Here is a 129,588-nt window from a genome sequence, read left to right on the forward strand (position 1 = left end):
TGGACTCTGATCTCCCCCGGGACAGAAAGGCGAAACGACACTGCATCCGCACCGCCCCGCGGCCGGCCGCACACGGGGGGGACTCCAGCTGCAAGACCCGGGGGACAGACACTCGCACCCCACACATCGGACTCAGACGCGCAAGTCTCAACATAGACACGCGAGAACTGTGGCAAATGAAGGCCACGTGGCACTTCTCAAGGTCAACAGCCCCATCACGACTGGAGGTACCAAGGACAGCGAAAAAGAAGAACGCCCAAAGAGCTCAAAAGCACGATTATGAGGCTGACCCGTGGGAATGAGTGGAGGGGGGGGAATAATGAATGGAGCGCACTGATCAAGATGCACTGTGCTCATAATTGATAAGGTGGCGTGAAACCCCTTTACACAGCTACGTAAAGAACATTTCTAGAGTTTTTTAGTAAGTAAATACCATAAAAAAAGAATACCAGGGAAATGAAAAGGTACATGTAATAAAAAGCTGAACAAATCCAGAGAGGATACAAATACACCGCTGAAATTAATCCGAGAATACAAATAAACAAATGATTAAAGTAAGGGAAACCATTATATAAAAGAGGATATGAAAGAAGAATTTAATAAGGATACAGAAATCCTGAAAAAGGGGGCTGGGGATATGGCCTAGTGGCAAGAGTGCCTGCTTCATATACATGAAGCCCTGGGTTCGATTCCCCAGCACCACATATACAGAAAATGGCCAGAAGTGGCGCTGTGGCTCAAGTGGCAGAGTGCTAGCCTTGAGCAAAAAGAAGCCAGGGACGGTGCTCAGGCCCTGAGTCCAAGGCCCAGGACGGGCCAAAAACAAACAAACAAACAAACAGAAATCCTGAAAAAGAATCAAACTGAAATTCTGGAAATGAAAGCCTCGATCGTGTAAAATTTTAAATTCTGTGGAAAGCCTCTCCAATAGAAAGGCTCAAATTGAAGACCGACTGTCATCACTTAATGGCAAGGTAGATGAATTAGATCAGTCCAATGAAGAACTAGAAAGAAATAAAGGTGTATGAATGGAACAGGCAAAACCTCTGGGACACGGTCAGGAGACAAAAACTTAAGAATCATGGGCACAAAAGAAGAGGTAAAAGCCAAGGGACTAAACACATTCAATGTGAGGTACACCCCTACCCCTCACCCCATCTTAGGAGGCACCAGAGGCTTTAGGAGACCAGCGGACGCATAGAAAGGACCACTCCTCGAGACAGAGCACACAACATTCCCCACTAAACCAGCACTGTAGAAGATACGCAAAGAAATCCTAACCATGACAATAAGGGAGACAATAAATTCAACCAGATGAGCAGATAAGCAAAGGAAGAATAGGAAAGAACCAAATAGTATTAAACAACAAAATGGTAGAAATTACTGCTTCCCACTCAGTAATTACACTGCACATTAATCACCTCAACTCTCCACTCAATGGACATAGTATCACAAGTTCAACTAACACGCATGGTCCAGCCGGGCGCCAGTGGCTCACGCCTGTCACCCTAGCTACTCAGGAGGCTGAGCTCTGAGGATGGCAGTTCAAAGCAGCCAGGGCAGGCAAGTCCTGAGGGGAAAAAAACTGGAAGTGGAGGTGTGGCTCAAGTGGTAGAGTGCTAGCCTCAAGCAAAAACACTCAGGGACAGTGCCCAGACCCCGAGTTCAAGCTCCAAGACAGGCACACACAAAAAAAAAAAAGAAGCATAATCTGACCTGTCTACGATAAATGTATCTTATTAACAAAAATAAACATTGGCGTAAGGTAAGCAAACAGATACTGATGTTGGCAGGAGTAGCTAAGCTGGTATCTGACAAAGCGGTCTTCAAACCAAAGCCAGTCAGAAGAGACAAAGGAAGGGCATTTCATATTAACCGAAGAAATAACAATTACGAACGCCTACGCCCCAAAAGTCAGTGTACCTGACCTCATTACACAAGTATGAACAGATGTACGAGCACATGGACCCAAACACAAGGATAGAGGCAGACTTTAATATCCCATTCTTACGATCCTCTGGACAAAAACCCAGCGGAGAAGCCTCAGAAGTGAATGGCACAGGAGAGTAAATGGACGGACAGACGTCCACAGAGCTCACCGCCCAGCACCTGCACAGGACACATCCTCCTAGCCGACTGCAGAACTTTCCCCCCAATCCATCATAGTTCAGGATATGAAGCAAGTCTTAGCAAATACGGTAAACTCAAATAACTCCTATAGTCTGTCGGACCATGATAAAAATGAACTCAACAGCAAAAGAGACTACAGAACATATTCAAACACATGAAGACCCAGCAACACACTGTTAAATGACAGGTGTGCCACTAGAGAAACAAGGGAAGGCAATGCAAAGTGTGACAAAAATAAGAACAGGACCTACCAAAACCTTTGGAACAGAGCAAAGGCAGTACGAAGTAGAAAGTTTATAACTACGTATGCATACATCAAAAGGATTAATACCGTTGATACCCTAACGATGCACCGCGTGCTCCTAGAAAAAGTAGAGCTATCCAAACCCAAAACCATCTGGTGGAAATAAGTAATAAAGATTAGGGGAGAAATGATGAAAGAGAGACAGAAACAAAACCCAAAGAATGAAACAGAGTTGGTTCCCTGAAAAGTAAGATTAATAAACTTGTAGCCAAACAGACTAAAAGGGGGAAAGAAATAACTAAAATTAGGGATGAAAACTGAACATAGCACAACAAATATCGAGAAAATCTGTGGTCCTGAGGCAATATACGTTGACCAGCTCTATTCAGATAAAATGGAAAATTTAGAGAAAGGGGAACTATGTCTAGACGCAGTTGACCTACCCACAATTTAACCAACAGATGCGCAGACGAGTTCTACAAGGGCTTTACAGAGGAACTAACGGCAACCCTCCTGGAACGTCCCATGAGATTGAAAGGGAAGGGAGGAGTCCAGTCAGGATTCCACGGGGGTGCCTGCAGCACTGACCACACCCAGCACGAATCACACTACTAATCACACCCAGCACGAATCACACTAACCACACCCAGCACGAATCACACTACTAACCACACCCAGCACGAATCACACTAATAATCACACCCAGCACGAATCACACTAATCACACCCAGCACAAATCACACTACTAATCACACCCAGCACGAATCACACTACTAATCACACCCAGCACGAATCACACTAATCACACACAGCACGAATCACACTACTAATCACACCCAGCACGAATCACACTACTAATCACACCCAGCACAAATCACACTACTAACCACACCCAGCACGAATCACACTAATCACACCCAGCACGAATCACACTACTAATCACACCCAGCATGAATCACACTACTAATCACACCCAGCACGAATCACACTAATAATCACACCCAGCACGAATCACACTACTAACCACACCCAGCACGAATCACACTAATCACACCCAGCACGAATCACACTAATAATCACACCCAGCACGAATCACACTAACCACACCCAGCACGAATCACACTAATAATCACACCCAGCACGAATCACACTACTAATCACACCCAGCACGAATCACACTACTAACCACACCCAGCACGAATCACACTAATAATCACACCCAGCACGAATCACACTAATAATCACACCCAGCACGAATCACACTAATAATCACACCCAGCACGAATCACAGCAGCCAGTATGGAGACAGCATAGAGCTCGGCTCTCACAACTGAGCGATGGATCAAGAAAATGGATGGGACGGGGGGGGGGGGTACTGGATGGAGCCTTATTCAGTTGTTAAGACCTAAAACATAACCATATACTCACCATACAGATCCCATAGGAGCCCTTAGCGGGGGAACGTGTTTAGCACTGCGGGACCGTCTAAGGGAGGGAAGGAGGGGGTGGAAGGGGAGGAAAGGGGGACATCTGAGGGCGGACAACCCTCAACTACCCCAGTGGGTGGGGGACGCATGAGATTAGGTGAGGTGTCGGGCTGATTAAAGGGCGGTGTGCGCGTGTGTGGAGTACCACCGCAGAGCTCCCTTCAACAACCAACTTACACCTAGACGGGAATAGAGAGCAGATCCCATGGGGGGTGGGGGCGCGAGCGGGGGGGGGGGGGGAGGGTGCCGGTACGGCACAAGGAACCGTGCGTGGGTTGGGGAGCGATGGGGGTGGGGAGGCTGGTGGAGGAAGGCGGTGTGTGCTTGGGGGCAGCTGCTGGATGCACACAAAGGGTGTGTGACTTGCGTGAGGCACCTGTGCCCCCAGCCCTGGGACACACACACATGCACACGCAAACACACACACGCACACACTCACACATGCACACATACACACGCACACGCATGCACACACGTACACACACACCACAGGCTTGCATGAGGCGTCTGTGCCCCCAGCCCTGGGACACACACACACACGCAAACACACACACGCACACACTCACACATGCACACATACACACACGCACACGCATGCACACACGCACACACACAGCACTGGCTTGCATGAGGCGCCTGTGCCCCTAGCCCTGGGACACACACACACACACGCACACACACACACACACAGAGCACCGGCTTGCATGAGGTGCTCAGTAGCTCAGGTGGGAGACAGAGTAGGTGGGGAGGGAAGGGGACTCGGGCAGTAGTCATGGCCAGCAGGGGGTTGAGGAGGAGAGGGTCTGGCGGGGGAGGGGGGGAGAAGAGGGGCCTGGCTGAAGCCGGGAGGGAGGGGGTGACTCTGGTGGTAGGTGGGGGAGAGGAGGAGAGTGTCTAGCAGAGGGCAGGGAGGGGGGGCAAGTCCCTGGCTGTAGGCCCGGCCCGAGTGTCCCCTCTCTCTCCTTCACTGCACTCTCGCAGTGCACTGCGAGCACTGAGCTCCAGGCGGAGCCTCCCCTGCCCCCCCCCCCCCGTGGCGGGGCGGCCCTTGGCGCTGTGGGCCTGCGCTCTTCCCCTGGGACCTGCCCTGAGATGGCCCGCTGTCACCCAGAGGACCCCACCATGGAGGGGGTGCAAGAAGACAGAGCCGCCCTGAGCTCCCCCCACCCCTCCACCGGGGGAGGGCAGCTCAGGAGGTGAGAGCTGCCGGAAGGAGCTGCCACTGGGCAGCCACGGAGTTTCCGGAATGTTCTGCAGCATCGTGGACAGCAACTTCCACACCCGGGCAGCAGCCACAGCCCCCGGGGGCCGGCAGAGCCCTTCACAGGGCGAGCGCTGACACCCAGGCAGCAAGTAGGGAGCCCCTGGGTTCTTGCCCGAGGGCGGGGGGGGGCGCGGGGGCAGGTGTGAGGACTGTGACCCTCAGCCACGCAGCTGATACACAGGAAATCCCAGCTCACGGGAGGCGGAGGCGGGAGAACTGTGAGTTCAAAGCCATCCTCAACCATATAACACGACTCTAATCTCAAAAAGAAATGAAAGGGGGGGGCGAGGAGGAGGAAGAAGGAAGGGAGGGAGGGAGGGAAGGGAGGAGGGAAGGGAAGGGAGGAGAGGAAGGGAGGGAGGAGAGGAAGGGAGGGAGGAGAGGAAGGGAGGGGGGAAGGAAGGGAGGGAGGAGAGGAAGGGAGGAGGGAAGGGAAGGGAGGAGAGGGAGGGAGGGAAGAGTAGAAAGGAGGGAGGAGAGGAAGGGAGGGGGAAAGGAAGGGAGGGGGAAAGGAAGGGAGGGGGAAAGGAAGGGAGGGGGGAAGGAAGGGAGGGAGGAGAGGAAGGGAGGGAGGAGAGGAAGGGAGGGAGGAGGGCCAGGGAGGCGGAGAGTGAGCCCAACACTGCCCTTCCCTCCCCAGGGGCCCCACGCCCCTCCAGCCACCCCTTCCGAGGTCCCCTGGGCACCGGCACCCACCGCTCCTGGAGGGGGGCTCCGGGCCAGGTCTTCCAGCTGTGACGGGGCCCGAACAGAGGCCCAGCCGGGGGCCCGGCCCCCGGCTCCCCCCCCACGCCCCTCCAGGGGCCTTGGGCCGCGGTGCAAGCCCCTTCCTCACGGAGACGAGGACCCAAGCGCTCCCATCCAGGGGCGGAACGGCTCCGCCACGAAGCCGTGGAACCCGTGTCGGGTGGATACAGAGAGGCTGCTCTCTGTGGGGGGGAGGGGGGACGTGGGGGTGGATGGGGAGGGAGGGGGGCTGAGGAGGGAGGGAAGGCGGAGTGGCCAGCACGGCACAAAGCCCGTCGCCCACGGTGGAGGTCATCGCCCCCACCAAGGGCGCCCACGGGAAGCGGGCAGCCCAGGCCAGGCCGACCTCAGCCAGGACGGGTCCCAGCGCGCGGCAGCCGCGTCCTGTGTAAGACGGATGCGGGGCGTCCTTGTGTGTGAAGAAGAACCCTTGCTGCAGGCGTCATCCTAGCTACTCGGGCGGCTGAGGTCTGAGGATCCCAGTTCTACGCCGGCTGGGCAGACAAAGCTGAGCAACTCTTCATTTCCAGCTAGCCAGCAAAAGGTTGGACGCGGAGCTGCGGCTCAAGTGGTAGAGCACGAGCCATGGGCAAAAAAGAAAAAGCCAAGTGAGAATACAAGGCTTTGCGTTCAAGCCCCAGTACTCACACACACACACACACACACACACACACACACACGATCATCAATTTATCTGACATCCAAACTCAATTAGATTTTGAGTGTGTATGTGTGTGACGGTGTGTACGCGTGTGCATATGTGTGACTATGTGGGAGTATGCAAGAGTTGAGTGTGTGTGCACCTGTGTGCATGTGCATACGCATGTGTGAGGTACATCTGTGTGTGCATGTGTATATGTACGTGTATGTGCATGCGTGAGGTATGTCTGTGTGTGTGTGTGTACATGCATGGGTATGTGTGCACATGTGTACATGCATGGGGTGTGCATGTGTACACACACGTGTACATGCATGGGTGTGTGTGCATGTGCATGTGCATGGGTGTGTGCATGTGTGAGGTATGTGTGCACATGTGTACACGCACGTGTACATGCATGGGTGTGTGTGCGCGCGTGTCGCCGGTGGTGGAGCTCAGGCACTGCCCATGCTAAGTGCCCTCTGCCCGCGCCGGCTCCAGGTGGAGGGGGTGCATACCCTCCCCCCCTCCCCGTGCCTGAGGTCCCTGGGAGGGGTGCAGGCTGTGTGGCCCTGTCAAGGCACCCGGAAGGCGGTGGCCCCCGCAGAGGCCGCACGTGTCCAGCCCAGCGCGGCCAGCACACGGCCTGGCTGGGGCCTCGCTCCCCGCGCTCCCCGCGCCCCCCCGCGCCCCCCGCGCCCCCCCCTGCTCCCCGCGCTCCCCACGCCCCCCGCGCCCCCCCCGCGCTCCCCCGCGCCCCCCGCGCCCCCCGCGCCCCCCCTGCTCCCCGCGCTCCCCCGCGCCCCCCCCGCACCCCCCGCGCCCCCCCTGCTCCCCGCGCCCCCCCCGCGGCCCCCCCGTGCCCCCCCGCGGCCCCCCCGCGCCCCCCGTGCTCCCCCTGCTCCCCGCGCCCCCCGCGCCCCCCGCGCCCCCCGCGCTCCCGGGCCCCCTCCCCTGCAGGCACGCAGGCCGCCGGCGTGGGACGAGTGGCGTCCAAGGTGACGGGAGCCCGGGTTGTCATCGCCACACGTTCTCCAGGACCCAGAGCCCCCAGCGTCCCTCGGCTGGGCGGGGAACCGCTCAGGGAGGCCCGCGGAAGGCGGCGGGAAGAATTACGACTCGTGAGGCCGGGAGCGGGGAGCGGGGTGGGGAGTCCAGGGCGACGTCAGCTGCGCGGCCCAGCGTGATTTAGAAGGCTCCATGTGGGCGGTTGTGTCACATTTCCACACCTTCGCCTCTGGACCCCAGCTGTCCCGCCGATGACAGCCGGCTTCGGGGCTCGCGTCCGTCCGCGGGCCGGAGCCCCCCCCCCCCCCCGCCCAGCCCTCCTCCTCCCCGGCCGCCCCCGTGCCAAGCCCACCTGCCGGCTGCAGTGTGGGTGCGGGTGCTGCGTGCAGGGCCGGGACACACAGGGCCCCCGGTGCAGCCCCGCGGGGGCGGCCCCCACACCCTGCCACGGCGGCGCTGGGCTGACTCGGCCGAGTTCCAGTGAGCCGGGGGCCGGCACCCATCGCCCCCCACGCTGGGGACCTTGTCACAGCTACCGCGGCTGAGACCCCAGCCTGGGGCCCAGCTGACACCCACAGGGGGTCCTCTGTCCACACCTATGCACACACACGCACGCACGCACACGCACACGCACACACACGCACAGGCAGCACAGTCCACACCTATCCTAGCCCATGCCTGGTGTTTGCAAAGCCCAGGCTAGCCCCTGAGAGGCGTTTGTTACATACATGAGCCCATGGCACGAAAGAAAATGTAAGCGTCAGCTCATTACACAGGGATTTTCACTGTGGTATTTATGACATGTGCCCTGGTCAAGTCCAACCATCTGTGCGGCTTTCCTAACCTCCTTCCCCCCCCCCCCCCCCGCCGGCTAGCAGGTCTCAGTAGGTCTCATTGTGGCGGCTCACGGGCGTGATACACACCCTTCCGCAGCCTCGCACACGTACCGCCGGGTTTATTCTGTTCCTTGTGGTAAGTTTCCTGGGGAATCTGGGTTTTGCGCTTGGTGATAATCAGATGTCCTTCCGCCTTAGGTCTTTGTGTTCTTTCTCTGGCTTGTATCCCTCAAGCCTTTGGTCATCTGTGCACTTGTCTTTGCAGCTCAACTCTTACGAGTTGCTTCCGCCATCTTCCCTGTTCTCGGCACAGTGCCTAATGCAGCAAGGCACATTTGTCAGTTACTCCTCAGTATTAGGTATGTGGACGTACTCGGCCCCACCGCACATTACAGTTCTGCGGGTCTGTCTGGCAAACAGAAACACATCCGTCAACAATAGTCAGTAAGAAAATAAGACAAACATCCCATAATTCCCCTGAAACTGAAGCAATCAAGACCTGGCCCTCAGGAATAAGGAAAATCAACTGACCACAGTCCTAGCCTGGTGATCCCACGTGGGCTTCCTCGGAGAGATGCGCTCCAGGGCCTCAGCTACACTGCCTACTGAACGATGCATTCTTTTCACCAGGAAAATCCTCCTTCTCGGGCCGTGTACTGGCTAGGCAGCCGAGGCCGGGGCTGGGGTGAGAGGGACAGAGCCACGGGCAGAGCGAGGGGGAAGGACAGGGCTAGGGTAAGGACAGCTTCACACCGGGGCCAGGGCTGGCTGGGGCTGTGGTCGGGGCCTGGGGTAGATCACACCCCACGGGGCCAGGGACAGGGAACTGGGGGGTGACCCACCGCATCCTCGAGCCGGCACCACCGGGGGGGCCCCTGTACCCCACCCCACACATTCTGCGCAGCGTTTTCCATTTTATTGGCCCATTGTTTTTACACGGCTTCATATGAAACTACCTAGGAGATCAATATAAAGACAGTTTTCACGAGTTGACTTTGCTGTACCTGGAGCTGCAGGAAATCGATATCTGTTACACAAATACGGGCAGAGGTTTCATGAAGCATCAGAGTCCTCTAAATTCCCGGTCCTGGCCGGCCGTGGGGAGGAGCAGGGCTCGGGCGGGCGGGGGGGGGGGGGGGGCAGCGCACTGTCGCGGGGCCCTCCCTCCGTGGGGCAGCGCATAGTTTGGCTTGGGACAGAGAAAACGCAGTTGCCCGAGGGTGATTATCACCTTCCAGGGACTGCGGCTGGCCGGCTCCCCGCAGGGGCGGCGTGAGGCCACCCGGCTCCCCAGCAGCCCGGCCCCGGGCCTGGCCGCCTTCCACACCGCACTGTTCAGAACACACAAATGCCCACGCCCCACACCCCGGGGCCCCCCGGAGGGCGGCCACGCCTCCTGCCCCAGGTGGGGGCCCCGACACGCAGGGAACAGCCAAAGGAAACGGCTCCCTGCGCCCCTGGAAGGAAAGCAGGACCACCCCTATCCTAGGGCAGTCAGTCCCCCGTCCCGCGGGGCCCGGCGCGCTGCGGTGGCCTGGGTGCGGTCAGTTCCCCCCCTCCGTCCTCACCTGCAGAGGCCCCAGAGCTGGATCTGCAGCTAAGGGGTAGGGGGGACGGGCCTCAGCCTCCTCTGCACCGTGTGTCTCAGCCCAGGACAGAGCAGCTTCCTCCGGGAGTCCTGCCGCTGCTGGGGTGCTCTGGGTGCCCCCAGAGGAGGAAGAGGAGCGGAGCTGCTCTGTGAGCTCCCCCTGCGATCAGCCTCACCTCGGGGAGCTACTGCAGGGGAAACCCAGATTCTCTTACAAATGTTTAGGAACCCCTCAGCCTGCCCTGGCCGAGCCCTGGTCAGCCCACTGGAATGTGGGGAGGGGGGCGCCTGGGATCCAGTGACCGACAGCCCAGGACCCATCAGCCTGCAATCCAGGAGGGTCTGAGGAGCAGGCACAGGGCCTGGGGAAGGGGAGACGTCTGCGGGGGGAGGGGGGGATAACCACCACACTGCGATCAGAGGGCAGTGTATGTGTATGTGAGGGTGTAGTGTGTGGGGGTGTGGGGTGGGGGTGTGGATGTGGTGTGCAGTGTATGTGGGGGTGCAGTGTGTGTGGATGTGGGGTGGGGTGTGGGAAGGCATGTGGTACCTGTGAGGCAGGTCTGGGAACACACGTATGCAGTGTGTGTGCAGGCAGGAGGGTCTACCTTGCTCTATCCACGTGAGGCGGCTTTGCGGGCACAGGACTGCTGCTTCGATAGAAATGTTTTCTAGGCCCAGTGCGGGTGGCTCACACCTGTAACCATAGCCACTCCCCTCAGAGTGCTCACACCTATAACCCTAGCCACTCCGCTCAGAGAGCTCACACCTGTAACCTAGCCATTCCACTCAGGTGGCTCACACCTGTAACCCTAGCTACTCCAATCAGAGTGCTCACACCTGTAACCCTAGCTACTCCTCTCAGGTGGCTCACACCTGTAACCTAGCCACTCCACTCAGAGAGCTCACACCTGTAACCTAGCCACTCCGCTCAGGTGGCTCACACCTGTAACCCTAGCTACTCCAATCAGAATGCTCACACCTGTAACCTAGCCACTCCACTCAGAGTGCTCACACCTGTAACACTAGCCACTCCACTCAGAGTGCTCACACCTGTAACCCTGGCCACTAGGCTCAGGTGGTTCACACCTGTAACCCTAGCCACTCCACTCAGAGTGCTCACACCTGTAACCCTAGCTACTCCGCTCAGAGTGCTCACACCTGTAACCCTAGCTACTCCGCTCAGGTGGCTCACACCTGTAACCCTAGCTACTCCGCTCAGGTGGCTCACACCTGTAACCCTAGCCACACCACTAAGGTGGCTCACACCTGTAACCCTAGCCAGCTTGTGAGTAACTCCCCGACTACAGGCAGGGCTGGGGAAGCCACTCCTGAACCCGTGGGCACAGAGGAGCACTGAGGAGCAGCACTGAGGAGCAGCACTGAGGAGCAGCACTGAGGAACAATGATGAGGAGCACTGGGGAGACGGGAAGCTTCCCAGCTCCCAGGCAGGGCTGTGTTCATCTGAAGTGCAAAGAGAGCAGCCCAGATCTGGAACCAGGACAGATCTCCTTCATGGGACCTGGGGGGGGGGGGGCGGTGCCCTAGGAGCACACAGAGGGTCTGAGGGCCGCTGAATGAGGACGCTCTGGACGAGGGCCAGGGACAACGCTCTACTGCCCCCTGTGTCCCGTCCTCTGAGCGCACAGATGCAGCGGAGGGAGAGCTGGGAAGTTCTGTCCCCTGGCACCTGTCTAGGCCTGGTCCTGACAGCTCCTCATGCCTCGCTGCCTGTTATCTGACCTGTCCCCAGGGCCAGAAACACCTTACGACCTGAGCAATTGTGCTGTTAACCCTCTCTCTCACCCCTTCACCCCGTTCATGTGACCAGTATCACAACTGAACTCTGGCAAAAGCCACACTGTCGGCCTTTCCCAGATGTCATCTGCAGTCAGACACTGGTGCTGTTAGAAACACATGACCCTCCAGTGTCAGGGACACGGAAACAAGGGGACTTCATCATGGCACTGTACCTCCAGTGTCAGGAGACTCCATGGAGGCACTGTACCTCCAGTGTCAGGAGACTCGATGGAGGCCCTGTACCTCCAGTGTCAGGAGACTCGATGGAGGCACTGTACCTCCAGTGTCAGAGACTTCATGGAGGCACTGTACCTCCAGTGTCAGGAGACTGGATGGAGGCACTGTACCTCCAGTGTCAGGAGACTTGATGGAGGCACTGTACCTCCAGTGTCAGGAGACTTGATGGAGGCACTGTTCCTCCAGTGTCAGAGACTTCATGGAGGCACTGTTCCTCCAGTGTCAGAGACTTCATAGAGGCACTGTACCTCCAGTGTCAGGAGACTTGATGGAGGCACTGTACCTCCAGTGTCAGGAGACTTCATGGAGGCCCTGTACCTCCAGTGTCAGGAGACTTGATGGAGGCCCTGTACCTCCAGTGTCAGGAGACTTCATGGAGGCACTGTACCTCCAGTGTCAGGAGACTTGATGGAGGCCCTGTACCTCCAGTGTCAGAGACTTGATGGAGGCACTGTTCCTCCAGTGTCAGGAGACTCGATGGAGGCCCTGTACCTCCAGTGTCAGGAGACTCGATGGAGGCCCTGTACCTCCAGTGTCAGGAGACTCGATGGAGGCCCTGTACCTCCAGTGTCAGGAGACTCGATGGAGGCCCTGTACCTCCAGTGTCAGGAGACTTCATGGAGGCCCTGTACCTCCAGTGTCAGGAGACTCGATGGAGGCCCTGTACTTCTGTACTGAGGGTGCCTGCCACTCTCCCAGAGCGAGGCAGGCATACGGGCAGAGTGCTCTGCTCAGTTTTTATCCTAACCCACGCGCGACGCTCTCTTCTCCTTGTGCTAAGGAGTCAGGCTCACAGTACTTTTACAACTACTGGGTACCAGGGTAATGAGGTGATGCAAGGAAACTAGAAAGCATTCTCACAGTCAGCGGAAGGTCCCTGCTCAGACCGGGCAAAGGCACACACATTGTCTCGTGCCGGCTGTCTGGGGAGGGTCTATCCTTTAACGCTATGGACAGAGACCTGTACACCTGACGTGACTGGCCGGTCACAAACAATGCAGATGATGGTTATAACTGAAGTCAAGAAATAAGTAATTCCATGAATACAAAAGCGACTGATTACAAGACGGAGACACGCTAGTGGGACAGAAAAGATGGCTCCTCACCCTCTCCCTGCAACTACTGTCGCTGCTCCTGCCCCAGTCAAGTCGCCTCTTTCTCCAGGCCCAGTGGATAGCCCACCATCCCTGCTGCTGGGCCCTCGGCCTCCAGCCGCACTGGCCTCCTGTGCCCACCGACCTCCACACCAGCCGCCCCTTCTCCCGCCCGCTCTCTCGGACAGCAGCGGACCTGCTGGGCTCCGTTCCCAGGCAAGCTTCTCAGCCTGATGAGGACTATCCTCACAAGTGACAGGAGACAGGACACAGCCCCCAGCTCAGGGCTGCTACGTGTAGCGTAGCATCCCAGCCACCCAGGTGGGACTCGAACCCACGACAGCAAAGTCACCAGCACTCAGTCAACTGGGCTAGGAATCTGTACCTGGCTGCACGGTGTCCGCTCCCCAGCATCAGCATGGTGAAGAACAGCACTGGGCTTCAGTAGGGATTTCTAAGGCAAAAATCACGCGTACCACACACAGGTGGTCAGGCAAGTTCGGCAAAGCAAGCGAGCAGACATGCCGACGCAGAATTGGCAATTGACTCCCGTAAACAAAGCAATACATCATGGCGAGGCAACGAGTCTCTGTTTAATTCTTGGCTCTGGGTGTAACTGGTATTTACTGTGTAGCCATTTAACTCAATTTACCTTAACTTTTCTCAATCTCTGGAACTTTATGCGGGTCTTCCCCATTCCTTTCTTTTGCAAAGGTCAAGCAGCTCTAGGTCAAGCTGCTTTCTGCTCCTGTTTGCCTCAGTTCCTGTCACTTGGGATGGCTCAGCCTCTTTAGCCAGGATTAAGGGTGAATTTTCTTGGTCCGGATGTCTCAGCAGACCCTCCATAAATGCCGGCAGAGTGACCCAAAGAGGCCCGAGCAGGGAGCTCGCTCAGCGCCTCCCCAAGAGAGCCGACACACAGGCCCAGAGAAGGAAAGAGAAACAGCCAAGGTCACGGAGCCGGGGCGGGCCCTCCACGGAGGAGTGACGGAGCCAAGGTCACGGAGCCGGGACGGGCCCTCCACGGAGGAGTGACAGGACCAATTCGCAGCTGATTGCTAGAGAGATCAAAGAAGAGTGGAGAAGCAGACAGAAGAACTTGCTCTTCCTCCCAGCTTTCCGCTTGGCTCTCCCGGGTCGCCTCCTTCCCCGGCCTTTAGTAGCTGCCCACTTCCCATTCAGGACTCCCAAGGAAGCAGCCCTTTTCTCACAGATCGATCACGCCTTGCAATGGAAACGTCAAGGGTGAAATGAGACGCTGCATCATCCTCTCAGCCCCACTTCAGGCCAAGGTGCATGATAAAGACCAATGGATGAACAACAAAGCGCAGGCTGAGCCACCTCCAGCCGGGGGACCCTGGTTAGGACTGGGATTGAAGGGTCATCACTCGCCAAGGCTTTTCTGACATGCTGTCGGGGCCTGCTGGACCCCCTCCCCGCCTCCTTCAGGACTGCTCGGGCTCCCTGCCCCCCTGCCGAGTGGACAGACCCCCTGCAGAGGCTCTGCGAGGCCTGAACGGAGGCTGATGACAGCACAGTCACCCTTTCTTGTCAGGGCAGAAAGCCTGCCTTGTGGCCACTCCGAGTCCCTGTCAGAGCACAGTGGGACCTCCCGGCTCCGAGCTCTGCCCCGCGCCACACACTGCCTGGCCCAAACCAAGGCCTTCCACGCACACTTTCCAAGGCTAGCTCTGGGCAAAAACACGAGGCCAGATCAGAACAATAACTAAAGCAAACAAAAAGAAAGGGTGAGGTCATGGCTCAACTGGCAGCGCACCTGCACACCCGGTGTGAGGTTCCGAGTTCAAACCCCAGTGTCTCGAAAAAATACTAACAAAAAATGGCCAAGGGATCTGGGAACCTCAGCACGGAGCACAGAACAGCAGAACGAATAACATACCAAGAACCTGGGCTTCCGGAAAAGCTTGCCCTCGGGTGTGGGAGCCCCCGGGGTGCCCGCCAGCAGGCGCGGGGAGGGTGGGGGGGCTGGTGAGGAGACCGCGGCTCAGAGGAGGTCTCACGGAGAGAAAGGGAGGCCTCGGATCGCTTCCGCTGTCCGGAACACTCACCCACCTTGCCGTTTATGAGCCAAATCTCCCACAGAGTGAGCCCCATGCGCGCATAAAAACTCTAATTTCATTCCAGGAAAAGATGCCAGATTCCGCAAATAAAAAGGTAAGAGTCTCGGTAGAATTTAAGTATTTCATGGGACATCATTAAATTAGAGAACATACTTTTTTTAAATTCCAAATTGAAGTGGGCTTCCCGTGTGTAGACTGGCCACACAGTAGCACATTGGCACCTTGGACTTGGACTTCCCAGAATCCCCTGTGGGAAATACATTTCTATTATTTATTCAAAATTACTCAGTAACCTGGGCACAGGTGGCTCATGCTTATAATCCTAGCTACTCAGGAGGGTGAGATCTAGGGATCGGAGTTCAAGCCCAGCCTAGGAAAGCAAGAGACTCTTCTCTCCAATTAACCACCAAAAAGAGCCAGAAGTGGCGCTGTGGCTCAAGTAGTAGAGCACTAGCCTTGAGCAAAAACTTCTCAGGGACAGTGCGCAGGCCTTAATTTCAAGCCTCAGAGCTGATTGGCACACACACACACACACACACACACACACACACGCACTCGGTTTGGGACATTTGGTAATAGCAGCAGTTATAGACTGACACACTTGGATTCTGATATCGTGGGGGTGTCTGAAGTGTTAGCTCAAGAGGGTAACATCTGTTTGGTGCTAGTGGTCGTAGGGGAGGAAATCAAGGCTTTCAAGTTGCTGTTGGGCAGAGACTAGCTGGGCTGTTTGTCCATGGCCGGCCCGGGAACGTCGCTGCTCCTGACCTTGGGGCTGACGAGTTCACAGAGTGCGTGGGGCAGCCCCTCGAGGCAGGACGACACCTGTCAGGGGCGTGGCCCCTGACAGATGCTCAGCCCCGGGTAGCACGGGCCAGGGACGTCACTCAGCGGAGCGGCAGAAGAGGCTTCTGGAAGCGGGCAGCCAGCAGGGCGGGGGGTGAGAAGGGCCTCGGGCGCAGAGCCGCGCGTCTTCCCCGTCACTCATCCGTCCAGCTGCCTTCGCGAAGCGCTCGCGGAAGGCCCGGCTGTGCACCAGGAGCGGAGGCGGGGGAGGAAACGGCGGCCTCCTCCCGGACCACGGGCGCAGGGCAGCCGACGCTCGGATTTGCTTCTCCCAAGCACGGCCTCTGCCCAGGAGGCCCGGTGAAGCCCAGGCACCAGGCGGGGCGCAGCACCGGAGGACGGGCCAAGGCCGAGAGCGCCGGTCCCCACCCCGCCCTGACCTCCGCCCCACCGCACAGGCGGCACTGGGGCCACCCACGGCCACCCACGGCCCCCGATGAAACCAAAGCTGCCGCTGCCGCCCGGCCACCTCCCAAGCGCACACGGAAGCCCCGGGAGGGCTGGCTCTCCACCCGGGGTGGCTGAGCTTGCAAGCAGCCGGAGGGAGGCAGGAAAGGGGAGACCAGACACGGGGGCAGGAGGGGGCGCCTCCGTCCTTCCCGAGTAGAGCCGAGTGTCCTGCTCCAACAGAGCACGAGGCCCTTCACTCAAAGTGCTGGGCACCACGGGGGGTTTGGACTTGGGATATTTTCAGGTTTTGGAATGCTTGCATGTAGACAGTAAGACATCTTAGAAACTCGTCTGTATTTAACATGCGCCTAAACACATGGCTGGACGCAATGTGAGGCATCTTTGATAAAGGAGCTAAAAAAAATAGGATGGAAGAAAGATAGCCTCTTTAACAAATGGTGCTGGCAAGACGGGTTCAACGCCTGCAACAAACTAAAACTAGATCCTTATATAGCACCCTGCACCGAAATCAATTCCAAATGGATCAAAGACCTCGAAATCAAAACAGACACCCTGATAACACTAAAAGAAGGAGTAGGAGAAACACTTGGGCTCCTTGGCGCAGGACGGAACTTCCTTAACAAAGACCCAGAAATGCTACAAATCAAAGAAAGGATGGACAAATGGGACTGCATCAAACTGCAGAGCTTCTGCAGTGCAAAGGACATAGCTAGCAAGATAAACAGAAAGCCCACAGATTGGGAAAAGATCTTTACCGGCCATTCAACAGACAAAGGCCTCATCTCTAAAATATATGCAGAACTAAAAAAATTACCTTCCTCCAAAACAAAACCGCAAAGAACCAACAGCCCCCTCATCAAGTGGGCTAAAGACTTACAAAGAGACTTCTCTGATGAGGAAATGAGAACGGCCAAGAGACATATGAAAAAGTGCTCTACATCACTGGCCATAAAAGAAATGCAAATCAAAACAACACTGAGATTCCACCTCTCCCCAGTAAGAATGTCCTATATCAAGAAAACTAACAATAACAATTGTTGGAGGGGATGTGGCCAAAAGGGAACCCTACTTTATTGTTGGTGGGAGTGTAAACTGGTTCAGCCACTCTGGCAAGCGGTATGGAGATTCCTCAGAAGGCTAAACATAGAGCTCCCTTATGACCTGGCAGCCCCACTTTTGGGCATCTATCCAAAAGACCACAAACAAAATCACAGTAATGCCACCAGCACAACAATGTTCATCGCAGCACAATTTGTCATAGCTAGAATTTGGAACCAACCCAGATGCCCCCCTCAGTAGACAAATGGATCAGGAAAATGTGGCACATACACAATGGAATTTTATGCCTCTATCAGAAAGAATGACATTGCCCCATTTGTAAGGAAATGGAAGGACTTGGAAAAAATTATACTAACTGAAGTGAGCCAGACCCAAAGAAACATGGACTCTATGGTCTCCCTTATTGGGAATAATTAGCACAGGTTTAGGCTAGTCAAAGCAGAAGATCACAAGAGCCCAATAGCTATGCCCTTATGAACACATAAGATGATGCTAAGTGAAATGAACTCCATGTTATGGAAACGACTGTTATATCACTGTTGTAATTACTTTCAACATGCCATGTGAAACCGTAGCGTCTATTGTCGATGATCCTCTTGTATCCCCTTCCTGTGGTTGTACCTGCACTATCACTGTATCTTATCTGAGTACATTGGAAACTGTATATACTGGTATTAGAACTAGGAAAGTGAAAGGGAATACCAAAATCGAGAGACACAGGATAAAAAGACAAATGACTATAAAAGGGGGAGAGGGAGGGGGAGCGAGGGAGGAGGTAACAAACAGTACAAGAAATGTATCCAAGGCCTAACGTATGAAACTGTATTCCCTCTGTATATCACTTTGACAATAAATAAGAAAAAAATAAAAAATAAATAAAAAGGAAAAAAATAAAAAAATTAAAGCCCTTTTTATTGTCAAGATGATGTACAGAGGGGTTACAGTTACACACTTAAGGCAGTGAATACATACACATTTTCTTGTCATACTTGTTATCCCCTTCCTCAATTTTCTCCCTCCTTCCCTCCCCCACCTCACCCCGCCTACCCTTTCATCATTTTTTTTAAAATCTTCCCCTTGATAGACATTGTCACTCTAGTCTACAACGCTTATGACCTCTGATTATTCACAATAAAACAATTCCTTCCAGATCGGGTGACATATACATATACATTTCTTTCCTTGTGCTTAGTGTAATCTGTTCCTTCTTTGTTCTCTCATTTCTTTCCTCCTCCCCACTGCCCTTGAGTTGCTTAGTTTGCTCTCATCAGTGTCCATTGCAGCCGTTGGGCCCTTTCTACTGTATTTTCCCCCCGTTTCCCACTCATTCTGTGTCCCCCTCCCAGCTTCTTTCAGATGTGCACGAGTCTATACCATATGTGAGAAAAAGAGTATAGGGTCCTCTAAATGCTATGAGACTAATTAAGAAGAGGTCCTTCGCTTCCTTATCTTTGCAGTTCTTTTCAGTGGGGATATTGTGTACATATGAATTCGTGTTTGTGTTTTACTTTTGGATGCCTTTCTCTCACGCCTGACCTTTTTTTGGTCTCCCTGTGAATTGGTACCTTGGGTCTTGCTTTCTTTGTCATGTCTCTTTGTTATTTATTCCTAACAGCCACATATCAGGGAGACCATTCACCACTGGTCTCTATGTTCTAGGCTTGTCTTGCTCAACATGATTCATTCTAGACCTGTCCATTTCCCTGCGAATGCCATTATTTTATCATTCCTAATAATGTAGAATCCCATGTTGTACAGGTACCACACTGTTTGAATCTATTCATCTGTAGTGGAGCTTCTGGGTTGTTTCTATATCTCAGCTATTGTGAAGAGTACAGCAATGAACATGGAGGTGCAGGTGTCCTTGTCGTATCCTGAGTCCTGTTGCTCAGGGTATATGCTTAGGAGCGGTATGGCTGGGTCGTAGGGTCTGTCTATGCTGAGTTTTTTGAGAAACCTCCGGACTGCTTTCCCTAGTGGTTGTACTAGTTCATATTCTCACCAGCAGTGTAGTCAGTTCCTCTTTCTCCGCACCCCTCCAGCATTTGTTGTTGCCTGAGTTCAGAGTATAGGCCATTCTAACTGGGGTGAGGTGGTATCTCAGGGTTGTTCTTATTTGCATTTCCTTTACTGACAGGGATGTTGAACATTTCCTCATATGTTTCTTTGCCATTTTTTTAATTTTAATTTTTTTGCCAGTCCTGGGGCTTGAACTTGGGGCCTGGCCTGGATATTGTGCCAGAGCTTCCTTTGCTCAAGGCTAGTGTTCTACCAATTGGGCCACAGCTCTACTTCTGGCTTTTTTGGTAATTTATTAGATATAAGAGTCTCACAGACTTTCCTGCTCAGGCTGGCTTTGAACCATGATCCTGAGTTCTCAGCCTCCTAGTAGCTAGGACTACAGGTGTGAGCTGCCAGCAACCCAACTTAGGCAGTGTTTTTTAACTCTGTGCAAGAAACAAAGTTTTATAGGTGGAATTTTCTACTTGGAGCATTGCATTGGCGCTGTTTCTCGGATGTTGGATTTTCACATCAGGGAAGCTTTGCCTCTACTCCCACAAGCAGAAGTGGAGGCTCAGACCTAACAGTGGGATAGAGGGACCAGACCTTATCAACTGCTCACAACTCAAGAAATCAAACACAGTAATACAGGAGAACTCAAGGCTCATCATGAGGTTCTTGCGTTGAAGCAAATTTCTGTGAGAAACGAACACAATCAGGAATAGCTCAAAGCCCCCTGGCCTCGATTCTGTTCAGCCTGGTCTGACCTGACTCACCAGCGTTGGCTGTACATGTGACACTGAGTGGTGCATTTAGGTGGTGGTGGTGGTCATCGTGGGGCTTGAACTCAGGGCCTGGGCACTGTCCCTGAGCGTTTCTGCTCAAAGCTAGCAATCTATCACTTGGAGCCACAGCTCTACTTCTGGTTTTCTGGTGGTTAATTAGAGTTAAGAGTGTCATGGACTTTCTTGCCCGGGCTGGCTTTGAACCACGATCCTTAGATCTCAGCCTCCTGAGTAGCTAGGATTAAAGGCGTGAGCCACCATGCCCAGTGAGTGGCAGGGCTTCACAAGAGCAAGTCACACAGGGAAGGCCAGACTGAGCTGTCTGAGCCATCACCACCTGAAAAGAAGCAAATTAACAACATCATCCATCACATCTTACCATCGCTGAGTGCCAGGGAGCACGGCACAGTGCATGGCAGTGTCCAGCCCTGAGGCTTGCCAACATAGGTGTTCCAGATTCACGAACAGAACAGCATCCGAGCAAACTCTGCATCACGAGGTTTGTCCCCCACAACCCACCAGAGAGCAGTCAGCCATTTCCACCCGTAGGCTGTCCACCCATGGATTCAGCCAACCCTGCATGTAACGACCTGCCAATCACACACATTACATGGAGTTTTGTAAGTAATCTGGAGAAGATTCAAGATGACCAGAGGAAGCGTGTAAGTGACATGCCAACACTGTCCCTTTATACCAAGTTCCTGAACACCCACAGGGCCCTGTCAGTCCACAGGGTCCCGGGATCCCCTGTGGACAGGGGGATGACCACACACCAACTTTCTATGCACCCACCTTGTAAATGGGGGACTGCAGTGGTCCTAAGGATCTTCCAAGGCCCCATGCCCTGTGTGTGCATTGGAGACCTGATCTCAACCCTGATGCGGCCCCTCCCTTGAGGGGTCCCAGCGCCCCGGGCGCTCTCCCGAGAGAGCGAGGGGCGAGGAAGCGCGCCCCGCCGAGGGTAAGCCCAGAAGAGGTAACGAGCCGCGAGTCGCCCGCACGCAGCCCAACCCAACCTTTTGCCGGCGGTTGGACAATCAGAAGAAACTCGGGAGAAGTTCAAGACTGCTCTCCGTTTATTGGCGCGAACCTGATCTTAAATATGGGCAATGGCGGCAGGAAGAGGAGGGTGTAACGTACCTAGCCAGGGGCTACGATTGGTGGTCGGAGCTGTCAGTCAAGGGCGGAAGGCCATGGGACCTCCCTAAGGGGCGGCCTAAGCTACGTCACTACCAGCAGGACCGCCCCCAGGTTACCACAGGCAGCCATCTTGCTGCACGTGGTCTTAAGGCTGGGAGGCGCGGCCAGCTAGAGCCGCCTTTCTGGTTCTGGACCCACAAGGCAGGCGGGGCTAACCAGGATCCCTCTTCCGGGAGGCGGTGCAAGCAAGCACGCCCCGAGGGACTGAGGCAGGCGGGGCTCTTCAGGGCCTCACTCCCCGGAGGCGGCGAACAGGCGGGGCCGGGCGGTGTGCCCCACACTCCCTCCCCGAGACGGGTGGGCAGCCGAGGAAGAGAACGAGATTGGCCTCTGCACCCAGAGGACAGGCACCTGCAGATAGCTCGCCTGCTTCCTGTTCCAGGGCTCCAGGGAGGGGATTCCACGTCCCTCCAAGAGTCTACCATGCAGAGACAGTCTCAAGCCAAAAGATGGGTCGACTGGGGAAGTAAAAAGCGAACTGACCAGCCAGGGACGCAGCGCAGGCTCGGGAGCTAACACTGTGACAACTAACAGTCCTCGAGCTGGGGTTTATAAAGGTAAAAGCGTGGCACACATGTAGAGGGGTGACGCAGGGGTAGAGCAAGCAACGAACAAGTTAAGCAAGCCATTTACAGAAGCAGGACTTTAGGGCCAAGTTGACCTAATATTTTACTTCATTTTAACCTTTGCTACCCTGTTTCCCTAATCAAGATGGAGTCAGCTCTGGTTCCTACAACACTTCCCACCCAGTTTTTTAAACAACTCGGTCACATTATTCTCATAGAGGTGATGTATGGAGGGGGTCACAGTCACCTAAGTCAGGTAATGAGTACATTTCTATTTGGACATATCCCCTCTTCCCTGGCTCTCTGCACTTTTCCCTCCCATCCCCATCCACAGGTTGTAGTTCATTTTCCGCCGTGTCTAGTAGGTACCACGGCTGCATTTGTTCCCTTTGTCCCTCCATTGCTGACACAGGCACCATTTTACCTCCATTTTGCAAGGGGAAAGCCCGCAGCCCTGGAGGGTCCAGAGTTGGTCTAAGTCTCAGTCCAGCCTGAAGGCCAGCCAGGGCACGATGGACCTCAGGACAAAGGACAGGGCTAGGGCCAGGCAAAGAGGGCATCCAGACAGTGAAGCTTAAAGAGGCGGGCACTCCAAGGCTGCTGGCCTGCGGGAGGTGCTGCGGTGTGTGTTGAGGAATTCCTGCAACCCAGCACCACCCAGACTGTGCTGGGCAGAAAAGCACACAGAAAAGGACAGGGCAAGAAGCAGAGCCCGATACAGGAGCCTTCCCGGGAAGCCCAAATGCTAGCTCAAAAAATGACAGCAATACTAACCGCAGTACCTGTCTGTGATGGAGGGCCGGGCTGGGGCCGGCAAGAAGAGCCCCTGTACACAGCGCGCCTCCCCAGGCTTTGATCATCCGCACTCAGAAAGCAGGAAGGGCAGACACTACGGAGACACGCATGCTGTCTGCTACACGCAACTGCCAGGACGCAGCATAGGAGCGGTGAGAAGCGTGGCCTGGCCACAGCAAGGCGCGGGCCTCCCTCCTGGGACCCGCACAGGGCCCGAGGAAGCCCGTTCCTCGCGTGCTCCTCGGCGTTGTGCATTTACGTTTGTGGGATGGGTCAGCACGGTTTCTTTTCTCCTCCAGTCTGCTGGGTTTCATCTTCCAGACTGTCCTCATTTCCCAAGCGTCACTGCGCCCGTGGTCAGAGCCCTGCCTCACAGCTCCGTCCGCGAGCCGTCCTTCCATCCCAGATCCTTCCTGCCTCGCCAGCAGGGCTGCGACGGGAGCCTCTGGGGGCCGGCAGAGGTCACTCGCGGGGGGCTGGAGGAGGAAGCAGCAGCTCCCCGCTTTCTGGCTCTGGTATGCCTGCCTTCCTCCTCACTCCACAGTGCCCCGCTCTAGGGCCTCCCCGGCGGGGGGGGGGGGGGGCAATCCGTGGTACTCCTGCAAGCCACTTCCCAGCCAGAGTTCAAGGCCACGGGTGGAGGCTTCCCAGTGGCCGCCCAGCCACACACGAGCAGGCTCCGGACAAGCTTCCCCCGAAAGCAGGATGTGTCGGGGAGGGACCAACTCCTACAGCCGGGTCTGCAGTCTCCCTTGCCCGTCCCTGCCCAACCAACCAGAGCCTCTACTGGCTCAGACCCGCCTAGCACGTCTGCCCTTCGCGGCGCTCCAGCCCCCCTCCCTCCCACAAGCTCTCCCAGGCCGAGGAAGGGCTCCCTCCCTCCCCACTCACTGCTCCTCCGGGAGGGCTCCCCATCTCCTCACAGCAGGTGCTAGCCCTTCACCCCCCTTCCCTGCTCACTCCGTGCGTGGCTACCGCCTCCCACACTGCACTGCGCTGGGCAACGCCGCCACTGGGAGACAGACTCGCAGAGACGGCGGACGGAACCCACCTGCCGTGCCGCCTCTCTGCCCTGGGCTGGCGGCGAGCCTGGGGTGTGGCCCACGCCCTGCCAGGATGACAGGGCGTACCCCTTTCGTGGGCCACAGGGCTGAAGGGCACCGCTGCCCCACCCTGGGGCGGGGGGGGAGGGACTGTTTCTTGATGAGGCCACCTTGCCCCTCTCAACCCCTCCCCGAGGACCTGGAGCCGCAGCCCCTGAGCTCGGAGTGCAGATCCTGCCACCTGCGGGGAGCGCAGATCCTGAGTGCAGATCCTGCCACCCGCGGGGAGTGCAGATCCTGCCACCTGCGGGGAGCGCAGATCCTGAGTGCAGATCCTGCCACCCGCGGGGAGTGCAGATCCTGCTCCTGCCACTGCGGGGAGCACAGATCCTTGCAATATTTATTGCTCTCTCAGGTGTTTCTAAGTTGGTTACAATTCACCCATGTTTTGGGAACTTTGTTGCTGTTTTCAGTCACTCTACAGAATGATTTCATACTTAAAAGTAAGAAATCCTGTCATTTCATGAGTTAAGGAGGAGCAGTGGTAAAGGGTCGTGTCTACCACACCGGGGGCAGGAAGGCAACTGTACCGTGAGAAGCCCAGTGCCCCGCCCAGACCTCAGTCCTATTGCTGTAGAGGGAAGGCATACCCCGGCCACACAAGCCCCACAGGAAGGGGCAGGGGCAGCCTGGGACCCAGCCCAGGAGAACTGGAGAGGGGCTTGGGGGTAGGAAATGGAGAAAGGACCCGCAAAGGCAGACACAGAGGACATGCCCACGAGCCCCTCAAGGTGGAGAAACATCTTTATTCGGTCCATTCCTTCATTCTGGGGCTCGCCCCCAATCCCCACACCCTTACTTACCCTTCTGCGGGCAAAACATACGCACACCCTGGCAGAGGTCAGAAAGGAGAGTTCCCATCACCTCCCACCCCAAGGCTAAGGTCTGGAAAGCTGGAGGTGCGAGGGGCTGTTGGGGCCCAATCTCCTCGATCCAGAAGCCACACCACTAGGCGAATAAAGGGCTGCCAGGCTGTTGAAGAGCAAGCCATGTGTGGGGACCCTCCGGGAGGCCAATGTCCCCTGGATCCCACCCAGAGTGGGTCCCGCTTCAGCTGTGCACACCAAGCCTTCCCGTGGCTGAAGAGGCTTCTACCCCTCCACACACACCTTCAGGCAGTGGGAGGAGGGAATCACACATTTATTAAAGTTATAACGTATCAAAATGCCCACCATACTTTTGAAAACTCTTAAATTAGGCACAAGAGCAAAAGCAGTCCTGATCCCAGCCATTGCAGACAAACGCGCACTCCAACCAAGGCAGGAAGGGAAATGGAGGGTGGGTGGCGGGCATCGGCTTCAACAGGTCACCACGCTCAGGCCCCGCCCTCCAGGCCCCGCCCCTCACGGGGCTCAGGCCCCGCCCCTCACCCGGCTCAACCCCTCGGGGAGGAGCAGGGCCCTGCCAGCTACATGACAGATGCAAACTCAACTCTGTAAGTACAGGAGAGCTACCGGCAGGTGCCGTGCTCACACCAGATTTATGCGTACTGGTGACCTGGTGTATCTAGAGAGATCTTGAGTTTAAAACAACTTGATAGAGAAGTGTGCTGGGGCATGCAGGTATGCCCAACACTGGGGGACCCACGTTAGGGCAACACTGGTCTGCTCCTTCTGCCCGCCCTCCCTGGTTCTCTCTGCCATCCTGGACTTCCGCATCACTGTGCCAGCTCAGGCCCGCATGCCCCTGTCGGAGGCTGGGGCAGCTCAGCGCTCCTGTGACTGAGGGGTTAGGGGTGGTCACCCGTGGCCTGCTCCACTGGCAGCACACTGATGCTAATTACAACAAAATGCCATTCGTTCTTGTGAATCAGAGAGCTGAAACCTCATTCCTAAACATCAGAATCAGCGGCTTCGGGGATTCACTGGAAACAGCAGCGGTCCCTGGCCCACCTGCTAATGACCCTCTCACGGGACTCGTAGCCCTGGGAGAGAAAGTAAGCCTCGCCCACACTGCCGAGAGCACCTGCAGTGACACGCCATCTCTCCCATCTACCTCCACACCCCGGGAACACCAGGAGAAGACTGCTGACGTCACCGCTGTCCCTTCTTAGCCTCTTGGAGCAGCCACCATTTAGGCTCCTACAAAGGGAAGAGCCATCAAGTAGTCACCAGAGGTTCCGTCTACAAGGGAGCGACTTAATCCTCCGCCTTCGGGCGTGCGAGGGACGGCCTTCCACTGGGACCGGCAGTGGGTGCTGCTGGGGATGGTCCTGGGTCTGAACGCAGGCGGTCCTTTACTGGCCAGGTCGTGGAGGCCTCCAGGAATCAGTCCTTGTCTACAAACTCCCCGTCTGGAATAAACCGGCAGAACAAGCCAGGCCTCCTGTCGGCGGGACCGAGAGCAGGTGCCGTGCCGCCTGGGGCGACGGCCCTGGGACCTCGGTGCTGAGGCAGGTGGCACGCCCAGCCGCCCCGGGGTGAAGGCGACGCCCGGGAGAGCGCTGGGGCGGCAGGCGGGAACACGAGCTCGCAAGTGCACAAGCCGCACGTCCGCTCCCCACCTGCTGTTTTGGTTTGATTTGGTTTCTGGGTTTTTTTGTTTGGGTTTTTTTTTACTAAAACCTTACACTTAGATATCAGGCTTTAATAGAGCAATTAAATAGTAAAGTAGAAAAATAAATAGAAGCACAGTTCTGGAAAGTGCTAGGACTCTTTCTTCCCTACTTGGGGCTGTCCACAGACCTCCAGCCGCACTCACGATTCACACATTTCACGGCCCACTCGTTCATCTGCAAGTGCGGAGATCCAACACAGAGAGGGTTTCAAGGCCCAAAGTCAAGTTCTGTCTGAGCCGTTCAGCTGCCGCTGATCCGAGGTCTGTTCAGTGCCCAAGCACCTGAGGTGTCATTACGGTCCCCGGGAACAAGGCCATTTCCGCCTGGCCGCCGCACAGGGCGCGGTGCGCGGGTCAGCGGTGCCAAGCGTTCCCGCGGGCCGGCCTCTCCCTTGCTGCCGAGAGCCGTCGCCTCTGCGCTCTACTCATGAAGGAGAAACCTCTTTATGGGGTCCGGCAGAGGTAGCGAGGGGATCAGGGGAAGGCGGTATTTGCCAAGAGCTCTTCTCACAGCCACGCGGCACAAACTCAGCAGGGTCCTGGGTACACCTAGAGAGCCACGGGAGACAGGGAGACAGAAGCAAAGCTCATTCCCATCCTCCATCTGCGGGCCAAGCGGGCTGGGAGGGTCAGAACCGCACTACCAGGCACACCAACCTCCGCGACCTAGCCGAGGACGCGGGCGGTGAGCAAAGGCCCGTTACCAGCTCCTCGGTCTCCGCAGAGTCTCCTCCTGCTGCAGGTTTCTGGCTCGAGACAAAGAGCTGCCCGATGAGGCCTCGCAAGTGCGAGCAGCCAACCACCACCCCCGGTCAGCCCCAGAAGGCTCCGCGGGAGCTACGGGCACAGAATGAGCCGTGCTAAAGGTGTGTGCTCCGCTGGCGAAGCCGGCCAGTGCACGCGCACGAGCACAGACAGCTCCCACCTCACTGCCTGCCAAACACAGCACGCTCCAGCGCGCCCAACGGGGAAAGCACACTGGAGCGAACGTCTGCGGGAGGCAACGAGTTAGAAGACCCTACGGTCTCAGATGTTCTAAAACTCCAGGCAGGGCTGGGGATATGGCCTAGTGGCAAGAGTGCTTGCCTCGCATACACGAAGCCCTGGGTTCAGTTCCCCAGCACCACATATACAGAAAACGGCCAGAAGGGGCGCTGTGGCTCAAGTGGCAGAGTGCTAGCCTTGAGCGGGAAGAAGCCAGGGACAGTGCTCAGGCCCCAAGTCCAAGGCCCAGGACTGGCCAAAAATAAATAAATGAATGAATGAATGAATGAATGAATGAATAAAACTCCAGGCAGAAAATGAGATGGCGATCACCTAAGACTAACTTCTGAATCCCAGAGCAAACTATGGTAAGAAAGGCAAATCACGGATCAATTCCAGACTCGGCTGGTGCTTTTTTGAGGGGGAAGGTGGTACTGGGGTTTTAACTCAGGGCAAGTGCTCTATGACTTAGGCCGTGCGTGCTGCCTTGCACTTTAGTTTGTTTTTCAGATAGGGTCTCATGATAACTTTTGCCTACACTGGCTTCCACTTTCTTGATCCATTTCCCAAGAAGCTGAGATTATAAGCGTGTACCACCACCCAATTTATTAATTCTTTAGTAAATTCTTTCTTCACAAGTAAGTGAACTCTGGATTTTGTTCTAAAAAAAAACTGGACTTATTACATAACCCAAATGAATGGTATTTAAGTAGAACCGAAGGAAGGGAAATGAGGAGCCCTAAAAAAATGGGGATTACTACTTTACTCCTTTAAAACCTACTTGAAGCCAGGAGTAGCAGCAGCTCATACCCCTAATTCTAACTACTCAGGAAATCAGCAGGACCCATTCTCAACCAATAAAAGGTGGGCACAGAGGTTTGTGCTGGTCATCCAACTACATGGGAAATATAAATAGGAGAATCATGGTCTAGGCTGGTCAAGGAATAAACACCAAGACCCTATCCAAAAAATAACTAAAGCAGGACTGGGAATATGACCTAGTGGTAGAGTGCTTGCCTTGTATACATGAAGCCCTAGGTTTGATTCCTCAGCACCACAATATACACAAAAAGCCAGAACTGGCGCTGTGGCTCGAGCTGGCAGAGTGCTAGCCTTGAGCAAAAAAAAGAAAGAAAGAAGAAGCCAGGAACAGTGCTCAGGCCCTGAGTGCAAGCCCCAGGACTGGCAAAAAAAAAAAAAAAAAACGCTAAAGCAAAATGGGCTGGGGGTGTAGCTCAAGTAGCAGAGCATCTGTCTAGCAAGTGTGAGACCCTGTATTTCCTCCAGTACTTCTGCCCACCTCCCCCTCCGAGGGGCAGTAGGGAGAGTAGGCAAGAGAAAGGCACTGTCTCTAAAACTCTGAGGTCACAGATAAGAGCGAAATGGTACAGAGGAGACAACTTTAGCAACCTGGAGAAACATGCGTGTACTTTTATACTTTCCCGATGTCAGCTCTTTGTGCTTAGGAACTGCAACGTCGACCAGTCTGAACAGCTCTTCTGGAACCCCGCTAGTCCTTACTTTGCGGGCATTTGTTCCGCTGTGTTTTTATTAAGGAACACTACGTCTTGCTGAGTCAAGGCAAACCACACGTCAGAACTGAGCTCCCGGCTCCCGCCACTTACTTCGGGCCTCCTGGAAGACCTGCAGGGCCTCGGGGTCCAGCTTCCTCCGGCCTCTCGACTCCGGGCCCAGCGACTCCCACTTCACCAGGTTCAGGTTGGCGCCGAACTCCACCAGGAGACTCACGAAGGCCGCCTCGCAGCCGTGGCGCAGGACGGCGTCCATCACGCACGCGGGGGAGCCCCGGTACAGCTCCTGCGTGCTGACCGGGCCGTTGCAGTTGAAGTCGGGGTTCGCCCCGGCCTGCAGGAGCAGCCTGAAGCACTGCAGGTTGTGGTAGGCCGCGCTGATGTACAGCGGGCAGACCACCAGCGAGGTGAGCCGCCTGGAGAAAGGGGGCTGGGCGTCAGGAGTCAGGTGGTGATTGATGTCCACGTCGGCCCCATACCTGCAGGAGGGAGCAGAGTCGGGCCTTGCAAAAGACCGACCACAGTGCACCAACGGGGAGCCGCCAGCAACACCGTACAGCGATGAAAAGACAAGCCGCGGCACCTGCCCACCTACGGGCAAGGAGAGCACGGGGCCAACCAGACAAGACTCGCAGCTAGATGGGGTTTTTGTTTGGGTTTTTTGGCCAGTCCTGGGGCGTGGACTCGGGGTCTGAGCACCGTCCCTGGCTTCTTTTTACTCAAGGCTAGCACTCTGCCACTTGAGCCACAGCGCCACTTCTGGCTTTTTCTATATATGTGGTGCTGAGGAATCGAACCTGGGACTTCATGTATACGAGGTGAGCACTCTCCGGCTAAGCCACCTTCCCAGCCCAGCTACACATTTTTAATACACCTTGTTTTATAGATTTGATGTGAAATAAAATTAAATAAAAGGCAATCTCTAAAAATTAAGAGGAAAAAAAAACCCACTAATGCCCAGTTGAGTGCCTGGCTGGGTCACTGTACCCCCCAACTCAATGCCCCCCCCTTTCAGGCGCACTCCACCCTGAGCTCACAGCTCGGGGGCCGGCAGCACCTGCCATGGCCCTCGTCACTTGCCGGCTCCCTTGCCGGGGCCTCGGGCAGGACAGCCTGCCAGCAGGGCGGCCTCGCACAGCTGTGGGCGCGGGCGGGCGCGCGGGCGCTAACCCTGTAACCCTCCGTCTACCTCCCGACCCCCCAGGCCAGCCTCACACAGGGCAGACACGGGGCCGACACGGGGCCGGCAGGGCCCCCGTCTGCAGGACTCCGCGGCGGGGCGGCGCTGCCTCTCCTGCTCTGAAAGATGCCCGGCGCGTGGCCTCCCGGCGCGCAGGGCTCTCCTCGGCCCGCCGCCTCTCCTCTCAACAGTGCCCAGCCAGCTAGAGAGGACAGAGTCCCGGCAGCGCGAGCAGGGCACCTGCGGGGGGCGGGGGCAGCGGCGCGGCCCGAGTGGCGCCCACTCGTGTGGCACGTGTGAGAGGCGGCGGGTGTGGGGAGGGGAGGGACTGGCAACAGATTAAGAGACCCAGACTCCTCACTGCTGAAAAGGAGGATGCATCAGGGAAGGAAGAAACTATAGACGGGATGAGATAACTTGCTGACACATGGAAACAAAAATACAGTAGATATACACCGTCTACTTACAGAGAAGACAGAAAACAGCCTCCCTCCCAGAGTCCAAGGCTGGGGTTTTAATTCCCGCTTTTGTGTTGGCTTTGAGCCACGGTCTTCCCTGTGTAGCCCTGATTGGCCTCAGTCTCCCAGTTCTCCTGCCTCAGCCTCCCGAGAGGCGTGATTACAGAAGCCTCACACCAGCCAGGATCAGGATTGGTTTCTACATACCACCCTTCGCTGAAGGAAACCAGAATTCACTGGAAAAAGTACTGATTCCAGGGCTGACAGAGGAAAAATCTAAGCTGAGCTTAACATATATGAGGAAACAGGAACTCAGAAAAATGACAGGGACATGGCAAAAGGACACAGAGCTAGCTTGGAGCATCCAAAACTGTCTGAGACACTGTGGTCATAACAGTGGGCTGTAACTTGCTAGACAGTCTAAGAAACCATGACTCTACCAACAGACAAACGGATCTTGAGATTGAGGATCAGGATATACAGATGGCCGTAAAAAGCCTCTCTGCAGAATACAAATTGCAGAAAGCGGGAAACCTAGCAGGTGTCAACTTAGTAAGAGCAAACGTTAACATGGCCGTATGGGACCAGCCGAAATCACGTGCAACCAGACAGGAGGCCATGAGAACCCGAGCTCGCTTCTGCCCTGAGGAGCCCGGCTCCAGAGGGGACCTCAGCATCCCAAGCCTGTTCTCTTGAGCCATCACTGGCCCCGGGAAGTCCTGTGTTATCTCATGACCTCAGTATTTCATCTGAAATACGTGGGAAGCCATGCTAAGGGGGCTCAGCAGGCAGGGCTCAGTTGAGATGCAACAGCACCGTCTCCACACCCTGACAGGAACAGCTGGCCAACACTCACTGGGAACCATCGAGTTCCGGAATGTGTCCCCTTAGCATGCCCGGCATCCAAAGTCCCCTGGAACCAAAGAACTGCTTTGGGGCAGCATGGGCTGAGCACAGGCATGGGCCAGCGAGCCCACGTGGACCAGCAAGCCAACGTGGACCAGCAAGCTAACGTGGACCAGCAAGCTAACGTGGACCAGCAAGCTAACGTGGACCAGCAAGCTAACGTGGACCAGCAAGCTAACATGGACCAGCAAGCCCACGTGGACCAGCAAGCTAATGTGGATTAGCAAGCTAACGTGGACCAGCAAGCTAACGTGGATCAGCAAGCTAACGTGGACCAGCAAGCTAACGTGGACCAGCAAGCTAACGTGGACCAGCAAGCCAACGTGGACCAGCAAGCTAACATGGACCAGCAAGCTAACGTGGACCAGCAAGCTAACGTGGACCAGCAAGCCCACGTGGATCAGCAAGCTAACATGGACCAGCAAGCCCACATGGATCAGCAAGCTAACGTGGACCAGCAAGCCCACATGGATCAGCAAGCTAACGTGGACCAGCAAGTTAACATGGACCAGCAAGCCCACGTGGCCCAGCAAGCCCACGTGGCCCAGCAAGCCAACATGGATCAGCAAGCTAACATGGACCAGCAAGCCAACATGGATCAGCAAGCTAACATGGACCAGCAAGCTAACGTGGACCAGCAAGCCAACAGGGACCAGCAAGCTAACATGGACCAGCAAGCCAACATGGACCAGCAAGCCAACGTGGACCAGCAAGCTAACGTGGACCAGCAAGCTAACATGGACCAGCAAGCCCACGTGGACCAGCAAGCCAACGTGAACCAGCAAGCTAACGTGGACCAGCAAGCTAACATGGACCAGCAAGCTAACGTGGACCAGCAAGCCCACATGGACCAGCAAGCTAACATGGACCAGCAAGCCAACATGGACCAGCAAGCTAACGTGGACCAGCAAGCTAACATGGACCAGCAAGCCCACGTGGACCAGCAAGCTAATGTGGATTAGCAAGCTAACGTGGACCAGCAAGCTAACGTGGATCAGCAAGCTAACGTGGACCAGCAAGCTAACGTGGACCAGCAAGCTAACGTGGACCAGCAAGCCAACGTGGACCAGCAAGCTAACATGGACCAGCAAGCTAACGTGGACCAGCAAGCTAACGTGGACCAGCAAGCCCACGTGGATCAGCAAGTTAACATGGACCAGCAAGCCCACGTGGCCCAGCAAGCCCACGTGGCCCAGCAAGCCAACATGGATCAGCAAGCTAACATGGACCAGCAAGCCAACATGGATCAGCAAGCTAACATGGACCAGCAAGCTAACGTGGACCAGCAAGCCAACAGGGACCAGCAAGCTAACATGGACCAGCAAGCCAACATGGACCAGCAAGCCAACGTGGACCAGCAAGCTAACGTGGACCAGCAAGCTAACATGGACCAGCAAGCCCACGTGGACCAGCAAGCCAACGTGAACCAGCAAGCTAACGTGGACCAGCAAGCTAACGTGGACCAGCAAGCTAACGTGGACCAGCAAGCCCACATGGACCAGCAAGCTAACATGGACCAGCAAGCCAACATGGACCAGCAAGCTAACGTGGACCAGCAAGCTAACGTGGACCAGCAAGCCCTTGTGGCCCAGCAAGCCCACGTGGCCCAGCTCTTCCATTATAAACATGATTAGCTGGGCTGTGGGAAAGACAGTCCTAAACCAAGTATAACATACTGCACAGCATCTGTTAATTTTAAGCCTGGATATTTTTCAAATTCCCTTTTGTTGTTCATACTTATGGCAAGGAACCGATTCGACAACTCCATAAAACAACATGAGACAGGGCCAAAACTATAACCAAAGGTAAGTTAATAACCTTGAAAGTTTACAATACTAATCAATAAAGAAAAGTGAGTGCACATCTCAAAAAGTTAGAACAAATACATATAAATGAATCTGTTAGGCAGAAAAATAAGTCCTCTTAAGAAATCTAACTGTAGGGCTAGGAATATGGCTTACTGGTAGTGGGCTTGCTTAGCATGCATGAAGCCCTGGGTTCGATTCCTCAGCACCGCATACACAGAAAAGGCCAGAGGTGGCGCTGTGGCTCAAGTGGCAGAGTGCTAGCCTTGAGCAAAAGAAGCTCAGGGACAGTGCTCAGGCCCTGAGTCCAAGCCCCAGGACTGGCAAGAAAAGAAATCTAACTGTCCAGAGGGAAAGCAAGCCCTGACTGGGGAGAGGGGAGGAGGCGCGGGACCGCAGGCAGGGGCAGGCGATACCGACCTGATGAGAGCCTTCAGGATGTCGGCCCTGCCCACGCGAGAGGCATGGTACACCGGGGTGCTGCGGTGGTGCCGGCTTCCATTGGGGTCGGCACCAGCTTCCAGAAGGATCTGGGCACTCTCCAGGTGCCCGTTCACCACAGCCACGTACAGGGCCGTCTGCCCCTTGACGTCAACCAGGTCCACCTCGGCCCCCTTGCGGATGAGGAAATCCACGCAGTTCCCGTGGCCCGCGGTGGCCGCAATCCGCAGTGGTGTGCAGGGGAGCCAGCCGCAACACCAGACAGACTTCTCATTGATGCGACTACAGGAGACACAGAACCGTGACACCGCGGGAAGCAGACAGGTGGCTCGGCCTCTCTATCCCTCCACGGAAAGTGCTCACCGAGGCGGCTGGCCCTGGATTTCCCAATGCTTCCATCTGTGTTCTGCTTTCCAAAATGTATTCGCAGCTTTCCCCTACTGGCCCTGGGCAGGGCGGGCACGCAGACAGGCAGGCATTGAGAGCACCATTATAGAGATGAGGAACCTGACACTCGGGCAGAAACCGGCAGCACTGGCGCTGACGTTTCCAGTTGGATTTTTCTGGCTCGTGTTCCCTAACCTACACGCCAAAGCAGGAAGGTCTACAAAGCAGAATGGGTCCGAGGGACAGACACACCCATCTGGGAAGCTGGGTCGGAACTCCAAGGCCCTCTCCCACCCGTGACCACCTGCCAAGGCCTCTATGCTCCCCACTAACCCAGCCAACGGGAAAGCATGAGAAATCAATACCGGGGCAGAGGATCTATATCCCTGGCCAGCAGGAGCAGCACACTCCTGACTCCATTCTCAGGCACTGCGATATCAGACATGGTTGTTTGTGCCATCCACTGACTGACCAGGTCAGCAACCAAGCTGGCTCACATCGACCTCCCAAGGGAGTTTACACCAATCTTTGGGAGCCAGAGCACTGACCCACGGCCTTGGGATTAGGAAAGACAGCCTCTCTCCATCCAGCCCTTGGGGTTCCTTCTTCAAACACACACTGCCTCAGACAGGGCCAATACAGTCAGGGGCCCTCCAACAGCTCAGGCAGAGAAATAAATGTCCTAAAGAGCCAGGAAAGCCTCTGAATCTCAGCTTAAGAAAAAAGACAACAACAGAGAAAAGAGCTGGGCACAGTGGCTCAACCCTATAATTCTAGCTACTTGGGAGACAGAGATCATGGTTCAAGGCCAGTCTCCACACTAAAAAAATAAATAAAAATATAAAGGGTGAGCAGGGCGCTGGTGGCTCACACCTTTCATTCTAGCTGCCGGTGGCTCACACCTTTCATTCTAGCTGCCGGTGGCTCACACCTTTCATTCTAGCTGCCGGTGGCTCACACCTTTCATTCTAGCTGCCGGTGGCTCACACCTTTCATTCTAGCTGCCTGGGGCTCACACCTTTCATTCTAGCTGCTGGTGGCTCACACCTTTCGTTCTAGCTGCTGGTGGCTCACACCTAGAGGCTGAGATCTGAGGGTCGCAGTTCAGAGCCAGCCCAGGCAGGAACGTCCAGGAGACCCTCACCTCCAACTAAACACCAAAAGGCCAGAAGTGGCGCTGAGGCTCTACGTGGTGGAGAGCTAGCCTTGAGCCAAAGACCTCAGCGGCAGTGCCCAGGCCCCGAGTTCAAGCCCCACGATGAACCCCCAGAAAAGAAAAAAGAAATGTTCGTGAGACTCTATCTCAACCAGTGGTTGGGCGCAGTGGCGAAAATGTTCTCCTGGCCACTCGGGAGACGCAGGGTGGGGCGGGGCGGGGCGGGGAGCACACACCGGCCATGCCAGCTCCGCAGGGAAGCACACAGGAAGACTGCAGCCCGGGGTTGGGGTGGGGGGCGGGGCAGGCACAAATGAGACTTGATCTGAAAGGAGCCAATGCAAAGGGGGCTGGAGGTGTGTTCAAGTGCTAGTGTGCCTGCCTAGCAAGTGGGAGGCCCCCAGTACTATGGGGCGGGGGGGGGGGAGAGGAGAGGAGAAAAACCCTTGGAAAAGCAATCTGGATCTCTGTGCAGTCCCCATTCTACTGTTCCATGTGCAAGTTTGATGGAGGGTTCGGAGGCTGGACCTACATTACTGAGTCCAGGAAATGTGACGACCCTGAAGGACCGGAAGGGGCCGCGCGGTCGAGGACCACGGGCAGGCCGGTCCCATCCATCAGTAGTGTGAGGACGAGGGCGGAGGACCAGCGGGACTCGGCAAGGGGCACTGGCTGCGAGCAGAGGGGCAAGGAAGGGCGTCCCCCGCGCCCCTGGGCGGGGAAGTCAGACGCCTGAGAAAGGAAGGACGGCATCACGTGGAAACAGCCGTGAAGGGGACGGCGGACCCGGAGAGCTACCCGAGCTCACAGGACGGGGGGACGCGGAGGGGCAGGGCCGCGGCGGCAGCGGGTAACAGTGCGGCCTAGGGGTAACGCTGAGGAGGCTGCTGCCCACCGAGGTCACCAAACACTAGAAGGAACAACGAGGGGGACTTGAACTCAAGTCCCTGGACCACACAGTACTCGGCCATCTCCTCCAACTCAGATCATGCGTCCTCAATGCTGTCTACAAACAGACGGGGAGCCCTACGGTCACGCGGACGCGCGGCGTCCTGGGTCTGCAGGGGCGGCGGGGCGGCGGGGCGGCGGGGCTCACCTCCGGTAGCCCTCCTCCTGCAGCAGGCTCCGCAGGGTCTGCAGGTCCCCCACGTAGGCGGCGTCGTGCAGCCGCGTGTCCTCGCAGTGCTCCAGCGGGTGGTCACAAAACTGCTCCCGCAGCCACTCCTTCAGATTGGGACCTGCGCTGGAGAGAGGGGCTCCTGGCAGAGCGGGGGAAGCGCCCGGGGCACACCAGCAGGGCGCCACCTGCCGCGGACACTTCCGGCCCCGCCGCGGGGGCACTCGAAACTCCCAAGGCCTAGGTCATAGCAAACAGCCGGCCAGCTTCCCTCCGCCAACGGCCACGCTCCTGACACCGACTCCGAAAGGGCTTTTTTTTTTTTTTTTTAAGGTGATGGGGCTGGAGACCAAGCCAAAGCTACTACAGAATTAGGGTTCCGCAAGAACCTTGACCAACAAGTAGCAAATTAATCTCTTACAAAGTACCAGCCAAGGGCTGGCGGCTCTGTAATCCTACCCAGGCCACTCAGGTGGCGGAGGGCTGAGGATCACAGTTCAAAGCCAACCCAAGAAGGAAAGTCTGTAAGATTCTTATCTCCAATTAACCAACACTACCACCACCCCCGAAAAAAGACAGCTAGTACAAGTAGAGCCATGACTCGAGTGGCATAGCACAGCATCCAGGATTTGCGTTCAAGCTGCAGGTCAAAAAAGACCAAAACCAAATAACTGTCCATCCAAAAACTTAGCGTGAGCTGGGCACCAGTGGCTCCCGCCTGCCATCCTAGCTGCTCAGGAGGCTGAGGTGTGAGGATCACAGTTCAAGGCCAATCCCGGGCAGGAAAGTCCATGAGACTCTTATCTCCAATAAACTACTCAGAAGAAGCCGGAAGTGGTGCTGTGGCTCAAACGGTAGCGCGCTAGCCTTGAGCACAGAGAGGCTTCAAGGGCAACGCCCAGGCCTGGAGTCTGATATCAAATATGACAAAAAACATTCTACAGTTTATTTGGAAATATAAATAAGAATAGCTTTCCTGTTGTCTTTAGTAAAAGTCATGGGAAAAACGTTTATTATACAAATTTCATCAGAATTTTAAAAAAACAATAAACTCCCAGGAAGACTTTAGCATCAATAAGTGAATTTTTGATAAATGAGGATGAGAGAATATCCAGCAAGGGAAACTCGTGTGGGTAAATTCCCATTGGGAAATAGCCGGATTTTCCTTCACACCACCGTGTGGAAATCGCGGAGGGCTCCCGAGTGCGCAGACGGCCTCCGGGGCGGACGTGCGGCCGGCGGGACCCGAACCCGGGCCGGGCGGCCGGGCTTGCGGTCACAGAGGCAATGACTGCGGGGGGCGGGGGGGGGGTCAAGGCGGGAGGGAGGAAGGCTCGGGGTGTCGGCTGGGATGAGGGGGGCCCGAGGGGGTCGGTGAGCTCCCCGTACCTGCCTCTGCCGGCGCCCCTGGCTCAACCCCACGCGCGCTCGGACCCTCCCGGGCCCCGCCAAAGCCCCGGCCAGTCCGGCCAGCGGCACCTCCGACGCCCGGGGAGAGGGCGCCGGGACGGGAGGGCGGAGGGTGGGCTCCCGGCCCGAGCCCCCCCGAGTCCCCCCGAATCCCCCCGGCACCGCGGGCCGGCGGTTAACAGGGCCGCTCCGGGGAACGAACCGCGCCGGGGGGGGGGGGGGGGCCCGGCCCGGCCCGCCTCGCCCCTCCAGCGGGCGCCCGCCCCCCTCGCCCCGCGGCCGCCCACGTTACCTGCGGGCCCCGGCCCGGCCCGCCCGTCGGGGCCGCCGCCCTCCGCCATCGGAGCCCGCCAGCCGCCCCGCGGCCCGGCAGGTGCGCGCGGGGCCTCCGCGCACCGGAAGCGCTCAGCCCACGGCCACTTCCGGCGCCGCCGGCCGGCCCGAGGCCGCGGGAGCGCGGGGAGCGGGACTTCCGGCCTCCCTCCGGCACTTCCGGGAGGGCTGTCACGGCGTGGGCGGGGTCGGCCGCGGCGGGAGGCGGGGCGAGGGGGACTGCCACGCGTGGGGGACTCGCGTGTGGGAGGGCTGTCACGGGTGGGAGGGCTTTCATGGGTGGAGGGCTGTCACCGTGAGAGGCTGTCACCCGTGGGAGGGCTGTCACCCATGGGAGGGCTGTCACCGTGATAGGCTGTCACGGGTGGGAGGGCTGTCACCGTGAGAGGCTGTCACGGGTGGGAGGGCTGTCACCGTGAGAGGCTGTCACGGGTGGGAGGGCTGTCACCCATGGGAGGGCTGTCGCGGCATGGAGGGGGACTGTCGCGGCGTGGGCCCGAGGGACTGAGGGACTGGCGGCACCGGCCTTGACCTCCAGAGCAGAGAGGACCGAGCGGCTCCCCCAATAGATCCCCCGAGGGCAGGCTGGGTGCCCTCGTGCGTGTGAGGCCCACAGGCGGCCCACGCTCCCCTGCACAACCCTGTCTGTGGAAAGGGGTTGGGGAGTGGCCACCTGCGCAAGCCCCACTCAGACGGGTTTGGGCTGTGGGCTGTGGGGGGGGGGAAGGCGGGGTTGAGGGGTGTGTGTGTGCACAGTTGAACTCCCAGGTTTGGGCTTGGGGGTGTGTGTGTGTGTGTGCACAGTTGAACTCCCAGGTTTGGGCCTGGGGGGGTGTGGGGGTGTGCACGGTTGAACTCCCAGGTTTGGGCTTGGGGGGTGTGGGGGTGTGCACGGTTGAACTCCCAGGTTTGGGCCTGGGGGGGGTGCACGGTTGAACTCCCAGGTTTGGGCTTGGGGGGGTGCACGGTTGAACTCCCAGGTTTGGGCCTGGGGGGGTGGGGGTGTGCACGGTTGAACTCCCAGGTTTGGGCTTGGGGGGGTGGGGGGGGCACGGTTGAACTCCCAGGTTTGGGCCTGGGGGGTGGGGGGGCACGGTTGAACTCCCAGGTTTGGGCCTGGGGGGGTGGGGGGTGTGCACGGTTGAACTCCCAGGTTTGGGCTTGGGGGGGGGTGGGGGGTGTGCACGGTTGAACTCCCAGGTTTGGGCCTGGGGCGGGGGGGGGGGGGAACGGGGAAGGGCCGGCTGGAGCGTGCGCGTTTGGATGGGAGGGACGAACGCGGTCTGGACGGTGGGTCACCCCTGCGGCACGCCTCGCATTCGCTGGGCTCGGTCGCGCTGTGTGCCCGTCCCGGAGCTGCTCGGGGCCACCGTGGGCCTGCACTGGGAGGGGTGGGGGGGAATCCCGAGCTGAAAGCCTCACCCTGGGCTGGCAGAGGCCCAGGGGCCATGACTCGGGAAGACAGAGGGTTCCAAGTTGACCCAGCCCTGGATAAGGAGGAGCCAGTTAGCCCTGAGCAGCAGACGGCGGCCTGGGCCCACCCCCCCCCACACCCCCCCACCCCCCCCCACCCCCCCCCCACCCCCCCCCCTCAGGACCCAACCCGGCCCCTTCTCACCACCAGAAACCTGGTTTCTGTCCCTGGAATCTTTAAGAAATCCCTGCAGGCCTCCTCTGTACCCCTAGGCTGGACTGACACCCTCCTCCCGCACCCCACCCCGCCCTCACAGCCCCCCCCCAGCCCCACCCCACCAGCTCCCGGGCCTGCCCCACCCACACTTTATCAGCCCACCCTGCCTCACAGCCGCTGCCCCAGAAGCCCACTATCTCCATCGACGGCGTCCTCCAGCTCAGCCCCTATCAGCACCGGCTCCGGCTTCTCCCGCTGCGCTGGCTTGTTAGTGACTTGTTAGTGAGCAAGTGGACCATGTCGTTCACCAGCCCTAGAACTGAACCAGAAGAACGGGGGCAAAGAGGACATGCAGCGCCAAGTCCTTCTTAGCTGTGCTACTCCGAGACACGTTCTTGGGGGGCTTTTTCCTTTAGAAATGAACCCTCCTGTTGGGAAGTTATTCTCTTGCGGGGCTTAAGCCAGAGAACAAAAGCCCTGGGGCAAGCGAGTGGAAATCGCCACCTCCACCCAGGTGCCCGCAGCCCACCCTGCCTGCTGCTTCCGGCCAAGGTCACCGCGGGGTCAGAACCGGTGGCTGGGCCTCCGGCGAGGAATCGGGGGAAGGCTGTTTCTAAAGCTATAAAGTAGACTAACGATTCCTAAATATCATTGTTGGTGGATGGGAACAGAGCCGCCTTCATTGCTGTTTGCTGGCCCATTTGGTGAAGCACTTAAGCAGAGCCCAGGCCAACATACACACATAACGGTTTTAATTACATCCTGTGAAGTTATTTTTCCAGGGAGAAATATTTCTGGGGGAAATGTCTATAAAAGCAACTTGAGCAGAGTGTGAGTGTGAGTGTGTGTGTGTTTGTGTGTGTGTTCGTGTGTGCGTGTTTCCTATGCGAACCCTGTTTACAAAGTCTTAGCTTTGAGCGTGACTTTTCACAGAGGACCCAGATGACAGGCGGGGGGGGGGGGGGGGGGGTGGGGGGGGGGCAGGGGAAGCAATCACCCTGCCCTGCCCTGCCCTGCCCTGCCCTGCCCTGCCCAGAGCCTGTCAAGGAATCTCTCTCTCTCTCTCTCATTCCAAATTGTGCTCTTAGAAGACCAAAGTTGGCTGGGCTTTTTTCTGCTTTGAAACTTAGCAATGGGAAAAGGACATTTTTGAAACTAGAACCTTATTTTTATAGTTCTAAGAAGGGATAACTTCAAACTCCTTTCCAGTGACTTCTGTCATCTGAAGCATTTGTTTGAAAGCTGGCTTCGTCTTTCAAATCGCTGGGGCGGGGGGGGGGAATTCTTTAAGTAGTTTTGTGAATTCAGTACTCACTCATGCTCATGTCAATATTGTATTAATAAATTTAATTTACATGTTTTATTTCTTCTTAGAAAACAAACATCGAGACGGACACCTGGTGGCTCACACCTGTAAACCTAGTGACACATGAGCTGGCAATCTGGGGACAGTGCTTTGAAGGGAGCCCAGCTAGGAAAGTCTGTGAGATCCCCATCTCCAATTAACCAGCCGAAAGCTGGGAGTGGAGCTGTGGTTCAAGCACTAGCCTTGAGCAAAAAAACCCTCAGGGACAGTGCTCAGGGATTGGCTCTTCTGGTCTCTTCCATGTTTATATCTCAGGCTTTCGGGGTAGGACAGGCGCTAAGGCTGTGTTGAGCACAGGGAAGAGGTAACTTTTAGAGGAGATTAAGTTGCCACTATCGCATCCACCAGAAAAATGACCAGGTTTCTCTCTCCTAGAGTCCTTCATGTCTGAATTCATATACATAAAAAAAATGATCCTAAAACTGTGACCACAGGGAGCTTGCTCTTCCTTAGTATCATGAGATTCAGGCCAAACTCCCTACACAACCTGTCTCTTGCTTTCTCTGACACGAACAAGTCAATGGCCTTCATGGCACACTAAAGCAAGTTGAAGACATAAAGAGGAAATAGGTGCCCGGGACCTGTGGTTTCTGTGGTGAGCTGTATTAGGTACCAGGCTGCTCCCTAGACAGAAACAGCACCTGTGAAGCACTTTCCCACGGTGGGCAGGGCAGCAGCCTGCCTGGGGCCAAGTCCAAAGAGAGAGCCTCCATTTGAGCTCTGCCAGCTACCCAGGGGCCAGGGCTGGGCCTGCCCCGGGAGCCTCTTAAACCACAGTCCCCGTGTAGCGCTGGTCCCCGAAGAGCTGCACCACCCGCATAAAAGGGAATGCGAACAACAAGATAAACAAACTGACCGAAGAACTTAAGCAGAACTTTCTCCAAAAGTTAGAAAAATGACCAGCCGTTAAGACCTGAAAAGATGTAGCCCATCAGTTACTAGTCTAAGAAAACTCAACCAAAAGCACAAAGGAATATGTTATTATCCATGGGGATGGCCAGTATTAAACAGTGTTGGCAAGGATGTGGAGAAACTGGGAAGGAAAAATGATGTAGCCGCTTTGAAGATCAATATGGTAGTGCCTCGGAATAGTACAGGTAGAACACCACTTGATCCAGACATTCCTCTTTGGCATATATCCAAAATCATTTAGTTGTGTGTTTTGTTTGTTTTTGCAGGGCTGGAAATCACACCCAGGGCCTGGCTAACCATGACCTTAATGGTTCCATACATTTTCATTGGTCAGTATGTTCTTTGGCTCAAGATTTGCAAATTATCTTCTCATGCTGCCAAAAGTATCTCCTCCTCCTCCTCCTCCTCCCCTTCCTCCTCCTCCCCTTCCTCCTTCTCCTCCTCTTCTTTCCAAATGCTCCTCTTGTGATTGGCATCTCTCTGATTGCACGGATGTGCGAGGTTGCAGCTTGCCTAGAGCCAGTCCTTGGGACTACGTATCAGCTAGTTTTAGGGCCTAGGACATGGCAGCCATTTTCATAAGTTTCACTTGGTTTTTTGTTGTTGTTTTTTTTTTTTACAATTTACCACTTCATTGACCTCAATAACATTCTAATATGTCATTATGTTGTGTGTGTGTGTGTGTGTGTGTGTGTGTGTGTGCTGAAGCACATATAACATGAAAATTACCACCTTTACATTTTACCATTATAAGTACCCACTTCATTTAAGTACGTTCAAGTTGCTGTAAAATGGCTCTCTAGAAAATTTTCACCTTGAAAAACTAAAGTCTGTGCCTAGTAAACACCAGTTCTCTATTTTCCCTTCTCCAGTCCCTGGCACCCACCATTCTCTTCCGTACGTGCCTCATAAAAGTGCACTCGTGGAGTTTTACCTGTTTTCGTGTAACTGGCACAATCTCTTCCAGGTCTACCCACGTCATAAGACTCTTTCCAGGCTCAATAATGCTCTATTGTATGGAAGGAGCTCATTTCACTTCTCCAAATGTCTGCTGAGGACGCGTGGGTTCTTGCCGGGCTAAATTTATACCTCGCCTTACACGGAGCTGCCAAGCTTTTTATCCCCTTATCTGTGTTCCCTTTCCACTCTCTCCCTTGGCCGCCTGACCCGCATGCGGGCAGGCCAAGGTGGAATGGAGGACACGGGTAGCCTCGGTTACGCGTGGCTGCGAGAATGCCCTCCCCCTCCCTATACCCACCAAGGAAGCAAGGCACGCATGGACTCTCGGAGAAGCGTCAAGGGCTTTCTGTTTATTCAATGGAGGGGCAATCAGACTTATAGCAGTAATGACGAGGGAAGGGGAGGGACTGACCGGGAGCTAGCGACAGGCTGGTGAGCATGTCCATCCAAGAGCAGCGCCCTAGGACCTCCCCCACGGGCTAACGTCACTTCCCACAGAACCGCCTTCTGGGCGCCCGACCGCGCCCTTACGACATACGTGCTCGCAGATGAGAGGTGGGGCTGGTTTGGCTGTCTCTTCCAGTTTCTGACCGGGAAGGAGGTGGGAGTAGCTAGCAGCCAGCAGTCCCAGGTCTTAAAGGTATAGCCATCCCCTACAGGTTCTCGATGCCGTTGGGACGATTGTAAGGATGCTGCTATAGCGCTCTCCTTGAGGCCCTGTTTTCAGACTAGGGGGATATAATCCCAGAAGTGGAATTGCTGAGTTTAATTTTTTGAAGCCTCCTCAGATTGTTTTCCACAGTGGCCACGCCATTTTTCATGACCACCAACAGTCACCAGAGCTCTAGTTTGTCCACATCCATTTCTTTTTTGCCAGTCCTGGGGCTTGGAGGCCTGGGCGCCGTCCCTGAGCCTCTTTGGGCTCAAGGCTAGCGCTCCACCACTTGAGCCACAGCGCCCCTTCCGGCTTTGTGAAAGTAGTTTATTGGAAGTAGGAGTCTCATGGCCTGCCTGGACTGGCTTTGAACTGCGAGCCTTAGATCTCAGCCTTCTGAGTAGCTGGAATTACAGACATGAGCCACTAGCGCCCGGCCACATCCACTTCTTAGTTTCATGTTCCCTACAACTTTGACAAGAATCCATACCTGCAGATGGAGTCTAATGCCGTTGTTGCTTGTCTCACACTAGTTCATATCTCTGGGCATGTCTTTTCTGCTTGGCCCTCATCTACTGAGAGGCATTTAAAATCCCATGCAGTCTATTCTCTCTTGGCATGCAATAATATACATATATACACACACACATGTAACCAAGGATTGTGGAAACTTATCCACATATTTCCCATCATTCATTTTGATCTGGGATCTTTTCTTTTCTTTCTTAAGTTTTCTGTAAGGAGCCTGCTAGGGGGCATGGAATTGTCTAGAAAACAGCCCAGAAATTCACTACGGGTTATGGGCTATGGCTAATGAGCTAGTCACCTCCACCCAGCTGCCTTCCTTGTGGGAGGGTGTCAATGCCAGTCCTCAGCCCAGGGAGCCCCCAAAATCCCAGCTGCCCACTGCCCCGCTCAGTTATCAGCTCCTGCTTGCCTCTGAAGGGGAGCAGCAGGAGCCCGTGTCCCTCGAGGCTGCGTCTTGTCTGGAAGGCTTTCCCAGTAAAGCTTGTTGTGTTTTGTTGTCTTTGCCCAGGCTCTGCTTGATGCCAGTTAATGATGACCCTTCTGTGTTTCTGTTTGGGGGGGGTGTTAGGGTATGCTGTGTGTGTGCGCGTGTGCGGTTTGGGGTTTGGGTTTGGCAGTACTGAGGTTTGAACTCAGGGCCTCCTCAGCCAAGTGATCTGCCCTTCCTCTTTATGTCTCCACGGCACCCACGTGAAACTCCACGGAGACAGAGACTATCTCATGTCGTCGGCTCCGACAGCATTCACGGATGGAATCATGGTTGCCCTACACTCCAGGTCTCCCCAGCATCTGGGCTCTCGGGGGCCCATTTTGTGGCTCCCCCACACAGCACCTCCATTGCCACGGGCTTTGCTAGTTCTGCCTGCGAGGTTATTTATCTTGGAACGTTATCTGTGGGGACTCTTTGAGGCTCAGGATGAGGTGGACTTTAGGGAGGATGGATTTCCTTTGATTTGCTATTTGAGGCACCAGCCACCTAGAATCTCTGCGCTCTGGGTGTGTGCTTGAGTGTTTTCGGGGCACTGACGTGTCTGTGAGACTGGGGTGTGATTCCGGCTTGGTTTGGCTTGGACTCAGGCCCTGTGCTTGCCAGGCAGCCACTCTACCACTTGAGGCACAACAGGATCTTCCATTCTCCGTGACATGAGTGAAGTCTTCGCTGAACTGTACAATAGCTTCTGATTAACCGACTATTAATGGAATACGGAACATCGTTAACATTTCCTGAATCTTGGGTGCTTTTTGCAATCTAATAGCTGCTGACTTCATATACTCCCTTCTCCCGGGGCACAGAGACCAGCCAAAGATGATCTCTTCCCCCATGAACCTGCTGTCTCCCAAACAGCCTGGCAGGTGAGCGGGCTGCTCTTCTGCCCAGCAAGGCCCTTGTAGTAGCATCCCTGGCTGAACCCCAAGTTCGTGATGGTGAAAATAGCACAAATGCTCTGCAGGCCCAACTGGATCACAGACAGACTTCTGGCAGGTGCCCAGTGGCGCTACCAGGCAGGCCCATGCCCCCCCCCGGGAGCCCAGGCCGCCTCCCGGAAGCGGCGGCTAAGGCAGGGCCCGCAGGCTTTCCGGTTCCCGACCTCAGGCACAGGGCCTGGGTTTTTGTTCTCACGGGAACATGCCTGTGGCACGCTGTGCAAACAGGGAAGAAGCTTCTGCACCCAATGGCAGCAATTTTCTTGACGTTTTTGCTTGCAGTCCCCCCTTCCGGGTGTCCTGACTGGCTGTGGGTGGGAGCATAAAGTAGGTCCCCACTGCACCCACAGTAGGGTGGGCAGCCCAGCCTCACCCCCCCCCCTGTGTTCAAAGCCAGTGTGCAGACGCACCAGACTCAAGTGGCACAAGGCCACAGTTGTCATCCTTGTCTCTTGCGGAGTCGGGGAGCCTTTCCACAGGTTGAGTCAATCTCAGCCTATCCGCATCTGTCCAGTCCAGTCAAATTCTGCCACTTGCCGATTCTAGCAACGTTGGTAGAAAGGTCATGGGGCAGGGCCACCTAAGTCTCTGGATCCAGGCTCACAGATACTGGTGTTTTGGTGAAGTCCTTCTTCCGAAGCTGAATGAGAGACTCGCTGCAGGACAGAGGAAACCCTGCAGAAGGCCTGAGGCCCAGGCACGTCGTACAAATTGCAGATGTGGATCTGTGACCTCACGAGGCAGAGCCACAATCACAGTTCTCATGTTCAGGGAAGCCCACTCCGCAGCTCTGGCTACCACTCCACTCGACGCAGGAGTCAGGTCAGTAAGGGAACTACGTTAAGTACCATTCAAACCGGGAAGCAGGGAGGGATGTTCTTGGCCAAGCCAGTAGGAAAGGCGCAGGTAAACTAGACAAACCACAACTGCTCCTGCCCACCGGAGGGGTGGACAACACCTGTGCAGATGCTCGCGGACCAGCAACCACAGCGAAGGCTCACACCAGCCCCTGGCGAGAGGTGAGCCCCGCGCTGGCAACGTGGCCTCGTGGTAGAGAGCTTGCCTCACACACATGAAGCCCTGGGTTCGAGTCCTCAGCACCACATATACAGAGAAAGCCAGAAGTGGCGCTGCGGCTCAAGTGGTAGAGTGCTCGCCTTGAGCAAAAAGAAGCCAGGGACAGCGCTCAGTCCTGAGTTCAAGCCCCAGGCCTGGGAGAGAGAGAGAGGCCCCCAAGCAGGTCAAACATGATCACTTACAGAAATACTGCAACTGAGGTCTTAAATGTAAAAACTTAGCTGTTTGATGGTTTATGTCATGACTAAGGCAATTGAAACGCTTTTGCTGAGAACAGAACAGGAATGTAAGAGAAACGGGTCAGGCCCTCCAAGTCCACTCGGGATCTGACGGCTGTGGGCAGACGTCTTCCTGCTGCGCTGAGGCGGTGTGGGCCCTGAAGCCTCTCCTTTAGAAGCACGGGGCAGGAGGGAGCGTCTCCATCCCCTCTTCACCAGGCTGCGGCTCTGCCCCGGCCCCCAGGGACTATCTGGACTTGCTTTTCAATTCCTTTTCCTTACCAGAACGAGCCATTTGCTTGGTTTAAGAATCCCAGCACTGGGGCTGGAGATTCAGTGCAGTGTGGCAGAGTGCTTGTCTAGTATGCTCAATGTCCTGCGTTCCATCTCAAATGCCACAAGCAATAAATAGATATTTTTTTAAAATCCTACCATCCATTTGGAACTCAGTTGCAAATTTATTTTTTATTTGTTTGGTTTTTGTTGCCACTCCTGGGGCCCAATTGGACTCAGGACTGAGCACTGTCCCTGGCTTCTTTTTGCTCAAGGCTAGCACTCTGCCACTTGAGCCACAGCGCCACTTCCAGCTTTTTCTATATATGTGGTGCTAAGGAATCGAACCCAGGGCTTCATGTATATGAGGCAAGCACTTTACCACTAGGCCATATTCCCAGCCCCACAAACATACTTTTTTTTTTTTTTTTTTTTTTTTGCCAGTCCTAGGCCGTGAACTCAGGGCCTGAGCACTGTCCCTGGCTTCTTTTTGCTCAAGGTTAGCACTCTGCCACTTGAGCCACAGCGCCACTTCTGGCCATTTTCTGTATATGTGGTGCTGGGGAATCGAACCCAGGGCCTCATGTATATGAGGCAGGCACTCTTGCCACTAGGCCATATCCCCAGCCCCCCACAAATACACTTTTTAAAAAACAAAGCTTCACAGTTAAAATCTTTTCTCTTGATTAAATGAAAAAAAGTTAACTCCATGCAACAGTATTCATTAAACACTGTCGAAAATGAACTACACAATTTGTGGGTGGGGACAGGAGGGAAAAACGAGGGGAACAAGGGAAGGGAAATGTCCTCATTACCTGACTTAGGTAACTATAGCCCCTTTTACATTACCTTTATCATAATTTTTTACAGGAGTCTCCAGCCTCCCTTTATGACAATACACATGACAAAAGGACTTCAGTTCTGCCTAAATAAAGCCTATATAAACTACATTTACCAAATCATTTTCTGGTCCAGGAAGAGGAGTATAGTTCAAGCGGTAGAGTGCTGGCCTAGTAAATGCAAGGCTCTGAATTCAAAAGTTCTAAATTTTTGCCGAGTACTTTAAAAACAGAAAGAAAGCCTTTTAATTCATCTGTGTCTCACAGGCGAGTGACTCAGGGCCCAGAAGCATCGAGTGCTGCTAACAGTGATCCCCCCCTTCCCCTCCCCGAGATACACACACACACACACTCACACGCACACACTCACACACTTGAGCTGGCTGGGCTGGTGCTCCCTGGGTACTGGCATACTCCAGCCTTGCTACGTCAGACTTTGTGGGGACCATGAAGAACAAGATGATGGCTCTCTGCCCCTTTGGGTGCAGACAGAAGTTCCCAGAGTGAGACACGAGTGAAGTACACCGTGCGGGTCAACCTCTCCTTGCTGTCGATACAGGGCCCTGAGCACACGACCGCGTTTGGGTGAGGCCTCCCTTTGAAGGTGCTCTTGGAGGCTCATGAAGCTGGTGATTTGAGAGAAAGGTCAGCAAACAGAAGACAAGTGTGGTCAGGGCAGGACAGCAGACAAGCAGCCAGGTCCCCGTGCGGTACCGTCTACACACCAGCTGGGATCCACCACACCCAAGCCCCGAACCGCACTCCTGTCGGGAAGGGCTCTTTGTCTCCCCCACTTCAGTCACTATTCTCTGACAGTTACTAAGAAAACTAAGCATGAATATCAAAGTAGAAAGCCTGCATTTCAGTCTTGAACTGGTTTTTTTCCTTTTATAAATTTATAAATCAAATTCTTCAGGTGTGACTCCAGCATTCCTTGAAAACTTACAAACCATAGCAGAGGATTTTAAAGTATCCTGTATATATTTCCCTCAAAGGTACTAAATAAGGTTAGGATTTATCTATTACAAGTGCAGTAATAATCCCATGTGGAGGCCTCAAAATGAACTTTACATTTCAAAATGCTTTTACAATTTTGGGTACATGGTCCTCTGTCTTATAAAACTTCAATCAGTACCAGAAAAGGGTTGGGGGGGGTGTCGGGGTCGCAAATCACAATGCAAATGAAAAGATGCATCTCTGCAGACATTTGAAAATTAACAATTCAAAAGCTTATGGTCTGTTCCATGCATAAACTGAATTGCACAATCCATACACTTTTAAAAAAATAGGTGATTATTTTAATGATTCATGTATAAAAGAAAAATAAGCTTTGATACAATTTGGTAGACTAGTCATACAAAATTTTTTACTGCCATACAATGTATATAATTTTTTGCAACACGAAAATTCTGTTGATATATTCTAATTCATAAAAGACATATATCAGAAGAGTCCACTTAGGGCTGTGGTGAAGTCATCCACCTAGTAGAAAAAAGATTTCCACTATAACTAAGGACTGGCTAGTAACAATCCTTTCTCCCCTCAAACGAGCTCTCCCACGACTGCGCGTGCACTTGACGAAGAAGAAGCCTGCCCCGCTTTGCAACGGCGCTTCCCCCAACTGCCCAGCATGGAAAGCCCCTCTCCACCTTGTTAACTAAGAAAACTCAACTGTGCACCTGTGCTGATCTGCGAAGAAACAAAACCTTCTCCGGCAGCCATCTTCACATGGCGCCAGGCCACGTAATAAAGATGACATCCAGAAACCCAAGGATTAGAACCCAGCTCCCCGTGTCTCTAAACAATGACATCCTTCATACAACAATCAGGTAAAGCCTCGCAAGTATTTACAACAATATAACATGTAAGTGAAAATTAAATATAAAACGTTTTTAACTAAAAATATCATTTAATAAAAAGTAAATTACATAAAAAATGTAAATCAGATCGTCCTTTTAGCTCCTCCTTACATGGCGGTTTCTAAGTTTTGTGTCTCAAGGGCACACACCTGTGCAAATGCACACACCTGTGCAAAGGAAAAGGCCTAAAGCCACTTGTCTTCTACAGCAAAACCCTCTTCTAGAGGACCCCGCCAGGGCCTCTGTCAGGAACGGTCTGGAGACAGAACAGGTGGCTGATGAAGAAAGCAAGGATGTGCCTACAGCATGTCACATGCTGCCCGTAGTTTGCCAATGACAAGGACTAGAAACGCAAGCATATGGTAACAGAGGCCAGCTAGGTAACTACATAGACAAATAGATACAAATGCAGAGGAGGGAGGAGAGACTAACCCCTAATAGTTCTTATGTACCTCATGAGGATACAGGCTGAAATTAGCCCTTTTCAAACCGAAAATCCAAGCAAAATCATTCACAGGTCGTACTCTATTTGTAAAGTGCGTGTCGGAAAGCACACAGTCGCCCTTCGTTCTGTGCTGAGGTAGGAAGTCCTTGCAGCAGACTGGAAGCAAAGGGCTGTTCTTTCCTTGCTGGGTGTGCACCCCTTACCTGCTGGCAGATTCTGGTACAGGGTTAAACAGGCTGCAGCAGAAACACAGAGAAGAGGCTTGCAAAAAACAGTCTCACAAAGGCATTTTGAAGAGCTATTTATAACTAGCAAGTATTCCAGCTGGAGAGAGGTAAGAAAACATGGTTTAAATACACTCAATGTGCCTTATTTTGAAGCTCTGGAACTTAGCTGGATGAGAAGTGGCATTGAGAACAGTCTGTTTTCTTAGCACACTGGGAGCTAGAGGTAGGATTTCCTGTCCTCTGCACCCTACACAGGGTGACTTCTCCTTCAAGAGCGGTGTTCACCTTCGCGAGGTCAAGTTGATGCTATACACCATTTTCTGGATTTTCTCCTCATTCTTCAGGATGTTGGCCTTCACCGCACAGATCTTGTCCTGCTGGTCTTTAATCAGCTGCTCCAGCTCGGCCAGCTCAACCTTCAGGGGCTCCACAGCACAGTCCGTGACCCTGACAGGGCACAAAAGGAGCTCATCAGTCTCCTGCCAGTTCTACTCCTGTGTCTTATTAAAGAAAATACCCAAAGATGAGACACGTACAGGACTGCCTCCCAGGAGAAACTAGAAAACAAGCATCTCCACAATGCTGTTCCTGCCATCCCTGCCACAGCCCAGCGTAAACGCAAACGCAAGGCCCATGCTTTCCAGGATGGGCTTCCAGTCCCTAAATTATGTGAGGAACAGAGTACCCAAGCCAGCAGGGACAGTGTCCCCACGACATGGCGGACCGAGTCTGGACTGGGCCAGAGAGCCCCTCACCACCGCCCCAAGGCCGGCGCGCACCGAGCCTGCCGAGCCTGGCTACACAGGTGTGACAGGCGACCCACGGGCAAAGTGCCGAGCTACTCAGGACCGCCACGGAACACACTTGGGAAAGCTAAAGTCAAAACCAACTGTTTCCTCAAGGCTCTGAAGGCCTGGGGATACAAACAAGAACACAGAACAAACAAGAGCCGCCGGCGGGTCTCACCTTCGGAGATGAAGCAAAATCAGGCTTTGTAGGGCAGAACTGACTGTAACAATACTTTTAATACTTTAAGCCAAAATGTTGCTAACCAGTCACCACCCTAGAACAGGCCCCAAAGAGTTCCTGGTGGTTTTCTTACTTATTTCATGTTGAACATCTTAAATTGTACATTTAAGAGATGTTTCAAGAATAAACTGGCTAATAAAATAACCTCTATACAACATAGCTTTTTATTATACATACTTATAAATGTATACACTGAGTTAAATCATTTTCTTAAAAAAAAAAACGCTTAATAGCTGATATAGTTTTCATGCTTCCTGGTTTACTAATTTTTAAGTATAGGGCAGCAAACACTTCCCTAAAGTAAATTTTACTTTTTAGTAGTTATTATAATTTTCTTAAAGTTGCATTTTTTAATGGGTTAACTAGTATTGCCTTCAGAATAAAAAAACTGCAATACTGGGGCTGGGAATATGGCCTAGTGGTAGAGTGTTTGCCTTGCATACTTCTGAAGCCCTGGGTTCGATTCCTCAGCACCACATATATAGAAAAAGCCAGAAGGGGCGCTGTGGCTCAAGTGGTAGAGTGCTAGCTTTGAGCAGAAAGAAGCCAGGCCAAGTTCAAGCCCCAGGACTGGCAAAACAAAAACAAAAAACAAGAACCTGCAATACTTCCTAGCTGGGAATTGTTATCAATCTTGAGAATTGTGATAAAACAAAACAACAAAAAGACTTTGAAAGCTGGGCACCAAAGGTTCGTGTCTATAATCCTAGCTACTCAGGAGGCTGAGATCTGAATTGTGGTTCAAAGCCTGCCTGGGCAGAAAAGTCCATGGGACTTCTCTTTCTAATTAAACAAAAATAAATAAATAAATGGAAGTGGAGCCGTGGCTCAAGCGGTAGAGTCCTAGTCTTGAACACAGAAGCTCAGGGACAGCACCCAGGCCCTGAGAACAAGCCCCAGGACCAACGCACAGGCCCAGACACAGACACAGACACCACCTGAAAACAACAGTACCCAAACTGTGCGGTTCTTTGTACTTTTTAATAGTTAAATTGATTTTGTCTATGAATAGACACTCCCTTGTCCTTTTCTAATTGCTATAAAGAAATCTTTGCTGTGCTGAATGAGGAACTCTCAGTTCTTGGGGGAGGAGGTTAAGGAAGGGAAGGTGGAGAGGTAGAGTCTGGAGGGAGATTGCGCTGGACTCCTGGACCGCAGCGGAATGTGCTCCCATCCGCCCCACACACCGCAGCTCTTCCTCGAGGTCCCACCCCCCCTCTGCTCCTCCCCCAGGTCCCACCCCCCACCTCTGCTCCTCCCCCAGGTCCCACCCCCCACCTCTGCTCCTCCCCCAGGTCCCACCCCCACCTCTGCTCCTCCCCCAGGTCCCTTCCCCCCCCACCTCTGTTCCTCCCCCCAGGTCCCACCCCCCACACTTCTGCTCCTCCCCCAGGTCCCACCCTCCCTACCTCTGCTCCTCCCCCAGGTCCCACCCCCACCTCTGCTCCACCCCCAGGTCCCACCCCCACCTCTGCTCCTCCCCAGGCCCCCCTCCCCCCTCTTTCCCCAGATCCCATCTCCCCACCTCTGCTCCTCCCCCAGGTCCCATCCCCCCACCTCTGCTCCTCCCCCAGGTCTCAAACCCCCACCTCTGCTCCTCCACCAGGTCCCATCACCCCCACCTTTGCCCCTCCCCCAGGTCCCACCCCCACCTCTGCTCCTCCCCCAGAACCCACCCCCCCACCTCTGCTCCTCCCCCAGATCCCACCCCCCCACCTCTGCTCCTCCCCCAGATCCCACCCCCCCCACCTCTGCTCCTGCCCCAGGTCTCATCCCCCACCTCTGCTCCTCCCCCAGATCCCACCCCCCCACCTCTGCTCCTCCTCCAGGTCTCATCCCCCCCCACCTCTGCTCCTTCTGTAGGGCCTCGGCATGCTGCTTGTTCTCGCTGTGCCACAGCTGCAGCTCGTTCTGCATGGCATCCACGTCCTCCTGGATATAGTCCATGATCTTGCCCAGGGGAAGGGCACTTTTGCATAGGGTCTGGATAGACACGCGCAGCTTCTCTATCTCCTTAGAAACAATGTCCTTCTCCTTCTTCCATGAGGATTCAAAGACAAGCGATTTCTCCTGCAGTTGGGAAAGCCAGGAAAAGAGAGAAGCATCTTCAGTTTCAGGCAGGGCAGGCTTGCTAGGCCTCCACTGCAGGGCTGGTCAGAAGGCAGGGGGTGGGAACAGGGCTGGCTGGCGACCTGGAGAGAGCAGCACCACCTGCCAGGGTGGGTGTGAGGGGCGTGGTGCCAGGGGAGACACAAGTGAGAGAGGGGGCAGCCCTGAACCCATGTCCCAAATGACCCCTCCTCACTAACAGGGAGGAGGAAAGTAGTTGGTAACGGGTGGCTTGACCTGAAGAGAGTCTGAGCAGGCCGCCAGGCCGTGGCCCACGGGTGGAGGGCCAGGCTTGGGTGGGCCGGACGACTGGCTTGCCTGGGGTAGGGCTTTGGTGGGAAAGGCTGGGGGTGGGGACTCAGTGAGGATATGGAGATAAGAGTCCTTGCGAAAAGAGTCCTTGAGGTTTTTGGCAATCACTCTTTAGAATTGTCTTCATATGGAACTGGAGGCATGGCACAAGAGGCAGAACACCGGCTATGAGAGACAAACCTAAGCAAAAGCAGGAGGCCCTGAGTTCAAGTCTAAGAACTGGTGCACACGCACACACAGGCACATGTGCACACATGTCTCTTCATATGAACTTTTCTTACAGACATCTCTGAATTTCAAACTTTGATGTGATTGCTAAGAATCAATAAGCAAATTAGCTTCAGAGGCCCTTCCTGGAAAACAGATGGTCCTTCAGAAACCCTGGACCTCCCCGACCCGGAGTCTGCCGGGTTCTGGTGCCTTGCTGCTCCACTTACAGGATGGGCTGCGAGGAATCCACTCGATATAACTGCCCGTATTGCTTCTAAAACTGACTTCACACGGCCGGCTCTGGGGGAAGACCATCGGGTCCAGATCTGTGGTGGCCCCTACAGGCTTCCCTAAGTATATGTTGCCAAAATGAACTAATAACTTACCTACCAGGATCCTAGCTCCACCAATTACCAACTTGGGCAAGTATAAGGAAAACCACAGCATAATGGTGGCACACAGAAAAAGTTAAGTAAATAGTGAGAATAGAAATAAAAGGTAAAATCATTCCACTCAGGCCCTAATGAATGAGTTTTGTAAGACTGCAGGACGTAAGACAAACATGAAAATGAACTGTTTCAATGGAAGAGAAATAATCAAGTACAAATCAAACAGAGCGTGTACAGGAGCTGCATACAGAAGGCTTCACAATGCAGATGAAAGGCTTCAAAGGAGATGACCTACATAAATGGAAAGATGTCCTAAATGAATGGAAAGATACATTATGTTCATGGACAGGAAGACTCAATATAGTAAAGATGTCAATTCTTCTCAGACAAATACGCAAGTTTAAAGCAACTCCTATGATTCCAGACAAATTTTCTGAATAGATAAGATTATTCTAAAATTTATACAAAAGGCAAAGAACCAAACTAAGCTTAATAAAAATAAGAGCAAAATCAAGTCTCAGTTTCAAGCCTTTTTTATATAGCTACATATACCATATAGAATTAGTGATTCTATAGCTACCACATACACCATATAGGTTAGTGAAGCAGATTAGACCAGGAAATACAAAAATAGATTCACATAAATACTCCAAATAGATCTCTGAAAGAAAGTATAAAAAGAAATTAAATAGCAGTGGAACTACTACATATCAGGGTAAAAGAATGAATCTTGGCCTAATCTTATACTTTAAATAACTCAAAATGGATTATGGACTCAAATAACAAAATTGAAAACAATAAAAGCTTTTGAGAAAAACATAAGGATAAAGGGAGCTAGGACTAGATAAAGAGTTCTTAGGCCACCATAATAAGCATTCCTCATAAAAGGAAATAATAATATAAACTATTTTATCAACATCCAATGCTACAACACATAAACTTTCAAAGTACAACAGCAAAAAGTAAACAAACCAATCAGAAAACAAGCAGTAAATACAGACATTTCCCTTAGGAGTACATGCAGAATCACCAAGCCCGTGAAGTAGGATCAAAAGCATTAGCTACCAGCGAAATGCCAATCAATGTTACTATGGGATGCTACTACATAGCTACCATTATGCCTCAAGTAAAAAATGGCGACAACATGAACTTCTAGTGGAGAAACTGGTTCTGGTTCGCTTATAATTGCTACTGGGTGAGGGGGGAAGCAGTTTCTTTAAAAAAGAGGAGGGGGAACCCTAAGTGTGTACCTACCAGTGTTGTGAGGCTCATGTGTTAGATGTCTGATAGATTATTTGGAGAGGTGGCTGGATGGTGAAGGCTCTGACTCCTTCAATGTGTTAAACCACAGATGAATTCACAGCGGAACCGACTGTGAGGAGGAGGAGCTCCCTGGAGAGTGCCTTATACAGGCACACCTTGTCCTTGGACCGTCGTCTCTGTCTCTCCCCCAGCCACCGTGAGGGGAGCAGCTCTGCTCCACCCACCATCTCCACCTGATGCCCGGCCTCCCCACTGGCTTTGCTCACACCAACAGAGCCAGCTAACAAATAAAACGAAAATCTCCCAGACCACGGTCCCAAGACAAATCTTCCTCTCTTTCAGTACTTTTCCTCAGGCACTTTGTCACAGTAATGGAGACTGGGCAAATACACATACAATCCATCAGTTACACTCCTAGAAATTGGCTCAAAGAAATGCAAAGTTATATTCACACCAAATTCCTATACACAAATGCGTATAGACACTATTTAAAGTAGTCACAAGCTAGAAATTACCCAGATGTCTTAATGGGTTAAATAAAATGTGTACATTTACCCCGTGGAAAAGTAGGCAGCAATAAAACTGTTGGGACGCAAAACAACCTGGACAAATCTCAGAGAATTTTACTAAGTAAAAATGTGAGTCTTGAGGGCTGGGGATATGGCCTAGTGGCAAGAGTGCTTGCCTTGTATACATGAGGCCCTGGGTTCGATTCCCCAGCACCACATATGCAGAAAACGGCCAGAAGTGGCGCTGTGGCTCAAGTGGCAGAGTGCTAGCCTTGAGCAAAAAGAAGCCAGGGACAGTGCTCAGGCCCTGAGTTCAAGGCCCAGGACTGGCCAAAAAAAAAAATGTGAGTCTTGAAAGTCACAAGCTGTAAGCTCCCTTTTCTATAACATGTTTGAACAAACTAGAGAACAGATGGGTGGTGGCCAGGGCTTAGAGGAGGAGGGAAAAGATGGTGAGGTTACAAAGTGTATTAGACAGATCTTTCTGGTAGTCATGGGACTTGAACTTAGGGCCTGGGCTCTCAGGGAGAGCACTGTTTTGCTCAAGGCCAGTGCTCTACCACTTTGAACCACAGGTCCACTTCCAGTTTTTAGGTAGTTAATTGGAGACAAAAGTCTCATGGCCTTTCCTGCCCACACTTTGAACCACAATCCTCAGATATCAGCTTCCTGAGTAGCCAGGATTACAGGTGTGAGCCACCAGCACCTGGCACAAGACAGACGGTAACTGTACCAGGTCAACACGGTTGTTCTGATGGGAAACTTTTGCACAATGAGACCCCAGGGGAGATGGGGACGTGTATCTCTCGTGCTTCTTCCAAATGCAAAAGAGTCTAAAGTTACCTCAAAATAAAATGCCTGCTGCAAATAAGAGACAAGAGCCACACAAATGCCTTTAAAATAAAATTCAATAATGAACTACTTCCCAAGGGAGAAAACATATTCTCTTCATCATACACCAACTGCTAAATCTCTCAGTAATTTCTAGGAAAAACTGGAGGCCTGCCTATTAAAGCCATCCCTGGTGACGACCGAGCGGCTATTGTGCACGGGCCTGACTCAATTTAAGAGCATGTGGGTATCACTGAGGGTGGGAAAGTAAGATGCATCGATGCCGAATGAAGTCTGGAGCTGCAAGGCGGACACTGATGCGAAGGTAACCTGGCCACAGTCCTTCATATTTCTGGGGGCTAGTCACACACATCATCAGCAGAATGGAATGCTAAGCTAAAACGTTTTAACGTTAGGGTATTAAGAATTTAAAATAAGGCACACTTGGGCAGGATTATGGTACCAAAGAGACTTGCTATTCTAAAAGACACTGGGACACACTGCTGAAAAACATTCCAAGTCTGGCAAGTGTCAAGCTCTGACTTAAATGAAAAATCAGGTGGAGAACAACGCTGTAGAAAGCCCTGCCCTGATGACAGGCTGATTCATACACCGCTCGCACAGAAACAGCAGCGACTCCCCAGATAAACACAACCTTGTTTTAAAGACTTCATACATCTAGTAAAATGTGAGAATCTATACCACACTTGCCACACAGGAATTCATTATATGAAATACGTTTTAGAAGCAGAGTGTGAAACTGCTGAAAGTCTCCCATTATACAAAATACCACCTAAGAGAGCCTGGCAGGCGGTGGGTGGACTCTTCTGCACAGAACACGCATTGAGGGTCCTGCAGCTTAGGAACCGGGTGCCAGCCCCGCCCCTTCACAACACCTCCTCCTGGGAGCCTGAGATTTGACCTCTGCACTTCACTTCCTCACAGTAAAATGGAAATAGTATTTATCCTGCAAGTAAAACTCAGTGGGCTAACAATCAGCTCAGTTCCTTACGCACTTGACAGACATCACCTACTATGGCAAACGGATTTCCAGAAGGCCCAGCCCCTACACAGGAACCATGGCATTGACCTGAACACTGCAAAAAGCCTGGAGTACTTTGGTACCTACTGAAGAACAGTTCATAGACACTGTCAATCCTACTTAGCAAGCTATTTTGCCCCGCTTTAAGTGGATAAGTTATTTTGTTAAAAGCAATTTACCAGTTAAGTGCTAGAGCCTCACACCTGTCATCCTAGCTCCTCACGAGGCTGAGATCTGAGGATCACAGCTCAAAGCCAGCCTGGGCAGGGAAGTCCCCGAGACTCCCTTATCTCCAAGCCACTTAAAAAAAGCTGGAAGTGGTGCTGTGGCTCAAGTGGTAAGATGCTAGCCTTGAGCCAAGCAGCTCAGGGACAGCATTCAGGCCCTGAGTTCAAGCCCCAGGATTGGCACGCACAAACATTCTCACACACACACAGACAGAGAGAGAGAGAGAGAGAGAGAGAGAGAGAGAGAGAGAGAGAGAGAGAGAGAGAGAATGCACGTGTGCAATTTACCGGTGGACCACGTGTGGCAGTAACATTCCTGCAATCCCAGCTACACAAGAGGTGAAGATGGAAGGATAATGACTGGAGAAGGCTAGACAGGGACAAAAATTTTATTTTATTTTATTTTATTTTTGCCAGTCCTGGGCCTTGGACTCAGGGCCTGAGCACTGTCCCTGGTTTCTTTTTTGCTCAAGGCTAGCACTCTGCCACTTGAGCCACAGCACCACTTCCGGTCTTTTCTGTTTATGTGGTGCTGAGGAATCAAACCTAGGGCATCATGCATGCAAGGCCAGCGCTCTACTGCTAAGCCATATTTCCAGCCCCCCCCCCAAAAAAAAATTTAACTGAGACCCTTCTCAGGCATGGTGGTACACACTTGAGTGCATTCCTACTTGAGAGGTGGTAAGAGAATTGCAGCCCGATGCTGGCCCATGGAAAGGCCAGACCCTATTTGAGAAACTAAACTAAAGCAAAAAGGGACATGGGGCATGATTCAGGGTGCAGAGCACTTGCCTAATAGTCACAAGGGCTTTGAGGTCAAACTCCAGTTCTGCCATAAAGGGTTTTTTTAACCTTTCTTAGTGACACATTTTCTTCGCCATTTGCCTTTAAAAACTACAACCTTAGTTATGAGGTTAATTCCTTTCCTTACGGAAGGATTTGTAGTCCTATGCCAAAAGCACAGAGGCTGTGAACTGCACAGAACTGCATATAACACTTTCCTGACACCACTGCTATGGGGCTGTTTCTATAGGTCATACAGACGGGGTAGACAGGGGTACTGGGCAGCCTGTGTGTTCCAATGGAGGCAAGCCCACCCTCTTGCCCGGGGGTCTTCTCCTCCCCCTTCTCCTGTGGGCTGCAGACTATTTACTCAGCTGCTTTCTGGAAGGAAGGCCTCTGGCGAAGTACTCTGGCATCTGTCTGACCACTTCACACATACCATCATACATCATGCACACTACACACACACAGTCACCTACCTTCCTTCCTTCCTTCCTTCCTTCCTTCCTTCCTTCCTTCCTTCCTTCCTCCCTCCCTCCCTCCCTCCCTTCCCTCTCTCTCTTAAAAATGCTTCCAAAAATTTCCAGGTGAAGTGACTTACTTGTGACACATAATATTGTATATCATCTTTATATTATGTACATTCTGCACATTGTTTACAGGGACTTTAAATTTATGACTGCTTATTAAGCACTATAAATAAACATTTGTCAACCCTAGAGATCATTTCTTTACTTTTTTTTTTTTTTTTTGGCCAGTCCTGGGCCTTGGACTCAGGGCCTGAGCACTGTCCCTGGCTTCTTCCCGCTCAAGGCTAGCACTCTGCCACTTGAGCCACAGCGCCGCTTCTGGCCGTTTTCTGTATATGTGGTGCTGGGGAATCGAACCTAGGGCCTCGTGTATCTGAGGCAGGCACTCTTGCCGCTAGGCTATATCCCCAGCCCCATTTCTTTACATTTTAACTGTGATATTTCAAGAGAAGAAATTCCTAGTTAAAAATATGGCTCACACCTGTAATCCTAGCTATTCAGGAGGCTGAGATCTGAGGATCTCAGTCCAAAGCCAGCCCAGGTGGGAAAGCCCATGAGATTCTTATCTCCAATGAACCACACAAAGCTGAAAGTAGAGCTATGGCCTAAGTGGTAGAACCATAGCCTTGAACACAAAAGTTCAAGGACAGCCCCCTGGCTCAGAGTTCAAGCCCCAGGGCCAGCAAAATAAAATAATAATAATAATTATTATATTGTTCTGGATATGGACATGAGGCCGTTAGGAAATTACCAGAGGCTCTGAGAAGCTGAATACAGCCCCACGGGAGAGCTGGGGCACCTGCCTGCTCTGCTGCTGCATTTGGCTGGCGAGAGAAATCGAACAAACAAGAGCTTGGCTGATACATGGGGAGAACAGATAGAAGGTAGATGATAAATCAATGAATTAAACATACTCTCCCATGCCCTGGGAACTGGCTTCTATGTAGCCCGTAAAAAGTTCATTTCCTTCCTACACAGAGGAAAAAAAGGTCAGACCGCCAGAGTAATTATGATGAGTCATATTCATGCAGAAATACTCTATGGCCAAACATCTTGGTAAGCCATATGTTCATTGCTAATGCAGGTCAAGTGAGATTCCTTGACAGATAAATACAATAGCTCCTGAGCACAATTTAGTGCCCAGAGAAAAAGTATATGACATCAACTATGGAGTTGAAGGAGAAAAATCAATGGGCCCTGGCAGCCATCACCCGGGTCAGGAAAGTACTGTCAGGGCACTGGAACCTTGCCAGTGCCCCCCTCCTGCCCCCCCCTCAGCCTTCCATGGGCTGGCTTGCCTGTGTGCAGCAGCCCTGCTGTTTGACCTGGTGAGTCACAGCCTGCCTCCTTTGCCAGTGCTGCCAGCCACGCCATAGGGATTTTGTTTGCTGCATTGTGGACACTAACTCACGACAAGAACAAAATACCATCATTTTCTCATCCGGCCCACTGCTGATGGAAATTCGTTTTCCACATGGAAAACAAAGAATCTAGTCTTGACTATCTTACCTGCGTCCCCGTCTCTAGGGCACGGGTTCTTGGGACAGCTATGCGTGCAGCGGGAAGGGCACGGCTGGGTCACAGGTAAGTGTTCCCATCCCCATCACAGAATGCCCAATGGGTTCTTCTCAGTAGTTTTAGCAAGTTACATCGACTCTTTTCCATCCATGTGTATTCCATGTCTGTGTGTGTCATGTGTGCACCCTGACACGTCACAGTGAGCAGCAGAACACAGCAGGGATTGCTGCCACAGGGACACTTCCAGGTGACAGACAGACAACTGCTCACTCTAGCAACTGTGCAGATGGAGAGCTCACAGGATGACTTGAGACAATGGGTAAGATAAGAGCAACTGCCCAGTCTGGGGTCACCCCAGGGTACTGTACTATGACTTGCCATCAATATCACCTCAGATTAGACAGCTATGGGCCTCTGTTTCCGAACTGGCTTAACAAGTGGGGCTGAAGCAATTTAACAGAATACCACAGGACAAGGAAGTAACACACACATGTTCCTGGGAGACAGCAAGATGCTACCCTGAAATACAACCCTAACGGGGCCTCTGACCTCCTCCTTTTTCTCTAAAATCAGGAGACACATCTCCCATAAGGAAGGATTTTTCTTTATCAGAAAAGACAAGTTCTCATCACCAGAGACAGGGAGCCAGAGACAGGGCTGAGAGAAATCTGTACAGACAGACTCATTCAAAATAACACCTGTTTTCTTTCTGTCCCCACACCTTGTGCTTGCCCAGGGCTCCCTCTCTCTGTTTGACTTAGTATCAAGGAATTAAGCCCTAACTGCTTCTTGGGGGTATTCATTTTCCTTTGGGGATTTTGTAAAAAAAAAAAAAAAAAAGCTAATGTTTTTCTGTTATCCATCTGTCCTATGTGAATGTCAGTAGGAGAGAAAGATAGTGTTATTCATGTGATTTCTACCTACTAAATGTAAGAAAACACATATGCTTGTGTGCCATCCCTTTTTTTTTTTTTTTTTTTTTTTTGCTTACAGTTAAATTTTTGGTGGACTTACTTAGTGGCCAGTTGTCATCGTCACTTAAGGAGGATGCCGCTGTTCCTTTCCAGGATCAAAGTCAATTTCTTTTTGCTCTAGATGGAACCTGCACAGCAAGGTGTGAATAATACAGTCTTGCTTGCTCTTGAATCTCGTGGATTTTCTCTAGCCACCCGCTGCTGCCTGCGACCAACTACCTGTCTCCACCACTGCTACTTGGGATCCACTACCTCTGATCCACTGTTACCACTGGTCCACCACTACCTCTGAGCTACTGCTACCTCTAATCCACTGCTACCCTGTGATACAGGCTGCTTGACATAGGTGTTGCCTCCTTAAGAGCCTGGTAAGGGTTGGGAATATGGCCTCGTGGCAAGAGTGCTTGCCTCATATACATGAAGCCCTGGGTTCAATTCCCCAGTACGACATATATAGAAAACGGCCAGAAGTGGCACTGTGGCTCAAGTGGCAGAGTGCTAGCCTTGGGCAAAAAGAAGCCAGGGACAGTGTTCAGGCCCTGAGTTCAAGGCCTGGGACTAGTCAAAAAAAAAAAAAAAAAAGAGCCAGGTAAGCACCAACATTTAAAGGGTCCTACACTGAGGTAAACTTCTAAAGAGAAATGGTGGCCCTTTCTGCAAGTGGCAGCATAAGTAATAAAACTGCACTGAAGAAAGAAACAAATATTTTACCTCATAGGGAATGGAGCTTTTAATCCTCCCATATATTCTATTTCCCTACTAATTACATAAGAAATTGATGTCTTACAGAAAGTCAGTCAGCACAGGCAGAAAAGTTAGCAAGACCCCCACACACAACAAAAGAAGCTAGGTATTGTAGTACATACTTCTAACATGAACGATGTAAATAAGAAAATCACACAGTCCATGCCATCTCAGGCAAAAAGAGAGATCTTAAAAAAAAAAAAAAGAGAAACAAAAGAAAGGGGTTTAGGGTTGAGGCTAAAGCCGTAGAGCACTCACCTATTAAGTGCATGACTCTGAATTCAAACCCCATTACCACCAAATAAATGAACTAATAGAGAGGTGCTTTAAATGGCTGGCTGACAGACCCTTCTTATGCCTGGCTGCCTTGAGCCGTCAGTCAAGCAGCCCCTTCTTCGGCAGTTTGGCTTTTTCAAACACTCAAAATCGCTCTGAAGAAATCATACTCCAGCTACAGGGACTGAAACTTCAGTGGAGACTTGGCTCCAGTCACCACCACTCCAGTTTGCACCTTGCAGGAGCACTGCAAGTCTCCACTTCTAGAAGGACAAGCCCCTGTGTGTTCTAAGTGGCCCTGCCACTCTGCCACTACTCCCACTTAGGATGAAAGGAAGAGAACCTGCCCGCGTCTCAGCAGAGGCCTGTGATTGGGATAATGAGAGGCTTGTTGTGACTGGTCCTTGTGTAAGGCTGGTGGTTGGTGGATTGGAAGCCATACAGCTATAAGTGGTAGAATTACAGTCCATTTGAAAGGGCAGGTTGAGTTATGCCTAGATAGCATATTGGCCTAACAAGCAGAAACCAGATGTACAAGAGACATTATCCTCTGTGCCTCCATAACCCCTTCTAGTTTCCTTAACCTTCTCATGATGCTAGGAGATTTGGAGAAGGGACCTGATTAGGAATTAACAAGAGAAGTGTTGTGGCACCTGTCCAATCAAAAAATGGGGCAACCGGACTGGGAATATGGCCTCGTGGCAAGAGTGCTTGCCCCGTATACATGAAGCTCTGGGTTCAATTCCCCAGCACCACATATATAGAAAATGGCCAGAAGTGGCGCTGTGGCTCAAGTGGCAGAGTGCTAGCCTTGAGCAAAAAGAAGCCAGGGACAGTGCTCAGGCCGAGTCCAAGCCCCAGGACTGGCAAAAAAAAAGATTAAAAAAAAAATGAGGCAAGCAATCAGAACCCAGCCGGGGGTATAAGACCCCAATACCCAGCCATACAAGAAAACAAGATGAAAGACACAGATACAAGAACACATCTCAGACAGATAGCGTAGTCGCCGTTACCCAAGATACTTCTCATCTGAATAAAGCTCTTCACAATCACTTCGCTCACTTGATTTCTCAGCTAGCCACAGCAGCTAGCAGTGGAGATACAACACCGGCAACCACTGCCCACCACTGAGATGCAACGTTGGCAGGAGCTGTCTGCCATTAAACTGCAACACTATGCTGGTGCTGACGTCTACAGGGAGGCAATCTCAGTGATCAAAGGCTGGGCACTAAAGGGGCTATGTGAGCTCTGTCCACCACAAGCAACCGCAGAAAATTCCATATCACAAGCATGCCATAGCCCTTCTTCTGTATACATAAGCAGGTGGTTTGCCACTCTTTCCCATTAGTCTGAAAGACTTATTTCCTATGTGCTATTCACAGCCCCAGCCCTGTGTTACAACAATGGTCTTTTCTTGCCTATTTGTAGTTGTTTTTTTTTTTTTTTTGGCCAGTCCTGGGCCTTGGACTCAGGGTCTGAGCACTGTCCCCTGGCTTCTTCCCGCTCAAGGCTAGCACTCCGCCACTTGAGCCACAGCGCCGCTTCTGGCCGTTTTCTGTATATGTGGTGCTGGGGAATCGAACCTAGGGCCTCGTGTATCCGAGGCAGGCACTCTTGCCACTAGGCTATATTCCCAGCCCCTATTTGTAGTTTTATCACAGATAGAGTGGCCACACAAACAAGAGCACCTGGGGCTTTTAGCCCAGATCCTTCCCACCTCCCTACCCTCTACCCTAGCAGCAGCAGTAGTAGTAGTAGCAGCAGCAAGCAAGGTGGCTGAAAAGATCCAAACAGGCTGGGAGCAGAAACTGGATTGCTGAAAAGACAATCAAAGCCAAGAGCAGCGAGCCTGGACTGCAACAAGAGACAAGAGTTGTGGAGAGAAGCCAGGGCGTAAGGGCTGAGGGTCCCGACATCAGGTGCTCAGGAGCTAAGCACTAGCAGATAGCTGTTGCGCTGCTGGTACTCAAAGCCCAGAGCAAAAGCCTCAGACCCACGACAGCTTTAAGTCTCTAGCTTTGAAAATCTGGAGCACTAATCCTCTATTTATGGACTATTCCCACAAGAGTCTGGTTTGAAAGCCCAGAGCTTGCTTTGACCTGAGCACATGGAGCTAGGAAAGTCTGGCTGTTAAGCCGACATCAATGGCACAGGAAACTGAGATCTGAAGAAAGGATAACAGTTCAGAGCCAGTGGAGGAAGATAAAACCCCAGGCAGACAAATTTTCAATTAAACTAGTAAAAAGCTAGAAATGGAGGTGTGGCTAAAGTGGTAGAGCACCAGCTGTGAGTGAAAAAGCTGACGAGAGCATGAGGCCTTCAGCTCAAGCCCCAATATAAAAATTCTGGCTATCAAAGCCTGGACCAGTAAGCCTCTGGCTTTATACTCCCATCCTGTAAGCCCCTGGCACCCAAGAACTCAGGGCTGCCACACTAAAGGGAGTTGCCACTTGCCTATTCTTCAGTTTCCATGTAAGAGTGAGGAACTTTTTTTTCTGCCAAGGGCCATTTGAATATTTATAACATTATCTGTGGGCCACATGGAATGATCAGCACAAGCATTTACAGTCCACGAGCCAGACATTTCCCCACCTCTAGAATAGAGCAAACCACCCTCCGCAATCCCTCTACCTCCCAGTGAGAATGAAGCCACAGTCTGTTAGGAAACACCCTGACCCCCCCCCCGGGGGGCCAGTTCCAGGGTTCTGGGGAACAAACCCCTTCCATGTATCCTGGCTGCCCCACAGACCTCTCTGAGCTTCTACTGAGCTCTTGATTGTTCACAGTCAATTTGCCTAACTTCCAATTGTTCTAGTTCCCATTAGCTGATTCACCTGTGGCTAAAACAGTCACTACACTGGAGTATGGTTTGAACACCAAAGTCCACCACACTTTGTGACTCCGTGTGGCAGCCACAGGGTGAAGAGAACTCTGATAAAATCAGGGTCAATATTAACCTGTCAGGTCCCAAGTAACTGAAAACGTAGACATCAGGCATACAGACATATTTTTAAATCACTGGATAGTCATAATAAACAGATGTTGACTTATTCAGCTTGGAAATATTTGTGAGAATACAGCTAATTACATTTTTATACTCAAGTCAAAAATATGAGTACTCACATTATTTTTCAGGTCAATACTTTATAGCTATGGTGAACTTATCTACAGACAACTCATCTACCTTCTCAAAAGCATCTTCATAAAGTTCACATAAAATACAGAATATTCTGATGGCCTCAAACCATTCTTCGGTCTACAATATATCTTTGGTCTACAATATATCCATATTCTAGATTGTTGTAAGTGGTATTGTTGGTATCTAAGTTTTTTTTTTTTTTTTTTTTTGGCCAGTCCTGGGCCTTGGACTCAGGGCCTGAGCACTGTCCCTGGCTTCTTCCCGCTCAAGGCTAGCACTCTGCCACTTGAGCCACAGCGCCGCTTCTGGCCGTTTTCTGTGTATGTGGTGCTGGGGAACCGAACCTAGGGCCTCATGTATCCGAGGCAGGCACTCTTGCCACTAGGCTATATCCCCAGCCCGGTATCTAAGTTTTATGGTTTTGTTGTTGTTGTTTTGCCAGTCCTGGAGCTTGAACTCAGGGCTTGAGCACTGTCCCTGGCTTCTTTTTGCTCAAGGCTAGCACTCTTACCACTTGAGCCACAGCGCCACTTCTGGCTTTTTCTATATATGTGGTGCTGAGGAATTAGAACCCAGGGCTTCATGTATACAAGGCGAGCACTTTACCACTAGGCCATATTCTCAGCCCTGTATCTAATTTTTATAGAATAATGTAGTGGTGATCACTTTAGACCCAAAACTTAAGACTATCAGGCTTCACAGTGAGATATATTCAAAAGCTATGACTTAGGAAGATGAAACTATCACCTTATTTCCTTAAAAAGAAAAACAAAAAACACTAGCCAATGTCCTTCTTTAAGAAGGGAGTGGTTAACAAATATGGGGGGTGAAGTTGATTAAAGTTCATATGTGCATATATGGAAATATCACAATGTACAATTAATTTATGCTGAAAAGAATATTCTCCTCCCTGCTTCCCCCCTCTCTTTGTGGTACCGGGGATTTAACTCAAGACCTAGGCACTGCTCCTTAGCTTCTTCACTCAAGACCAGAACTTTACCACTTGAGCCAAAGCTCCACTTCTGCTTTTTTGATGGCTAATTGGAGATAAAAGTCATAGATTTTTCCAGCTCAGCCTGGCTTTGAACTGTGATCCTCAGATCTCAGTCTCTTCTGTAGCTAGGATTACAGTCATGAGACAATGGCTACCAGCTATATAACTTAAACAGCTTCTCTACCATTCAAGACTGAAATTTATTTCTGTGGTTCCCAATTTAGCTAAAGTCTTCTCTGTGAGGTAATATCAGAGCACCTGTCCTTTTTTATTTCTTCTGCAGACATTTCAATGAAAACAGTATTCTTATTTTTAAAATACCAGAACCACAAATTAAGTTGTTTCGTTGAGTATACAACAGTAGTTTTCTAACAGGGGTAAGCATCTGTGATGAAAGTGCACCAACTACCCAGCAAAGTAATCTTTAGAATCTATTCAGATCGATCGGGGCTGGGGATATGGCCTAGTGACAAGAGAGCTTGCCTCGGAAGAAAGATGGCGCCGATGGAATAGGGAGGCACCCCGACTCGCTCCAACGGCATAGTGAGCTGGGAACCCCAACACCCAACACCCCATCAAGAACCCAGCAAAACCAGCAGCCAGAAGCAGTGGAGAAACGCAGGAAAACAAAAAGGAGCAAAAAAGAAGAACCGAAAACCTACACGGAGCCGGAGATTCACCGGGGCACCCTCCCCCCTCCAGCCGACCCTGGCCCAAACAGGGTCAGGCTGGGAAAGGGGAACCCGGCGATCGGCAGACAGGCTGCCAGGAGCGCAGAATTCATATAGGGGGAGACCCCACAGACACAAGGCAGGGTGCGGACCAAGACACACCGGCAGCGACGAGAAGTTCGGGTCCACACCGGGTTTGGACAAGGGAACCCAGCGCGGCAGAAATCGGGAACCAGGGAAGCCACCACGACACTTAGCCAACCCCTGGAGGGCCAACGGCTGCGAGGGACACACACACAAAGCAGCAAAAGTGAGTGCCCTCCCTCCCCCCTCCCCCACCCCTGAGGGAACAAAGAACCCACAAATCAGGCGGGGAAGCTCCCACCAGGCGCTGGGAAGTCAGTTTAGCAGGGGAAGGGCTCAGCAGCACCAACACCCCACAGGTTCCTGAACTGGCAGAACCAGCCCCGCCCCCTTCCCAACAGGGGCCGGGAGACAGCCGGTTGTGCAAACCCCACCTGAGGCGCCTGGACCTCGCAGACTCTTACAACTAAAACCACAGGCGCTGGTGGGCAATACCAGCCCAGCAGGGTCACTTGAGCCTGATCACGTCCCCCCTCCTCACAGCGGAGGTGAGGTCTGAAGGTGCCAAGCCACACCCGGACAGTCGATCCCACTGGGCCCCACACGTACCCCCGCCCCCAACGGACTCGTGGGAGGGCGCAAGCACAACCCAACAACCCAGGACTTGCTCTGGGAGGCATATCCCGCCGAAGTGCCTGTTGCACTGAACGCACAGCGCACAGGAGGGCGGGGCCCCGGCGACAGCGCCCGCTCTGGTAGGCGTGCCCTGCACTGGTGGGCGGGGACACAGCGACAGCACCTGCTGCCGTAGACACGTCTACACAGGAGGGAGGGAGGAGCTACAAACCAAACCTGAGAAGCCATCCAGATCTCCAGATGCGCAAATCACAAAGAAACATAACTCAGTTCATCAAAGGGCAAGCCAACTCGCCAGCTCCAAAAAGCAGCACGACTGAAGAGGAGAGGGAGACTAAAAAAGCAAATGAGGCCATGTTAACAGGAATGATCGAAAGCGTCAGAAATGAAATCAGAAAACAATTCCAGGAATTTAGAGCGGAAATCTGGAAGGACACCCAGGAAGCCAAGAAAGAAATGGAAGCAAAACTGGATACAATGCAAACCTGCTTTAAAGAAATGGAAGCAAAAATGGATACAATGCAAGCTGCCTTTAAAGAAAATCTCCACATCCTAAGAATTGAAATGCATGAAAAAATAGATTTAAAATACAACTCTTTAAAGGAAGAAATCTCCACGATCAGAGCTGATATGACAACCATAAATAGCTCTCTGACATCCATAAACTCCGCAATTTGAAACCATGACACAAAGAGTAGACCATATAGAATCCAGAATCTCTCGCCTGGACGATGAAGCAGCTGACAACAACCAGAAAATGACCACACTCCAAGAAAAGGTGAAGCTTCAGGGAAGACTAATCCAGGAACTAATGGACAAAGACAAGAGATATAATCTGCGCATAATTGGAATAGAAGAAGGAGCCGAATACCAGAGCAGAGGGCTTAATCATGTTCTCAATAAAGTTATTGCAGAAAACTTCCCCAATCTCACAGGGGACCCCATCCAGGTAACCGAAGCCTATAGGACACCTGGCAGGCCAGACCCCAGGAAAGCCACCCCAAGGCACATAATATTCAAGACTACAGACCTCAAGATTAAAGAGCAAATTCTGAATTCAGCCAAAGCGAAGAAGGAAACTTTTTTCAATGGGAAGAGGATTCGAATAACATCCGACTTATCCACACAAACTTACCAAGCTCGAAGCGAGTGGAAGAACACCATCCAAGTACTCCAGAATAACAATTTACAACCTCGGATCAAATATCCAGCGAAATTGGAGTTCACATTCGAAGGGAGAACCAGATCCTTCCACACCAAAGAGGAGCTAAAGGAGTATGTGAATAAAAAACCAGCCCTACAGCGAATATTAAGAGGGGAACCCCACCCAACAGAGATCGTAAAAGACACACAGACAGAATCAGAAAGAAACTTCAATAGCCAAAGTCCAGCAGAAACACAAGCTCACTAAAGACAAGAAGAAAAAAAAAAAAAAAAAGAAGAAAAAACAGCCCACCAAGAAAATGGAAGGAGAAAAAACACCCTTATCCTTGATCTCTTTAAATATAAATGGTTTAAACTCCCCGATAAAGAGGAGCAGACTGGCAGAATGGATTCGCAAACAAAAAGTTGACATCTGCTGTCTACAAGAGACCCACCTTACAGCAAGGGACAAAAACAGGCTTCGAGTGAAAGGATGGAGCAAGATCTACCAAGCAAATGCATCCACCAAAACGGCAGGTGTAGCCATCCTGATCTCAGACAAGCTTGACTTCTCTTTAAAGTCCACTCAAAAAGACAAAGAAGGACACTACATATTAATACAAGGAAAAATACAGAATCAAGAAATCACGGTGATAAATGTATACTCACCAAACAAAAGAGGCCCGACATATGTCAAGCAAATTCTCAAAGAATTACAGAGCAAGATAGACGCAAACACAATCATAGTGGATGACTTTAATACTCCTCTCTCTCCAAGAGACAGATCCAACACCCAGAGGATTAGTAAGGGAGCTGAGGACCTAAATAACACCATTTCCCAAATGGATCTAACAGACCTATATAGAACCTTTCACCCCACAGAGACCCAATACACCTTCTTTTCAGCAGCCCATGGATCATATTCCAAAATAGACCACGTCATAGCCCACACAAAGAACCTCAGCAAATACAAAAGTATTGACGTCATCCCATGTATTATATCTGATCACAGTGGATTAAAGGTAACCCTCAACAACAAAGGATACCACAGAGCCTATACACACTCTTGGAGGCTAAACCCCACGCTGCTATCCAACACTTGGGCCACAGATCAAATTAAAGATGAAATCAACGAATTCATAAGCCACAATGACAAAGAAAACACATCACAAAGAAACCTATGGGACACAGCTAAGGCAGTACTGAGGGGCAAGATCATTGCACTCAGCACCCACATTAAAAGAATGGAAGCAGAGCAGGTGAATACCCTCACGATGAAACTAAAACAACTGGAGAAACAAGAAATGACAGAATCTAAAACGACTAGGAGGGGAGAGATCACAAAGATTAAAGAAGAGATAAATCTGATTGAAAATAGAAAGACCATTCAACAAATAAATGAGACTAAAAGCTGGTTCTTTGAGAAAATAAACAAAATTGACAGACCCCTTGCAAGACTTACAAAAAAAAGAAGAGAAGAGACTCATATTCGTAAAATCAGGGACTCCACAGGAAAAATTACAACGAGTACACACGATATTCAAACAATCATAAGGAGCTATTTCCAAAACCTCTACTCAGCAAAAAACAATAATTCTACAGAAATGGATCAATTCTTAGAGAAGTACAAACTGCCCAAACTGAACCAAGAAGAAATAAATCAGCTAAATAAACCAATAACTTACGGTGAGATACAGGAGGTAATCAAGAACCTCCCTACTAAGAAAAGCCCAGGCCCAGATGGATTCACCAACGAATTCTACAAAACCTTTAGTGAGGAGCTAATTCCAATACTCCTCAAACTCTTCCGCGAAATAGAAATGGAGGGAGAAATCCCAAACTCATTCTACGAAGCTAATATCATACTAATTCCCAAACCAGGCAAAGACCCAACAAAAAAAGAGAACTACAGACCAATATCACTAATGAACACAGATGCAAAGCTCCTCAATAAAATATTAGCTAATAGGATCCAGAAAGTGATCAAGAATATCATACATCATGACCAAGTAGGCTTCATCCCTCAGTCACAAGGATGGTTCAACATCCGTAAATCAATCAACGTAATTCACCACATAAACAGAACTAAAATCAAGAATCACATTGTTATCTCAGTCGATGCCCAAAAAGCCTTTGACAAAATACAACATCCATACCTATTAAAAGCTTTGGAGAGAACAGGAATAGATGGAACATTCCTCAAAACAATAAAAGCCATATACAACAGACCAACTGCTAATATCATATTAAATGGAGAGAAACTTAAGTCATTCCCCCTAAAATCAGGAACAAGACAAGGATGCCCACTCTCCCCACTTCTGTTCAACATAGTGCTGGAATCCCTAGCCATAGCAATAAGGCAAGAGGAGGACATCAAAGGGATCCACATCGGCAAGGAAGAAATCAAGTTATCCCTATTCGCAGACGACATGATCTTGTATTTGAAGGACCCAAAAACCTCAGTACCCAAACTCCTACACCTAATAAACCAATTTGGCAAAGTAGCAGGATACAAAATCAACCCACAAAAGTCAGCAGCTTTTCTGTACACCAGCAATAGACAAACAGAAAAGGAAATTATGGAAACAATTCCATTTACAGTAGCCAAAAAAAGAATAAAGTACCTAGGGATCAACTTAACCAAGGACGTGACGGACCTATTCAATGAAAACTACAAAAATCTAATAAGGGAAATCAAAGAAGACACAAGGAGATGGAAAGACCTCCCATGCTCATGGGTAGGCAGAATCAATATAGTGAAAATGGCCATATTGCCCAAATTGTTATACAAATTCAATGCAATACCTATCAAAATCCCAGCCACATTCTTCACTGAAATAGAGAAACCAATCCATAAATTCATATGGAACAGCAAAAAACCTAGAATAGCCAAAGCAATTCTAGGCAAAAAAAGCAATGCTGGAGGTATCACAATACCTGACTTCAAGATCTACTACAAGGCCATCATAACAAAAACAGCATGGTATTGGTATAAAAACAGATCGGAAGACCAATGGATTAGAACTGAAGACCCAGAAATAAAACCGCACTCTTACAGCCAACTGATATTCGACAAAGGAGCTAAAGATATACAATGGAATAAACATAGCCTCTTCAACTACTGGTGCTGGGAGAACTGGGCAGCCATATGCAGAAAACTCAAAGTAGACCCAAGCCTATCACCATGCACCAAGATCAACTCAAAATGGATCAAGGACCTCAACATCAGACCTGAATCCTTGAAACTACTGAAGGACAGAGTAGGAAAGACACTAGAACTTATAGGCACAGGAAGGAACTTCCTGAATAGAGTCCCAGGGGCACAACAAATAGGAGAAAGACTCGACAAATGGGACTCCTACAAATTAAAAAGTTTCTGCACAGCTAAGGACATAGCCACCAAAATAGAAAGACAGCCAACGATATGGGAAAGGATATTTACCAGCACAGCAACAGACAAAGGCCTGATATCGGTCATCTACAGAGAACTCAAAAAACTAAGCCCCTCCAAGCCCAATAAACCTATTAGGAAATGGGCAAAAGAGCTAAAGAGAGACTTCACAAGAGAAGATATAAAAATGGCAAAGAAACATATGAGGAAATGCTCAACATCCCTGCTAGTAAAGGAAATGCAAATAAAAACAACCCTGAGATACCACCTCACCCCAGTTAGAATGGCCTATACTCTGAACTCAGGAAACAACAAATGCTGGAGGGGCTGTGGGGAAAGAGGAACCCTTCTCCATTGTTGGTGGGAGTGCAAATTAGTACAACCACTTTGGAGAACAGTATGGAGGTTTCTCAAAAAGCTCAATATAGACCTACCCTATGACCCAGCCATACCACTCCTAGGCATCTATCCTAAACAGCAAAATCCAAGATATCAAAAAGGCATTTGTACTACCATGTTTATCGCGGCACAATTCACAATAGCTAAAATATGGAAACAACCCAGATGCCCCTCCACAGACGAATGGATCCAAAAAATATGGTACTTATACACAATGGAATACTACATAGCGATTAGGAATGGTGAAATATTGTTATTTGCAGGGAAATGGTCGGAACTCGAACAAATAATGTTCAGTGAGACAAGCCTAGAACACAGAAAACAAAGGGGCATGATCTCCCTGATATATGACTGTTAACAAAGGGAGACGGAGAGACAGTAGAGACCAAGTCTGTGAATACTGTATATGTTCTTGATACATTGTATATTGCATATATGTCAACCTGACCTAGACAAGGGATAGAAAAACAGGTTGTAAGATATCATAAGAAATGTACACACTGCCCTACTATGTAACTGCACCCTCTTTGCACAACACCTTGTAAAAAAATTTATGTCCAATTAATAAAAAAAAAAAAAAAAAAAAAGAGAGCTTGCCTCGTATACATGAGGCCCTGGGTTCAATTCCCCAGCACCACATATACAGAAAACGGCCAGAAGTGGTGCTGTGGCTCAAGTGGCAGAGTGCTAGCCTTGAGCTGGAAGAAGCCAGGGACAGTGCTCAGGCCCTGAGTCCAAGGCCCAGGACTGGCCAAAAAAAAAAAAAAAAAGAATCTATTCAGATCACAAAAGTAAAAGAGTTAAGAATAAAATTCCTCTCCTATAGGAGTTTAGCTAAATAGTATTAGCTATATACCATCTATATCCATGCTCATGGTTAAGACCCTGGTATCGACCAAGAGGCATTTCATGATATAACAAGCTCATTCACACCCAAACAAGTGCTTCTTTGCAATGGTCATTCATAATATCTCTGGACATTTGTTGCATCACATCCTTACTAAAACTTTGAGAAGAGAGGTAAAACACAAGCATCAAGTCGAGGCACCATACACCCAGTTCTCTAGTTCATCCACACTAGGACTCAGTTTACATGACCAAGGAAAGTGAGAAAAAAAAAGCAAAGTCACAGAAACTTTAGCTAAAAGAGCAAGAAGTCTACAGGAAGAGGTACCCCACAAGTCTGCTTCTAAGTAAAGAATGGAAAGAAGTACAGGAATTCACAGACTGTTAAAATAGATATAAAACAAAATACAAAAGTGATGATTAGTATAAAAAATATTTTTAAAAATTAGGAGAAATACTTAAGCAGCATTTTAAATGAGCAGTCTGATATTTCTGGGCACGGTTCTAAAGCATTTTCATTTATAAAGCCTTGGAGAGCAAGAGTTTTATAATAGAAAGCATACTGTATTGAAAGCGCTCTTTCCGTTACTTTTCAAAAACTTACACATAAACCTGAGTCAAGAAAAATGCCGGCAGGAGTTAACATCTTGTATTAACAAAGTTTATATTTCATCTTGAGAAGCAAGGATGTAAATTGGGATAATGAAGGAGATGCATAACGCATCTATCTGGTCCACATATTTATCCTATAATGGGTGCTCAAGTCCGTTAGCACAGGAAGAAATAGCTTTTCTTCCAATGTAACTTCAAAGACAGGCTGGAGAAATGCCCAGATTACAAGTATGTATTTCCATGGCACTAAAAACATGTTGCTTCAAAAAAATAAATAAAAGTACAGGAACAAAAGGCATACCACAATTCACGTGTCTGTTGGGGAAACACTATTTGTTTTTTTAATTGAGGTATGAGAAGCAATTAATCTGATAATAGATGTGCGTGCATCTGAGGACGGACGCACGGCTACACTCCTGTAGAACACAGTCTTCCGTGTGCCTCTGTGAATCCACAAAGGTAGGCCCGATCCTGGACTCCAAATACATCTGGAGCACAGACATGCTTTTGCAAGTGTGTGAAATATTTAATCACAAAGAAGACTCAATTCCAAATGAATTATAATTATTACAGTAAATATCGCCAATTAGAAAAAAAAGTGTTTTACACATGAAAGCTAAAAACAGCACCCTAAAAGCCCATGTTATGGAAAAAATCACCAAGGGACATATTAAAACTCACACCCAAAGAAACTAAAACATAAAAGCTTTAAAAAAAAAAATATCTACAAAACAGAAAGCAGATTCTTTGCTAGAGGGCCTCTTCCCCCCCTCCCCCCAAGTCTCATCAAGGAATATAACAACACAATATTATTGGAAGAAAAGGAACACTTGACTGCAGAGTATGTTTGAAATCCTAAGCTCTACTTCAAACATCTTTACGACAGGAAAATGTGAATGAAATGAACAGCTGTGGAAGAGACAGCTGGTGACCTCATTTCTGACTCTGTCTTTGGCAAAGCTTCCTGACACCGTGTGCAGCACACATGTCAGAGATGCTCTGGTGGTTCCAGAGAACCTGGGCTCCAGCCAGGCAGGGAGCCAACTCCACTTACCCAGGTTCAGTTGTTGTTCCCTCCCTCCCTCCCTCCCTCCATCCTTGATACTGAGGTCTGAACTCAAGGCCTTGGCGTTTGTTAGACATGCACTTTACCACTATGCGACAGCTCCAGTCCTTTTTTGCACTGGTTGTTTTCAAGATAAAGTCTTGCTTCTTAACTGGATGTGTGTTTGGATACCAACCCACCTATTTTAGGCTTCCCATAGTAGCTAGGATGACAGGCATGTGCCACTGCACCCAACTGTCGGTTAAGAAGGGGACTTGCAGACTTTTCTGCCTAGGATGACCTTGAACCACAATCCTACCTCAGCCTCCTAGGCAGCTAGGAGTACAGGCCTGAAACATCAGCACCTGGCTTTGTCTCTTCGTGTATTAATGCATATTAGCTGCAGAAAGGGCTTTCATTGTAAAATAACCAAACATTTCCATGTACGCACAGAATACACTTGGATTATATTTACCCCTTTATTACGCCTTCCCTTCTTTACACTTCTACTGGGTATTGTATGCTATTTTCATTCATCCATCACCCATTTTGCCCTTGCACTGTTCCTACCGCCCAAGTCCTGTTCTTAAATTCATGTCATTTTTTAGATGTAAGAGAAAATATGTAATGTTTGTCATTGAGTCTGATTTCACTCAACACAATCATCTCCAGTTCCATCTATTTTCCTGTAAAAATAAAATTTCATTCTTGTTTATAGCTGAATATTTTCTCTGTGTGTGTGTGTGTGTGTGTGTGTGTCTTCTTTTTTAACCCATTCCTCAGTTGATGGCACCCATGCTGATTCTATACTTGAGTTATTGTGAACAGTGCAACAGTAAACATGTGTGTACAGGTGCCCCTGTTGTATGTTGAGTTACATTCCTCCAGCTATAAATCCAGGAGTGGTACAGCAGGATTACATGTAAGTTCTATTTTCACTTTCTTCAGGCACGGCCATACTGATCCCCATCTTTCCCAACAACAGTGTATAAGGCCTGGTTCCTATTCTCCTACATCCTCACCAGCATTCGTTATCTTTTGTTTTCTTGATGACTGCCATTCTGAGATGGAAGCTCAGCATCATTTGCATATCCTTTATGACCAGGAGTGTTGAATGTTTTTTCACATATTTGTTGGCCACTTTCACCTCTACGTGCTTGTTTTTTGTGTTTGTACCATGCTGTTTTTGTTACTGTGGCTCTGTAGTATAATGTGAAGTCAGGTGTTATGACACTTCCAGTGTGGCACTTTTTGTCCAGGACTGCTTTGGTTGTTTGGGGTCTTTTGTGTCTCCAAAAACTTTAGGATGGATTTTTTATTTCTGTGCAAAACAAAACTGGAGTCTGGTGAGGAGTAAGTGCACTGAATCTGTAGGGTGCACTGGCACTACAGTCATCCCCACAAAATTAGTTCAGCTCACCCATCAATACGGAGGTCTTTCCATTTTTCCGTGTCTTCTTCAATTTCCTCACTCAATATTTTGTAGATTTTCACTGTAGAAGTCTTCTGCATTTTGTGTTAGGTTTATTCCTAGGTATTTATTTTTTTGAGGCTATGGAAATGAGTTTTCTCGATTTTTTTTTCTCAGCCTATTCATTACTGGTATAGAGTAAAACAACCAAGTTTTGTGTGTTGATTGTATATCCTAGTTTACCAGATCTAAGAAATTTCTGGTGGAATCTTTAAGGTCTTTTATGAGGTTGAGGCTAGCACAGGCTACATGACAAAATGCTCTCTCTCTCAAAAAAGAAAAAAGAGATTATTCTGAATTCAATTAAAATAACAACAGAAGTGTATGTGTGTCTGTCTGTCTGTCTGTCTGAGTGCCATCCCTGAGCATTTGTGTTCAAGGCTAGAAGTCCACCACTTGAGCCACAGCTCCACATCCAGCTTTTTTAGTAAGAGATAAGAGTTTCACAAATTTCCCTGCCTGGTCTGGCTTCTAACTGCAATCCTCAGATCTTAGCCTCCTGTGTGACTAGGATTACAAACATGAGTCACCAACACCTGGCAACAACAGGAATTTCCATATAGCCTAAAGGTTTAATAATAGCAAAGACAGGCAGAGTGGAAGAAGAGTGAGGAACAAATGATTAGAAAATCTCTTCCAGTTCTACATAAAGGCATAGTACTTGCAGCAAGGAGGGAAACACAACCAAGAGCCCAGGAATACATATAAGCAGCAAGGAGGCCTGGATTCAGCATGGGGCAGCAGGGTTCAGGTGGGGCTGAGAGGGGCTCTACCACACAGCACAGAGTAAGAATTCCAGACTGACGAGACCCAGGCATCAAAAGACCACTTCAATTATACAGTAATGACTCTGAGCACCTTTAGAACCAGAGCACAACAGAGGAGGACATTTCATATGAAAATAAAAGCTTCCTAAAAAGGTGAACATTTTAAAACAGAAAGACAAAAACAAAACAGGTAACAGGCTGAGAAGTACTTACAGCATATGCAACACAGGGATCAGAACCCATGATATATATTACATATATAATAATACAGACCTGGTGATATAATATTTACAATTTTTTTACAATACATGACCAATACCTAAAGGCAAACACACACAAACACACACACACACACACACACACACACACACACACACACACACACAATGGGCAAAGAGGTGAACAAACCATATATGAGAAGCAACCACAATGGCCAATTCCAAAACTCCAAGAGCTCTTAAAACAAAGATTTTCGTAAACGTGGCACCAAAACTCACTGAGGTCACGTTTCGCTTTCTTTCCCCCCGCTGAGTGTGTCTCAGTCCTTTTGTGGTGGCACTCACACCTTGCCTCTGACCTCTCTAGGGCTTATGGCAGAGGTACCTGCACCACAGCACATTTTTAAAGTCGGGAGTGTTACACCAAGGATCATGGGTATAATAAGCCCAAAAAACTTAGTACAGAAAGCAGGCAATAATTCAAGTTGTTACTAAGTTAACTCAGGTCACTCAGGAGTCTGAGAATGGGAAGATCAACCAGCAGGAAGTTCAGAGGCTCCTTCTCAACCACAGGTGTAGTGGTATACACTTGTCCCCTTAGCTTTGTGTAGGCTGAGATGGGGATGGTTTTGGTTCCAGGCTAGCCCAGGCAGGAAAGTCCATGAGAGTCTGTTTCTATGGAAGAATCTGGATGTGCTGGTGCATGCCTGTCATCCCAGCTACAATAGGGAGTCTAAAGCAGGCAGATTGTGGTCCAGGTGCCACCTGGTAAGGAAGTGAGAGCCTATCTCAAAAATAATCAGTGCAAGAAAGGCCTGGAGGCGTGGCTCAGTACTGTGGGGGTAAAAATCCAATCCCAAAACAATTTTACAACCACCATTTTGGCAAAATAATTTTAAGTATGATAATTCAATGTATAATGTTATACTTACATACCATAGGCAACAATAAATTAAGTTAGAACCATATTCAGTACAAAAGTTAACTTACAATTGGAAAAAAGAATACTTGCAAATCAGAGTTGGGCACTGGTGGCTCATGCCTATAATCCTAGCTACTCAGGAGGCTGAGATCTGAGAATCACAGTTCAAAGCCAGGCTGGGCAAGAAAGACTGTGAAGACTCTTATCACCAATTAACCACCAGAAAACCAGAAGTGATGCTGTGGCTCAAAGTAGTAGAATGTAGCCTTGAGCAAAAGAAGCCCAGGGATACCACCCAGGCCTCAAGACAAAAAATAAATTAAAAAAAAAAGAGTATTTGCATATCATACCTGCTAATGGAATTACACTCCGAATTTAAAAGAACTCCCAATTAAAAACCGGGGGGGGGGGGGGGGGGACATACTTTGCCAAAGAAGAGACAAGGATTTCAAATGATGTTCAGAATCACTAGCCACTGAGGAAAGTCAGGCCCCATCCTGCCAGGTGCGGTGAAGTGACTGGAATGCGTTTGTAGCTGGTAGAACCTAGAGTGGTATGTGTGCCACCCTGTTGAAGAACAGCTTGCCAGCTGCTTACAAAGCTCACACACACTGACCTTACCACTGAGCAGGTATTGCGCAAGAGAAGAAAGCACTCATCTGCACAAAGACTAGTACACTAACACTAGCAGGAGCTACATTTGTCACAGCTTACCAAATGCTCACCAGCTGAGAAACAGGCACACATGGACAACCACACAGTAGAATACTCACTGTCCAACAACAGGAAAAGAATAAACTGCTGATACATGCTGCAACATGGAGGGATGTGAAAATAATTGTAACAAATAAAAGAGGCCAGGCTCCCTCCCCCAAAGGGGTGAACACTACACGGTGATTTAATCAATTCACACTGAACCACAGCATAGCCACAAAAAGCACAGAGCACGGGGTGGGGTATCACGGAGGTGGCGTGTGAGATTACCAGGGCACAGAGCCTTTTGAAGGTGATGAGTGTGTTCTCTGTCCTCACTGGGGCTGGCACAGAGTTGTGGAGACAGATGTATCTTCCCCTGGGAGAGGAGTAAAGTCACACTGTCTACTAAAATGAGATCTGTGCCAGGCCTAGCAGGTCCTGTCTTTGTGGATAAAATGTTACTGAGCACATGTAGAGAGATCAGTTTGTGCTGCTCTCATCCACCAGCTGAATTGAGTCCCTGCAATAGAGACCGCACAGTTCAAAGCCTAAGATACAGATTATCAGGCCCCTTAGGAAAATATTTCCTAAAGGCTGGGAATGTGGCTTAGCGGTAGAGTGCTTGCCTAGAGCATGCATGAAGCCCTGGGTTCGATTCCTCAGCACCACATACACAGAAAAAGCTGGATGCAGCACTGTGGCTCAAGTGGTAGAGTGCTAGCCTTGAGCAAAAAGGAAACCAGGGGCAGGGCTCAGGCTTTAAGTTCAAGCCCCAGAACTGGAAGGAAGGAAGGGAAGGAAGGGAAGGAAGGAAGGAAGGAAAGAATACACTTGACCCAGAGGTATCAGAATAGGGAGAGTCTCAGAAACATGTTTCCTGGAAAAGGCAGCTTGCTTAACATGTCAACAACATAATACTATGTCTGCGTACAAGGAGGGACATACCAAACTCATTCAGTGGTTTCTCTCAGAGGAACAGGACTGAAACAGGGGCAAAAAGCACTGTGACTTTTCCTGTATATTTGTATTTCTTTATCTTAAAAAATATCAGACTCAAATGACTGGCAAGTTAAACTTAAGTTGATGTTTATGGGTGTCTTCAGAAAACCAGAAACTTGTTTATCCAATTGTAGTACACAACACCTCTGATTTGCAGCTTACACCCAAAGCGTGAAACTTTCCAAAGTGACAAACAGTCACCAAAAACATTTTCTCCTTCCCTCTTCTGAAGTGAAAATGTCTGCCAATCTGAAAGGTACTCTTAAGAGACAGTTTGAGACACAGTCCCAGTATTCTATGTATGAAAAACATGGCTGTAAAACTTAAACCAATAGGTGTTCAAACGCTACCTTCATAGAAGGTACATCCCCAGGACACCACCTGTGCACTGGAAAAGGACTGTTTAGTAATGCAATTCCACAGCAGGACGTGGATCTCGGAAAGCATTTCTCCTTCACAAGATCCAACTCCTTGGCTGGCAGCAAAGCCTTGGAGGCTGACTTCTCTGTGCACTTATTACGGGTAAAGGGCTCCCTCTAATGTTAAGTTTCAACCTCACAGGTTGACGGGCCACCATATTTTAAGCAGAATTATCTAAAAAAAATAGGTGTGCGCACTCACCCTGAAATATAACTTTTGGGGGGAATAATGACTCATAAAGCTAATATCCACGAACTTTTTTCTGTTAAAGAATCTTTTTAATTCTTACTGTTTCCTGCAATTCTCAGAGAAACCTAGCTATGGCATCAAGGACAGAATCCAGCCAGCAAGTGCTCACCTCACTAGTCCTGGGCTCAAAGAACAATGGCAGATGGGAAGCATGAGCCCAACAAAGCTACCACACACACACCCATCAGAAGACCAAGCACGGACAGAACACACACTTAAGTGCCAGCCCTTAAGATTCCCTGTTCTTACGCTGCAAGCAGGGCCTGGAGGAATAGGAAAGGCCATGCGGACAAATAGAACAGACCCTTGGCTCTGGCTCCCGGACTCCCCAGGCAAGCTGCTGCTCTACAGGACAGGCTGAGTGCCAATCCACACAGAAGAGCCCCACACTTCCTGTCTTCCCAACTGGAGTGAGAGAATGGCAGTGAACATGTGAACAGGCATTACTGATTAGAGAAACTACTGGTGAGCATAACATCTGAAAGACAGCTCTCACTTTTAAAAGCGCAGGCGTGAGGAGGGACTGCAAAACACCGGTGCACATAGAATTGTTCCATACCTTTTCGCCCGTCTTGGACATCTGCTGCAATTTCTCATAATCTTTCTTAGTCTCCAGAATTTTTTTCACAAGGCCACCTGTTAAAAATCAATGGTTTTATGTTAAAGATTATTCTCTGCCTCAATGAAACTATCTTAAATAGGTAGGAGGGTGGGAGAAAAATTATCTTTTCTTTTTCTATATTGAAAATAGTTCATCATCTTTTTTGACAAAGATAGTCCACATTGGGATAATACAACAACTGGCAGTAGAAATTACAAAATTTCAAAGTATTTCAAGGAAACAATTGTGAGTCTAAAAAGCAATGTTGGAGGTGTCATAATACCATAGAACCACAGAAGCAAAAACAGCTAGGTATTGATACAAAAACTGACCCAAAGATCAATGGAATAGAAGACCCAGGAATACAGCTACACAGCTATATTCATCTAATTTTTCAGCAAAGGAGTCAAAAATACACATGTGAGAAAAGACAGTCTCTTCAACGAGTGGGGCTAGGAAACTTACAGGAGATGAAACTTGACCTCTATCTCGCACCCTGTGCAAAGATCAACTCCAACTCAATCAATGAAATCAATATGAGATCTAAAACTTTAAATCTATCTACTAGGGGAAAATGCTAAAAGTTACAGGCATGAGAGATTATTTTTTGAATCGGATTCCAATTGCCCAGAAAACCAGAACTAATTGAGCTATATATATGTCATATTAAAAAGTTTCTGCATAGTAAAATAGTTTCTGCATAGAATTACCAGAACCAAAAGACAATTTAAGAAATGGAAGAAAATCATCACCAGCTATTCAAAAGATAAAAGAGTAACAAAGAATACATGAAGAAGCCAGGCACTAGTGGCTCATGGCTGTAATCCTAGCTACACAGGAGGCTGAGATCTAAGGATCATGGCTCGAAGCCAGCCCAAGCAGAAAAGTCTGTGAGACTCTTATCTCCAATAAACTACTCAGAAGAAGCCAGAAGTGGCACTGTGGCTCAAGTGGTAGAGCACTAGCCTTGAGCACTAAGAGGCTAAGGGACAGCACCCAGGTCCTAGGTTCAAGCCCCAGAACTGGCCAAAAAAAAAAAAAAAAAAAAAAAAGGAAGAATATACAAAGAGCTCAAAAAATTGAACAATAAAGGACCAAATAATTCAGCTAAAAAATTTGGCAAGTATATTGAAGTTTTCAGAAGAATAAATACAAATGGCTAATAAAGAAAAGCTCAATATCCTCAGCCATAAGTGAAAAAGACACTAAGATTCCGTCTTACCTCAGTCAAGAGTGGCAGCCATCAAGAAAACAAGCAACCAAAAATGCTAGGTGAAGAGAATGTGGGGAAAAGGGGTCTCTCGTACACAGTTGGTGGGAATATAAACTAGTAGAGCCTCTGTAAAAGTCAATACAGAGATTTGTCTAGGCAGGAAAGTCCTAAGACTCTTATTTCCAATTAATCACAGAAAAAGCTGGATGTAGTGCCGTGGCTCAAGTGATAAGAGTGCTAACCTTCAGCAAAAGGAAAGGAGCTCAGGGACAGCACCCAGGCCCAGAGTTCCAGCCTCAGGACCAACAAGAAAAAAAGAGGGCGAGGGAATGGGGGGGAGGGAGAGGAGTAATTTTGAAATTCAGGTCAACTATATATGAAGACAACACAAGAATGTCAATGAAAGCTCTTCATCAACAGACTAGGGTGGAGAAAAAGAAAGCAATAGAAGGTTATTCTGAACAACATATAATATGTGCCTGTATTTTTGCAATTACTACACACTGAAACAATGAAAACAAATAAAAGTAAAACAGAAGGAGGCTAACAAAGAGTATGGATGAGGGCTGGGAATGTGGCTTAGCGGTAGAGTGCTTGCCTTGTATGCATGAAGCCCTGGGTTCAAATCCTCAGCACCACATTTATAGAAAACGGCCAGAAGTGGTGCTGTAGCTCAAGTGGTAGAGGCTAGCCTTGAGCAAAAAAGAAGCCAGGGACAGTGCTCAGGCCCTGAGTTCAAGCCCCAGGACTGGCAAAAAAAAAAAAAAAGAGAGAGAGAATGGATGAGGATTAATAAGGATAAAGAAGTTTATATTTGCATGAAAGAAAATAGAAAAAGAAACCTAGTGAAAAATTTTTTTTTTTTTTTTTTTTTTTTTTTTTTTTTTTTTTTTTTTTTTTTTTTTTTTTGGCCAGTCCTGGGCCTTGGACTCAGGGCCTGAGCACTGTCCCTGGCTTCTTCCCGCTCAAGGCTAGCACTCTGCCACTTGAGCCACAGCGCCGCTTCTGGCCGTTTTCTGTATATGTGGTGCTGGGGAATCGAACCTAGGGCCTCGTGTATCCGAGGCAGGCACTCTTGCCACTAGGCTATATCCCCAGCCCCTAGTGAAAAATTTTTTAATAAGCAAGGATGGAATAAAAGAAATGACAGAGGCTGACAGGAATATATCATATGTGTTGAAATTCACAATAAAACTACCTTGTACTACTAATGTGTGCTAATTGTCTAAAGTTGCTGGTGGCTCACACCAGTAATCCTAGCTACTCAGTAGGCTGAGATCTGAGGATCAAGGTTTGAAACCAACCCAGGCAGACAAAACCAACCCAGGCAGACAAAAGAAGACTTCAGGAGCCTGTCCAGCCAACCTGCACAGACAAGAAGCTGTCACCTGACCAAAGGCCATGCTACCTCTAGGTCTGACACCTCCCTCCAGCCCAACAAAGACTGTAGTCCCACCCAGATCCTGGAGCATAAATGTATAGCCCAGTAGGGCCCAGGTATGTCTAGTCTGATCCATGACCAAAGCCTGGCACACAAACACACATATGCACTCACCATGCTTCTCATTGTCCTCTAGTTCCATTGCTGACCCCTGAGCAGGAAAGAAAGGAGGAAAAAATGATTCAGGGATGTCCTATTCTCAAAACTACGCTTCTCTTGTTCTCAAAAAAATAAAAGGATTGAGGAAAGGGTAAGGGGGAAATACTGGAGGGGATGACTCTGTTTAAGATGCAATGTTCACATAGTGGACATATTAAATTGAAACCCCTTTGTACAACTATTTGAAGATCATCAAGACAAAAAAAAGGCCAAGCACTAATAGCTCAAGCCTATAAATCCTAGCTACTCAGAAGGCTGGAATTTGAAAGACACAGTTTGAAGCCAGCCCAGGTAGACAAATTCATGAAACCCTTATTTCCAATTAGCCAGCAAAGAGCTGGAGGTATGGCTCAAATGGCAAAGTAACAATTATGAGCAACCAAGAGAGAGCAAGAGCCAGTATTGGCACACACACAAAATAAACGAACAAATAATTAAAAGATGGTAGGCCCGAGTAGCTCACATCTGTAATCCTGTCTACTTGGGAAGCTGAAATTGTGAAGATCAAAGTTCTAAACCAGTCTGAGCAGAAAAATTCATGGAACACTTCTCAATCAAGAACTGAATGTTAACTAGGCACTGACTGCTCAGGAGGATGAGGTCTGAGGTTCATGGTTCAAAGCCAGCTCAGGCACAAAAGTCCTTGAGACTCTTATCTCCAATTAACAAAAAAGCCTTAAGTAGAACCGTGGCTCAAGTGGTAGAGTGCCAGTCTTGAGCAAAAACATTTGGAGACAATACCCAGGCTCTAAGAAAAAGAGAGAGAGAAAGAGAGAGAGAGAGAGAGAGAGAGAGAGAGAGAGAGAGAGAGAGAGAGAGAGAGAGAGAGAGAGAGAGAACACCAACTGCAGTAGTGCATTCCTCTCATCCTACCTACAATGAGAAGCCTAAAATAGGTAGATCATAGACCAGGTCTCACCCAGGCAGGAAGCAAGACTGAATCTCATAAATAAATAGAATAGGAGCTGGATGAGTCGCTTGGAGGTACTCTGCCCACCTAGCAAGTGCAAAGCTCAGCAATCAACAACAAGAACAAAAAAAAAAAAAATTAAAGGAGGTAGAAGTCAGGCTTTAGTGACTCATGCCTGTAATCCTACCAACTTGGAATTGTCAAAATCAAGGGCAGAGTAGGCAAAAAAAAGTGCCCAAGACTTCATCTTAACACTTCATCTCAACACTTCATTTCAACAGAAAGCCTAAAAGAGGCAGATCATATGCAGCTAGGCAGGAAGCAAAACCCTGTTTCAAAAACAACCAGTGCAGAACAGGGATAGAGCTGTATGTAGTTCAAGTGGTAGAGCACCTGCCTAGCAAGTATGAGGTCCTGAGTTGAAACAGTACCACCAAAAAAGGAAAACAAAATATAATATAGAAAACAAAGTGAAACATCGTAACTTAAAGGCTGGAGTCTTAATCTAATGTTGCTTAAACATCATTACTAAAAACAACACCCTCCAGTAAACTCACCATTTCAATTTCTGACATTTCTGGGAGCTGAGGGGCAGCTTCTACCACAAACTGCTCATCATCTTCATTATCAGAATTCTGTGAGTCTATTATCACATTTGAGACTGTTTTGCCACTCCCTGACCTGAATTAGAGAAAAGTAGATTATACTAGAAGTACTGTATCAGCCGCAGGTTTTCCTCAGCCTGTGCATCTGGAACACTCGCAGTTACCCGAGAGGAATTCAACCACTCCCAGACAGATGCCAGTGACAGGAACTCTTGGAAGACAGTGGGGGGATGGGAGGCCTCTAGGCCCTGCCCTCCAGGGCATGGGTGTCCACTCCCCGGTCCTCCACAGCCTTCTCCATGCTGCCCAGCCTCCCTCTGCCCAGACTTCACTGTGCCCTCCACTAACAAACACCAGCTCTTCACTTGCAACCCTCTACCTGGAGGGCCCTGTTCTCCCAAGTGAAAAACCCCAGGCCAGGAATGGCACAGAAGACTCTGTAGGCCAAAGTACCAAGGTTGCCCAGACTCTGACTCTCTACAGAGCACTCCCTCCATGCCCCTCAGTCATCTCCCAGGCCTACTGCAGCCTGATATCTCTGCCCAACACCCCAGTATGTGCTTCCCTCCACTCAGGTCCTGCTGTCACTCTGAGCAAGCACCCTGGAGTTTGGCCCAGCCATTGCTCTCCTCATCCTTCCTGGTGACTGCTCCGATCCAAGGGCTCTCTAGTACCCTGGCCCTCGCTCCCATAACATCCCAGCTGCACAACAGAGGGAAGCTTCCCTTGGTGAAGCCCTTATAGCAGCACTACCTGGGCCTTGGCCCACACCCACAACCAAGCAGTCTTCAGGATAGTTATCCCTCCTGCCTTCATCTCCTCCCATGCAACTTAAACATGATCAGACTTTAGGCAATCTCCTTAATTCCTATGCCCCACTGCTGCCCTGTAGCACACCTGTACCTGAATACACAGACACACACACACGCACACATACATGTACACATATGTATATCCACATTCTATTCCTGTGATTCTTTTACAGCAAAGCTCCTGGAAAAGCATGTCTGCACTTACTATCTCCCAATCCTGCTTCTGCAACCCACTCTGATCCAGCCTGACTGCTGACCATTTAGTTTCGTTCTGTTTTGTTTTGCTGATTCTAGGGCTTGAATTTGGGGTCTTACGCTCTCAGCTGGCTCTTTTGCTCAAGGCTAGCTAGCATTCTACCACTTGAGCCACAACTCCACTTCCAGCCTTTTGCTGGTTAACGTGAGGTAAGATTCTTACAGATTTTCCTGGCTGGGCTGGCTTCAAGCTGAGATCCTCAGATCGACTCCTGAGTAGCTATGTGAGCCACCAGCACCCAGCTGAACCGTATGTTTTTTTTTTTTTTTGGCCAGTCCTGGGCCTTGGACTCAGGGCCTGAGCACTGTCCCTGGCTTCTTCCCGCTCAAGGCTAGCACTCTGCCACTTGAGCCACAGCGCCACTTCTGGCCGTTTTCTGTATATGTGGTGCTGGGGAATCGAACCTAGAGCCTCGTGTATCCGAGGCAGGCACTCTTGCCACTAGGCTATATCCCCAGCCCTGAACCGTTTGTTTTTAAACCTGAATGCAATGAAGACTTTAACCCTTTTCCCCCTTTTTTCCCCTCCTTGTTTTGATATTTACAAAATCTTCTAGCTAGGGATCAGAGAAATATGGCCCATCATTTCTGAGGTCCCCAGCACTGCCTGCCACCCTCTCTTATACAAGCCCAAGCCTGCATATTCAAGTGACCCATATGCCTGGCCTCACCTGTCTGTTGCCAGTGTCTCCATGCTCTCCTGTCGTTTAACCCGGGGAGGTGCAGGCCGTGCACTCCCAGGGCGAGGTATTCTTCTAGACCCAAGTGTTAGAAAAGCAACAAAGACATATGAGAAACACATTTTGAAGTGGACAAGAGAGAAAAACCAAGGACAATGTCAGTGCTAAGTTGCATGACTCCACCAGCACGCTTGTTAGACACACTCAGCAGAGTAGTGAGACAGCTACCAAAGTGGCGTAACTCAGCCATTTCCAGCATTCCCCTACACTTCCACAATATTCTGTATGCAGTACATTACTAGATTTTGCTTCCTTTGTAAAATAATTCTTCTAAGTCAGCACAAGCACTGAGCACACAGCGAATGGGTTGAGAAGAGGTAGCGCAGCACCTCCCTGGGTGTGGCCAGAGCCAAGCCTTAGGGAAAAGCACATACCTGACACCAGAGGAAAGCTCACTGGGGACTTCTGCTGTCTCTGACATCTCCGACTTCTCTTGTCCAGCAGGTCCGGCTTCTCCATCTAAACAGGTGACAATCCAATCAGTGATTCACAATAAAACACAAACTAATATTTAATTCAGTCATTCAAATATGAATGTCCATTAATTCAAATACAAATATTTGAAAAGAGCAAATGAATGATGAAAATATAAATGAGTTAGACTTTTATCCATATTTTGATGGCAATAAAGATGTCTGATATCTAAATGAGGTGAAGATTTGAGGAAATGGGTACACTCAAACCCTATGGATGAAAGAATAACCAACTCTGTCATTTAACTTAAAAAATACCACCTCAGGACAGAAATAGGCGTGTGTAAATAAACAGCTACCAGGAGGGTCACCCATAGTTATGATTCTGGTGACAGTGGCTAAACAAATTATGGACTGGTCAGTCACACGTTAAGACTCAATTGTAAAGCACGGTTATCATCCTAATAGGTAACTTACACAGTACAGTAACACACCTCGTAATTATCTACACACACGGGGTCCTGGGAAGATTTAAGCCACAAACAGTGGAACTGCCAAGCACTTTTTATATCTACGTTTTGAGAATTTTCTGCATGAGGTACATACCGCATCCCACATTGGTACAAGGGCTTGGAGTCAAGGCCTTGAGCTCTTGCTTAGCTTTCTTGCTCATGGCTGGCACTCGACCACCTGAACCATGGTACCACCTTATTTTTTATAATCTGAAAAGGTTTTTTTGTTGTTGTTGTTTCATTTGGTAAGAAGATTTAACTTACAAGTTAGAAGCCCAAACTATCAAAAGAATAAAATATACTTCACTTTAATTTAACGTAAGAGACCCAGGCCCTGTGGTCACGTCTATTATCACCAGTGTCTGGATACCAGCTGAGGCAGAGCACCAGCCAGGCATGGTAGCACATGTCTAATTTGCCACAGGGAGGCCATCAGCTAAGAGGACGTCAGTCTGTGACCCACCCAGAGCAAAGCATGAGATCCTACCTGGAAAACAGCTGAAGCTAGAGAGAACTTGAAATGTGACTCAAGTGGCAAAGACCTTCCCTAGCAAGCCCACCCAAGTGCCCTAGCTCAACCCCCAAACTACCAAAAACGACAATCAAGTAGGAGAAATATGTAATTCAGAAAGTAATAATTCAGAACATAAACACTGGAAACAAACTTTATACTCTGAGGAAAAAAAAGTCCCAAAATACTCTTTTATAATTAAAATATATTAACATGATGCATAACGCCCCTACAGAATTACAACTTAAAACATGTAAATTGACTCTTAAATTTTTTTTTTTTTTTTTTTTTTTGGCCAGTCCTGGGATCAGGACTCAGGGCCTGAGCACTGTCCCTTCCCTGGCTTCCTTTTGCTCAAGGCTAGCACTCTGCCACTTGAGCCACAGCGCCCCTTCTGGCCATTTTCTGTATATGTGGTGCTGGGGAATCGAACCCAGAGCCTCATGTATACGAGGCAAGCACTGTTGCCACTAGGCCATATCCCCAGCCCCTGACTCTTAAATTTGTATGGCACATTTCCTTAGAATACTTTCACTGGTGCACATGTGAAGGAAACACAGAACTGAGAGCCATGGGCACCTGCACAGCCGGTAACTGCTCCAAACACGGCAGCGCCATCCTCACCCGCTTCGCTGGGGGAGTCACCTAAAGAAAGAGGACATCGGAAATCAACTGTGTGTCAGCACACTGTGAGCAGCTTTAGAGAAAAGCACACCACCAACGGCACAGTATGGACTAGGAAGGAAGGCTGCCCCTCAGGGCCTTTTCCCCAGTATTCCACTGCTGTTCTTATATTTTCAGCTGTGAATCATAAATATACAAAAACTGGAAACCAGATTGTGGAGACATGTACAGAGATCAATTGTACCATTAGGAGCTACCATGAAGGCTGAGAGGGCAGAATAAACTGCGAGCCACTGGCAAGATGTGGCAAGGAAGAAGCTCAGCCCATCCTGTGGAACTGACCAGCAAGTCTTCACCAGGCTCCACCTAGCCCCTCAGTACCCCCACCCAGGTCACGGTGGGTAAGCGGTCATCCACGGGGGGAGGGAGTACTCAAAGCCAGCCTGAGGTGCACAATCTTCGTGTCGCACTCTTAAAACACAGGAACACATTTGCAAAGACCAACACTACATGAATGCCTGCGAGGGCGTGGACACAGTGTCGTACTCGTGTGCCACACCTCAGGAGTCAAAGGGGACAAGCTCCTCCAAACCCATGGGAGGCCCTCCTGTGAGAGCTATGGCAGAAGCCCTGTCTGTGCAGTCCTGGGAGATCCCAGAGGTCACACCCAGACGCAGCAGAAGCAGTGGCAATGAGGGACCTGCAGATCACGGCTCCAGGCAGAGGACAGCATGAAGGCAGGCGACAGTGATGCTGAAAGAGCTGCTTCTGGGGCCCAGAATGGTGCCCAGGGCAGCAGGGGTAGAAGGGCTCTGCTCAACCTGGGGACAGGGCTGCCAAAGGCAAGGGCAGGGCTATGCAGTGTAGCCTGAAGACTGGGCCCTTTGCAGAGACAGCACTAACTGTCCTCTGAGACAGGGGACAATGCCATGGGGGTGCTGGATCTGGATTCACAGGGTACTGGGAAGGAATTAAGTCACGACACAATACCAGATAGTAAGTGAGCACCATGACCTGTTCACATTGCAGAGATAGTCCCTCACCCAATGGACACTTACAGTCCCCATCACCGGACACCCAGAGGCCTGCTCCATAGAGTGCAGCCTACCTAGGCTGCTGAGACACCCTTCCCAGCACCCTGGTCCCACTGTGCCAGGAGTTGGCCCAGGGAGCTCACCTGCACCGGCTCCTGTACCCATGGACACGGGCTAGCTCTTCATCCCCTTGCCCACAGGTACCGGCCTGCCACGGCTCTTGGGGTAAAGGCTAAATGCCCTCACACATGGCCACGCGAGGTCTGCCAGCCCCTCCTCACCTCCCCTGCCATCCTGCTGCCTGGCAGACTCTCCCGGCCACCATGCCTGCTCTCTGCCAGCCAAAGATGTCACCCCTGCTCCTCTCCCTCCCTCCAGCACCTCATGTGAAGCAGCTCCTTTATCCCATGCGCATGTCTCATTTCAGTCTGTGTGCCCACACTGGGAGGCAGCAGATCTCCCCTCTGCTCCCTGACGCACTCCCTCTGGGGCTGACACACACCAGCTTCTGTCAAGCACTTTCTGTGTGAACGGACCAACATTAGCCTCACCTGGCCACGTCCCACCACCCCCAGACCCACGCATGCAGGCTGCAGGGAGTGTGCCGGGGCTTTGAGAAACTGGCTCTTTCTAAGCTGAGAACAGCACTGTGGAAACTGCACTCAAGGCTTGCAGGGGCATAGTTGGCGGATGGCAGCAGGGACTGCACTGGGGTCCTGCCAGGGCCAGCCTGCAGAACTCCCCAAGCTGTCACCCCGAAAACCTGTGTCAGGGAAGCCCCCTGGGACACAGGACAGGGTCTCCTGCGCTGCCCTGCAAATACCTTGCGTTATGTGCACAAGGAGTGTGATTTACTTGCCACACCAGACTCCAGGAGAGACATGGGGCATGGGCTGTACCCAGAGAGGACAGGAGGTGCCATGGCTAGCCTCCTCAGAGCCCCTCACGCGGGATGCTCCATCTGGCTCCCACAGGTGTGCAGGAGCAATCCTTACCTGTCTGCTTTACTGCTGGGGCTGCCTCAGTGCTCTCACGCCACCGACTGGTTGAGTTATCATCTGAAATACTAGTCCAGTTAGTATTAGCTACTCAAACAGTTCAAAACCCGTCACTAAGACTGCACACTGGATGGGGGGAGGGGGAACAAAGGACCTGGCTAACGAAGAGCACTTTCTCATTCACATTCTCCCATACTGGAAGTCCACACAGAGCTGACAAAGGCAGCCTAGGAAAACGTGCTTCCAGAATGTTTCTCTCTGGTATGATTCTGGGATTGGGCGTGGAGAGAGGGCACCAGCCTGTAAGCAGCCCTACTCAGTTCCGAGCCCTCCCCGGCAGAGGCAGACTGCCCATCTACCACCTCTAGACCTTCCTAGACACAACAGGCTCCTCTGCTGCCCCCTCCTTGGCCAGGCCCCAGAGTTAAGCTGACACAAGTAGCTGGCCATTGCAGGAAAGCCGGAAGAGGAGGAAATATTTTTGTCACAGTCGCCATGCTAACATACTGAGAAACTCAAGCACTTCTCTACTGATTACTGAGTTAGTGAACTATCAAATGCCTGAGAAGTCACGTATTTTCCCTCTTAAAAGCAAAACTGAAACCCAGAACTCGTTGCTGAGTATGAGTTTGGGCACATAGAAGAAGAAATATGATTCCTGCCATAGCTTGAAGTGATGGGGGTATTGTTACTCATGCAACTCATGCATATTGTTTCTGAGAATAAAGGTGATGTAAAACCTAAAAAAGAAAAAGAAAAAAGAAGCCAACATCACCTGTCTATAATTCTAATCTCCAATTAACAAGAAAAAAATAAAGGTGGAAGTGGAGGTGGCTCAAGTGGTAGAGCATCAGCCATGAGTAGAAAAGCCAAATGAAATGCAAGGTCCAGAGCTGAAGACCCAGTACTAGTACTAACGACAACAGAGCCATCACCCAAGGACATACCATTCTCTTGCAGAGAAAATAAAAGAGGAAAGTATCCCTGAAGCCAGAATTACTCATTAGCCATCCATATCTCAATTATGCATATAACATACTTTTGTAAAGAAAATTTCAATCTATAAAGGTGACTGATGTAGCCTTAACAGTCTAAGTGTCTATAATATTTTGTACAGCATCACAAGAAAATGAACATGCACTATTAAGACCTAAAAGCAAACATAAGCTTAAAAACTATACATTACCAGTTATAGAAAGGTTCTAATAATTTGTCATCTTTTCTTCAACAGTATTAAATACTTTCTGGATATAAAACATGGCGTCGCATTAATACATACAAATCTATTATCTTCTGTCCATAGTCTGAGACTGGTAATATTTTGGTTCTCTTTTTTGGCAGTGCTGGGATCCAACCCAAAGTAACATTCTACCATGGAGCTACCATTCCAGATACTTTGCACCCTCTTTTCTTTCCAGAGTTTTACTAGCATTCTTAAGTAAGCCTTACCAAACCTCAAGTTCACACAACTTGAAAGAACACAAGAGCAGATCATATACTGTTAACAATACTACTTCCAAGTCTCAATGACAAAGGAAGATTAACCAGCCACAGCTTAAAAAAAAAAAAAAAACCTAAACAATGAGCCTATAAAAATTAAAATTTCCATTACCTGGCAATTAATACAATGGAGCAATATCCTATTCAAAAAATAATAAAGGTAAAAAAGTGTGACATAAGTGGTAGAGTCTTCCTAGCAAGTGCAAGTTCCCGAGTTCAAATCCAACTTCAAATCCAAGGACTACCAACTTAAAAAGGGCCTGCCTTGGAAGTTCAGGCTCTGAATCTAAGCTATACCTGCATCAGGCTCCCCACCCATCCTGGTCCACAGTTTACCCTAACTCACAGAACTGAGGCAGACTCTAGTGGGACCCTGTACAGAAGGTGGAAAAGCAAGGGGCACTGCGCACGGCTTCAAGGGAGATTCCACCTCAGTTACTACTACTGAAACTCACACCTGGCAATACCCACAATGTCTCTGCCAGCACTGACACTCTCTGTGGGGTCTGTGCAAACTCTAGCTGTGCTCAGTTTCTGTAAAGTCTGATGAAAAAGGGCCAGGAGAGCATGGTCCAACTTGTAGAGTATCTGTCTGCCAGGCCAGTACAAGGCCAAGTTCAAGCCTCAGTATCACCAGAAAAAAAAAAACTAATGAAATAACATACTTTTAAAAATTGAAAACATTTTTGGAACAATCAGAACCAAAAAAGCATAGATTTTTAATATAACTACTGGAAAACAATAATACTGTTCAGCAAGGTAAGAATTTTATGGCTGCCTAAGAAAAATGCTTATTTCATTTCATTGTATTTTTTGAGCCAAATGTTGAAATATTTACCAGATGTCAGGATGTTTTGGACATACTTTGAAGTCATTCATAAGAATTCATAGTCAAGGTAAGTACAGCAAAACCTTGGAACTAATTGTATTTTTTGAGCCAAATGTGGAAATATTTACTAAATGTCAGGATGTTTTGGACATACTTTGAAGTCATTCATAAGAATTCATAGTGAAGGCAAATACAGCAAAACCTTGGAACTAATCCATCCATCCATCCAGGTGTTAACTACTAGAGTTCTACTTTTCGGGGTTTTGTTTTGTTTTGTTTTTGCCAGTCCCGAGGCTTCAACTCAGGGCTGAGCACTGTCCCTGGAATCAATTTTTGCTCAAGGCTAGCACTCTACCACTTGAGCCACAGAACCACTTCTGGATTTTTCTATTTATGTGGTGCTGAGGAATCGAACTCAGGGCTTCAGGCATGCTAGGCAAGCAGAATACCGCTAAATCACATCCCAGCCCATACTTTTCTGTATTTTTTAATAATAAGAAAGAAATAAAGGAAGCAAAGTAAAGATACAGTGGAATATTCCAGAAAACTCGGGAACTGTCAAAGAACCACAAAGGATAAGGCACATGGCCCAGCTTACATACTCTGAAAGCAGGAAGAAACCTCTTAGGATTTGAAAAGGAAACGGATCAATTCATTTCAGTCTACCCAAAAAGCAAGACAGCAACAACAAAACCTGTGGGTCCTCATAAAGGACCCAAAGGCAGCACTAGGTGGTCCAAGCAGTGGGCACAGGGCTGGCAGGGACTGATCAGTGGGTACAATGAGCTGGGCACGGCAGTGCACACCTGTAAACCCAAGCCGGCAGGTTTCCCTCTAAAGGGCTAGGAATAAAAGGTAACTGTAAAGAAAGGACTATTCAGCAGACCCAGAGGAAGTAGCTCTAGAAATCACACTGGGCACAACCAGCTAAGGAACTCTAGCAACTGCTGGAAATTCTCAACTCCAAATGTCAGGACCCAGGGGTACAGCTCAGAGGGTCAAGGTAGGTGCAGCAGCAGAACCCAAGGGGGGAAGGGTTGGCAGCAGGAGAAAGAAACGTACCCTGGGGCCACTCCAGAGCCCAGTCTCTGCTCTGCCCTGCTCCTGGCCACTATTCCTGAAGTCACACCACCACCACCACCTAAGGACAATGGTGAGCAAGTGACTCCTCTTGCCCCACCAGGTGACATCAAGTTTCATTCTAGTCTACAAAACACTCAGTGTGTACAGTGTAAGTGCCTCAATAGCAAGCCTGTATATTGTTTCCACACCTCTACGCAGAGCTCACTCGGCCTAAGGAACACTTCCAGTTCATTTGAAATCCAAAGTCCCATCTCACATCAGGCTTTGGCTCACCTTAATCTGGGGCTGTCCGTTAAACCTAAGTGATCTGTTCTGAGCAGAACACACCTGGGTTTTACTACTGTGTGGGATTTCTACACCATGAGCAATGAAGAACATCGCAGCTCGGGAACGCTGCAACACACCTGGGTTTTACTACCATGTGGGATTTCTACACCATGAACAATGAAGAACATCGCAGCTCGGGAACGCTGCTCAGGGAACACATCCGCGCACCTGCTGAAGGCCTAGAGGTGTGTGAGTGGAAGTGTGGATCAGACCACAGGCCTCCCGTATGGTGCCCACAAGCAGCGAGTGGCTCCTGGTGGAGCCTGCACCATTTACTCTCCTCTCTGGACCAATTCTCTGCAATAGGAGACTAGAGATGAGAAAAGCTCCTCCTAAATAAACATACTGCCACAGATGGGGCTGAACTGTAACATGCACGCCCATGGTGGCCAAGCTCTCATCAGTAAGAAGTCATCCCGCTCTGGGTCATCTATGCCTTGGTCTGCTAATGACCAGCAAAAGCACATGCGGCTGCCCTATGGGGAATAAAACCACCATGGTGGCTTTCCCCTGCACCTGCTGCATCTATGGGCAAGTAGCACAGCACACATCCCTTAGAGATGCCCGTGCTGCTGGGACCCTGTGCTCGGAGACATTCTTGTCAGCATTCTGGCTTCACCTTCAAAATTGGGGAAAAAAATCAGATAAATACCAGGCAAGTTACCTACTTCTCCAGGAGTCAAAACTTACACTTCTTTCCTCCTGAGTACAGCTCATGAATTCTATTTCTGAAAAACCTGACCTGAAGTCCTAAACCTCTGGACTAACCGGCATTCAATTAAGGACTAGCCACGTCCATGTGTGGACCAAATCACAGTGCCAGCATTCATATAAATGTATAAGGAACAGGTCACGTCTTCAAGGGGCCAAAGTGTGCTTCACAGTAAGAGCCTTACCGTGACGTCTTCGTGGAACAAAGTCCAAAAGTCTTAGGGGAAATTATGTGTAATTCCTCTGTGTATCACATCACTCTATAAAATTCTAACAAAGCAAGATTAAGAAAGCATCTCGGGGCTGGAGGCATGCCTCAAGTGACAAAGCACCTGCCTAGCAAATAGAAAGCCAAATTCAAACCCCAGGACTGCCCCCCCCCAAAAAAAAGGACACAGCTAGACTTATATACAGTATCTATTTTACACTGTACCTGTTAACACACATCCTTATCACATACAGTACGTATCATATACATAAAAAGTAAATGAGTTAGTCAAATGAAACACCAGGTCACATCTAATCATCAGCATACTGTGAAAAAACTTGACAAACATTAAAAAGCAGTCAGAGTAAGAAATAATTAGTAACTACTCTGGGTTGTATAGGGGATTTTAGACTGAAGAACGCATTTTTCTCACCCATTTCTGAAGCTGTAGTCTCCTGATCTGGTTCGTTACTAATGCACACGCTGCGGGGTCTAAACTTTTAGCTGACAGTGGAGCCCTGGCTCAAAGTGGTAGAGCACTAGCCTTGAGCAAAAGAGATCAAGGACAGCGTCCAGGCCCTGAGTTCATGACCCACAACTGACAAAAAAGCAGTAAAATTTTACCTGAAATATTATCCTCCTTCCTTCTTGACATAAGATGGTTAAAAGCAGATTACAATTCTATAAACACTTTTTTTTTTTTTTTTTTTTTTTTTTTTGCCAGTCCTGGGCTTTGGACTCAGGGCCTGAGCACTGTCCCTGGCTTCTTCCCGCTCAAGGCTAGCACTCTGCCACTTGAGCCACAGCGCCACTTCTGGCCATTTTCTGTATATGTGGTGCTGGGGAATCGAACCTAGGGCCTCATGTATCCGAGGCAGGCACTCTTGCCACTAGGCTATATCCCCAGCCCTATAAACACTTTTGTTTGGCTGCTTTAGTGGGACTTACAGGAGGAGGTCCAACGCACTGCCCTGTCTACAATGTCTCAGAAGGCAGCTTTCTGAAGACAAGATGGGAAACCCTCTCCCCTTTCCAACACAAGGGTCTTCCTCTTGGCTCTCATGATATCCACACTCCAAGTTTTCCTCCAGCTGGGAGGCTCTGCCTCCTTCGCCAGATTCTCCCTCTACCAGCCTCTGCGTGCTGGCAGGGCTGGAGCTGGGCGCGTTCCCCTTGCTGCGCTCGTCGACACTCAGGCCGGGTCTCACCTTTGGTTCCTATGACTCTCCCTGATGGCAGGCCGACACCCACCTCCATGCACACTTCACTAGGGTGTTGCACAGACTTCTCAGACTGGATGTATCCCAAATGGGGTTCCTCTCCCTGGTTCCTAACACACCAAACAGCGTCTCCCTAAGTCTTCTGTTTCAGTAAGGAGCACTGCCTATGTGCCCAGAACTGCCAGATGTGTCTCCCTTTGACTGCTCTCCTTTCTAAGCAGCAACTACTCCATCACAGTCGTCACCTCTATGGCCATCCTACGCTCCACCTGCCTCCTCAGGGCACCTGCCTGATCACCCTTGTCCACCATCACTGCTCGCCAGCCTCTATTCCCACCCTCCAATTTCAGAAGTAGGCCCTTTTAAAAACACAAGTCAAATTTGCTTTCTATCCTACTTAAACCCACCCAGGCCTTGCTAACAACTCCAGTGACATGCACAGCCAACGAGGAAGGCCCAGCATTTCTGGGCCCAGCCCGCAGAGGCAGCACCCTTTTCCAATCCTTGCCCTCTTGTACCCTAGCCTCAGAGGTGGACTTCCTGACACATACGCAGTCAGGCCTGTCTTCCAGCTCAGTCTCTGCTCAGGGTTCCTGGACACCTACAGGTCTTCCTCCTCCCCAGTCAGCTCTAAGAAGCTCAGTGAGGCACTCCATGCTTATTTATGCCCTTCTATCCCTACTTCTCTTGATTCCGTTTTCCTTCAAAATAATCATCAACCTGCATGCAGGTTTGCACATGTGTTCTTTTGATGATTATAAATATCTGCACAATAAGAAAAGAAAGGCTCCAGTGGACAATTGCAGTCCACAGCTGACCTGGGCTGGAACCACCTCAGCTAGCCCTGCACTCGGCCCAGCAGGGCCCACACTCCTCTGCCTCCTCTACTCTGGCTGAGCTGTCAGGAGATCAGGGCAGACATGCAGGACAGGGGCTCTGGTCACCTCACACAGCTCCACGTGCAGTGACTCCACGGAAACAGAGGATCAGCCGTGACAATTTCAACTCACAGCCATTCACTCCCAGCCTTACTGCGGCCCCCTGAGTCTTACTAAGCTGCATCATAGCACATTCCTTCTTAGCTTTACGGTAGGAAGAGTTAGGTTCTTTTTCAGGGGAAAGGCTATTTTCAGTGTTTCTAGTGTCCTTTCTTCCTGACATGAAATTGCACAATGAAAATAGGTATTAAACTTACTTTGTAATGCTGGATAGTTATTTTTAAAATGAATTAAAATGTACTCTATAACTCTGTTCTGCTATAATATCCTACTTAGGAGTAAGTAGGAATCACCACATTCTTATGAAGAATGTCTTTTGAGCTCACAGAGATTAAGAATCTGCACACAGCTAACATACAGTACTCCCACAGTCTCCTGGATGCAAAGCTCACCCTTGAATGGAATATAGAAGGCCATGACTTGAGCATCTCCAGGTGTGTGGCAGAGTGCTGGGACATGCCAGCTTGGCTGGGGGAAGGTCTGGGGCAGGTCAGCGCCTGGCCAGCAGGCAGGAGGATAAGCCCACTGCACTGCTGACTGAAGCTAGGGAAGCTCACTGCTACAAAGCCTGCAAGTCCCTGTAAGAAAAATCTGGCGACAATCATAAGATCCCCCAGCACCAGTTCTGTAGGACACAGACAAAGAGTCCTGAGTGGTTAGAAAGGAGATAACACAACTGTGTATTGAGAACTACTAGACTAACCGAGAAATGAAGGCTGGATTTAGCATACCACTACAAAAACCATCTTCTCCAACCAACAAATATCAGTATGAAACACAAAGGGAAGAAAGACCCCACTGGCAAAGCCATCGGCCATCTCTGACTGACTGACACATCAGCACATGCATACGCCTCTCTTGAAGAGAAGACCAACTTGAAACAAGAGGTGTCCAATTCTCCCACAATACACATCAGATAAGTCCTGAGAAGTTTGACATTACCTTAAAACAACAAAAAAATGAAATAGCTTAAATTTCTTGTCAAGAATACTAAGAGCAAACTAGCAGTAAAATAGAAAACATTGGAGGTCAAAAAAAGAAAAAGAAAGAAAGAAAAGAAAAAAGCCAGACCTCAGAACACAAGACACTGCAGAGCACAAGGGAAAGGTAAGATAGTTTTAAACCAGCTGCTAAGTTATTATGAAAATATAAACAAGTCCAGAGCCTTGCTTTACAACATGAATTAAAGTAGGAGACTGATTGAAAAGATGAGATATATACACAAATAAGACTGGTAAAACATAAATCTTCGCATCTCAACTCTCTAGACAAATTACCAAATAATGGGAACTGGTGGCTCATACCTGTAGTCCTACTCAGGAGGGTGAGATCTGAGGACCAAGGTTCAAAGCCACCCCTGAGCAGGAAAGTACTTGAGGCTCCTATCTCCAATTAACCACCCCAAAAGCTCAAAGTGGAGCTTCTTTCTTGATCAAAGCAAGAAAGCTCAGCAACAGTGCCCAGGCTCTGAGTTCAAGCCCCAGAACACACACAAAAATTAAAATCTAAAAAAAATCAGAAACAAAACCAAGCATACTTGGCAGAAACATAAAGACATAAGAAACAATCGCTTATTAAAACTTGACAGATGTCCTAATGTAGAGGGAGCACCTGCCGAGTGACAACAATGTCCAGTGTTGTTAATGACCCAACAGGTAATAGGGATCAGACAAGAAAGAACAGGTAAATCAGAGACACCAGTAAAACCAAGGACACCCAGGAAGATGCCATTGCACTAGAATTAAATTTCTGGATTTTCATGTGTCAAACCAGCAAGCCTTGAAAGCACTGGGAAAGGGTGGGGTAGAAGGCACTGGGAGGGGAGCCCTACGGCTAATCTTATAGCTTACGCCACCAGCTGATTTGCTGGGTGCTTCTCCCACCATCAGCACAACTTTGGCACAAGATTTCACTGCAGTATCACTTACTGGCATTAAAAATGTAACTTACCACACACATTTCATTGCTGGATGAAATCTACACTCTTGACAACTTTCTTGAACTTACACCGTTGGGGAAAGGGTGACTTTTCAGGATATACTACTGCTTGTTCAAAGCCACCTCACACTTTAATGAAGAGCCTTCATACTATCAGCAGCACCAGTACTTCCCTGCTTTCCCCTGACTCTCACCCTGTCTCCTAGGTTGCTACAGAGCTTCTACCCTTGAGCCAGACAAGTGAGCTTACATTTAACATGATTCCAGTGATAATTTTTGGCGACTTTTACACACATGAACATCTTCATCTGCCTGTCTGCTATTTTTGTTCAGTATGTAATAGGAGGAAATCTGCCTAACAATGTAACAGATAAAAACCCATGAAACCAAGATGGCTGGCAATTATTCCTACAAAGTGAAAAATCCATCATGTCTTTTAGGTTTCTAGTGAAAGGAGGCTACTCTATCCCCAGTGTGGTATTGTATCATTTGGTGTGAATGTGCATGCATGTACATGTGTGTGCATGCACGTGTGTGTGTGTGTGTGTGTGTGTGTGTGTGTGTGTGAGTGATCATGTCCACAAAGTCTGCTGGTTCCTAGCCACGGCAGTCCTGTTCTCCCCACCAGAAACTCTCCACACATGAGCAGCTTTATAGTACCTTCCACAGCATTTTTGGATCGCCGTTTTGAGTTCTTTGATGACTTTGTACTCGTGGAAATTTCAACCTTAAAGAAAAAAAGAATGAAAGGGAGTTAAGTAGTTCACACATAGTGTATCAGCAGATTTCTCTCCCAAGCTTCACTTGAGGAAGAACAAATATTCAAACAATACAGCACCCCTAGATCTGAAAGGAGAGCCATATAACACTGTAACTAGGCCCTCAAGATTTGAGAAACAAGTCAACCTTCTTTCACCTTAAATGTACATGATTTTGTATAGCCTCGTGAGGAAGCAATCAATTGGGCCTATTTGCAGAGATACTGCCTCCACAGAGGTGGTAACATCTGTCCTAGAGCCGTGTAAGGCCTGCAGGGCTATCTGGTACATGACAGGACACAGATGCTTCTCATAGGCTTAACACCTGCCCAAGCATTTGCCTGCATTACTAATGATGTCATAAATATCCAACTGGCTCTTGGTAGATGTACATATAAGAACTCAATCTCTGCTGCCATCCACAGTTGTGGCTGGATGAGACACATCTGGAGAATTGTGCTGCAGCATTAAGCAATTTCCTTGTTTCCAACACCCTCAGTGTACTTACACACATAAAGGTGTGCCATTAGGTGACATGATCTTAGAGGACTACATACCAGCGTGTATGCAATTCATCTATTACCAAAACATTGTTATATGGTGCATGATTGCTCTTAATTACTGAAATGCATTTGTATACAACTCTGAAACCTTCCACCACCTTTCAATAAAATACAAGTCAGGGATTACAGGACAGTTCTATTGCCCATCTCCTCCTGTTGGCACAGCTCCAGCCTCAATAGCTCTTCCCCTGAGCAGCCACAGTGGATCCCAACAGGTCCCAGCCCTGCCTGCATCCTTCATCTCCTCTATGGGAACACTTCAAAATGGACGGTGGACGTTGGCTTCAACTCTTCAATGCCACTGTACTACTCAAGATAGGTCTAAGACCCACAGGACTTACCAAAGATGATAGGCCATGACTGTACCTCACCACAGGAAACACATTGCAGAATCCCAAATTCATCAAGAAGAACTTAGAGGGGTCCCTCCAGATGGCCCTGTCTTTCTTGTCAGCACAGTGACTTGATCCTTCCCAGAGTCATTGTCAGTGCCACCTGTACCCTCTCCCATCTCTGCTTATACAACACACCCCTAACTGTCAAGTCAAGGTGCAAATTAACCCAGAAATGCCCACAGAAAATCACCCGTGTTTTACCAAGTGACAAACCATATAGTCAACTACTTTGTGTGCGTATGCTGGTCCTAGGGCTTGAACTCAGGTTCTGGGTGCTGTCCCTGAGCTTTGGATTCAAGGCTAGTGCTCTACCACTTGGGCCACAGCTCTACTTCTAGCTGTTCTAGTGGTTAATTGGAAAGAATTGGCTAATTGGGAAGAATTCAAACCTTGATCCTCAGAATCTAAGCCTCCTGAGCAGCTAAGATTACAGGCATGAGCCACTGGCATCTGAAGTATAAGCCGCTATCTTGACAATAAAATAAAGATGGGGCTGCTCTGTGTAAAGTTCAAACCAGTCTCTTCCCAGACTTAGCCAACCAGAAGACAGAGCTTCTGTAATTGTAGTAGAGCTTGCATCCTGGAAACATCTTCAAAGCTTACCTCTATTTCTGCTTTGCACTCTTTTAAAGAGCCATCTAACAACTTTTTGGATGCCTCTGCTGAGCTTGTAGACTAGAAAAAGAAAAACATTTTTTTAAAACTTTATAATTATTAAAATCTGTAAAAATCTTTCAAGTAACAATGATCACCAAACCAAATAATCCTCTACATAAACACCAGTTACTACTCCAGATCTTATTAGGTGCTACTACTCTGCTCATGTTGGGAGAATCCTAGGTTAATGGATGGGAGGTAATGACCTTCACCCCTCCAAGTCCCACTACTGTCAGCTGCTGCCCTGACAGAGACGGTCAGGAGGTGGCTAGACCCCTAGGTATCTCAGCCGGCTCCTAGGCTCCAGCCATCACACTGTAACCTCTGACTTCTCATTTAGTTTCACCTTTCTTCAACAACCATGAGGTGGCTGGAGATCTCATCCTCTGTTTCTTGATGGAAATGAAATAGGGAGGTGTCAGGGATGAGCTGGAGAACGGAGTGACTACAGTACAGCATGGCTGCTCGACCTTGGGTCTGCTGCTCTCATTAAAGGGCACCAACCCCAGAACCAGGATTCTTTGAGAAGCGTCTCACAGCAGCTCATGCCTTTATGGCCCTGCAGAGCACGGAAGACCTTGCCCTTGCCTCCCAGATCCACACAGCTCAATAAAGACACCTGCAGATTCACAGAAGAACCAAGCAAACAAAATCACCACCAAAGATCTAAGCAAGTCTGACCTCTCAGGGGCTCAAATCCTTCCAAACAAATCCATGCTATACTTGTCTATCATACTCCATTTGCACTTGGCTCTGATAGACCGCAAACATCAGGTCAAAAGGTTTCTCTATAGAATTGTCTTCTACATAACAGTCTTAGCATCAGCAACTCTAGGGACCATACAAGAGAACACTCGATCTGGACACTTCAAATGTTGAAGGTTGTTCCATTCAGGGCTACCTTCACTCAGTATATAGACTTTCAGGGTTGAAGGCTGTTTCATTCGGGGCTGCCTTCCACCAAGTAAACATACCAGAAAACACGGACAACACCTCGCAAAAACCAGGTCAATGAAAAATACATTTCCTTAGACCAATAAAAAGAAAAGATGGTGCATGTCTTTGTGATTTCTAAACACACAGGGAGCAGCTTGGGATATGTGTATGGGAAGTAAAAAAGTGACAGACATCATAACAGTAAAACCCCAAGGTTCCCAGCAGAACCCTATACTCAATTACTAACAAAACCACAACATACTTTTTAGGCAGGCACCCTCTTTCTCATTACAATAGCAGATCTCAAAATGGGTGTACAATGACTTCCACAGAAAGATCAGTTTATATCAAGCACCCACTGGGGTCACCATGAATTTTTATATACTGTGACCCACAAGAAAGGAAGCAGGAAAAAACATCCTGACCCACAAGATGAGTCCAAAAGTAACTTGAACGTTTAGGAAACACAAAACCAAAAAAGAATCTTCTGGCCAATCCAAAATTTACCTGAAATGTTTCTCATTAAACCAGAATTACAGTCAACTGAAGTTTTGCTAATGCCTAAAAGACTTTGAAAGTAGCTCTAATCCTTAATAGTTCAATAATGTACATGATCGAAAAAAGACCAGGCATACAATTGACCCTATCTGTAAACAGGCTTATGATGGCAATCTTCAGAAAAGCACCCAAGCCACAACACAGATATAGATGACACTCAGGGGAAAGCAAATCGCAAAGTATCTGGCAAGACAAAGATAAGGACAACATGAGCAATTTACAACCTCTGAAAACCTTTGCTTCCCCTTCCAGCCTGGAAAGAGTCTTGAAAGTCGGCAGCAGCAAGTAACTGATGGTGTGCTCCTGGTTTACACTCCTCTTAGACCATCACCGTCCCACCCCCGATCTAGAGGCCTCCTGTACTGACTGCTTCTACCCCCTTCACAATCTGAGAAGTGACTCACAATCCACTCCTTTGCCAAAAACAATTTACAGACCTACTATGTTCCAGACACTCACCTAAATTGGAAATTCAACAGCAAACACACAAGTAACAAACCCAAAGCATGCACTGGGAACTGGCTGAAATCTTACTAGACAATGCCTTAATAGAAGGCTGAAAAATGAACTATTAATGAGCAGCAAACACCTTTAAAAATAAGACATCAGGCAAAATCTGTCATCTCTTTGGATTGCTACCAGGAATCCAAGAGGGATATAATTTCAAGGTAGTGCAAAAGAAAACCAGCTTCTCAATCACATTCTAAGACAAGCTGTCTTGAGAAAGAGCCAAGGTCTTTCTAAGTTAGTGTCTGAATCTGTACTTACCTTTTTCTCCAGTTTGTCCTGCTCTCTGCTCTTGTCTCTGCTCTTGTCCGGCTCGTGCTCCTTGGGGTGCTCCTCATTCTTCACTCTCCGCCGCTCCCGGTCTTTTCCCTTGTCCCGGTCCCGGTCACGCTCTCGGTCCCGGTCTTTCAACCTCTCTTTTTCTTTCCCTCCCTCATTCTTCCTTTCTCTTTCCTTCTCCCGGTCTGCATCTCGGTCCCGGTCCTTGTGCCCTCTGTCTCTGTCCCTGTCTCTGTCCTGCTTGGCTCTGTTTCTGCTTTTCTCTCTCTCCCCTTCTCGGTGCTTGTCCTTGTCGGGATCCTCATGTCGGTCTCTGCCATTCTCCCTGCTCTTCTCCTTGTCCCTGTCCTTCTCCTTGGATCTGCTTTCTTCTTTCAGCTCTTCCTTCTGTTTTCCCTCTCTGCTTGTACCTCCATCCTTTATTTCAGAGTTTCTTTTATCCTAAAAAAAAAAGTACATATACATCATATGAGAATCTTCTAGGTCAAAAAGGCTCAGTATCTAGAAGATGTGTAGCTTGTAGCTCACCTCTTTACGTGTTCTGGACTCTTCCTCCTTCACATTCTTATTGTCTGGCTCCTGAGACTTAGAGGTCCGCGCGGCCCTTCCTCTCACATCCCCCTTTTCTCCAGCTAAAACCCTCTTCACTGCATCATCACTGGACAGCTGGTGGTCCAAATGCCAGCCAATGAAATGCAAGGTGAAAATAAGATTAATATGTAACAAGTGAATATGTCATCCGTGAAATTTTACAAGCACAGCAGCTCTTTTCATCATTAGCCGTTGCTAATGAAGCACATGAACAAGGACCCGCCAGCCGACAAGCCCCAGTCCATCTCTCTGAGTGGATGTGTGATCCCAATTCATCTCTATGAGTGATCCCAGTCCATCTACAAGTGGATGTGTGAGTAGATGGTTCAAGATTAACAAAGCTAACTCCAGAGTTCTACAAAATCTTTCTATGGCTAATGGGATCACAGAAGCTTAGCTGAAGGGCCTGAAGGTACGATCCAATGACCTGACATCCACTAGGAAGCCACTATAAAAAGGAAGTAATAAGAATTAGTGAGAAAAACATGGAAACCTTGGATCTGTGGAAGGAATGTAAAATGGTGCTGTTACTATGGAAAACAGGATGGCAGTTCCTGAGAAGATCAGACAGAGAATTACCTGTACAACTTAGTGATTTTCCTCTGCATTTACACACAAAGGAAATGAAAACTGATCTTATTTTCATATGATGTTTACAGCGGTATTATCTCTGATAGGTAAAAAACAGAAGCAATGGCTGGGAATATGGCCTAGTGGCAAGAGCGCTTGCCTCGTATACATGAGGCCCTGGGTTTGATTCCTCAGCACCACATATACAGAAAATGGTCAGAAGTGGCGCTGTGGCTCAAGTGGCAGAGTGCTAGCCTTGAGCAAAAAAGAAGCCAGGGACAGTGCTCAGGCCCTGAGTTCATGGCCTAGGACTGGCCAAAAAAAACACAAAAAAACAGAAGCAACCATCCCAGCATCCACTCACAAATGTATGCATATATCAACAAAACTTGGTCTACCCAACACAAGGGAATACTGGCAACCTTGAAGAAGGGAGCAAATTCTAGTATACTAAAATGCAGGTCAACCTTGAAGATAAAATGCTAGTAAAATAAGCCAATCTTATAAAAGGACAGATACTACCAATGTAGGCAGCCTCTGGGGTGGTCCAACATACAGTGACAGGAGGGAAAGGGTGATTATCAAGAGAGGAAAGTTTTGTCCAAGACTATGGAAGCTCAGTTTTGCAGGATGAAAACAGTTCTGAGAATGGATGGTAGTGGTGGTTGTAGAACATTAGGGCTGTATGAAACACTACAACAAGATTTAATGGTGTGAATTTTAACACAACTAAAAAGGAGGGCGGAATATGATCCAGCTTAAGACTCAGCAAATGCCAAGTCTTTCTGAAATATGCCTGACACACACTCAGGGTAGTTCAGGGTACTAAGCACCTCTTGCCAGCAGCCTGCTCACCAACTCATCCTCTCCACAAAGGTGAACAAGTGACTACACACCAGTCCTAGCTGGTATGTAGGATTTAGGACAAGCTGACAACTGGAGGAGACAAACACCAATGGACAGCCACATGCTCTGGAGACTGGAAGGCAAGAAGGGCCCCAGCCCTGGGCAAACCTCACAGATTCCACACGGCTGGCAGGGGAAGCTGGAGAAAGCAGGCAGCCAGAGAAATCAGTGGGCACTGAGACCAGGGTAGGAAGTGAGGAAGAATGGCCAGTGCAGATGTCAGGTGGGTGCGATGACTGGAGTGGAATGGTGGAATGGATTGTGTGGAGTAGGGTAGAGAAGAACTGAGTGGGTGGTGTGGAGTGAGTAGAGTGGTGTGGGATGGAATGGGTGGAGTGGAGTGGAGCTGAATGGAGGTGAGTGGAACAGAGTGAAGTGGAGTGGGTGTGCAGGGCAAGGGAACAGCTGGAAAGAAGCACCAGCAGGGCCAGGAGCCAGGGGTGGGGCCAGCAAAATCACAGCAGGGGAAATCAGCGTCCAATCTGCCTTTCAAAAGAGGCTGGGAGGCTGGGGACAGGGACTAGCATACTGGCATAATCTATGCCTGGATCTGGACCTAGATGATAGCAAGGCTCTCTTGAGGCCTTCTGAAGCTGGTCTGATCACTACACACCACACACCACACCTGCTCCCATTTGGACACATCTAAGGCCAGCCCCCATCAGGCTCATGACGCGCTGCATCAATCACATTCTTGGTGAAGGCCCCATGGTACCCCCCCCCCATGGGGGCTCCAGGCAAATGACGCTGGGGCTAACTAGGAGGCTGAGGCCTGGCACCCAAGTTTCCAGCCTACAATGAGGACACAGGAAGAATAAACCCACTCCCTGGAATCCTTTGAAGGGGGTCCAGCTCTTTACCAGCAACAGGGATGGAGAGAGGCACCAGAGGCTAGGCAGGCAAGAAGAGAACAGGAACTCCCCCACAGGCCCCAAGGAAGCTGGGCAGCACCTATGTTCCCCAGCCCCAGTGGAACAAACACCCTGTCCTCAAAGGAGACCCAGAAGGAGAAAGTAGCAGGCAGTTTCCAGCCAGCAGGTAGAGAACAAAGTTCCAGGAAGTCCACGTTCTCATGTGTACAGCAAGCCTCCACATTTTCTTACACCGTTACAAATGGATAGAAAATCTTCTGGACCTCAAAAGCTCCAGAATAAGTAGAAGAAGAGCAAAGGAGAACCGTCATCAAACTCTTTTTCAACCTGCCAGAGACGTTACCTCACTCCTTGCCCACACGCTGCCTGCCCTCACCCGGATAGGGTATGTGTGAAGTAGGTTCGTGGCATTACCTTGTTGAGACAGCACTTTCCAATTGTCTGAAGCAGTTCATTTGTTCTTTCAGGCTCGTGTCCAGCCACAATGCGGGCTGGTTTGGCCAACAAAGGCTCTCCTGAAACCATCACAACCACGTCGATGGCCTTCTGTAAGAAGCTAATTTTTGCATCTTTATCCTGAAATGTTTCCATTTAAAATATACATATTACCACAGTGATTTCTCTTCAGACTGTATAAAATACACACATTAAAATATCGCATTACGCTCAGTATGTTTCACAGGCACAGAATATGTCCTCTTTATAGAAATGGATAACAATTTTAGAAATACTGACCTTTTGTAACACGACAAAAACTACTAAAGTTTTGATGAGCCAGAATTAACCTTTAAAATACCAATTCTGTTTTTGGTTGTTCTGTTTGTCATTTGATAAAAGGGCTTGCTTCACAACCCAGGTGGGATTCAAACTCTTGATTATCCTGCCTTGGCCTCCTAAGTGCTGACATTATAATCTGTGCCACCATATTTGCCTAAGTCTGCAGGGTTTGTTTTCTTCAATAGTTTTGTTTTGTTCTGCTTTTTGCTGATCCTGGGAATTGATCTCAGAGCCTGGTCCCTGAGCTTCATTTGCTCAAGGCTAGTGCTCTACCACTTGAGGCACAGTGCCACTTGCAGCTTTTTCTGAGCAGTTTGTTGGAGACAAGGATCTCACGGACTTTTCTGCCCAGGCTGGGTTCAACTCACAATCCTCAGCTCTCAGCCTCCTGAATAGCTACGATTACAGTTTTATTTTTTATTTTTTTTAGCAATATTGGAGTTTGAACTCAGAGCCTCATGCATGCTAGGCTGGCACTCTACCACTTGAGTTATACCTCTAGCCCAGCTTATTTAGCTCTAGAGATGGAATCTAACAAACTTTTCTTCCCAGGCTGGCTTCAAACCACAATTCTCAGATCTCAGCCTCTTGGGTAGCTAGGATTATAGGCATGAGCCACAAGCACCCTGTCTAATTCTGTTTTTCAATGAATAAATTTAGCATGGCATGCAGATACCACAGACAAAAAAAAAAAAAGAAATGAAAAAGGGTATGCATCAACTCACAAATGAATCCGTCTTGTATGCTAAACATCTAGCAGCATATACATGATGCATGCTGCAAGATGCAGTCTATAAAACAATCTGTTATTAAAGCAAGAGATGTGGAGAGGATTCCATACTCAAACCTACCTTGACATTATCTGACTTCATCTCAGCATCTGTGTAGAGGCCCTTCATGAAGCCAGTCATCCTAATCACCTTCCAAAGACAGAGAGAGGCCATCATGCACACCTTGTAGGACAGCTACCTCATCAGCCTCACTCACTGATTCCCACACAGGACGGCCCAGGGCACCCAGGAATCCAAACATTCATTTCCTCAACACACATCTGGTAACTACCAAGTGCACAGCACTGTACCAGGCAGAAGCCAGACAGGTTCAGAAAATAGCCAGGCAGTGAAGACAAAGACTATGGACACTAAGCAGGGGCTGAGGAAGTCCTAGGGAGGGGAGGAGCCAAGGGACACCAGCAACACCTTCCCAGGAGAAATCATACCAAACTGGGACCAGGTACTAACGAGAAAAGAGCTGGAGGAAGGAGTATTCAGGAAGTCCACAGCCAACAAGAGAAATCAACCACACAAGGCAGGGGTCAAGATGATATTGTTCAAGGGATTCAAAGAAGTCCATGGGAGCTTGGGGTGCAATCATGTGCAGCCTGACTGGGAAGCCCTTTGCACCCATTCATAACCACAAATCCAGCAAGGACTCCAGAGAGACAGAAAGAGTTCAGTGGAAAGGATCTGCCCGTGCAGCATTTTGCCAACATCACTCAGTTGCCGTGGAGGTAACAGATTCCAGAAACAAAAGTAACCACTTGGTCTAGGTATCCAAAACCCCAAGTTTCAGAGGGTCTTCTCCTCACTTCTTAGGATGGTGGATATCCTGTGCCCCATCACTTTAGTTCTCTCTCTACTGGCCCATCCCCTCAGGCAACCTGGATCTGTAATTGCCTCTAAAGCCAGCTTGCAGGCCAGTGGTTTTCTCTGTTCTTCCCCATGTGAATAACCAGCCAGGGTGCTAGACTCTCTAAAACCAGAGGTTTTCAAAATGCAGTACATTAAACTGAGATTACACCTGTAATCCTAGCACTTTGGAGTCTGAAGCAAGATTCACAAGTCTGAGCTACACATAGGACCCTGTATCCAAAAAGAAATACACAAAAATAAAGGTAGGAGATTACTGTAAAATGAATTTAAATACAACAGTAGTCTCAAAAAAAATGAAACAGAACAGAAAATGTCAGGTACATGGTATATAGTAAGGACATACAGAGCTGAAAGTATCCTAGGTCCACTAGAAAGCATATTCTGTGAGGCAGGTTTTAAAAACAAAAGACAGTCATATGCTATGTCAGCCTTCTTCTCTGGACTCAAACTATCAGGCTTCATTTACATCATGATAATTTCTAAGTAATCTAGAAGATTTCATTCCACAACATGCTACTAAGACCTATGGTTGCCTTTTGTTGTCCTTGTTTTGTTGCCAATCCTGGGGCTTGAACCAAGGCCCTTGGTGCTATCTCTGAACTTTTGTGCTCAAGGCTAGCAGTTCACCACTCAAGCCATAGCTCTACTTTAAGCTTTTTGGTGGTTAGAGAGTTCCCAGGAGACTTCCCTGCCAGGGCTGGCTTCAAACCAAAATCCTCCAATCTTAGTCTCTTGGGTAACTAGGGTTACAAGGGTGAGGCACCAGTGCCCAGCAGCTACTAGGTTTTATTGATTTTGTTTGTCCTATTGGGAAGACAAGTGAAAATGACTATAACATCATCCTGCATATAATATTCCTGGAGCTTGCTCTCTTGGTCCCTGCCTTGGAAAGGTTAAATTATGAGCAGTAATTGCTAGTGTCAAGACATATTATTGTCATAGAATGGAAGCTTATCTTGATGAAAGAAGTTATCATTCATCTATACAGTTAAAACTACTAAGACAGTAACTTGAACACGACAGAGACAGTAAAGTTCACAGAAAATCTCTCTACCTACTACATGAAAATATTTTCCAGTATCTCTAACATCAAGATGACAATTAGTGTATTTACACAGGAGACACGGATTTCAGCATTAGATCAGGAAAAATCTGGAGAAACAGCAGATCTGCTCCTAATGGGACTATGTATCTATTTCTCTACCTGTCTATCTGGCGGGCAAAATTAGTTCCCACCTGAGTGTTCCTCCTCCCTCCCACGGAAATGCTCTGCAACCTGCCTCCAGGTGGCCCAAGGGTGGCCACTGGGTGGGCCACGCTCTGCCCTGCATGGGACCAAACAGGACTAGCATAGCTTCAGCTGTGATGGATGGGTTCACATGTGGGCTCCCTCTGGGTCACAGGGTGGTACTGAGACCGTGTCCCCTTGGAATGTAGGTAGAGCATTTCTAAACACCATTAATTTCAACACAGGGGCAGGCATTCCAGGAGAGTACACGTTACTAGCTAAAGTAGGATGGCCAAAGTAATAATGTTGTTTGTAGAAGAACAAGGTGCCCAACCTACTGAAAAAGGTGATGGATAAGGGTTGAGGAACCAACTGGGTACAGCTATGAGCTCTGGAGCCTGCAAGTTCAACCCCACTCCTAAGTCCCAAGAAGCACCCCAAGCTCCACAGTGCCCTGGGTGCACCGGGCAAACGGGTGCTGTCACCCCCTGTGGCGGCACTCCGGGGTTACCAGGAGCCTGGACAGACCCGTTCAGCAATGAATGTTTGTTGTGCGATTGCTATGTACCTTACAGCTCACCTCACTGGAGACAAACCGACAAAAGAGGTGTTGGTCTCTGTCACTGGGGGATCCACCACCTTGTAAGTGAGAGGAGTCGATTCGAAATGACGGCAGGCTGTGCCATTTATCAATAAATACCAAACTGCACTCTCCCCACCCACCCCCCAACCAAGAAACCTGCAGGCATTTATTTAAAATAATAATAATAATAAATGTTCTTGTGGGATGACCACTGCCCGAGCAATGCGGAGCGAAACCTTGGGGAGAGGCCGTGGGAAGGGGTTAACTCCGTTCTCCCGGGGTTTGGCGGCCCGGGAACCCGGCGAGAGCAGCGGGACAGGCTGGAGGGGGCGATGGGGAAGGCTCCGGGGAGACACGGGCCGGGGGCGTAAGCGGCCCGCGCAGCCCCGGGGGGCCCGCCCCGGGGTGGGCCAGGGCCCCGCGGCCTCGGGCCGACTCCGGGCCAGGCCGCGGGGAGCGGGGTCCCCGGGCCGGACCCCGACGAGAGCCCCGCCCCGGCCCGGACCGCCGCCCCACCTCGGTGATGATGTCGTGCAGGTAGCGGAACGGGGGCTTATTCAGCAGCTTCTCCGTCAGCGGCGGCCTCCGGATCACCTTGCCCAGCGCCTCCTGCGTCCGCCGCACCACCGCGGCGTTCATGGCGGCGCCTGCTGCGCGGCTGCTCGCCCGCGCCCCTCAGCCGGCCCGGACGCGCCTCCTCCCGGAGGGCCGCCGCCGCCGCCGCCGCCGCCTGGGGGCCTCCCCGCCCCGAGCTCCCATCCCACAGTGCACCGCGGCGCGCCACTGCGCCTGCGCGCGCCGCCCGGGGGCCCCCGAGCTCCCATCCCACGGTGCACCGCGCCGCGCCACTGCGCCTGCGCGCGCCGCCGCCCGCCGGTCGCCGAGGCTGCGCGGCCTTAGCAACGGACGGACGCGCACGCCACCCCGCCCCCTCGGCCGACGCCGGCGGTCCCGCCGCGGCTTCCCCGGGCCGCCCCACGGCCTCCGCGGGGCGCGGCTCGTACGGCCCCAGAGGCACGACGCCCCGGTAAAGCCGTGGAAACACGGAGGGTTACAGTGAGCTGTGCGTGGGCCCAGCGCCGGGGCCGGGCTTCCGACCAGCCGGGCCCTCCGGGAGGCCGAGGCCGCCGAGCGCCGGGCTCCCGACCAGCCGGGCCCTCGGGGAGGCCGAGGCCGCTGAACCCCGGGGCTCCGGACCAGCCGGGCCCTCCGGGAGGCCGAGGCCGCTGAACCCCGGGGCTCCGGACCAGCCGGGCCCTCCGGGAGGCCGAGGCCGCTGAACCCCGGGGCTCCGGACCAGCCGGGCCCTCCGGGAGGCCGAGGCCGAGGCCGCTGAACCCCGGGGCTCCGGACCAGCCGGGCCCTCCGGGAGGCCGAGGCCGCTGAGCGCCGGGGCTCCGGACCAGCCGGGCCCTCCGGGAGGCCGAGGCCGCTGAACCCCGGGGCTCCGGACCAGCCGGGCCCTCGGGGAGGCCGAGGCCGCTGAACCCCGGGGCTCCGGACCAGCCGGGCCCTCCGGGAGGCCGAGGCCGCTGAGCGCCGGGGCTCCGGACCAGCCGGGCCCTCCGGGAGGCCGAGGCCGCTGAACCCCGGGGCTCCGGACCAGCCGGGCCCTCCGGGAGGCCGAGGCCGCCGAGCGCCGGGCCCGGGGCTCCGGACCAGCCGGGCCCTCCGGGAGGCCGAGGCCGCTGAACCCCGGGGCTCCGGACCAGCCGGGCCCTCCGGGAGGCCGAGGCCGCCGAGCGCCGGGCCCGGGGCTCCGGACCAGCCGGGCCCTCCGGGAGGCCGAGGCCGCCGAACCCCGGGGCTCCCGACCAGCCGGGCCCTCCGGGAGGCCGAGGCCGCCGAGCGCCGGGCCCGGGGCTCCGGACCAGCCGGGCCCTCGGGGAGGCCGAGGCCGCCGAACCCCGGGGCTCCCGACCAGCCGGGCCCTCCGGGAGGCCGAGGCCGCTGAACCCCGGGGCTCCGGACCAGCCGGGCCCTCGGGGAGGCCGAGGCCGCTGAACCCCGGGGCTCCGGACCAGCCGGGCCCTCCGGGAGGCCGAGGCCGCTGAGCCCCCCGGCTCCCGACCAGCCGGGCCCTCTGGGGAGGCGCGGTCTGATCTCACGCAGAGGCGTTGTCTCTGGGACGTCAGATGGTGTCTTGACCACTTGAGTAACTGGTTTCTAGAGATTGCATTCCTGTTCCCGAAAAAACTAGGGATAATGACAGGGCTCACGCCTGTTATCCCAGCAGAGCCCTCAGGAAAGTCCGTCAGACTCTTTCCCCCAATTAGCCAGCATAAAAGCTATGGCTCAAGGGCTAGGACGCCAGCCCCAAAAGGCATCACAGAATAGAGCGTCACCCTCCCAGCTGATGAGAATTAAATGGTGATTTTTCTCCTGTTGACCAAGCCTGGCCCTCTCCTGCGGTGTGTCTGATTCCTTCTGGCCTTCTGGCCATCATGCACAAGCTCTCTTCAAGCAATTTGGGAGCCTATGGTCTGTTTTTAACACTTTTTTTTTTTTTTTTTTTTTTGGCCAGTCCTGGGCCTTGGACTCAGGGCCTGAGCACTGTCCCTGGCTTCTTCCCGCTCAAGGCTAGCACTCTGCCACTTGAGCCACAGCGCCGCTTCTGGCCGTTTTCTGTATATGTGGTGCTGGGGAATCGAACCCAGGGCCTCGTGTATCCGAGGCAGGCACTCTTGCCACTAGGCTATATCCCCAGCCCTGTTTTTAACACTTTTAATGACTACCTTTTTAATTTCAGTTTACATGCATCCTTGCTATTTTCAACTAGCTACTCAGGAGCCTGAGATCTGGAGAATCAACACTTGAGGCCAGCCAGGACAGAAAATTCCAAGGTACTACATCTCCAAAATAGGGCTGGGAATGAGTACCACATAAACAGAAAAACCTGGAAGTGGTGCTGTGGCTCAAGTGGTTGTGTGCTAGCCTTGAGCAAAAGAAGCCCAGGGACAGTGCCCAGGCCCTGAGTTTAAGCCCCAGGATTGGCAAAAAAAAAAAAAGGCAAGAAGTAGGACTGGAGGCAGAGCTCAAGTGGTTGAGTGCCACCTGAGCAAACCTGAGGAAGCTCGAAGCCCTGAACTCAAAAGCTCAGTACCATAAAGACAAAAAGGGTTTTACTATTCCTCATGTACATCTACATTTCTGTCTGGTATCATACTTGTCCAGTTAAACTTCTGTTTTTGTTACCTTTTGTACAATTTTTCTGGAAACAAATGCTGTCATCATCATTATTATTGTAAGATTCACCAGAAAGTAAACCTACCCCATGATTCAGAAGAAAAGTTTATTGGGGGGAAGCAAACTGCCAGCCCATACAAGATGGAGGTGCGGGGAGATGTGGAGGGAGAAGGAAAAAAGGGAAAAGGAAAGAGGAAGGCAAAAAAAGTAAGAGAAAAGGAAAGAGTAGGGACTGTGTTGAGCCAGATTATATAGGAAAAGGTAGGAGACCTGGCCAGGTGGATGGGATGAGACCTTAGAGAAGGGAGAGGTAACTGCCTCCAGGTGTGCCAGTTACTTAGATAACTCAGGTACTGGGCTCAGACTTAAACAGGCGGGGGGGAGGGGCATCTGCGTGGAGCCCTCCCAAGGGTGGACCTTACATTCCGGCCTTTTAATAATTATGAAAAAGGGCGCCGACTCTTTCTGGTTACTTCCTGCTGGCAAGGGGCACCGACACTAGGGGTGAAAGGTGGAAATGTGGCCCCTCTGGGAGAAGACAAGAAGCAGCTGTCCCTTGGTGCCAGTCCTTAAATGAAGCCTGAAAGAAGTCTCATGAGGCAGCGGCTGTAACTTATTAGGAATTGACCACAAATACTTGTGAGAGTTATTTCTCTAAAACCACCCACTTTTTCCTTTGGCTTGTGGAGTATATCAAACTCAGAATGTCTAGCCTTTGAGAGGGAACCTGTGGGGGGGGGGGTCCCCTGGAGCCCAGCCAGTGTTGCACTCTCCAGGGAATAAGCCAAAAGGTTGGGCCATTGAGACTGATTTTCTAGCCTAGGAAGCATTTTGACTGTGTGGAGTGGTCTGGTGAGGACATAGGCGTCCAATAAGGATGTAGAGGGGGGGTCCATAAGGACGTGGGGGAGGGGTTCACAAGGATGTAGAGTCAAATTCTTGATTCAGGCCTCCCTGAAATGAGAACAGACTGGACAAAAAGGCATCCGGGGTCCCTCTGGCGTGGTCAAACAGAGGACCTGTAGACAGGGGTCACTTACCAGACATGGAGATGGTGTGATGGATCCATAGCCAGCCATGGTAAAGGCGAGAAGTCCGAAGTGAGTTTCCTCTGGTTTTAAGCCGTTTGGTCCAAGGAGGGGCAGTCAAGGAGAGGTGGATTAACCCTCAGAAGAGCAGAGGGAGGAGGGGATCCGGCTGACTCTGTCCCCATCTGAGTCACAGCACCAGCTGTAAGGTTCGTCAGAAAGCAAACCCACATGGGTAGGAGAAAGGAGTTTATTGGGAGGAAGCGAACTGCCATCCCATATAAGATGGAGGTGCGGGAGACAGGGGGAGGAAGAAGAGAAAAGGAGAGAGAGTAGGGACTGTGTTGAGCCAGACTGTGTAGGAAAAGGTAGGATATATGGCCAGGTGGATTGGAGGTGCCCTCAGAGAACTGCCTCCAGGTGTGCCAGTTACCTAGGTAACTCAGGTACGGGACGCAGACTTAAACAGGTGGGGGGCATCTGCAAGGAGCCCTCCCAGGGGTGGACCTTACAACTATTACTATTATCATCCTTAGTTGTATAAAGAGGTTTCAATTCAACATGCCAGTCTACAATTGTAATCGATTTTGATCAGTGTCACCCCTTCTATCTCTTTCCCCCATCTCTCCCAATCAAAATTTCCACACTGAACTGGAGTTTGAACTCAGTGCTTTCTCCTTGCTAGGCAGGTGCTCTACCACTTGAACCACACATCCAGCTCTCATCTTTTTTTCTGAAAATATCAAACTTTCACATTGGAAAGAATTAACTATCCTTGAAGTAGGGAAATTTATACAAATGACCAAGCTCAACTTAGGATGTATGACTCATTAGAAAGGCCTAATTTACAATAATAGTTGCTTTCCAGATTGGACAACCACTTCCAGTAAGTTTATCCAAGGTATTTCTTGAAAACAGAAGTATAGGAGTCTAGCTGGGCTCCAATGGCTCATGCCTGCAATCCTAGCAACTCGAGAGTCTGGGATCTGAGGATCACAGTTCAGAGGCAGCCCAGTCAGAAAAGTCCATGAGACTCTTATCTCCAAAGAACTACCAGAAAACTAGAAGTAGTGCTGAGGCTCAGAGTGGTAGAGGAACAGTGCCCAGGCCCTGAACTCAAGCTCTGCAACTGACACACAAAAAAAATATATAGAATTCTAGGTAGACTGTTCTTCAGTGTGTTGAGGTTGATGCTTGGGCGTGCGTTGGCTTCTCAACTTGCATAGTTTCTGAGTAGAAGACACTGTAGTTCCTTTGGGGCCTCTCACTTGTTCTTGCTAGGTCAACTGGCACTCTGCCAACTTGAACACCTCCAGCCCTGGTTGTTTTTGGGGTTTTTTTTAAATGATTATTTTGGAGCTAGAGTCTCAAAGGCTTTGCCTGGGCTGGCTTTAAAGTGTGAGCCTCTGGATCACAGCCTTTTTTTTTTTTTTTTTTTTTTTTTGCCAGTCCTGGGCCTTGGACTCAGGGCCTAAGCACTGTCCCTGGCTTCTTCCCGCTCAAGGCTGGCACTCTGCCACTTGAGCCAAAGCGCCGCTTCTGGCCGTTTTCTGTATATGTGGTGCTGGGGAATCGAACCTAGGGCCTCGTGTATCCGAGGCAGGCACTCTTGCCACTAGGCTATATCCCCAGCCCCCTTTTTTTGGATCACAGCCTTTTGAGTGACTAAAGTCACAGGCATAAAACCCAGTGCCTGGCTCAGAAGTCTTCTGTAACTCTGACCCTCCTCCTCCTCCTGTTACGTTTCTTCCTGTGTTCAAGATTTCATTTGTGTGTATGTGTGCCAGTCCTGGGGCTTGAACTAAGGGCTTGGGCGCTGTCCCTGAGCTTATGTCCTCAAGGCTAGTGCTCTACCACTTTGAGCCACAGCTCCATTTCTAGCTTTTTTGGTAGTTAATTGGAGATAAGAGTCTCATAGATTTTCCTGCCCAGGCTGGTTTTGAACTGCAATCCTACATCTCAGCCTCCTGAGTAGCTAGGATTACAGGTGTTAACTACTGGCATTTAGCTCAAGATTTTATTTTTATCACGATGTTTTCAGAAGTTTGTGCTTGATTGCACATTGATAAAGAGTTAGATGTTTGGGAGATGGGGAAGACATTTTTGTGTTTTTGTGGAGGCTTTTTGTTTTTGATCCAGGGTTTCACCATGTTGCCCAGGGTGGCATTGAAGATGAGATTCTCTTGCCTCAGCCTTATGAGCAGCTGGATTATAGGTGTACATCAGTGTGCCTAACTTATGTGTGCATTTTTTAATCTAAAAGTTATATTTTATTATGCTTTGCATTGAATAAATTTGAGAATTCAAGTCAATGCATTTCATTAATTATATTTTGCTATCACCCAATCAAAATATAAATAGAATCATTTTTGCACCTGAAACTTATTTTTTTTTGCAATACTGGAGTTTGAACTGGCCTCCTGTTTGCTAAACCTCTGTTCTGCCACTAAGCCACACCTCTTGCTCTTTTTGCATTGGTTTTTTTTTCTTTTTTGTTTGTTTTGTCTTTTTGCCAGTCCTGGAGCTTGAACTCAGGGCCTGTGCACTGTCCCTGGCTTCTTTTTGCTCAAGGCTAGCCCTCTACCACTGGAGCCACAGTGCCACTTCCGGCCTTTTTCTAAACATGTGGTGCTGAGGAATGGAACCCAGGGCTTCAGGTATACGAGGCACCCACTTTACCACTAGGCCATATTCCCAGCCCACGTTGGTTATTTTTCAAATATGTGTGGGTCTGGCTTCCTGCCCAGACATGGTTCTGGGTTTATGTCCTCCTATTTTTGGCTGGGATGGCAAGCATGTACAACCATGCCCAGTTCCTTCTCATTGAGATGGAACCTTGCACACTCTTCTCCCAAACTCAGTCCCCGTCACACTGCACCCAACTATTGATTGAAAGAAGCTTCTTCATTGTCCAAAAAGAAATGTATTCTTTACTGGATGTATGTAACTGTAACCCTTCTAAACATCACCTGAAAAAAATCACCAAGTTAAAATGAAGTCATTTGGATGGGAACTCAGAACTGCCTCCTTAAGCCTGTGCCCCTCAGCCCTTTCGGGGAGGTGAGGGAACAATCCCAGTTTCTCCCACAGCTGTGGAGAGCAGGGTGCCCTCTGAGCACAAGATCTGGCTGCCAGCCATCAGCGAGCCCCCAGCCTGCCCAGGCATCAGGGTCTGTCAGAGGATCTGATGTAAGGCAGTGGGGTCACACAACACCCCTGAAGCCTGACCGGAGGAAAGCGGTGTAGAGTGGACATGTGTTCCTGGACACCAAAGCCTTGGGTGTAAACACATCCCCTTCCTGGCCACCCAGTGCATCATCCAGAGCATCTGCACTGCCCCTGCCCTGGCCCGCCCCCCCCACACCAGAGGCACCCTGGAGGGCATCTGCCTTGGGAAAGCAGGTCCAGGAAGATGCAGCCAAGGAATCTTGGGCCACTCCAGAAACCATGCAAGCGGGTGCAGAGACCAGCCCGGAGCCTGCAGTTCTGGGGACTAGCCTGGTTGTGGCCACTAACCTGAATACCCTGAGCTCCTCATGAATGCTCATGAAAGCATCGCAGAAAAGAATAGAGAAGGTGCAAAAGCCATTCACAGAAAACCAGATGATTGATTGAACGACTTCAAAGCAACCACAGAGAAAGTGTTGCAGACATAAAGGGCTGGCAGGAAAGGCTTTTGAAAGGAGCACTTTGGGAATGAATGAATGAGATAATCGTGGCTATGACTCAGCCCAAGGGAGAGAAGCCACAGAACCAGGTGGTTTCCAGGACCAGCCTCCACTTGGGGGAGGCAGGCAGGCAGGCAGACAGGAAGGACAAAGGCCTGGGGAAGCTGTGTTGGCCCCACCCAGCAGCACATCTGTCAGGAGCCCAGAATGTGGGTCAGGCTTGGGAAAGGGTGGGAGGTAGGTACCCGGCCAGAGAAACCATGCAGCATGGGGGTGGGGGGAGGCAGGGGACTCACCACTCACCAGCCCTGAACCCACAAGGGCAGCGAAAATGTGTTAGGAGCCAGGCACCTGTGACTCCGGCCTGTAACACTAGCTACTTGGGAATCTCAGAATGGTAGGATTGTAGTCCAGGCAGAGAAGTGTGCGGATTCCTTCTCAAGACAGTGGCTGGCACCTGTGATCCCTAGCTAGGTGGGAAGCTGGGAGTGGGGGGATTGGGGTTCCAGGCCAGCAGGACATGAAGCCATGGCAGTGACCTGCCATGAGACCCCCATCTCCACGGAAGGGAGGCTGGACGTGGTGTCCTGTGCCTGTGATCCCCGCAATGAGGGCAAGCCTAAAGTAGGTGGGTGAAGGCTCAGGCGGGGCCTCTGCGGGAAGTAAGACCCTATTCTAAAGATGATAAGTATAAAATAGAGCTGGAGGTGTTGGCTCAGTGATAGGGCACCAGCCTAACAAACCCAAGGCCCTGAGTTCAAACCCCCAGTAATGGAGTACAACAATGTGGTTGCAACTGGCATATACAATGCAGGAGGTCTGCGGCAGTTTGAATGTCAGATAAACAATGTTCTTTAGTATCATTGGATCCCAAACAATATTTGGGATGGGTACCGGGGTTTGAACTCAGGACCCCAGGCTTGGTAAGCAGGTGCTCTGCCAACACAGCCATGTCCTCGGCCCCTTTTGCTTCACATTTTCCCCTAGGCTGGTCTCAGATGGGGATCCTCCTGTCTCTCAAGTTGATTACAGTTATATGCTACCACCTTGAACGCGGACATTCTTATACCGATTTTTTTCCCATTTTTTTATTTGAAATTAAAACTGACCATCCTGCTGGCTTATTTGCTTAGTGGGGGCAGCCCCGGCCATGGCATCCAAGGCAAGTAGGTGTATGAGACCCAGGAAGCCAGGCAGAGGCAGATTTCTCCCACTCCCACAAGGGGGCAGCCTTGCCTTCATCTGTGTCCCCCGCTGGCGTTAGAAAAGGTTCTCCACCTCAGGAAGACCCAGCTCAGATGTGTGTGGCCCATCACTAGCTTTCGCTTCCGTCTACGGAGGTTGGAGGGCTCCGTGGGTGACACAAGACTAGGAAGGAAAGACAAAGATGAGGTGAGTCCACCCGAAGGCCCATAGGTCCCCCCTGCCCCTGTCCTTAGAGGAGAGGGCCTCTCTGTCCCCCTCACTGCTCTGCCAGCAGGTTTCCAGAACTTGGAGACGGTTGGCATGGGAGGGGGATCCCCCTCGGGCCTCTGCACTACGTGAGCCAACTCCCCAACGTTCTGGCCAGTCATAGCTCCTCTCCAGCCCCAAGACCAACGTCAAGGGCACTGCTGAGGAAAGGCAGCTGCCACTCCTGGGTGGCACAGGCCCCACCCACGTGGGAGGAGGAATAGGTGGGTACAGGCTTCCAGCTATTCTAGGGAATTGGGGTGCAGGAGTACGACCCAGTGACGGGACTGAGAGCTTGCCTAGCATGCTTGAGGCCCCGCGTTACATCTCCACACTGCAAAAAATACAAAACAAAAGCTAGTTACCCTCGTATGGGACACTCACCACTCTGATCAGATTACACGGAGTGGTTTTAATTCTATCATTCATCCTGTATTCTTTGTTTCTTAGTTTTACTAAGGTATAATTGACAAAAAATACATCTTTATAGTATACAATGTGGGGTTTTGCTATATGTATATATGGTGAATGGTTAAGCTAATTCACATGTCTCTGCTATCCATGTTTATCCTTTTTGGTGTTGAGAACATTTGAGGACAGTTCTCTTAACAGTTTTCTAGTATGTAATGTGTTTTTATAAACTATACATTGTCATGCTGTGCAGTAATAGATTATCAGAATTTTTCCTATCAGACTGAAAGCTACATCAGTGCCTCTCCATTGTATCCCCCCACCTGTGTGGGGGCCCTGGTAACCAACCTCCTCTTCTCCACTTATGGGAGTTGGGTTTGTGGCATTCCACATTTAAGTGCGCTTGTGTGATATTTATCTTTTTGTGCTTGCTTCATGTCATTTAATATGTTTTCCAGATTCACCTATGCTGTTGCAAATACTGTAATTTCCTTTTAACTAAATTGCCATAAGGGGCTTGAACTCAAGGTGTCTCCCTCCCTCCCTCTCCCTCCCTCTGTTCCTCTCTCTCTCTCTCTCTCTCTCTCTCTCTCTCTTTCTCTCTCTCTCTCCGCTCCCCCACCTCCCTCCCACTCTCTCCCTCCACCCTCCCTCTTTCTCCCTTTCTCTCCTGGCTTGCTTGATTGTCTGGCTGACATTCTACCACTTGAGCCATGCCTCCTCCCACCTGGCTTTTTGCTGGTTAATTGGAGATGGAACCTTGCAGACTTTTCTGAAGGCTGGCTCTGAACCACAACCCAACAGGCCTCAGCCTCCTGAGTGGCTAGGATTCGAGGCATAAGCTACCACCGCTCAGCTAATTTCCTTCTTTGGATCCCACTGTGTCTATATATCAATCTATGGGATTACAATGAGTTTCCCTCAAAGTCTGAAAATATGCTAATTTGAAAGTAAATTTAAAAAGGAACACCATTGTTTTTACATGTGGATTTTGTACCTTAGAACTTGATTTAAGTAGTTTGTTCTAACAGTTTTTGGTGGCTCTGTAAGGTTTCTGGTATATAAGAGTATGTCTTAAACTGGGCACTAGTGGCTCATGCCTATAAATCCTAGCTACTTAAGGAGGCTGAGATCTGAGGATCACTGTTTTTTTTTTCTTATTGTCAAGGTGATATACAGAGGGGTTACAGTTACATAATAAGGTAGTGAGTACATTTCTTATCATATTTGTTGCACCTTGCCTAATTTTGCTTTCCCTTCCCTAGCTCAGATAAGCATATATACAATATCCAGTGTACCAAAATCATACCCACAGGGGGTACACCACAGGAAATTCACCTAGTTCATTAAACATAACGACAACAATAAAATCTTCGTGTTTCTGTTGTGTTCTGAAGCAGAGCTGACTCCACCTTGTCTTGCTTAAGGAAACATAGTAACAATTGTTAAAATGAAGTTAAATATTAAGTCAACCTCACGAAAAATTCTGCTTCTGTAAATGGCTTGCTTAACTTATTCGTTGCTTGCTCTACCCCCTGTGTCAACCCCTTACATCTGTGCCACACTTTTACCTTTATAAACCCCAACTCGAGGACTGTTAGGAGTCACAGTGTCCGCTCCCGAGTCTGCACTGTTTCCCTGGCCAATCATCTTTTTTAGGGTCACAGTGTTAACTCCTGAGTCTGAACTGTGTCCCTGGCCGGTCAGCTGCTTTTTTAGGGTTGCAGTTTCAGCTCCCCTGTCTGTGCTGTGTCCCTGGCCGGTCAGTTCGCTTTTTACTTCCCCAATAAATCCATCCTTTTGCTTGAGACTGTCTCTGAGTGGTGGACTCTTGGAGGGACGTGGAATCCCCTCCCTCGAACCTGGTAACATTTCCATCTCTTGGAGTTCAATTTGCTTAGCCTCATCTTATCTAATCATATGTACATAGCTGTTGAGCTCTTGTGATTGAGGATCACTGTTTGAAGCCAGTCCCGGCAGGAAAGCCCATGAGACTCTTATCTCCAATTAGCCACCAAGAAACTGGAAGTGGTACTGTGGCTCAAAGTGGTAGACTGTTAGCCTTGAATGAGAAAACTCAGGGACAATGCCCAGGCCCTGGGTTCAAGCCCCATGACTGACAAAAAGAAAAGCATGTCTTTTACATCTGTTGCTTTTTACTGCCTAATTGCCCAGCTAGAAGTTGTACTGATTAACCGAATAGGAGTGGCAAGCATGGGTGTCCTGGTCTTATTACTGCTCTTTCAGGCAATCTTACAGCTTTCCACCACTGGGTACAATATCAGCTGAGAGCTTGTCATACATGGTGCTTTATTGTGCAGAAATGCGTTCCTTCTCTTCCTCACTTGTTGAGGTGTTGTGTTTTTTAATCACAACAGCATGATGATTTTTCCAGTGTTCTTTTTGCATCCATTGGGACGAGCATGTGGTTCTTATTCTGCATCCTGTTAGTGATATGTATCACATTTGCACACACTGCACCATTTCTGTGCCCCAGGGATAAAGCCCGTGCGGCTGGGGTATATCATCCTTGTAATGGGCTGTCACATTTGGTTTACTGGCATTTTTCCTGAAGATTTCTGCATCTGTGTTCATCAGAGAAATTGCTGTTGTAAAAAAGCCAGGATGTTTGGATCCTGAAGCGTGTTTGTGTAGTACAGAGAGCAGTTGCCAGGAGACTGGTGCTGACAAAGTTCCTGGCCAGGAGACACACGAATCCCGTTCTGTAATTGTGGGGGGAAGAGGATTCTGGGCTTATGAGTTTTAACAGGCTTGTGAACAACAAAACACAGTTCTTATACATTCCCTTCATCACCTACACATGACGTCTGCCATGTGCCCTTGTGCCAACACACACACACACACACACACACACACACAGTACCTCATAAGTGGAAGCTGCAGGAAGGTGTCTCAGGCTTGTTTTGACGCTCACAGGTATCAAGCAAGGCAGGAGCAGAACTGGCACAAGGCCGCAAACCCACCTCCGCGGGGTGTGCTTTGAGGCCTGCTCCTGGCAGCATCATGTCTAACTTTGGCTCTCCAGGAGAGAGAGGGAGAGTTTGGTGGAATCGGCCCGAGTCAGCTTCTGCTGCTTGTAACAAAACCGCGGTGTCACAGGCCAAGCCTGTCCCCCTCCACTGACACCCTAGCCCAGCCATTGGGAGGTGATCCCATTTGGAGGCAGGTCCTTTGAAGAGGTGATTAAGGATGAATGAGGTAGGGCAGAGAGCAGGCGAGAGCAAACAGGTTAGAAGGGTGCCGTGCTAAGCTGGGGAAGGAGGCCTCAAAACCAAGGCAGCCCTGCCAACTCCTCGATTGGGGATTTCTGGCCTCCAGGGTTACGTGCAAATGCATTTCTGTCCGTGACAGACGGAAGTGAGGACTCCCAGAGAAGCAAGTCAACTGCCCAGCATAGTGCGGGGCTATGCTCAGAGCCTGGCTGGAGGTGGTACCTCAGACAGGGCTGCAGAACCCGGCTTCTGAGAAACTCCAGGCTTAGGACAGGATTCGCAGCCCAGGCACTTATCACCAGAGCTCAGTAAGTACTTGGAGTGAATACCTCCTAGAATAAATAGCTGCCGTTTCTTCACTGAGACCTTTCTGTGGGTCAGGCACCGTGCGTGCTGGCCGCTGAGACTTGCAGGGAGTGCCCCATCCATTCCCCACGTGCTGTTCCAAGGTCACAGCGGCTCCAGTTCGCGTGCTCGCTGTAGAAGCCAGGCGGGAGGATGAGAGAGAGATGACCAGCAGAAGCAGACGCACTCCATGCACTTGCCCCGCGTGGCCCGTGAAGTCTTGGAGCAGGCGGTGTGAGCTGGTGCCAGCAGCAGGACTCAGGACTGTGAAGCCTCCTCGTGACACCCCAAGAACATAGAGAGGGGATGGGTGGCTGGCTGGGTGGGCAGGGGACTGGTTAAAGCAACAGCAGCCTGGAGCACTGCAGGAAATGCTGCAATGTACTCCCAGATGCCCCCGCTGGACCAAGGTGCTTGTGGCCACTGCTGCCAGGCCCCTGGGCCCTGGCGGGGTCCCAGCCAGGCCTCTCTCTGGGAAGACTTAGTCAAAAGCCCCTGCCACTGTCTCTGCCCTCCAGGGCAGCTCACCTTGCATCAATCCGCAGGACTCGAATTCGCTTTCCAAAGGAGTGGGGGCAGACGCTGTCAGAAGCAAGAGGGGGAGGACCCTAAGTTGAGGCTTTGCAGCTGAATCACCGCCAGCCAGCTGGACTGAAGTCTGGGGGAGGTGTGAGAGGAAGCACTCACAGTCCCCGCTGCTGCTGAGACAGAATCATCCTGCCATCGCGGTGCTGAGGCGTGTCACCAGCAGGGGGCACCCTGTAATGGATGCGGACTGTGGAATCTTGTTGGAGCAGAAAGAGAAAGGAGAGCCTCGCAGAGGCCTAGGGTAAGGGCTACCACCGCAGTGCATTCACAGACTCACAATTGGGAGCCGAAGAAGGCCAATGGCTGAGGACCATTCCCCAAGGGAACTACCGGGTGGTAGCGCTTCAGAGAGGGTGCGCTCCTCTTGCAGGAGGTCGGCCATGCCAGGCTCAGCCTCAGGCTCCTGACTGAGAAGCCATGGGACTGGGCCTGGGAGGGGAATTTGGGGATTGATGCGCTCCTGCATCTAGAACTTACCCCAGATGGCCCCAGTGTAGGCTAGGCCTTCCTCAGTGGCCCCTCCTGCCCACAGCTGAGGTCAGCACTAGCCTTTCTCCTCACAGACCATGGAGAAGCCGGACGACAGGACCTACCTCAAGTTACAGCATGACCTCTTCCTGGGGACCTGCTAGGCCACCGGAGCAGAAGAGGATGTGCTCCAGATGGGCCCACACGGACCAGCACGAGCCAGGAGGCGGCACAGGAGCCAGCGCACAAGGCTGCTCCCTGGGCACTGGTCCAAAGGGGGCGGGCGTGAGGTAGGTGAGAAGACGCTTCAACCATGGCTCATCTTGGTCATCCTAGCTACGCTGAAGGCTGAGAACTCAGGACCAAGGTCTGAAGTCAGCACAGGCAGAAAGAGTCCATGAGACTCGCAGCTCCAATTAACCAGCAAAAAGTCGAAAGCAGAGCTGTGGCTCAAGTGGTAGAGTGCTAGCTTTAATTGAACAGGCTAAGGGACAGCACCCAGGCCCTGAGTTCAATCCCAGAACTGGTGTGCATATACACACACACACACACACACGCCCCAAGATGGTCAACATTACAAATTAGACAAGTACAAATCAGGACCATAATGAATTCTACTTCATACCCATTAGAATGGAAACCATGAAAATAGAAATGTAGACAAACTGGAATCCTGTCAACTGTTGTTGAAATAGAAAGTGGTGCGTTTGCTGTGGCAAATGGTCTGTGGCTCATCCCTATAATCATAGCTGCTCAGGGAGCTGAGATATTAGGATGGTGGTTCAAAGCCATCCTAGGCAGGAAAGTTGGCGATATTTTTTTTATCTCTAATAAACTACTCAGAAAAAGCAGGAAGCAGTGCTGCAGCTCAAGTAGTAGAGGACTAGCCTTCAGAACAAGACTCTTAAGGACAGTGGCCAGGCCCTGAGTTCAAACCCCAGGACCAGCACTGCAACAACAGCAACAACAAAAAAAGCCAGATGTGGCAGCTCACACATATCATCCTAGGAGGCTGAAATGAGGAGGATTGTGGTTTGAGGCCACCTGGGGAAAGAAGCTCTCAACTAACCTCAACAGTATAAAAGGCTGTGTGTGGCAGTGTGTCCCTTTCATCCCAGCTGCACAGAAAGAATAAAGAATGGGTTGAAGTCCAGGCTGCCCTGAACAAAAGACTGAGACCCCATCTCAAAAATAAAGTAAAAAAGGGCTGGAGTCACGGCTCACGTGGTAGAGCACCCAATCAGATACTCAAAACACTGATAATAGGTCTGTGCAACTAGCCCAACCATTCGTTGAAATGGGGTTTTTGGAGCTGCTTTTTCCTAGACTGGCCTCAAACTACAGTCCCCCAATTTCTGCCTCCCAAATAGTTGGGAGCCCTGGCTTGAGTCACCTTGTCTGCACTGGTTATTTTTGAAATAGGGCCTTTCTGCCTAGGTGCATGCCTGGACTATGATACTCCTATTTTTTCACTTCTTGTCCTAGCTGGATGGCAGGTGTATGCCAGCATGCCTAGCTTTTTCCACTGAAATAGAGTCCCATGGACCTTGTGCCCAGTCTGGCTTAGAACCAAGATCTTCCTGACCTCAGCTTCCTGCAGAGCTAGGATGACAGGTATGTACCACACATCTAGCTAGTGGTTGAGAAAAGGGTCTGTGTTTATGCCTGGGCTAGCCTGTAACTGTGAT

At 50.0% G+C, this 129,588-nt stretch overlaps 2 protein-coding genes across 10 annotated transcripts; both read right to left on the reverse strand.

Moving 5' to 3' along the window:
* Nucleotides 1–25,042: 25,042 nt before the first annotated feature.
* Asb1 (ankyrin repeat and SOCS box containing 1) lies at nucleotides 25,043–38,258 on the reverse strand. 2 transcript variants are annotated; one of them, XM_048344417.1, is made up of 5 exons: nucleotides 38,145–38,248; nucleotides 36,422–36,563; nucleotides 33,762–34,064; nucleotides 29,086–29,471; nucleotides 25,043–27,025 (listed from the first exon to the last, which is right to left on the reverse strand). In XM_048344417.1, exons 1-5 carry the CDS (start codon nucleotides 38,191–38,193, stop codon nucleotides 26,898–26,900), a joined length of 1,008 nt encoding a protein of 335 aa, XP_048200374.1. In that variant the 5' UTR covers nucleotides 38,194–38,248; the 3' UTR covers nucleotides 25,043–26,897. The 2 variants fall into 2 exon arrangements, with proteins under 2 accessions (XP_048200374.1, XP_048200375.1); XM_048344418.1 differs by lacking the exon at nucleotides 33,762–34,064 and having other exon boundaries at nucleotides 38,145–38,258.
* A 12,399-nt stretch (nucleotides 38,259–50,657) lies between these two features.
* Traf3ip1 (TRAF3 interacting protein 1) lies at nucleotides 50,658–114,246 on the reverse strand. Of its 8 annotated transcripts, none has more exons than XM_048344422.1 (16): nucleotides 114,038–114,246; nucleotides 110,910–110,978; nucleotides 109,696–109,857; nucleotides 106,871–107,008; nucleotides 106,325–106,783; nucleotides 104,009–104,080; nucleotides 102,350–102,416; nucleotides 92,873–92,935; nucleotides 90,844–90,864; nucleotides 89,158–89,242; nucleotides 88,715–88,798; nucleotides 86,929–87,052; nucleotides 85,417–85,453; nucleotides 82,607–82,683; nucleotides 53,475–53,698; nucleotides 50,658–51,046 (listed from the first exon to the last, which is right to left on the reverse strand). In XM_048344422.1, the coding sequence occupies exons 1-16, from the start codon at nucleotides 114,158–114,160 to the stop codon at nucleotides 50,881–50,883; spliced, it is 1,971 nt and encodes a 656-aa protein (XP_048200379.1). In that variant the 5' UTR covers nucleotides 114,161–114,246; the 3' UTR covers nucleotides 50,658–50,880. The 8 variants fall into 8 exon arrangements, with proteins under 8 accessions (XP_048200379.1, XP_048200378.1, XP_048200377.1 ...); XM_048344421.1 differs by having other exon boundaries at nucleotides 88,715–88,795; nucleotides 90,799–90,864; XM_048344420.1 differs by having other exon boundaries at nucleotides 90,799–90,864.
* Nucleotides 114,247–129,588: the final 15,342 nt, after the last annotated feature.

This window comes from Perognathus longimembris, chromosome 4 (assembly GCF_023159225.1).
Source record: "Perognathus longimembris pacificus isolate PPM17 chromosome 4, ASM2315922v1, whole genome shotgun sequence".
Classification (NCBI taxonomy): Eukaryota; Metazoa; Chordata; class Mammalia; order Rodentia; family Heteromyidae; genus Perognathus; species Perognathus longimembris.

Bases quoted from the DNA above. Each gene is read 5' to 3' on its own strand.
- Asb1 (XM_048344417.1), bottom strand. From the start codon at position 38,193: ATGGCGGAGGGCGGCGGCCCCGACGGGCGGGCCGGGCCGGGGCCCGCA. The intron at 29,472-33,761 runs GTCGGTATCGCC...TCCCTCCTGCAG, and splicing joins ATCCTGAAGGCTCTCATCAG to GTATGGGGCCGACGTGGACA. The intron at 27,026-29,085 runs GTAAGTGGCGGG...GTGGCTCTCTAG, and splicing joins GGTCTTCCAGGAGGCCCGAA to GTGTACCCAGGACCCTGCTG.
- Traf3ip1 (XM_048344420.1), bottom strand. From the start codon at position 114,160: ATGAACGCCGCGGTGGTGCGGCGGACGCAGGAGGCGCTGGGCAAGGTG. The intron at 109,858-110,909 runs GTAGGTTTGAGT...GAAACATTTCAG, and splicing joins TGAAGTCAGATAATGTCAAG to GATAAAGATGCAAAAATTAG. The intron at 87,053-88,714 runs GTGAGGCCAGGC...TCTCTAATTCAG, and splicing joins GAGACACTGGCAACAGACAG to GTCAGGGAGTGGCAAAACAG.